A 104,612-nucleotide genomic window follows, 5' to 3' on the forward strand; every position below is an offset into this window, starting at 1 on the left:
ATGACCAAAACCTCCTCCTTTATGGTGTAAAAACCTTTGGAAAGGTCACACTTTTTGAATGAGGTATAACTGAGTTTTTAAATGTTGCTAATTATTGCTGAACGACCCCACTGAGAAGCTAATGCTCATCCATGTGTTAAAATCCCTCCATATCTGTGCCTCTCCTCCCTCCAAAATCTCCTCCAGGCCTACAATCATTTGAGAATTAACATTCCTCTGACACCTTGTACATCCCTGATTTCCCTTGCTTTTCCATTTGTGGCCATGTCTCCAGCTGTCCAGGTAAGCTCAGGAATTCCCTCCTTAAACTTTCTCTACTTTTCTCCTCCATTAGGACAGTAAAAATCCATTTCTTTGCCAAGCAATCTGTCCTGTGGCTAAATGTCAAATTTTATATGATAATTCTCCAGTGAAATATCTTGAGACATTTTACCACGTTAAAAGACATTATATGATGTTACAATCCCAGTTGGTGTTCCAACTGGATGGGAAGATTTCAGGATGGATCCCTGGCTCAAAAAGATCGTGACTTTTACTTTTTTTTAGAAATTATGCAGGAACAGAGTCACAGGATTGCTAATTAGTTTTAACAAGAAAAAAAGATTTAAACATGAAAAGTTTAATTATGATACAATACTCCTTTACTTCCCCCTCCCCACCTTAGCTTCACAAATGTACACAGATTTTAAGGTTAACACAGGTTACAAAGTATATCTTATGCTATAATGATCTCAGTAACGCAGTCCTTTAAAACACAGAATATGGCTATGGTCAGACAGACATTGAATTTCTGTGGATTTCTCCTCAAAATCCCCCCAGATGATTTGTATATCATGGGCCACCTTGTCTCACTGAATTCCAGCTTTCACATGAATGATTTCAAATTCTGCTTTCGTAAAGACATTTCAATCCTTTTTTTAAGTAATGCTTTCCCGCAAGCTTGGTGTCCTCATGCACCAGTTGCTGAAGGCATATACGCAGGTACAGCAGGCAAAAAGGAAGGCAAATGTATATTGGCCTTCAGAGCGAGAGGATTTGAGTATTGGAATAGAGATGTTTTACTGCAATTGTATAGGGCATTGGTGAGGCCACACCAGTTTTGGTGTCCTTATCTGAGGAAGGATGTCCTTGCTATAGAGGGAGTACAGCGAAGGTTTACCAGGCTGATTTCTGGGATGGCTGGTCTGTCATGTAAGGAGAGACTAAGTTGGTTAGGATTGCACTTATTGGAGTTTAGGAGAAGGAATCTCATAGAAACTTATAAAATTCTAACAGAATTAGACAGGCTAGATTCAGAAAGAATGCTCTCAGTGATGGGGGAGTCAGAACTACGGAGCATAGTTTGAAGATAAGAGGTATACCTTTTAGAACTGAGGTGAGGAGTAATTTCTTCACCTTGAGAGTGGTGAATGTGTGGAATTCACTACCACAGAAAGTAGTTGAGGCCAAAATGTTACGTGATTTCAAGAAGAAATTAGATATAGTCCTTGGGGCAAAAGGGATCAAGTTATTGAATTTGATGATCACAATGAATGGCGGAGCAGGCTCAAAGGGCCAAATTGCCTACTCCTGCTTCTAGTTTCTATGTTTCTAAGCTGCTTCCATCAAGGTTTCACTTCCAAGTTTTACACCTTCCCCTCCAGGATTCCTTTGTCTTCAGTGTCACACAAACTATTAATAATTTTAATTATCAATTCCCAGACTATACTAAGATGGCACCAAACGTTTGAATTACCTCTGAAGTCTGCTTTTCCACTTTAAATGTAGGTACAGCAAGCAGTTGCCGCTTTAACTGAGAACACTATCTGCTTTTCCCTTCGATTCTCCTGAATAGTACCTTGTTTCTTGGTCCCTGATCTTGTAACTTCAATCTTCCTAAGATATGTTTTCTGCCCCAAATCTTTGGTTGTCTGCACTTTATTTGACTCTTTGGGAAGTCTGTCTTTTTGTAGCCCCTTTGTCCTGTCCAGCTGTTCTTTTGGTAGAGCTGAGGAGAGATGTTCACTACCCAGCTTTCTATCTTCAACTGATATCCAGCTAAAACTAAACTCAAAAAGCCTTCCTACTTAAAGGTGCCTCTGGTTGCTAAGCGACAATTTTATGCTTCTCCCAGTGTTAAGTTTACACACTCTCTAAGCACAGTTTGAACTAAGTAAATCCTCACACATACCACATCTACCAAACCTTTGACCAGCATGAATCTAACTATAAGTTTACCCTTCCTTACACTAAATTAAACCCACTTAAAACTATACCTTGTTTCTAATATTGCCAATACAAATATAAATCCCTTAAAACTACTGTTTTACTGATAATGATTGCAGCTTGTGGCTGTTTTTGCTGTAAAAAATAAAGTTCAACATTTTATTCTTTGCACTGTTTTGATGCGTTTGTAACATTCACATTACCATGTCAGATCTCTCAGTGGGAGAGCATCTTGGGGATAGCAATCATAACTCTATCTCCTTTAGGCTTGCATTGGAAAAAGAGAGGATCAGGCAAGCTAGGAAAGTGTTTATATGGAGTAAGGGGAAATATGAAGACATTAGACAGCAAATTAGAGGAGTAAATTGGAAGGAGGTATTCTCGGGGAAATGTACTGAAGAGAGGTGGCAGTTTTTCAAGGAATGTCTGTCTAGAGTTCTACAGGACAACGTTCCGAGCAGACAGGGAGGTGTTGGTCGGTGAAAGGAACCGTGGTGCACAAAAGCTGTGCGGGACCTAGTCGAGAAGAAAAGGAAAGCGTACAAAAGGCTCAGAGAGCTTGGCGAAGATAGGGATTTAGAAGAGTATACGGCCTGTAGGAAGGGACTAAAGAAAGAAATTAGGAGAGCCAGAAGGGGTCACGAGAAGGCCCTGGCAGGTAGGATTAAGGAGAACCCTAAGGCATTCTATAAATATGTGAAGAGTAAAAGGGTGAGACGTGACGGAATAGGGCCTATAAAAGGTGAAGGCGGGAAAGTCTGTACGGAACCAGTAGAAATGGCAGAGGTGCTCAATGAGTATTTTGCCTCGGTTTTCACAGAGGAGAAGGACCTGGGTGGATGTACTGCGGGCGTGCGCGGTGGACTCAAAGGATTATGTGGATTTTAAGAAAGAGGTTGTGCTGGAATCTTTGAATGGCATCAAGATAGATAAGTCGCCGGGTCCGGATGGGATGCACCCCAGGTTACTGTGGGAGGCGAGGGAGGAGATTGCAGAGCCTCTGGCGATGATCTTTGCGTCGTCGGTGGAGATGGGAGAGGTGCCGGAGGATTGCGGATGTGGTTCCTATTTTCAAGAAGCGGAATAGGGATAGCCCAGGTAATTACCGACCGGTGAGTCTAACCTCAGTGGTTGGTAAACTGATGGAGAAGATCCTGAGGGACAGGATATATGAGCATTTAGAGAGGTTTAGTATGCTCAAGAATACTCAGCATGGCTTTGTCAAGGGCAGATCGTGCCTTACGAGCCTGGTGGAGTTCTTCGAAAATGTGACTAAACACATTGACGAAGGGAAGGCGGTAGATGTGGTTTATATGGATTTTAGCAAGGCGTTCGATAAGGTCCTCCATGCAAGGCTTCTAAAAAAAGTGAGAGGGCATGGGATCCAAGGGGCTGCTGCCCGGTGGATCCAGAACTGGCTTGCCCAAAGGAGGCAGAGAGTGGGTATAGATGGGTCTTTTTCTAAATGGAGGTCGGTCACCAGTGGTGTGCCCCAGGGATCTGTTCTGGGACCCTTGCTGTTTGGCATTTTCATAAATGACCTGGATGAGGAAGCGGAGGGATGGGTTGGTAAGTTTGCCGACGACACAAAGGTTGGTGGGGTTGTGGATAGTCTGGAGGGATGTCAGAAGTTGCAGAGGGACATAGATAGGATGCAAGACTGGGCAGAGAAGTGGCAGATGGACTTCAACCCAGATAAATGCGTCGTGGTCCATTTTGGTAGGACAAATGGGATGAAGGAGTACAATATAAAGGGAAAGACTCTTAGTACGGTAGAGGATCAGAAGGACCTTGGGGTCCGGGTCCATAGGACTCTAAAATCGGCCCCGCGGTTAAGAAGGCGTATGGTGTGCTGGCCTTTATCAATCGAGGGATTGAGTTTAGGAGTCCGGGGATAATGATGCAGCTATATAAGACCCTCGTCAGACCCCACTTGGAGTACTGTGCTCAGTTCTGGTCGCCTCACTATAGGAAGGATGTGGAAAAGATTGAAGGGGTGCAGAGGAGATTTACAAGGATGTTGCCTGGATTGAGTGGCATGCCTTATGAGGATAGGCTGAGGGAGCTCGGTCTTTTCTCCTTGGAGAGACGAAGGATGAGAGGAGACCTAATAGAGATGTATAAGATGTTGAGAGGCATAGATCGGGTGGACTCTCAGAGGCTTTTTCCCAGGGTGGAAATGTCTGCTACGAGAGGACACAGGTGTAAAGGTGCTGGGGGTTAGGTACAGGGGAGATGTTAGGGGTAAGTTTTTCACACAGAGGGTGGTGGGCAAGTGGAATCGGCTGCCGTCAGTGGTGGTGGAGGCGAACTCAATAGGGTCTTTTAAGAGACTCCTGGATGAGTACATGGAGCGTAATAGGATGGAGGGTTATAGGTAGGTCTAGAAGGTAGGGATGTGTTCAGCACAACTTGTGGGCTGAAGGGCCTGTTTGTGTTGTAGTTTTTCTATGTTTCTACCTTCAAAATCATAGCAATAGTTGAAACAGTTCTGAATTTGTCAGATCTTCTGAGTTTTTCCAGCAATTTGTCTTGTTTCAGATTCTAGCATTTGCAGTATTTTGCTTTTATCATCTTAACACTAGCTTCCTGATTTTTACTGTTCCTTCATCTGGACAATTTGGGTGGGCATGACTCTCAAATGGAATAGATAATATAAAACTTACAACAAAATATTTAATAATGTGCCACTGTTGGAAAATTCGTTTGCAGTACTTGCCCCTAGTTAGTGTGACAATAAGGTACTTGAACCAACTTTTAAAACATATTTCAGGTGATTGTATTGACAATTATCAGCCAATATTTCAAAGCTTTCCATGGCCATGCCCTTCCTTCCCAATTTCTGTAATCTCCAGTAACCCCACAACTTTCCAAGAGACGCATGTTCTTTTAACCCTGGCCTCTTTAATCACTCCACTATTGTCCATTCAGCCGCCTAGTTCCCAAGTTGTGGAATTCTCTTACTACACCCCCTCTTTTAATCCAATCATTAAAACCCTATCCGTTTGATCAAGCTTGTCATCTGACCTAATGTCTCCTTTTGAGGCTTGGTGTTGTACTTTGTTTCATAATGTTCCTGTGACACACCTTGGAAGGTATTTCTGATAAGGGCCCTTGCTCCCACAATCAGAAAGCTGTGTTGGAGGATGATCTGGATGTTAACCTACATTTTTCTTTCCACCAGACTTGGGTCAAAAACAGTATCTTTGTCAGTTTCATTTGACTAAAATATCCCTCCTCATCCTTCATTGTCTTTTATTTAATCAATTTCTCTATGTCTCCTGCATAAGCCATCTCTGCCCTTCACACTCATCCCCAACTGAGCATTTTACAGGTCATTCCATACTGTGTGTAATTCAGTCAGTGCTCTCTTCCCCAAACTATTCCCTTTTAAATGTTGATCTGCTATTGCCTGACCCCAATTCTTCTGGGCTGTTACAGACTTCAGTATCTGCAATATTTTTTTAAAAATCATAGTGTATGCTGGGGGAATGAATTGGAAAAAGCCAACTCTGATTGCCCTTTGAAAATGAATCTGACTTTCACTAGTACCATTTCCAAACCTTACATAACATACTGTTCTCGAGCTCAGCAGCAGGTAGTGGTAGAGCGGTATTGTTGCTGAACTAGTTATCCAGGAACCCAGGGTATTGCTCTGGGGACCCAGGTTTGAACCCCACCAGGGCAAATGGTGAAATTTGAATTAAAAGTCTGTCAATCCAACCATTAAACCATTGCCAGTTATTGTAAAGACCCATCTGGTTCACTTTTGCCCCGAGAAAGGAAACCTATCATTCTTATCTGGTGACGTGACTCCAGATCCAAGGCAATGTGATAGACTCCGAATTGCACTCAAGGGCAATTAGGTAATAAATGCTGGCCCAGCCAGAGATGCCCACACCCCTTTAATAGAAAAGACCAAGCTACTTTACATTGGCCCAGCATTATGCCCTCCTTTAAGTGACAAGTTTAAACATTCATTTTGAAAATTTGCCTCATTTATTTATTCACAAAAATACTGCATATTCAAAATTACTGACCATATCTCTGAACGGACAACTCCAAGATATCTTATAATTAACTGATTTGTCAGGGCTAGGCACACAGTGGAGGAGTAGTGAATGATTTAATTGTCAACTCGCTATTTGTATTCACCTCAGCACCGGCTTACTAAATGATACCAAGGTTCTGGGATCAGATTGACTAATAGACCCATTTGTTATGAGTTTGTTCACATGGATTTCCGTCAATTTTTTTTTAAAAATTGGACAAATGGGAATTAATCATGAGAATAAACTAGGGACTACTGGAATCTAATTTGGATTTTCCCCATTAGTCCAACAAATAAATGCATGTTACATTGAATTGGGAGCTGCAGACACCACAAAGGTCCGAGAACCAAATAAGCCAATTTAGTTTCTGTAGACATTTGAACACAGTTAAACTCAGTACACATAGGCTTGGGGACAAAAGACAAATATGTCAAGCTCCCCATTTCAAATTAAATCAGTTTATTCTGAAAAATACATTAGCACGGTTATCAAAAGCTACTGGATTCAACAGCAACTTCTTACTGCCGAATGATTGAGTGGAGAAGGCGCTTCAATGACTTGGCTTACATGAAAAAGCCAGTTAAAAAAATAAGACTTGCATTTATTTAGCATGTCACGACCCCAGGACATGTTTAAATGCCAATGACATATTAAGTTTTTTCATTGTAATGTGGGAAACATGGAAGCCAATTTAGGCCCCAAAAACAGCGAAGTGATAATAACTTGATACCCAAGTGTAGTATTGGAGTTGTACCACCAGGAGTGATCAATAGCAAAGTCGAGGGGAAAAACTGCACACTAATCCAGTGAAAGAGGCAAAAATGCTTTCCTAGTTTTACTGTTGCACCGACTTGTTAAATTAGGAAATCATTTTACATCAGCTACCAAGCTCACCTGTGGTAACATTGCCAAAACGGTCTATTCGACAGTTAATTACTAATGTTGCATTTTATCTTAATTAAATGGATTCAACATGTGACGATCTTGTTGAAAAGCTCATATGAACACAAGCAGATTGGAGTAAGAGTATCATGCTGCATTGCAATATAATTGGAGTCAAGCAACTTGTTAATGTTGACTCATGAGTAGTCCATTAGATGAGCTATTGGGGGGTGCAGATGGAACCATAACTCAGCACAGAATTAACTTGTACATGAGATGGTAGAAAAACATGCATTAGTCCAAAATACATAATCCAATTACAAACCAGTGACAGATGTGATACATTTATAAGTCACAAATCAGGATTTTGTTCCTGTCAATTAATCCTTGCATCATTTTATATGGTGCACAGCAGCTCTTTAAAGGGAACCCAATTAAAATCATTAGGGCAACACTGGTGGGAAATTAAACATTTTATATCAATGTCATGGATAAATTGAAGTCAAGTACATCAAATTGCTAGTCACCTTTCCATGGCTCTCTGCAGATCCAGGAAGTGACTGAGATTTGTCCAAAGGTATAACATGCATTTGTATAGTGCCTTTTACTTTCTTCAAAAATGGAGCTGTGGGATTTTTTATGTCCACTTGAGGGTAGACAGAGCCTTATGTTTAACATTTCACCCAAAAGATATCACACCCTCAGTACTGCATCAGAATGTCAGCCTAGATATTTGTTGAACCTACGACTTCAAAACTGGAGTGCTAGCTGCTGAGCAATGACCAGTACTCCATGCTGAATAGGCTGAGGAAGCAAAATAGAGCTTGACCTCACATACAAAATCCCACATTTGACATTAGCCTATTGCAAGCACAGCTGTTATTCTCTTCTGTGCCTATACAGTATTATCACAAGTGATTGCCGTATTGGTGAATGAGGCATAACATGCTCGACTATCACCTCCCACAACCTGTTTTAGTCACATGACCCATAACTTGGACCTGATGTATATGCAACCCAATGAAATATCAAAGTAAAACACAATGTTTCAAGTCGCATAAGATTCAGATATAGTCAGGGCCAAGTTTACACAATCTGAAACTCCCAAAATATGCTGACATAAATCACTTGCAGCCTACATAAAACACAAAGGTGAGAAATTCAGTACAACTGAGATGCAAAGGCAGAGCAAATGGGCTGCCAGTCCACAAGGTTGCAGTGTCAAAATATTCAATAAACTCCAACACTGAAAACAGGGTCTTACCATGAATCCAAGTGTCAAGACAATTTGACTTCATGCACTTCCAGAAGGCACTAGATAGTTGATCAATATCACTAATTTTCCTCTTCATTAGTCTAGAGGCCAGTTGCCAAGGCCTAACTTCTACTCTGGCTGAAATCACTCAACAAATCTGGAGCCCCTTGGTTGCATGCTCCTCAAAAGGGATATTTTCCACAATGAACTGTTGAATTATGAGCATTTGGAATACAAGCATAATCATCAAATATTTTACACCTTTCTTTCACATGGACTTTATACTGCACAAACAGGCCACTTGTTCCAACTGGTCTATGTCATTGTGTTAATGCTCCACACAAGTCTCTTCCCACTTGACTTCATGTAGTTCAATTTTTACCCACATAACCCATTTGCTGTGTACCTGCAGTTATTACTGGAGATTCTGGAAAATAAACAAGACTGCTTATGGACCCTCTGTCTCCAAACCACACCACTTGGTCAGTTTTATGCAGGATATTTATTTAAGGAAAAATGTCCAATTGTATATAATAAATGTACTATTCTTTCATTACCCTCAGTCTCGTTTTGGAGATCTGCAGCATGAAAACCTCAGTCACTGCCAAAAGTGAAATATACTCCTCCTCCTCCGTTTAGCCCAATTGAATTCTCTTATTCTGCACTGTTTATCTTGCTCAGATCTTTAAGAGACACCCAGCTCACACTATTGCTTGTGTTCGTACAGATTCACAGTTCTCACTACAAGAACAAAAACAGCACTACACAGATGCCCTGTTGGACTTCATCCTAGGGTTTTAAAATAAGCGTCTAGCAAAATAGTCGATCCTTTGGTTTTAATTTTCTGAAACTCCCTAAATTCAGAGACAGTCCTATTATTCAAAAACAAAAAAGGCCAGTCAACTTAATATTTATAGGGAAAACGTTAGAAGCTATTATTAAAGAAATTATGGCAGGGTTCCAGGATCTCAAGGTAATCAGTCACCTTATTTAAGAGTATAAATGCCTTGGAAGCAGTTCAGATTTACCAGATGAATACTTGGAATGGATGGGTTGTCTCATGTGGAAAGCTTGAACAGATCAGGTTTATACCTACTGACGTTTAGAAGTGTGACATGATCGAAACACTAGATTCGGAGGGGTCTTGACAGGGTGAATGTGGAGATGTTTCCTCTTGTGGAAGAATCTAGATCTTGGAGTCACTGTTTAAAAATAGGGGTGACCCATTTAAAACAGGTGATGCATGTTTGCTCAAGGTGGTGTCCTTGGAACTCTCTTCTTGAAAAGGCAGTAGAAGCAGAGTCTTCAAATATTCTTAAAGAGGTCTTGTTCAAATGCATCATCCATCACAACAGCTGTGCACCAGCTCATCAGCCAAAGATAAGCAAATTTCTCTCCGAAATTAAAACTATTTTTCTTCACTTCCTGGTTCCCTCAGCTCAGAGAGATGGAAGCAGAGGGCAGGACTCTCAAAGGGCAGCAATCTTCAAGTAGTTTGATCCACGAGCCTGGATGGAGTTATTGACAGCCCTTCAACAGAGCGCCATGGCACATCCTATGTCTACACAAGCGGCAGCACTCCATTACCAAGATGGTCAACCACAGCACCCCCTTTGCACTGACCCAGCTATAATGAAGACAACAGCTGAACAGAAATTGAGCCTCAAATCTATGGCTCTGACCAAGCACAGTATTCTTGCATACTAAACCATTAGAAGTCAAAGAAAATGGTGATTATACACAATTCAGTATATAGTAATACTCCTGGTTTTAGACCCTTCATCTGAATTGGAAAATAAGGGGGAGAGCAGGGATGACAAGGGGTGAAAGCTTATTTGGATGGTCAGCATATCCAAAGTCTTCAACTTTTGGGTCTGTACACAAGGTGCAAACTACAGCTCAAAGATCACGTGGTAGACATGTCCATGAAGCACAAGCAAATCCAGTCCATTGGTTTTTACCGCTCATTTGTTGGCTTGCCAATAACCCCATATATACCATTGTACAAACACAAGGGACAATCTATTAAAACACAGAATAGTTTATTTTAATGACAGTTTTATATTTAGTCAAAGAGACCAAAGCCCATGTCATCATCTGATTCTTCAGACTCTTCTTTCTTCTCCTCTTTCTTTTCTTCAACTGAAACGAGAAAAAAATAGTTAAAATTAAGATCTTCATTTCCATACAGTCACATACACGATGTAATGAAATTTTGTTTTCACAGGATGCAGGTGCTGCTAGTTCAGCCAGTATTTATTACCCCACCCTGGATATCCAAAATAAGACAAAAGAAATTGCTCTAAAATGAATGTTTCGTAATAAAACCACCAGAGGTTATCAAGCGAGCAGAGCCTTTACTGAGCTTGTGGCCTCAGTTACCACTAACCACAGACACCTTGACCTCTCACACAAGTGGCCATTGTTAAATGCCACCAATTCTTTACCGGTGATGCTGTTGAAAACAGTTAAGTCTCGTGCTTTACAGTACTATGCATTGTAAAAGTGGGCACATTGGCTAAATATTTAGAGATAATCAACAAGTTGTAGCCACAAATCTATAAACCCACACCCACCTCAAGCTTGAATCTTTACAGTTGCAAGTCAATTTGTGCATTAAATTCTACAGTACATTTATATTTTACCCCCAACCTTCAATCAAACAGGCTGAACTTAAGACAAGAGGTTGGGCACTTACCAACAGCAGCTGCAGCTGGAGCAGCACCACCTGTAGCACTAGCTGTTGCAACACTTCCAGCAGGGACACTGGCAAGCTTGGCATTGCCTAAAAATGAAGCAATTAGTTAACAACGTTTCCATACTTGAAGGTTCAACACAAATCCCCCTGCAATCCCCATCCCTCCAGATTCCAAAGCTAATGCCAACTAATTTCTAGTACAAGCATGCAATGGTAGTGTGGGGCATGGGCTGTCAATCCACCATATAGACAGAAATGGAGACGGTCAAGTGCTTGAACAAAGCAGCAACGTGGGGGTGGGGGGTGAATATCAGAGGTAAGGATCCTTGAAGTCCATGTGCAGCAAACCTACTGCTTTTCACTCATATTTGCCTTCTCTTCAAAACTACGCAAGACAGTCCTCTCTCAAATCTGTGTTTGCTACTTCTAATGTTTACACATCTAGGCATATTATAGATCCATCGTTAAAAAATTAAACATTCACCCTAACAGATGTTAAACAAACTTACCTCTGTTAATTGTCCAAGTTAGCACTTTCGTCTTTCACAAAAATGAGCATTAGTGACCAATCCTCAAAACTACAGCTATCTCCATCACAACCCTTGCACAAAGATTAAGGCTCATGAGATTGGGGGCAACATTCGAGCATGGATTGATAGGTTAACTGGACAGATTAACTGGACAGAAAACAGCTTTCGAAGAAATGGTCCATTTTCAGGGTGTAAATTAGTGAAGTACTGCAAGGACCAGCGTTTGGATGCCAGCTATTTAACAATCCATATCAATGACATGGATGTTTTACACACAGTACCCTGATCAAAGTTTGCTGACCATGCATATATGGATAGGAAAAAAATCTGACGACATAAAAGTTGCTGCAAAAGGATATTGTGAATGGAGAAGATAATAGCAGATGGACTAGTCTGGGGAAAATGCGAAATTTAATAGGGGAAAAATAGAAAACTTGATTTTTTTTTTAAAAAGGCAACATTGGTATTGAGGAATTTGAGGGTCTTTGTACACAGATCAAAGTTAAAATGCAGATATGACAAGCAATTAGGAAGCCAAATTGTATGTTAACTTTATTGCTGCTAGGTTGGTGTACAAGAGTAAGAAATTTGGACCCACACTTACAGGGTTTTTGATCTCCCTGCCCAAAGGGTCTTAGGGAGCAATGAAAGTTCAATGAAAGAAATGAGGCAAGTGCTGTTATGATTGTAATATAGGGAACAAACACAGAACCAGAAATCACAAAATATTGACCAGATAATTTGTCTTAGTGATGTGGACGGAGGACGTTAGGAGACACCTCAGTTCCTTGAATATTGCCATGGGATCTTCAATGCTCACTTTAAAGGGCAGATGGGACCTTGATTAACATCCAAGTTGAAATAATGCATTACTTCTGTTGGCGCTCCTGCAAAACTGCACTGAAGTTTCAGCCTATATCACGTGTCCAACTCTGGGGCTTGATACCACAACCTGCGTCTGAGTCACAAATACATAGAACATAGAACAGTACAGCACAGAACAGGCCCTTCGGCCCACGATGTTGTGCTGAGCTTTGTCTGAAACCCAGATCAAGCTATTTCCTCCCTATCATCCCGAAAGTACTCCATGTGCCTATCCAATAGCTTCTTAAATGTTCCTAAAGTTTCTAACTCCACTATCCCTGCAGGCAGTCCATTCCACACCCCAACCACTCTCTGCGTAAAAAACCTACCTCGGAGATCCTTCCTATATCTCCCACCATGAACCCTATAGTTATGCCCCCTAGTTACCGCTCCATTCACCCGAGGAAATAGTCTTTGAACGTTCACTCTATCTATCCCCCTCATCATCTTATAAACCTCTATCAAGTCTCCACTCAACCTCCTCCGCTCCAAAGAGAAAAGCCCAGGTTCCCTCAACCTTTCCTCATATGACATACCCTCCAAACCAGGCAGCATCCTGGTAAATCTCCTTTGCACTCTTTCCAGTGTCTCCACATCCTTCTTGTAGTGAGGTGACCAGAACTGCACACAATATTCTAAATGCGGTCTCACCAAGGTCCTGTACAGTTGCAGCATAACCCCACGGCTCTTAAACTCAAACCCCCTGTTAATGAATGCCAACACACTATAGGCCTTCTTCACGGCTCTATCCACTTGAGTGGCAACCTTCAGAGATCTATGGATATGAACCCCAAGATCTCTCTGTTCCTCCACGTTCTTCACTAAGCCAAGGCTGACGATTCTGCCCAACTCACCTGGTTCAATTGTAAAGGGAACTCGATGACAATTTTAACCATTGCTCATCTCTCCTTTGGACTAGGTGATTTGTGAAGAAAGCATTCCCTCCCTGGACTGTTGGGGGATACCTCAAACCAAGGACACTTCCCAGTGCCTTAAACACCAGGTTCACAAAACTTTCAACATCAAGATTTATTCTTCCTCCACAAGTCAATTTTTTTTAAAGGAACTGACCCAAAATACTGTACTGGAGGCCATTTGGCCCAATGTGTTGTTATTCTGTTGCCCTGCAAACTTCCCATCCATCTATTCATTCCCCCTAGAAAGCTGTTACGGAATCTGTCTCTAGCAGCCTATCAGGCAGCACATTACAGATGTGTAAAAATACTTACCTTGCCCTTTCACCAATTACCTTAAATCTGTCTCTTCTGGTTACTGACCTGCCTGCCACTGGAGACAATTTCTCACATTTTATCAAGACTCCTTGATTTTGAACACCTCTATCATACCTCTCCCAACCTTCTATCCTTTATGGCAAGCAACCTAGCTTCTCCAGATACTGATCATAGAAACCCTACAGTGCAGAAGGAGGCCATTCGGCCCATCGAGTCTGCACCGACCACAATCCCACCCAGGCCCTACCCCCACATATTTACCCGCTAATCCCTCTAACCTACACATCCCAGGACTCTAAGGGGCAATTTTTAACCTGGCCAATCAACCTAACCCGCACATCTTTGGACTGTGGGAGGAAACCGGAGCACCCGGAGGAAACCCACGCAGACACGAGGAGAATGTGCAAACTCCACACAGACAGTGACCCAAGCCGGGAATCGAACCCAGGACCCTGGAGCTGTGAGGCAGCAGTGCTACCGTGCCGCCCATCCCTGGTAAATTTGCTCTAGATCCTTACTAAGCCCTTGATATCCTTCCTGTACGATGCACAAAAGACAATACTCCAGATCGGGTCCAATCAATGATTTATGAAGGTTTGGCACAACTTGGATATTTTTGTAATCTATGCTTCTATTTATAAAGCAACCTGATCAACCTGTCCTGCCATCTGCAAAGATTCATTACATAAATCCCCAGTACTCTGCTCCTGTACCCTTTTTAAAAACAGTACTGCTTAGTTTATATCGTACCTCATCATTACTACTCCATACTATGCAGCATCTGGCATGCACTTGAGCCATCAAGTCTTCCAGCACCCTCTTCACTGCACTTCTAAGTTCTGGGCCATCTGCAACCTTTTTATACCCCAAGTCCAGCCACATATCAAAGAGCAATGGGTGTAATACCAACCATTAGAGAACACCACTGATAGATTTTCCTCCAGTCAGAAAAACAACTGTCCACCAACATGCTCAGCTTTTGTTGCATCAGTAAACCTGTATCCCCTGAGCCTTTAACGCCATGGGTGTCAATTCTACCAAGAAGTCTATTATCAGATAATTTATCATTTGCCTTTCTTCCAGGCAAATAACCATTCTGTCCATGCAATGTTATTGCAATCCATCATAGTCACCTCTCCAAATTCAAGTCCCTTTGACCTAAAGTCCTTGATCACCACATCCAAAATCACACGGGATATCTGGTGTAAATTATGACCGCTACTGCAATCACTTTTGCACAAGAGATCCATCTCTTCAAGCCAACTGTGATAACCAAGGACTTTTAAATTAAGAATCTATCAGAGCTATTTCCATTCTGTTGTCCACATCATCTTAAAGTGCCAATGAATTATCCGGCAGTGCCTCTTCTAACACAGCTCAAACTCAGTGCATTGTTCCAAAAATCACATCTGGTTACTTTATCCTTAATCTGCAGTATATCCCTTTGAGCAAGCAACCAGTCTCTACAACCAACACCCAGTGTTTCTTCCAGATTTCTGGATTGTAATGTGTGCTGACTAGCTATATCAAGGATGCCATCCACTGGTATTGCACTCATTTTAAGCACCTTTATGGAAAACTGTCGGCAGCAGCCTTAGTGGACAAGCTTTGGGAGGCAGCAGGGCCTGGTGTGGGGAGGGGCGAGTGTCAATATATCTGTTACTCTAACCTCAATCAAAATCAAGTAGCAGCAACTGAAGCCACTAGTTTACAGTAAGAATTTTGTGACTAGAGTCAGAGGTTTACAGCATGGAAACAGGCCCTTCAGCCCAACTTGTCCATGTCGCCCCTTTTTTTTAAACCACTAAGCTAGTCCCAATTGCCTGTGTTTGGCCCATATCCCTCTATGCTCATTTTAGCCATGTAACTGTCTAAATGCTTTTAAAAAAACAAAATTGTACTTGCAACTACTATCTCTGGCAGCTTGTTCCAGACACTCACCACCCTGCGTGAGAAAACATTGCCTCTGGATCCTTTTGTATCTCTCCCTCTCACCTTAAACCTATGCCATCTAGATTAGGCTCCCCTACCTTTGGGAAAATATATTGACTATCTACCTTATCTATGCCCCTCATTATTTTATAGACCTCTATAAGATCACCCCTAAGTGTCCTACATTCCAGGGAAAAATGTCCCAGTCTATCCAGCCTCTCCTTATAACTCAAAACATCAAGTCTTAGTAACATCCTAGTAAATCTCTTCTACACTCTTTCTAGTTTAATAATATCCTTTCTATAATAGGGTGACCAGAACTGCACACAGTATTCCAAGTGTGGCCGTACCAATGTCTTGTACAACTTCAACAAGACGTCCTAATTCCTGTATTCAATGTTCTGACCAATGAAACCAAACATGCTGAATGCCTTCTTCACCACCTGCGATTCCACTTTCAAGGAGTTATGAACCTGTATCCCTAGATCTCTTTGTTGTATAACTCTTCCCAACACCCTACCATTAAATGAGTCAGTCCTGCCCTGGTTCGATCGACCAAAATGCATCACCTTGCATTTATCTAAATTAAACTCCATCTGCCATTCGTCAGCCCACTGGCCCAATTGATCACCACTGTCCACTATGCCACCAATCTTGGTGTCATCTGCAAACTTACTAATCATGCCTCCTATATTCTCATCCAAATCATTAATACAAATGACAAATAACAATGGACCCAACACAAATCCCTGAGGCACATGTTGGTCACAGGCCTCCAGTATGAAAAACAACCCTCTACAACCACCCTTTGTCTTCTGTGATCAAGCCAATTTTGTATCCATTCGGCTACTCACCCTGGATCCTGTGAGATTTAACCTAATGCAACAACCTACCATAAGGTACCTTGTCAAAGGCCTTGCTAAAGTCCATGTGGACAATATCAACTGCACTGCCCTCATCCACCTTCTTGGTTACCCCTTCAAAAAAACATCAAATTTGAGACATGATTTTCTACTCAGAAAGCCATGCTGATTGTCCCTAATCAGTCCTTGCTTCTCTAAATGCCTGTAGATCCTGTCTCTCAGAATACCTTCTAACAACTTACCCACTACAGATGTTAGGCTCACCAGCCTATAGTTCCTAGGCTTTTCCCTGCAAACCTTAAAGAAAAGCACACTTGCCACCCTCCAATCTTCAGGCGCTTCACCTATGGCTGTCGATGATTCAAATATCTCCGCTAGAGGACCCGCAATTTCCTCCCTAGCCTCACACAACATCCTGGGATACACTTAGAAACCCTACAGTGCAGAAGGAGGCCATTCGGCCCATCGAGTCTGCACCGACCACAATCCCACCCAGGCCCTACCCCCATATATTTACCCGCTAATCCCTCTAATCTACGCATCCCAGGACTCTAAGGGGCAATTTTTAACCTGGCCAATCAACCTAACCCGCACATCTTTGGACTTCATCAGGTCCTAGAGATTCATCTACCTTGATGCACTTTAAGACTTACAGCACCTCCTTCTCTGTAATATGTACACTCAAGGCATCACTATTTATTTCCCCCCAAGTTCCCCAACAGTAAATACTGAGGAGAAATATTAATTTAGGATCTCACCCATCTCGTGTGGATCCGCACATAGATGACCTTGTTGATCCTTAGAGGCCCTACTCTCTCCCTAGTTACTCTTTTGCCTTTTATGCATTCGTGGCTCTTTGGATTCTCATCCACACTTTTCACTGTTTGTGCAGGGATTGCATTTCACAGATGTTTTTTTTGGACCTTCGCATGTAGGTAAGCACTTTGTAAACACCCCAACAATAATTTTCGTCAAGAATCTGCATTTTAACCAAGATCGCTTACCAGCAGTGATAACGTCATCCACGTTCTTGCCTTTCAGCTCACCGATGACCTGAAATACATTTAAAAGAGCATCTTCAGAGAAAGTCAGAATTCAGCCTATTGCAACACTCAAGTATCTACAAAAGCACAATACCTTATTCAGTCGCTCATCATCAGCTTCAATACCAACACTGTCAAGAATCTTCTTGATGTCCTTTGAAGATGGGGCTTCATTGCCGCCCAACACGGCGAGGAGGTAAGCTGCGACGTAACGCATTCTTAAAAAAAAGCAAATTTTAAAAATCTATTTTAGGATTTCTATTCAACTTATCTTTCTGCTCAACTTGTGATCTCTCTCTGCACTTTAGGCTTCACTTCTATCTACAGTTTTAAAAAAAAACACTTGTCATCTAACCACGGATTCATTTTTTTCTCCCCTAGGTCAATTAATGTTCTCCTGAAGGCACTGGGACACAGTACCAAGGTTATTAGTGGCTGCTTGTTTGTAGGGAGTCTTCAGATGATGAGAAAATACCAATGTTTGCTCAAGCACATCATCCACAAATGTGGTTTACCTGTGCTGTACTAGCAGCAGCAGCTGAGCACAGGGTGCTGGTATCGCTGCTGGAGAGATTTTAACAGCCAGATTAGTATTTTTGGTTGGCGGAGGCACCTGGAGCACTCTGGTGACAGTCTGATGGAGAAGGGGAATATGGCTGCTGAAGATAGAAATGTATCACTGTGACCAACAGCTACTCTGTTAATGTTACTAAATCTAGCAAAGATTCCATTGCCAGATAGACGGATGTGCCCACCACTAAGATATATATATAAATCTCTGGAGAAGAGAGTTCCACAGATTCGTGCCATTAGGTATATATTTTCTTATATAGTTAGTGTTATGAACAACCAACAACCCATCCTGTGCCAAGACATCACAAAAGCCAAACAAATTTGAACAGATAGGTCAATTTTTCCCATTTAGATGTTAAAGCTCCGTACCCAGCTCCCAACACATCTTCGACCCTACCCACCAACCACTAGGCAAGTTTGTAGATTTGAGTGGTCATTATGAAGCAGTTCAAAGTCAAAACAAGTAATTACAGCTTAACCCATGAGATCCAACAAAAACCATTATGGCAGTAAATTAGAGTAGGTAAGGAGGATACAGTTAAAACTGGGAGTGGCACAAGAAAAACCTCTAAATATCACAACCCCAATAAATAGTGTGATATGGTACACGTGGCTGTAAAGAAAAATCCTTCTGGAAAAAGATTCCACAGCAGGCTGTCAAACAGGTTTGTGAAAAGTGAGAAACTTGCTTCCTTAATCACCACCCCATACGTCCATTCATAAGCAGGTCTTCAAGCCACCTCTACAGTCACATGCTTAATACAGCATGTATTAAGCAAAGTTTCTCCAAACACTTCCCAAGAAAATGGGGGGGGAAAAAATTACATGACGAAAGAAAAAAAAATCAATACGGTCAGTTTAAATGGAAACTTTTAACCTACCTAAATTAAGCAGATAAATAAAAATACAAATAATATTATGTTAGTTCGATACATCAAAAATGTTTTTTTTTGCACAACTATACGATATATAATTATAGAAGAGGTTGCAATCTGTTGCAATACGCGGATTGTCGAATGGATGGAGAGTGAGGGGCAGCTCCTGGCTGTGAGGCCTCTCTTTCGTGAGTTAGCCTAGGAGGGAGATATGCTGAGGATCAGAGAGGGGTTTGCAACAGCACGCGGCGGAGGACAGCCCGTGGAACGGAGGCGCCGCCAACGTTCCAAAAGCGAACGCGGCGACACTCTCTCCCGGGCTGCGTAACAATTGAGGCCGTTCCAACGCACGTGGAGGCCGCGGGGGGGATGGGACTCTCACTGGAGGCGCCTTCGCCCATTCTTCAATCAACCAGCAACTAACGGCGGCAAAACCACCCCCAGAGCCAGAGTGAACACTCCGGGGGGGGGGGAGAATGGGGGCGATGCCCGGGCCCAGAGTGCTTCCCCCCCCCCCCCCCCCAAAAGGCCTTCCTAGGCCTCAAGCCTCCCTCACATCCCTCTGATGCAGCCCGCATTGTGAGAGGCTTCTCCCGCCGGTCCCCAGGCTAAGGAGTTTATCCGATGGGTGAGGAAGGGGGGGGGGGGGGGAGAAATTCAGTGAGGCTGCCCAGTGGGGAGGGGGTGCTGGGGCTGAGCTTACTTTGTGCAGCGAGGCGGGCCCGGCTCTGCTCTTTCCTCACACACTCGCTCAGAGCGGAAAAGAACGAGCCTCCTTCTGACTCCCAGACATAAGAGATGATGTGCCGGCCTCCTGCAACACCATTGGACTGTGCCAGCCAATCGTACAATCAGCTGAGTAATCCCTCAGGCCATTGGCTGGAAGTTTTTGAACTGCACTTGGCTACCTTTGCAATGGAGAGCAGGGGAAGAACAGTAACATTTCCTCAACTTTCCACAGTATACATGGACCTGTCAGTGTAAGAAACAATGTTCAGTTTTAAATGTTTACATTGTTTAAAATGTTACCACCTTCGGCATGTCTGTAATTTTATAATTGACGCTTTTATTCGCATTGAAGGCTACTTTTTGATCTTCCTTGCCTCTGCAAACAGGGAGATGAGAAAAAGATTTAACTGTGACTGACAGCAATAATTCTTCAACGCCAACTTTGACTTACGTTGCATTGGCTTTGTAACTAGTAATGGAGCTTTTTTAACACTGCTGCTTCACAGCGTCGGGGACCCAGATTCAATTCCAGCCTCGGGTCGCTGTCTGTGTGGAGTTTGATGTGGAGATGCCGGCGTTGGACTGGGGTAAACACAGTCAAAGTTTTAACAACACCAGGTTAAAGTCCAACAGGTTTATTTGGTATTTGCTACCAAATAAACCTGTTGGACTTTAACTTGGTGTTGTTAAAACTCCTACTGTGTGGAGTTTGCACATTCAACCTGTATCTGCGTGGGTTTCCTCCGGGTGCTCCGGTTTCCTCCCACAGTCCAAAGATGTGCAGGTTAGGTGGATTGGCTATGCTCAATTGCCCCTTAGTGTAAGGGAGATTAGCAGGGTAAATACGTGGGTTTACGAGGACAGGCCCTTGGTGAGATTGTTGGCGATGCAGGCTCGGAGGGCTGAATGGCCTCTTTCTGCATTGTAAGGATTCTATGTCTTTGTCTCCGATGGACCAAGATCAATAGAACTCCTGCCCCCATAAGAATCCCTATTCCACTAAAACCTCTTGCTGATGGCTATGCAGAAACTGAGCGCTTCCCCAGACTTGCAGAAGATTTAAGATAGAATCAAATCATAGAATCCATATAGTGCAGAAGGAGGCCATTCGGCCCACTGCGCTTGCACTGACAACAATCCCACCTGCTTTTTTGGGGAAGGACTGTAAATTAAGTAAAAACATTGAACCTAGTGAAATCCTTCAAGTTTTCATTGTAGATTGTTATGTCTGTAATTATGGTACGTGTTAGCTCAACACATCAGTAATGCTTCCCTGTTTGCACAACTGAATGACGCATAATACAGAGCTGAACTGGGGAAAGGTTCAGGATTTCCAAGTCCTTAAACTCCTGTTAAGATGACCACCTGAATATATCTTTGCAGAGGAGTATTGTATTGTGGAATAATAGCAATGTGAAACCAGAGATGTCTTCCAAGCTCAGATCTGGCATAACCCTCATGTCATTTTCCCATTCTCACTTATTTATACACGCAACATGAAGCTACTAAATCATAAAAGTCCAGTTGGTTAATTATGTTCTTTAGAGAAGAAAACTTACTGCCCTGAGCTGATCTATGTTACTCCAGTCTCTCACACAAACCCTGCTAGTATCAAACTGCACTCTGAAGTGACCAAGTAAGCCAGTTGTATAAAATTGCCAAATCAGGGCAAACAACTATAAATACCAGATGCACAATCTGAGAACGAATAAAAATAAGAACACACATTAAAATGCAGTATTTCACAGTATAAGCTTGTTGGTGTTATTTCATGTTGCCAGCATTCTAAGGCTTGGGAGGCTGTCTTGACAGTATTGTCAGGGAGCCAGAACAACACAATACAGAAAACGCTGGAAAATCTCAGCAGGTCTGGCAGCATCTGTAAGGAGAGAAAAGAGCTGACGTTTCGAGTCCAGATGACCCTTTATCAAAGCCCTTTGTCAAAGAACAAAACAATACCTGACAGCACCATGCATGTTTTTTAAAATATCACAAGTTTTACACTAGGTAGCCTCTTGGGTACAATATTACTCAATGTAAATTGAAGTGGGCGTCATACTCATATGATCTGGACTGCACCTTTAATTCCTATTATCCAGTTAAACAACAATGGCGGGGGGGGGGGCGTAAGTTGAATATCTGTTGTTTGTACTGGTTACTGAATCCTGACATGTGAATTTCCCTGTCTTTTAGGAAGGTAGACTGACAAATAATATAGCAAGACAAGGTATTATAAATCAGTACAAAATACATGAATGAACAGAATAGTATATGACCAGTAAGATTTATTGGTTTCCTACCAATTTTTGTTTGATGAAACAAAGATGAAACCTAGTACTATTTTCCACTCCATTTCAAGCTCACTTTATGATTTCCTCCGAAGATGCTGTCTCTTCAGCGAGCGAGAGCTAAAGAGAGTCCTTTCACCACTTATCTTTTTGGATGGAGCCTTAGCCTGCTGACTTGTCATTCAAAGTTTCCACCTTGAACAGAATGCCTTCCTTTCGATTAAGCAGCTGACAGCATCAGTGTTTCCGTTGAGCAGGCGGATTGGAGGCTCATTAAATGACATCCATGTTAATGCAATAGTGAAAATCATAGTTGACAATTCTCACTGGTGGCAAGATCAAAGTAACATGCAGAAGTAAACAGCCTGACAGCTGGCCTACTTGGTATCACTCTCCCCCCCCCCCCCCCCAATCCCATCCCCAGAACCATTCTATCACCATACCATTAATTGTCAGGGAATATATTAAAATTATTTCCCAAACAACATTCAGAATTACTATGGAAATATGCTTGCCTGTCCGTTTGGTATTGGAAAGGTGAATACAATGCTAGAGCAATATCTAAAACACAGGTAAGTTACAGGCTGGTAAAAGTAACTCTTTGGGAGATCAGTTCCACTCACCACCCTCCATGCCCACAATCCATGGTGAGGGCCTTATGCACGAGTCTGATGTCTCGCTTGTGACCAGCTCGTGGTCCCTAGGCCTGTAGTTTCCGGCAAGCGTATAGCCAACCTACAAAGTAATTTCAGAATGACCCGGTCTGGTTCACTGGCGTGGGGTACACATAAGCACAAAGAAACACATTTACCAACGTGTGCAACTCGTTCAGTCGCTGTTTGCAAAGCTATTGGCGCGGGAAACTTAGCTTGGGCTGAGGTGTTACCATCTGTCGCTCTGGGGACTTGGCAGTAGCTGAGCTCAGGTGCGGGACATGGTAGATAGCTGGCGGCTGAAGCTGTTGTGCCTTGTAGGGGAAGCGCGACAGTGGGTAGGCCGGTGTTGGGAGCCAGTGAAACTTGCAACCCGTCCATCACCCTAAGGAGAGAGAGACTTGGGTGGCAAAGGTTGTTGCAGCCGCGGAACGTTGCAACATTCTGTCGCTGGAACGTTGGAAAGTCGCGACATTCTAATGTTGGAACGTTGCAACATCGACTCTGGGATAGTGAGTGTCAAGAGGCGGGAAGAAATTGTCCCGCGGGCGCTTCCCAATAACTGGGCGATACAGCAGAGTAACCACATCCCACATTCAGCCTCAGACTGCCTTAAACATAACCGATTCCGGCTTCTTCAACTTTGGAAAAGATCTTGGCAAATCGCCTCAACTACCGCCGAACCGCTGGCTCTTTGGTCCGGATTTAGTTTGTAAGTGTTATTTCGCTGCCCTGCTGACCTGGAATCAGGAAGAGTTTCAGCTTCCCCTCCCCCCATTACCTTAAACTTTATCTGTGGGCCGAATGCTTCGATTTCTTTTCATGGGGCGATTGCAGTTTTTGCGATGTAAAACTACCCTGTATTGCTTTGTTTTATTTTATGTTGTAACAATGTACATTAGAGCAGGCATACCCTGAATGATTACTTCGCTGGGGTGTAAAGTGTCACCATGCACCGTCCTGAATAAGAACACAGATTGACACTTTCTTAAAGGGACCTTAGTTTAAAAAAACGATTTGTAGCGTCACGGGGACATGACGGGAAGATGGCATTGGGCCTCCTGTGCAACAACGGCTTGCATTTACATGGCGCCTTTAATGCAGAGAACTGTCTCAAGCCGTTTCATTGAAAGGCACGAGGAAAACAGGTTGGGAGGGTCAATCCAAAAGCTTGGTCGAAAAGATGAGCTTTGATAAGGAATGAATGACTTCATTAATACATGCAGCTTGCCTTTCGTGTCATTAGGGCATTCCAAATGAAGTACTTTTCAAATGTAGTCTTCATGGCTGTAGACCGATGTCATAACCAATTTTAACACATTAAAGTGACATAAACAAAATAATTAATAAACGTTTTGATTCTTGAGTCATAGAATTTTATAGCATGAAAACAGGCCCTTCGGCCCAGCTTGTCCATGCCACCCTTTTTTTAAAAACCCTAAGCTAGTCCCAATTGCCCACATTTGGCCCATATCCTTCTATACCCATCTTACCCATGTAACTGTCTAAATGCTTTTTAAAAGACAAAATTGTACCCGCCTCTACTACTACCTCTGGCAGCTTGTTCCAAACAGTCACCACCCTCTGTGAAAAAATTGCCCCTCTGGACCCTTTTGTATCTCTCCCCTCGCACCTTAAACCTATGCCCTCTAGTTTTAGACTCTCCTACCTTTGGGAAAAGATCCTGACTCTCTACCTTATCTATGCTCCTCATTATTTTATAGACCTCTATAAGATCATCCCTCAGCCTCCTATGCTGCAGAGAAAGAAGTCCCAGCCTATCCAGCCTCTCCTTATAACTCAAACCATCAAGTCCTGGTAGCATCCTAGTAAATCTCTTCTGCACTCTTTCTAGTTTAATAATATCCTTTCTATAATAGGGTGACCACAACTGTGGCCTTACCAATGTCTTGTACAACTTCAACAAGACGTCCCAACTCCTGTATTCAATGTTCTGACCGATGAAACCAAGCATGCTGAATGCCTTCTTCACCACTCTTTCCACCTGTGACTCCACTTTCAAGGAGCTATGAACATGTATCCCTAGATCTCTTTGTTCTGTAACTTTCCCCAGTGCCCTACCATTAACTGAGTAAGTCCTGCCCTGGTTCAATCTACCAAAATGCATCACCTCGCATTTGTCTAAATTAAACTCCACCTGCCATTCGTTAGCCCACTGGCCCAATTGATCAAGATCCCGTTGCAATCCGAGATAACCTTCTTCAGTGTCCACTATGCCACCAATCTTGGTGTCATCTGCAAACTTACTAACCATGCCCCCTATATTCTCACCCAAATCATTAATATAAATTATACTGGTTGAGAGATAAATATTGTCCAGGACAGCTGGACAATATTTATCCAATTCCTCCAATTTTACACCAGCTGAGTTTCTGACCACATATGTGTGCCGTCACTAAGACCATCCATTTCTACCTCTCCAGTATTGCCCCGACTTTGCCCCTTCCTTGGCTCATCTGCTGCTGCTGAAACCCTCTTCCACACCTTTCTTACCTCTAGATGAGAATGTTTCAATGCACTCTTGGCTGGCCTCCCCCGTCAATTCAGTTGAATTGGTACAGTGGCAATATCACTGCATTTGTAATTCAGAGGCTCAAGCAGATGCTCTGGGGGCAGGGATTCAAATCCCACCATGGCAGATGGTGGAATTTAAATTCAATAAATTTCAAATCATTAACTGGGAAAAAAAACTGGAATAAAAGCTCATGTCAGAAAACCCATTCAACAACTAGAGTATTCAGATAGGACCTGACTTTATTGACTGCCGCCTAAGTGTTCCTAGCTGGTTTTAAATTCCCGCTGTTCCTTCCCTAAGGATGTGCCTGCACTCGCCTAGTGGAGCTAATACTCAATGAGGTCCACGAGGAGATCTATTGATGATCTCCAACATAGCATGTAGCCTGAAGGGTGACTGGGCTCTCAGCCAAGAATGCATAATGAAGCTTGTCTGAGAGCCCAGAAATCCATCAGCCTATTGAAATACCTGAGTCCCAGGAAAACGTGCTTGATTGACAGCTCTGGCTCTCTGATTTCTGCTGTCAATTCCATAATATTTATTTACACAACTTGGAGTGGTTTTCAAGTACTTGCGGTTTCTGCTATCGATACCTTAACTAATTTAGATGATTGTCACTTATATTGGGCTGAATTAAAAAGATTATTTAAACAAACTGTGAAGTTATGAATGAATGACTTTTTAAAAGTTTTTTTCCAAATTCTACTGTCACTGTAAGATTCATTGCTTCCATTAAGTGTATAGTGGGTGAATGTGGGAGGGGGGGGGCATCATACCTTGGCATGTGGGGGCACAAGGAGGATCTTTTGAACTTACCATTTAAAAGACCCCCTTTTCCAAACCATGTTTCCTGACACCTCTCTGCACTTAAAAGGCAGTCTCGAAAATCAGAAATTTTGAGACTGGGGTCGAGATTCCAAGAAACGGGATCTACCCACCTTTCCTTAAGGGCTCCTGAGTCATCCCAACTCAGTAAAAATCTAACCGAGACGGGCTGAACACTTAGAAAATTTTCAGCTAATCAGAAAGAGTCAGCATGGAAGTTGAAGCTTATGGAATTGAAAGAAAGTTACACAGAAATTGGATGAGTGGTAGGAAACAACAGGGATAATGGACGGGTACTTAGTAGCAGAATAGAGGTCCCCCGCAGAGATCTGCATTGGGGTCTCAACTATTCACCACATTTATGAAGAGCTCATGGGATATTCAGCCACATATCCAAGTTTACCGATGGCACAACGATAGGGATGGCATGATGACACCGGGTTCGATTCCAGCCTTGGGTGACTGACTGTGTGGAGTTTGCACTTTCTCCCCGTGTCTGCATCGGTTTCCTCCAGGTGCTCTGGTTTCCTCCCATAGTCCAAAGATGCGCAGGTTAGGTGGATTGGCCATGCTAAATTGTCCCTTAGTGTCATAAGATGTGTAGGTTAGGGGGAATTAACTGGGTAAATACGTGGGATTACAGGGATAGGGCCTTGTCAGAGAGTCAGTGCAGATTCAATGGGTGGAATAGCCTCCCTTTCCAGTGTAGGGATTCTATGATAGGTGGCAATGTGAGTAGCATATATGCAAGTGTGACATTACAAAGATATATTGATGGAGCAAGTGAATGGGCAAAACTGTGGTATATAGATTTCAGTGACATGAAGTAGAGGTTACAATCAGATCAACCATGATCTTATTGAATGACAGAGTAATGCTTGAAGGGCTGAGTGGCCTACTCCTATTCCTAGTTCATATGTTCGTATGCAGGCAAATGTGAGCTGTTTCATTTTGAACCTTAAAAGGACAGAACAGGGTACTTTTAAAATGGTGAAAGGCTAGAAACTGTGACAGTTCAAAGAAACTTAAGGATTCAAGTACACAAATCATTAGAATATCACGGATACAAAAAAATCTTAATGAAATTCTGGCTTTTATATTTAGATACTAGAATACAAATGGATAGAAGTTATGCTACAGCTATACAAAGTCCTGGTTAGATTACACCTGGAGCGCTGTGAGCAGTTCCAGGCACCACACCTTTGGAAGGATAGGTTGACCTTCAAGGGAGTGCAGCTTAAGTTTACCAGAACAATACCTGAACCCCAGGGTTTAAATCACAAGAAGAGATCACACAAACTAGCGTTGTATTCCCTGGAATTAGACAGATTAAGGGATGATTTGAATGACATTTTCAAAACATTCAAAGTGAGCTCATAGAGTAGATAGAGAGAAACTATTTCTATCTAATAGGGAGTATAAAACCGGGGGTACAGTTTAAAAATTAAAATAGGTTCTTTCAGGAGCAAAATTAGGAAATACTTCTACAGTTTGGAAGATAGGAAACAGCAATTGATGCTTGATCAATTCTTACTTTTAATTCTGACATTGACAGATCTTTAAAAAGTTATTTCATGGGATAGAGTCATAGAGGTTTACAGCATGGAAACAGGCTCTTCGGCCCAACTTGTCCATGCTGCCAAGTTTTTAACATTAAGCTCGTCCCAATTGCCCACATTTGGCCCATATCCCTCTATACCCAATTTACCCATGTAACTGTCAAAATGCTTCTAAAAAGACAAAATTGTACCCGTCTCTACTACTACCTCTTGCAGCTTGTTCCAGACACTCACCACCCTCTGTGGGAAAAAATGCCCCTCTGGACCCTTTTGTATCTCTCCCCTCTCACCTTAGACCTATGCCCTCTAGTTTCAGACTCGCCTACCTTTGGGAAAATATGCTGACTATCTACCTTATCTATGCCCCTCATTATTTTATAGACCTCGATAAGATCACTCCTAAGCCTTCTACACTCCAGGGAAAAACGTCCCAGTCTATCCACCCTCTCCTCATAACTCAAACCATCAAATCCTGGTAGCATCCTGTTAAATCTTTTCTGCACTCTTTCAGGTTTAATAATATCCTTTCTATAATAGGATGACCAGAACTATACACAGTCTTCCAAGTGTGGCCTTACTAATGTCTTGTATAACTTCAACAAGACGTCCCAACTCCTATATTCAATGTTCTGACCAATGAAACCAAGCATGCCAAATGCCTTCTTCACCACTCTGTCCACCGGTGACTCCACTTTCAAGGAGCTATGAACCTGTACCCCTAGATCTCTTCATTCTATAACTCTCCTCACGCCCTACCATTAACTGAGTAAGTCCTGCCCTGGTTCAATCTACCAAAATGCATCACCTCGCATTTATCTAAATTAAACTCCATCTGCCATTCATCAGCCCACTGGTCCAACTGATCAAGATCCCTTTGCAATCCTAGATAACTTTCTTCACTATGCCACCAATCTGTGGGCGTCGCTGGCTGGGCCACCATTTATTGCCCATCCCTAATTGCCCTTCAGGGGACATTTAAGAGTCTACCACATTGCTGTGGATCTGGAGTCACACATAAGCCAGATCAGGTAAGGGTGTCAGATTTCCTTCCCTAAAGGACGTTAGTGAACCAGATGGGTTTTTCCCGATAATCAACAACAGTTTTATGGTCAACATTGGACTTTTAATTTCAGATTTTTATTGAATTCAAATTTCAAGCTCTGCTGTGGTGGATTTCAAACTTGATCCCCAGGGTATTATCCTTGGTTCTCTGAATAGCTAGTCCAGTGACAATACCACTATTCTGCTACTAGGAAGGCCGATGGGAGTTAGATCGCAGATCAGCCATGGCCTCATTGCGGGCACAAAAGACTCAAGGGACTAATTGGCCTACTCCTGTTCCCATGCTCCATTGCTTCACCCATTGCCATTCCCTTTATCCATTGAAATCACTCCTGCATCCCATCATGTCCCTTGTTTTTCACCCCCCCCCCCCCCCCACCCCTTTCCCTACACCTGTACTTGCTTAAAACATGTTATATCTAAAGTTTTCCAGTTGCAGACCTAAACACTTTGGAGAGAGTACAGAGGAGGTTTACCAGGATGTTGCCTGGTATGGAGGGGCTTAGTTATGAGGAGAGATTGGGTAAACTGGGGTTGTTCTCCCTGGAAAGACGGAGGATGAGGGGAGACTTGATAGAGGTGTATAAAATTATGAAAGGCATAGATAGGGTGAACGGTGGGAAGCTTTTCCCCAGGTCGGTGGTGACGTTCACGAGGGGTCATAGGTTCAAGGTGAAGGGGGGGAGGTTTAACACAGATATCAGAAGGACATATTTTACACAGAGGGTAGTGGGGGCCTGGAATGCGCTGCCAGGCAAGGTGGTGGAGGCGGACACACTGGGAACGTTTAAGACTTATCTAGACAGCCATATGAACGGAGTGGGAATGGAGGGATACAAAAGAATGGTCTCGTTTGGACAGTTGTTTCTCTGTCCATAGATGCTACCTGACCCACTAAGTTTTTCCAGCATTTCAGGATTTTGACTTCTGAGGTGGGGAAGATTTTTTTTAAGGAATCCCTCCATTGTCTCATTCCTCCTTATCTCTGTGAACTCCTTCAGCAAATCCTGATTTTCATTGCTTGATCGTTGGTGGCCATGTCTTCAGGTGCCTTGGCCCTCAGCTCGGAATTCCCTCCAATATCTTTCCATTTCTCTCTTCTCTTTTAAGAAGTTCCTTGAAATCTACCACTTTGGCTAACCTGTCTTAATATTTTCTTATGTGGCCTACTTTCAAATTTTGTTCATTAACACGATTGTATTTCTGCATTTTACCACATTAAGTGAAAGTTGTTGTTGCTAAGTGGTGAGAGATGTTGCAGAGGTGGAAGTGAGTGATTGTTGATGATGATGGATAAGAGATGGGGTTTAAATCTCAGCTTAGGGTTGAACATGTTAAGATTGCAAATGCTGCAGCTATCCCTGAGAGCTGAAGGAATGAAGTCCATGGCAAAGAATTGGTGACTGAAGATGGTAGCTTTGGGTTAATGTTGGACGGAGAATGTTCTGATCAGTGGTCTCTATATTGGAGAGACCAAACCTAGACTGGGTGATCACTTTGCTGAGCACCTTCGGTCTGTGCACAAACAGGACCCTGACCTTCAATTTGCTTGCCATTTTAACACACGATCCTGCTCCCATGTCCACATGTCTGTCCTTGGCCTGCTGCAATGTTCCAGTGAAGCTCAACGCAAACTGGAGGAACAACATCTCATCTTCCGGCTAGGCACTTTACAGCCTTCCGGTCTCAACATCGAATTCAACAACTTCAGATGATTCGCTCTACCCTACCTCGACCCCTTTGTTTTCATTTTATTTAATTTTTTACTGTTCTCTATCTTTTATCTCTTTATTTTTCTTCCCCCCCCCCACTCTTTCCCCCTATTTTATTCCCCATTTCCTTACCATTATTCCCCCTTTGCTTCCCATTTCCCCCCTTTTCTCAATTTCACCTCTCTCCCACCCATCTCACCCCCCTCCTCCCACATCTTCCATCTGTCACAGCTTACCCTCTGATTTCAGCATCTCTGCCGTTTGGGCATTCACACCTTCTATTCTCTCTATGGACTGCCATTAGCAGCCTTTCCCCTTGTTTTTGTGGCTATGACTCATCTTTCATTCCCTCACCCTACAGTATAAATATCTCCCATTTTCTATGCCTTTTAGCTTTGCCAAAGGGTCATCTGGACTCGAAACGTCAGCTCTTTTCTCTCCTTACAGATGCTGCCAGACCTGCTGAGAGTTTCCAACATTTTCTCTTTTGGTTTCAGATTGCAGCATCCGCAGTAATTTGCTTTTATTTATGTTCTGATTGGTGCAAGATTTAATGTTGTCTGAGCAGTATAACAGCATCGAAGCAATGAGGGACTGAGAGACGTAGAGAGAAACAGCTGGATATCATTAACATATGTTTGAAAGCTAAACTCCATAAAAGCATACTATTTACAAACTGTGCCTCATTACATTGATGAATCAGAGTACACAATTATAAACCTGCATTTTAAATGATTTATTCATCAATGTGGGATAGAACGCACAGACCTGCGTTCAGTTTCAGCATGGCTTGGCCTTTACTCCACTGCCTCGGTGCCATTGGACATCTTGTCCATCCTTCAATTCGGCATCAGTCATAGCTTTCTGCATCCTGACATTGGGAACTCCTTGAGCCAAATCCTCAAACAAACTCCATTGCTCACGACTGAACTCCATTCCCGTTCCCAGACAATCTCGGCTTGTACCAGAGGCTGCATCCACGTGAGCTATGTTTCTGCCCCATTATCCTCTTATCAAAGGCCAGCTACTTCTATTCCATCAATAAAAGTATACATTTATATAGCACCTTTATATCACATCATAAGGTCAGAAGTGGGGATATTTGCTGATGATTGCACAATGTTTAGCACCAATCACAACTTCTCAGATACTGAAGTCAATCCATGTCCAAATGCAACAAGGCCTGGACAATATCCAGGGTGATTGGTATTCCTTCCATAAACATTCACTCCCTCCACCACCGATGCACATTGTGTACCAGCAGTGAGTACCATCCAAAAATGCACTGCAGGAACTGACCAAACCTCCTTTGCTAACACCTTCCAAATCCATGGCCACTACCATCTAGGAGGACAAGGGCATCAGATACATGGGAATATCATCATCTGGAAGTTCCCCTCCAAGTCACTCATCACCCTGACTTAGAACTCTTTAGCCATTCCTTCACCGTTGCTGGGTCAAAGCCCCAGAACTCTCTCCGAAACAGTATTGTGGCTGTATCTACACCACATGGATTGCGGTGGTTCAAGAAGGTGGCTCACCACTTCTTTCTTGATGGGCAATAAATGCTGGCCCAGGCAGTGACACCCACATCCCCTGAAAGAATAAAAAAGTCAATTAAGAGCTGGCGGTTCTCCCTGGTGTCCTGGCCAAAACCTATCTCTTAAATTACAACTAAACCAGATGACCTAGCCACTTCTATAAAAGCAAAATACTGCGGATGTTGAAATTTGAAATAAAAACAGAAAAATGTTGGAAAATCTCAGCAGGTCTGGCAGCTTCTGTGTAGAGAGAATAGAGCCAACATTTTGAGTCAGGATGCCCCTTCGTCAAAGTCACTTATAGAATTGCTGCTTGGGATCTTGGTCTGTGCAACCTAGCTGCAAGACGTCTAATATTATAACAATAGCTGCTGTACATTTCAAGTGTCCTCTATTGGGTATAAAGCACTTTGAGATACGAAAGATGCTGTATAAGTGTAAGTCTATCTTTGTCATTACACATATACACTTTTGTGTATAATCAAAGGAGGACAGGATTGAGCTGGACTGTCTTACCTTCGTGATTGAATAATCTGTCCATGTCTCTGGAATACTATGTTACTGGAATGCTATGGACTGTGCCCCAGTATGGGTCATTTTCTTCAGATGAGGAGGGGAGCAAACTGGAATGCACGCACAATATAATGTGTAGTTTATAATAATAATTCTGAAGTACAATTAAAATGTTAATTTATGGCTGTCTCATTTTGCCAATCATTTTACATTGTAGCCTATTCTCGAGAGAGCATTGTTGTGAAAAAAGCCTCATGTCTGACCGACTTGTTGGAACATGCATCTCACACAGCTGAGCGATGGTAAAAGATGGCCGAATCGCTGCTCGGGGAAGCAGGCACCGCTGGCACTGCAGATGTGTACTTAGCAGACAACAGGCTGAATTTAGACGTGTTTCCAAACAGCCCCAGCCATTTTTCTGCACTTTACAAAACACGCAAAGAGGAGGTGCAACAGATTGAGTTTCTGCGACTAAATTGCAATGAAGAGCAAATTGGTTCATCACTCGCCATCATTCCTGAACTAAGGAGGCTGAAATCACTTGTACTTAAAGGTAATGGAAGTCTTTACAAATAGATTGCCATCAATTCTGCTTTTGCTTCATTTAAATATAAGTACTTATCTTTAATTTTTTGAAATGATAGCTAATATGATTTTCTTTGAATAAATTAGTTTCTGTTGGGATAATACTCTAATTTCCTGCAATTCCTGGTACGTCACATCTTTTCCACAGCTAAGAACCGTGTGAATGAAGCAATCAGTGAGTTGGGTTGCAGCGAGCATTTACTAAGTTTAAATTACTTTTTTCTGCAAAGTATCACTGCTCTGTCTGAGGCTACATTTCGATGGGTATTTCAGAACTTATCAGAAAAATTTGGACCCTAATATATTCTTTAGATTATCTAGGGCTACTGATGTGTTTGTGGTGACAGCGTACTCTTGATTTAAAGTAAAGTAAAGTTTATTTATTAGTTACAAGTAAGGCTTACATTAACACTGCAATGAAGTTACTGTGAAATTCCCCTAGTCGCCACAGTCCGGCGCCTGTTCGGGTCAATGCACCTAACCAGCACGTCTTTCAGAATGTGGGAGGAAACTGGAGCACCCGGAGGAAACCCACGCAGATACGGGGAGAATGTGCAAACTCCACACAGACAGTGACCCAAGCCGGGAATCAAACCCGGGTCCCTGGTGCTGTGAAGCAGCAGTGCTAACCACTGTGCTACCATGCCACTCCTTTTCCTTTCACATCTGACAATTACTTGGATTGATATCTTACAGTTCTAAAGGTTGGGATGGATCCTATAGGAAATGCTGTGCACACAAGGAGGCAAATGTCTAGGAAAATTTCTACTAATCTATTGGCTCCATAGCTACAGTCGTTGAGATAGCTGTCATTGTTCCTTATCTGGGTACGCCAATCCTATCCAGAAATACCCGCGTATATTTCTGGACACTGAAGCTTGCTCTAATGGTGTTTATTCAATTTAATTCACCAGGTGGCCATCTCAAGGATGAATATGGTGTATGCCAGCGTGGTCTGGTGGCAACTTTGCCTATGGAGTTCAGCCATCTCCAGCACTTAACCCACTTGGATTTGAGCTTCAACAGCTTTACTTCTTTGCCTGAATGTGTGACCGAGTTGAAGGAGCTAACAATGCTTCAGCTGTGCCACAACCAGCTGGCTGCCCTGCCCAAAAGCATTGGCAAGTTGGTAAAACTGACTTCCCTTTTACTGATGAAAAACCAGCTGAGAGAGTTGCCTGGGAGCATTGGTGAACTTGCAGCACTTCAGACAGCAGATATATCTGAAAATGAACTGGAACGGCTCCCCAACGAGATAGGAAACCTCTACAATTGTACACGGTTAGACCTTTCGGGCAACAAACTAACAACTGTCCCATCCTCACTTGGTGAGTTTAATTGCGAAACATTTCTAATTACTAGAATAATGACATACCTTGATGTAAGATTATATATCCTTAAGATTATACTTAAGGGTATTGTGTTATGATTTGTGAGCTATTAAGAGATAATGTGTGAAATGTTTTTAATTTTATTTCATCTGTCTGACTAATATATCCAAGTTCTTTTAGTATGTTTGATTATATGTCCATGCGACAGCATGTTTCATGTTTACAGTTCCAATAATGTTTATCTGTCTATATTTATAATTAATAAACTGGCTGCAACCTGTTGATAACCTTCATTAGTCTTGTGATTGTCCAGAATTTTGTATGTATATTTTAATATGTTGGTATAGCAATGCGATTTTAGATGCTGGTATTACAAGGGATCTAATAACAATGCATTATAAATAGCAGTTATAAATGACACAAAGCTTTATGTCCCTTCACACAGCGAACATGATGTCTCTCAGGGAATTGCATCTACACAGCAATCAACTTGTCACTGTCCCAGCAACCCTTGCTCACCTTCCCGACTTGTCTAGACTTGACCTGCAGAATAACAGCCTGCGCTCCATTCCTCCAGAGATCCAGAATTTCCCCTTCGTGCATCTGAAGGGCAATCCGATAGGGGAGCCAGAGAGCCCTAAAGAAGAAGGTATCAACTCAGTCATTTGTGTTTCATTTCGCTGGCATCTTTATGGAAATTTGTTGTGTATTTATGTATTTCCTAAACAAAATCCAGATTGTCTCTTTTGGGTCACTGAATATTGTAAACCATGAAATGTGCTGCGTTTGTTCCAATTCTACTCTGAAATTTACAAGAAATGATGTATACAGATGTATACAGATGTTGTTGATTGTGAGATAACTCCTCAGAGGCCAATGTCCCTTCACCAGATTCCCTTTATTTATAAACTCTGTTCCACTCCTGGAGTGCTTCAGGTACAAAGTCAGAATCCGGAATGCCAGTGGAGCTGACACTCCCATGTTTATATACAAATGAGGCTCGCGGATTGAGCAGGATATTATATCCTCAATCAGGGAGCTCCAAGAGGCTAACCTCATGGGCTTGATTGAAGTCATTACAGATTAGTCATCTGGTAGCTCCTCCTGGTGGTCCAACTCCATCCTGTGAGCTGAAAAGGTGAATAGTTTGAGTATTGGAGGAGGAAGGTGCCACATTTACACCTTCAGCAGCTGGGTGTTGATCAGGAGTGGAAACTTGGGATTTTTGGTTTGATTTTCTGCTCTCTGCCAGGCCATAGAATGTGGAGATAGAATCATAGAATGATTTACAGCACAGAAAGAGGCCTTCAGCCTGCCTTAACTGTGCTGGCTGTCTGTAAGTGCTATTCAACTCGTCCCATTTCCCTCCCTTTTTTCTGTAGACCTGTAAACCTTTTCCCTTCGATAACTACCCAATTCTGTTTAGAAAGCAATGACTGGAAAATTTCCTCCTGCGTTTCTCAATAATCGTTTAGTAGTACAGAACCTGAGTATCACAGAAAAAAGATACATGTCGAAGCTTTTCTTCTTGCACTCATCTGGCCGGGCTTCATGAGAGTACCAAATGTAAAGGGAACAACAATTTATACATCATCGAAGAGAATGATGATTTGTTGGCAAATGGACTCTGATTGGTAGAGGCGTTGCCATGGAGAATGTATGAGTTACACACCAGCATGTCCCAGAGACTGTTTGCAACTGGCAATTTACTGAAAGTACCCAACCAGCCCATGCTTGCAAAACTCAAAAACACAATGTCCAACATTAGATGTGATTCTGAAATTGGACAGCACTTGAGTGTGCACAGAACTATACTGAGGACCAATTTATAATTATCAGTCAGACTCGCAGTGCCTTGACCAATCAGTGTCAACCTGCCTGGTTTGAATGTAAACCAAGTTTGGCAGTTAACTGTCAGCCATCAGTTAACTGGTGCATTCTCCAAGAAAGACATCCACTAATCAGAGTTGACTTGCCAACCAATCGGCACTCTTCTCAAGAAGTAGGAATTTACATTTGGTATTCTTACAAATGTCCTGATGAGTACAAGTCAAAGATTTTTGACATGTGTCTTTTTTAAGTAACTGTGTTTCTCTTCACAGATGTTGTCTGACCTGAGTAGAGGAAGTGAGAGACCTTGGAGGAAATGTCCACAGATCCCTGAAGATAGCATGACAGGTTGATATGGTGGTTGAGAAGGAATGCGGAGTCACTTCATTTCTTAGCCAAGGCATAGAAGAGCAGGGAACTGCACAAAACGTTTATTAGGCCACAACTTGAGTACTCTGTGCAGCTCTGCTCATCTCATTACAGAAAGGACGTAATTGCACTAAAGAGGGTACAAAGGAGATTTACCAGGATGTTGTCAAGACTGGAAAATTGCAGCTATGAGGAAAGAATGGATTGGCTGGGGTTATTCTATTTGGAACGGAGGACTCTGAGGGGAGATTCAGATACAATATTGTGAAGGGCCTGGATAGAGTGATGTGAAGAAGTATTTAGCAGAGAGTGATCTAACTAGGGGGCATAGATTTAAAGTGATTGGTAGAAAGATTAGATGGGAAATAAGGAAGATATTTTCACCCAGAGGGGTTGTGACGTCTGGAACTCGCTGCCTGAAAGGGTAGTGGAGGCAGAAACTCTGAACTCATTTTTAAAAGTGTCTGGATATTCACCTCAAATGCCATAACCTGCAGGGCCACGGATCAAATGCTGGAAAGTGGGGTTAAACTGGGTGCCTCATTGGCACAGACATGATGGGCCAAGTGGCCTCCTCTTGTGCCGGCATGATTCTATGACCTGCTGAGTCTTTCCAGCATTTTTTGTTTTTTATTGAACATTTCCAGCATTTGCAGTCTTTTGCTTTTGTGTTCAGGATTGGAGCTCAGTCTTTCCTGGTCATTGTGTTCACTCGCCACTAGAGGTCCTTTGGCTCTTGTTTTTAGAAATAAAAAATCATTGCAAATAACACTAGTGCTTTGAGAAGGTCCACCTTTTTTTCTTATAGAAACCCTACAGTGCAGAAGGAGGCCATTCAGCCCATCGAGCCTGCACCAACAATAATTCCACCCAGGCCCTATCCCAGTAACCCCATGTATTTACCCTGTTAATCCCCCTGACACTAAGGGGCAATTTATCATGGCTAATCCATCTATCCCGCATACCTTTGGACTCATCCTCTCAAGAGAAGCTCCTCATGGTCCATGCCCATACATGATGGCTGAGATTGACAACTAAGTGAAGGGCAATAGACTGACCCTCTGGTGCAGCATCACTCAGCGTTGTGACTCATTTTGAACATCTTTTTATTCTCCGTCTCTTCCACTTCTGTAGCTGCTGACTCACATTGAGATGCAGCCCCATCACTGCCTTCCCCAAATAGTTACCCAAGCGGGTGAATCTCAACAGACCATGGCGGGGCATTACACCAAGCCATTGTCATAGAATAGAATCATTTTGACAAAGGGTTGTCTGGACTCGAAACGTTGGCTCTTTTCTCTCCTTACAGATGCTGCCAGATCTGCTGAGATTTTCCAGCATTTTCTCTTTTGGTTTTAGATTCCAGCATCTGCAGTAATTTGTTTTTACCCAGACTCTGCCCTTGCCTGACAGCTGTACCTGTTCTTTCCAACAGACTGACTGGGGATTTTTACTTAAATCATCCCTCTCAGAGGTGCTGACAAATATTGGTACAGTTGAAAGGTTGAACCTTGGATCAATGTGGACTGTGTGTCTCAGTTCCACACTGGGCAATGCATTTACCAAACAGAGCGCCCCTTGAAGCTCTATATCACTGCTCATATTTATTCAAATTCCTCCTTGTATTGTCGTCTATTTAATAAGTTACACTGTGCAAATGTTTCTAATTTCTCACGTTTTGTACTGGATGAATGGCCAGATGTCTTTGTGTCCTGAGAAACATTACTCTTGAAGTAGCATTGCTTTTTAATTAGTTTTGCAATGACCTGCTCTTTACTTGATGCTGTCCAAAAATAAATTATATGGATGGAGTTTGATATGGAGATTATTGAAAATAATCCTTGCATGGTTACTTAGCAGTTCAGTCAATGACTGCAAGTAAGGCACTTTTTTTAATGAATGTAGAAATCACAATTTGCATTTTTTTAAAAGGTCTCACTAAATTTCTGGGGCTGGAGACAGTGATATAAGCAGCTCGAAATCTTTGTTGTCGGCTTTCCAGTACTGAATTGAACATACCACTAGAGGGTGATATATACCATTCGTGTTGTTTATGTATTGTAGAGGCTTGCTCAGTGAATGAAAAGCCAGGGGGACTTTGCAATACTCACAATGGCAAAATACCCTTCTTGTGACATTTTCATATGGCTCCACGGCAGCCAGATCAGATTAAGTTAGCAATGAGTGGGGAGTAAAAGCTGCTAGATCCTGGAAAATCTTTTTGCTTTTTTTATTAGTATCACAAGTAGGCTTACCTTAACACTGCAATGAAGTTACTGTGAAAATCCTCTAGTCGCCACACTCCGGCACCTGTTCGGGTACACTGAGGGAGAATTTAGCATGACCAATGCACCTAACCAGCATGTCTTTTGGACTGTGGGAGGAAACCGGAGCACCCGGAGGAAACCAGCACAGACACGGGGAGAGCATGCAGACTCCACACAGACAGTGACCCAAGCCTGGAATCCAACCCAGGTCCCTGACGCTGTGAGGCAGCAGTGCTAACCACTGTGCCGTTCAATCTATAACTGAGATTTCCGGTGCAATTTAACGTTGGAGGAACAGTGTTCTGTGCTATCAGCTTTCTTGCACCTTACAGTGTTATTGTGCATAGTGGAAATGTCAGAGAATTTTTATTTTTTAAAAAACTAATGGAAGTACTGGATGAATGTCAGAGCCACCAGTAGATGCTGAGTTTTAAGGTTTGTGTGATTGACAGATTAGGTAAATGTTGATTTTGTGTTTTATGACATTATCCAAATCCCTTATTAGATTATTGCCATTGAATGTTTCTGCACACAGGCCGCAATGAAAACATACAACACAAAGGGACCCCATGTTAAGTGAAGGGAAGAGAAGCATTTTTAATATCAGTTTTCACTGATGTGATTGGCCTGCACGTGTCACTCACGGTTTTATTGCTTTGGGGCTTATGGGCCCATTCATGTCAGAAAATTGGGAAATTATATTCCCAAAGCAATAAATGTCCTGGCAGTCGCTTGAAATTACTTGACATAAATTTGTATAAAGGCTGTGATTATGTTCCACAACAGTTGACATGCGATTTATTTTCTCATTTCATACAGACCGTACCAAACCCAAAGAAATTCCGGTCCGATACCTTGCATCCGACTGCGACAGGTACACTCAGCTTGTTGTTTGATTAAATCGGGCATTATCGATTGTGTTTGTGGTTATGTAATGAAATCTTTGTATCAATGAAATGTTCCAGCTTCACTGTCACCACCGAAGGCTGCAATATTGTGTTGCCCTGTGGGATTGAAATCCGCTTCCCACCTGAAGCAGTTTCCTTGGCAGTGATCACCTGTAGCGTGACCTCCCCTGACCCACAGCAGGTGAAACTGAGGCATCATGACTTCTTACTGAGCCGGGTCCTGGAACTTCTACCTCATGGTATACAGTTTGAAAAGGTACATTTTGATCTACATTACTAGATATTGCCTGGCGTTGCTCGTAGTAAGTTGGCTGATACACTTTTACACCTCTATCAAGATGTCTTGTCCACATATTGATCATCTTACATACATGTGTCAGATTACTTGTCAGACCCAGCATTTGAGGAAAGAAAGTCCCAGCTTTTGGATAGTCAGCTGCTCTTTCCTAGGGTAGAAAAGTCAAGTACTAGGGGACATAGGTTTAAGGTGCGTGGGGAAAAGTTTAGAGGAGATGTTTGAGGCAATTGTTTTACACAGTGGGTGGTGAGTGTCTGGAATGCGCTGCCCAGGGAGGTGATGGGAGCAGATACGATAGCAGCATTTAAGGGGCATCTAGATGAATACATGAATAGGATAGGAATGGAAGGATACGGACTCTGTAAGTGCACACGGTTTTAGGTTAGGCAGGCATCATGATTGGTGCAGGCATGGAGGGTCAAAGGGCCTGTTCTTGTGCTGTACTTTTCTTTGTTCTTCTCCAATCTTCACTCATAATTTTCAGCATTCGGCTTCCTGTGCCTTAATGGACTATGGGGAAGATCCTAATCTGAGCCTTCAAAGGTCTGTGTGTTCTTACTTTGCTCTAGATATAGCGCTCGCCAACTCTTTGCAACAACTCATGCCCTCTGCTTTGTTACTCGGCTCTTTCTTTGCCAGCCCCATGCCCCCCCCCCCCCCCCCCCCCAACCCCCTCCTCCCACGCTGTGCTCCACCAATGGATGCTCCTCTGATCTCTGAAGTTCTCTCTGAAGACCACTTGGCTCTGCTCCCTTTCTAAGTCAGTGTTCATGATGTGGAGTTGCCAGCATTGGACTGGGGTAGGCACAGTAAGTAGTCTCACAACACCAGGTTAAAGTCCAACAGGCTTATTTGGTAGCACGAGCTTTCGTAGCGCTGCTCCTTCATCACCTGAAAGCTCGTGCTACCAAATGAACCTGTTGGACTTTAACCTGGTGTTGTGAGACTACTTACTAAGTCAGTGTTCTTTCCCAAGGCCCACTGTCTCCTCATGCTAAGTGCTTTCAGATATTCTTTCAGCTGGCAAGCACCTCAGGAAATGACAGCTGTGTTGCAAGATAGGTGACAATGATGACACAAAATCACAATTCCAAAGATTGGGACATGCTGACCAGAAATTTAGATTCGTAATTTGGTGGCAGTGAGTTAGTTTATGAGCTGTGGGTTGAAAGGGCCTTGTTCTGATCTGCTGACAGTGAGAATAAAGTGGATGTCTGGACTGTCAGGTCTCTGTATATTGAGTTGACCTTGAGGTTGTGGCAGATTCAAGTTGATTCAAGTCTGTGCACATTGTACCAAAAAGGAATGTTGAAAGGCACCTTATTGATCAAGACTATCGACTGATTTAACATAATTTTTCCTTGTGCACGAGCAGGAAGTGGTAATCCAGATGCCTTATATTCCTCCTCAGTCCGACCGCCAAAGGGAGGTTGTGATCCGAACATTTAGTGAGAGCTGGAGTGATGTGGATACCAAGGTGTTCAAGGTAATTCCCTCAGTCAGGTTCACATTATTAGAAGTTTATTTAATGATGCTGCCGGGGAACCCACAGCAGCGGTTGTGGGGAGGGTTAGGGGTGACCATCGGAGGGACCGTAAGATCCCATCAGCACGAAGGGTTGGAAAATATAAGCCTATGTGATAGCTCTATTCTGTTTTTGTCAGATGTTGGTGCCAGCCATAGCTGCCAGTTTGCTCTATTTGAGGTTGGCATGACAATATTAATGAATCATTATAGCAGCAGATTCATTGGGAAATAATCTAAACTGACAAACTCGAGCTTTCTATATATTGTAAAGCAGGCCACTGTACACTGACCGAGAAAACAATACTGGGAAAATATAAGTGAATTTTATTGATAATTTTTATACTGATCCTTTCACCTATTTAAAGACTACAGTGGTCTGACTTACACATGGCACTGTGATTCAAGCTAAGTGGCAGAAGGCAGAGGGGACCTGAGGAAAAGCTTTTTTCACAGAGGGTGGTGGGTGTCTGGAATTTGCTGCCTGAGTTGGTGGTGGAGGCAGAGACCCTAAACTCAAGACCTAGATCTGCACCATAGGTGCTGTAAGTTACAGGGCTATGGGTCATGTGCAGGAAGATGGGATTAGAAAGGGCACTTGGGTGACTTTGGGTCAGCATGGACAAGGTGGGCCGAATGGCCCCCTTCTATGCTATATCATTTCTATGGTGATGAAGTTGCTGAAAACAATATTAATTTCACGAATGAAGAATATTTTATTCATAATTAAAGTTAACAGTGACTTGTATGGGTTTCCCTCAACAGTAAACATTATTTTCATCAACCTTTTAAGCTGTATTTTATCTGAAAAACCTTTGTGCGGTATATTAGTTTCAAAAGTTAGCAATAGTGTTATGGTTCATGTCAGAAACCCCAAAGTGTTTTATGGAGCCCGGCTGGATCATAAGTTTTATCTCTTGAATTTGGCTAGGATAAGCATGATATGTTTCACTTCAGGTAGATTCAAATGACCCAATAGGGAGTTTTTATCAAACAAAGTTTAGTTAAGAATATAGTTAATACATGTAGTAAGAAAATTAGCAAGAACTTTTATCAATTACAAACAAGAAGCAGAACAACCACTATAATGTATAACCCTTAACAAATATATCGACGTTTTCCAATCAAAACCGAAACCTCCCATAGACAAAAGACCCTTTTCACAGGTTCAACGCAGCAAAGACGTTGATACTGGACTTCAGATCTTTGGATGAAGTCTGCAGTTCTCTGGATAGACTCAGAACAGTTTGAAGTCAGAACAGCTTCTCAAAACACCAGGGACTCTAGGCAAGCCACCAACAGCCAATTCCCCTCTTCAGAAAGGCAAGACTTTGCTTTCAGCTAACCAGCAGAATTTCCAAAACCTGAGAGAGAGAGAGAAAGGGAGAGAGTTCTTTTCAGCTTGATGCCCCTTCTAAAACTAAAACTCAAACCTGCAGCTCCCAACTAAAAATGAAAAAAAAACTGCTATCACCTGACCTGCCAACCAGTTTTTCTCCTAACAATGCAGAGTCATAAACATCCCAGTAAAAATAAAGCCCACATTTAAGCAGAAATAAAAAGACTCGTAGACAGCCTGGCAACAAGTTTGTTTACAACTGCAGAGTACATGATTTACAAAAGACACTTCTTAAATGTACACAAATGTCACAATAGTTAATGCAGCTTTGGGTCAATATGGCTCCAGCAAAATTCACGCTTCGCTGTCTGTAACTTCATCCAAAATGCTTGGGGGACTGACTCACTCTCTGAGTCATCGCACTGAAAGAATACATCGATGGAATGTATCCTTTTGATTATTTGGATCTGGTCTTGGTAGGGGAGGTTTGTTACTGTTAGTTTCTTCCAGTTTTGGTCGTGCAAATCCAATGTGGCCTGTCTTTTGGGATGTCTTTCTCGAGTGGTCAGTCATGTGATGCTCGTGATCTTTTTTATTTTTGTTTGCACGATGTTGATGCCGCAGAATTCTTCAAGGGTAGTCATGGTGATAGAGTTCCCATGGTTACAGGGGTTTGCTGGTGCCAAGAGCCAACATATGATGGATCTTTGCCTTTGATATGTAGAATGTATTTCATTCTCACCACAGGCATAACATCATGTCTACCGTACTGCTCTGTGTCTGGTGATTTAATTAAACTTTTATCATTTTACTTGTACAAAAACAGTATTATTGTTTAAAGGCAGAGGAAGCCTCACTGCCATTCTTTTAACTCCTAGCATTCTGTTCCCATTTTCCTTTAAATTAACTGAAATAACTTGTCTTCTAAATCAGTGACATGGAGGGGTGTAACACAGCATGTATTGTTCAGGAAAGACTTCTAACATTTTTAATTTTGAGGTTGTGCCTTTGTTGAGGCAACTGAAATTTTAGTGCTGAATTTAACACTTTGCTGCAGGGTTATGGGGGTGCAAGGAAAAGAGGGTGCATCACCCACTCCCACCCTGCGCCTTTCTCGCTCTGCGTTTGAGCACCGATCAGCCAATTAACAGCAGCCAGTTGTTGGATGAGGGTGGGGCATCCTTCAGCAGTGGAGACATACTGTGACTCAGAAGGATGTTATGGCACTCAATTTAAAGGGCCACTGGCAGTGCCATTCATCCAATCCTTGCTCCGCAGATGCTGGACGCACAGCAAGAGATGTGAAGATCTGGCAGTGAGTCCATGGGATCTGCACAGCCCTGGCATGGACAGTGGAGGAATCCATTCAGGCCATGAATGTTGTGATCCCTTCTCAGCACATGTGGCTTCCCCCATTGAACGATTGGCAACACTTATGGAGAGCCAGAATCAGCGGAACAGTCAGGGGATGCTCGGTATGCCGGCGCTCCTGACAGTGACAGTGGCTCTTCCCACCCTCTGCCAGTGCCTCAGGATGCTGCAGTGACAAAAGAGACTCCTGTTATTGTACAGGAGTCACTCAACACTGGGGTCCTCATGGCTTCAGGTGACTGAGGATATCTCCAGTGTCATCCCAGGCAAAGGACCATGAAAGCGTTGTGAGGCCACAGTGCTAACCACTGTTCCACCATGCCACCCTTTTGGTCCTGCTGGCCTCCTCTTAAATCCAACTTTGCAGCGTGTTACCCTGAGAGGTTGCCCCAGGATTAATCAATGAAAACACCTTTCACCGCTAGCGGCAGGTTCAGCTGCTGCCATTACCTCCTCAGAGCGAGTCCGAGCTCCAGTTTGCTGTCCATGAAAAGCTACTTCGAATCACTCCCGCTGTTTGGCCTGTGCCCTACCTAAAGAATTGCAGGGGCCATGTAAAATTTGAGTGCATTGGCAATTTAATTGCCTTAATTAGCACTTAATTGCTGGTTTCTGAAAAGTGAACAAGCTTCTGACCGCCTTCCACTTTGTTGCAGGCAGGCGTCGTGACATTGACTGCCTGACCCGCGTCGAAATGTCTGATTTTACAGAGCAGCAGTGGTGACAGCCGCACGATCCATCTCCGAATGTAAAATTCAGCCCCTGGTGTAGAAATAGTTTGTGGATTTATATGATCTCGGGGCTTGTGGTTATAGTGCAAAGTTAAATTCTCATGCCACCGGCTGCTATTTCCAATCATTTCTTTTGTAAACTACTCTTTTTTTCTTTATAGTCGCAACATGTGGCCTGCTGCAGTGTGCTCCACTTCTCCTGGTTTCTTGTCGTTTCTCGACTGAAGGAAAACAAATGTACCGTCCCCCTTGAGGGAGCCCGACTCTTCTCCTCTGTGGATCCCAACATAAAAGTGACCTTCCCACCTGGAGCGGTGAATGCATCCCGCAGTGTGAAAATGCAGGTGTGTGGATCATATTAAGCCCTGGGAATAAAGTATCAAACATCATCTCCGTCCAGTAAAAAATGTTTGTTTTGTGATTGTATTTGCATCTGTTTTTTTTTTGCTCCACTGGTAAAATCTCCTTAAATTTACATGCAGGTGTTACCGGTTGTCCTGGATGAATTATATGAGCTCCTGAATGATCAGGATTCTGTAGCAAGTCCTTTGCTCTGTTTGTCACAGGATGCAAATGACAACTTCCTGAAGCCTGTCAAGATTCAGCTTCCATTACCGAGTGGAGTCACAGGTCAGTCTTTTTAATACCGCTGCGGAAATGACTTAGAATAGCAGTGTGTCTGGGAGATTAGGTGTGTTGTGGGTGATCAAAGCCTTGTTTCATCCCTGTCATGTCTGTAATCAGAGTTAAATACAACTCTGATTATACAATTTTAAAAAGGGCAGAGAACGGGGGAGTGTGAGTAGACACCTCTTCGGAGGTGGCAGAACAAATTGAGACGGTGATTTTTTATTAGTCAGGGAATGTTGGCATTGCCCGTCCTTAGTCACGAAAGTGGTGATGAACCGCCTTCTTGAAATGCTGCTGTCCAGGCAGCGAAGGCACTCCCACTGCACTGAGTGGCTAGGAAGATCAAGATTTTGGCCCAGTGAAGGAATCCACCTCACCTGCACATCTTGTGACATTAAGGGGAAATTTAGCATAGTTACTCCACCTAACCTGCGCATTTTTGAATTATGAGAGGAAACTGGAGCACCCAAAGGAAACCCGTGCTGACACAGGAAGAGAACGTTCCAACTCCACATTGATAGGCTGGAATTGAACCCGGGTCCCTGGCACTGAGGCAGCAGTGCTAACCATTGTCTCACCATGCTGTCTTCTATGATTCTATGGTCCAAAGTCTGGATGGTATGTGACTTGGATGGGAATGTGAGGTGGTGGTATTCCTGTGTACCTGTTTCTCTTGTCCTGAGTGGTAGAGATGCTGAGTTTCTCTTGTCCTGAGTGGTAGAAGGAGCCTTGGTGAGCTGCTACAGTGCATCTTTGTAGCTAATACACATTGCTACTACTGTGTGTCAGTGGTGGAGGTAGTGATTGTTTCTGATGATGGATGGAGTGGCAGTCAAGCAGATTACATTGTCCAGTATAGTGTTGAGCTTCTTGAGTGTTTTTGGTGCTACACTCATCCAGGCCAGTGGTGAGAATTCCAGCACATTTCTGAGTGTTTGGAAGGCAGGAGGCGAGTCACACACCGCATGATACCCAACTTCTGACCAGCCCTTGTAGCCATATGTGGCTAGTCTTAATTAGGTTTCTGGTCATTGGTGGTCCTCAACATAGTGAGAGATTCAATGATGGTAATGTCTTTGACTGTCAAGGGGCAGCGGGTTAGACTCTCTCTAGTGGCAGATGGTAAATAGGATCCTAGACTTTATAAATAAAGTAAGAGTTTTAACAACACCAGGTTAACAACACTTTATAAATAAAAGCATAGAAAACAAAAGCGAGGAATTTATGCTAAACCTTATAAAATACTGGTTAGGCCACAGCTCGAATAGTTTGGCAATTATAGGCACCACAATTTAGGAAGAATGTCAAGGCCTCAGAATGGGGTCAGGGTAGCAAGGATGAACAACTCAGCTTACATGAAGAGATGAGTGAAAATGGGCTTTTTTCATTCGAGCAGATAAAGTTACGGAGAAATTTGATTGATCCTTTTAATGTGGTTAAAGATTGCCTGTTAATGACACTGATACACAGTCAGTTCACAGATCACATCCAGCTATTAGCCAATAAGTATTAACAGCAGTCTCACCCTATTTAGATGCTTAACCAGTTCAAAGCAGCCTATTATTTTAACCTCACAAAACAACTTCACATAAATATACCAGTTTCCTTTTCTCCAATTTTATTATAGAGTACTCAGTTGAGCGTGACACTCTCAGGAATGTTTTACAGACCTGTGCAAACCCAGCTCAGTTTCTCAGTATTATTTAATCTTACTTAATCGTTCAAGGAATTTATATTATTGCAGCATAGTTGAAAATTTAAGCATGACAAACTGATGATTTTTTTTCCACGATTACAAGAATCAAATCAACAGGAGAATAATAGGAGATGGAAATGCTAGAAAAACTCAGCAGGCCAGGAAGCTTTAAAATAGCATTTGCTCAGTGTATCAAGGAAAGTTGGGTGTACCCTAGTATCACTGCAGCAGCTGGCTTCCCACCTCCGCCTGCGATTCACTGCTGAAAACTATGGCAGCCGAGGCACCCATCATTAGGAAGAAGGTCGAGAGCTTTGGGGTTGGACATCTTGTCAGTTGCTTGTGTGGGAATAACATTAACGACCATTCATTTCTACAATATGGACGACGTGCCTTTTTTTTGGCCTTTTTATTGCCCTTGTACTTTTCTCTTTAACTCTCTTGCCAGAGGGATAGTTTCCCAGACCCCCTGGAAAGTCTCTGTGGGCCCCTGTGGTAACTGGTATAGACTTCTTCCAATTTGACCTCTATTGTTTTGGCTGCATACTTCAGCCTTCAATTTTCTTTGTTATTGGTTAGAATTGAGCAGCAAGTCTACTTAAAGCTATGAGATATTTTTCAGTACCCACCGTAGCTACTTCATCCCATTTATTAAATATATTGGGCACTGTTTGCTTCCAATGTGTCATTGTCTGTATTAAATTCCATCTATTTGTATGATTTATCAAAATAATTTGGAAGTTCCCGAACGGACTTCTTCCGAGTTCGACATTGTTTGAATTAACCAATTTGCATTGAGCTTCTGAATCCATATCACCAATATAAACTAGTAAAAGTAAAGGTCAAGCACTAATCCCTGGGCCTTAACGTTTCTCCACAACCTCCTCTAACAAATATCAATGTTTCCTACCCTTCAGCCTGTTCCTCATCCATTCCCACAATTTACTTTGAAAGTCAATCATAACATTTTGTGCAAAACATTATTACATGATCTTTGCAGGCAAAACAGTATGGTTACCTAATTGTTGTGGCACGGGATTAGCAACCCAAAGGTTGTGAGTTTAATTCCCATTTGGTTATAAATTTGAATTTCATACATCTGGTCATTTTTTTGGCTAGTACCAGAAAAATAATCATGTTGGATTGTTAACAACCTAACAGATTCACTTGTTCTTCAGTTAAGGGAGCCTGTCATTCCAATCAATTTAGTCTACCTGCACCACCCCCCCCCCCCTCCAACTAACTGATCAGTAACCCCTCCATGTTCAACATTGCTTGAAGGAAACTAAGGGAAGCAAAGCCATTGAATGTACAATTAGCCAGAACTTCATTGTCTGCCATTAAAGGTGGCTCGACAGTACCATTGAACAAGCTAGCTGAGACTTGAAACACAAAGGTGACAGATTGGGCCCATATTATGAGGCAAAGGAGTCAACAGCAAGGATACATAATGAGGCTTGGCTGAGAGCCCAGAAAACCATTGGTCTGTTGAAGTATTTGAGCCCCAGAGAAAACATTGCTTGATTGACCACTCTGGCTCTCAAGCCTATGCTGTCAGTTTCACAATATTTATTTTTACACAAAATAAAGAAGTTTCAAATTTGCAGTTTCAGCTGTTGATACTTTAAAGTGTTTAAATGGTTGACACTTTTATTGGGCTGTACTAAAAAAGAGGGTTTTTAAAAAGTTACTAATGAATGATTGTTTTTGTTTTAAAGCTTCATTTACACATTTTACTGTGGATTCGTTGCTTCTATACAATGTACAGTGGGTGAATACGCATGAAAGTGCCATAGCTTGGCATGAGGGGCCATAGGGGTTGTTTGGGGGATATAGCTTGGCATGAAATGCATGAGGAGCCAAAAGGGGGTAGGTGGAGAACATCTTTGGTGTGGGGCGGGGGCATGAAGAGGCCCTTTTGAATTTGCCTTTCAAAAGGCTCCCTCATGTACACAATGGTTCATGGTTCAGCTTCCTAACGTAAGCACATTAATGGCTTAGACTTCCTGCTGGGTCACGCTGATTTTTTCTTCGCACAATTTACCTGAAATTCATCGAACCAAATGCAAATTTCAAGCACACATTACTTCCAGCACAAATTGAATTTCCACGCTTTTCGCACCAGTTTAACAAACACATGCTAGAAGCTGGCCTTGCCCGTCTCACTGGTCACTCCCACAGCTTAAATTAATCACCACTGTATTAATAAAACTGCAACAAGTTACCACTCTTAAATATACAAAGGAATATTTCTTAAAACAATTCATTTCTAAAATCATAGAAATCATCATAGAAACCCTACAGTGCAGAAGGAGGCCATTCGGCCCATCAAGTCTGCACCGACCACAATCCCACACAGGCCCCACCCCCACATATTTACCCACTAATCCCTCTAACCGACACATCTCAGGGGCATTTTTTTTTTAACCTGGCCAATCGACCTAACCCGCACATCTTTGGACATTCTAATCACATTCTAATCACATTCTAAGCACTGTTGTATTGTGCTGTTTCGTGGCAGATTTGATATTTGGAAATGAAAATAGAGTATTCTTGGGCACAGTTTGCACCGGGAGTGATGAATTTATCCAAGTCGAAAATGCCAACCATTCCTGTCCCTGGGGCTTTTAAAACCATTTATATTGGAGTTGTGAATTGTTATGTCATTGCAGTTGGGAAGGGCTTGTTGCTCTTATTTTCCATGGCGAATGTTTGGAATATGTTGTCCGCTGTTTTAACTCCATAAACATCTTCTAAGAACCCCTAACTGTCTTCTTACTGTTATGTTTTGCAGCTGTGTTCTATTTCCATGTTTGCTTTGCTCTGACATCCTTGTAAGTTTCCTGGATGTCTATTCAGCTCGGGGAACTCCTTCAACCTTTGCTGTAGAGGATTTTCAGAGAGTTTCTTTGTAGAGCAAATCGTCTTCTTCTTTGTGAATATCACCACTCTTTGCGAATAGCTTTATAAAAAGAGTTTGGGTGCAGATTCTGGGCACAAAACCACACATAGGATTGGTATGGCTTCTTGCAAAGACACCATAAAGATGATTCATAGAATCCCTACAGTGCAGAAGGAGGCCATTCATTTCTGACTATTTTGGATTATAATTTTTAGTCTACGTTTGCTAATTCTGGATATATATTTTGAATTTTCAGTATTTTGCTTTTGAGGAAGTTTGATTTGTCCTTTATTGAAATGCTGCTGAACAAATGCGCCCTCCCTAACCAACAATTTGCTTCACTTTCATTTTCTGAAATATTGATTTTATTTTTAAACTAACATGCTTGATTCTTGATCATTGGTGTTTCTGAATCTCAGATTATGTTGAACTTGATCATTCTGTGATTCCTATCCTCCTAGGGTGCCAGAAGTTTCATATCATCCATGGAATTTGGGTCACTTCATTCCAAAGACAAATGCACAGTCACGCGTGACATTTGCTAATATAGACTCAAAATGATGTGGATTTTCCCAGTTTATATTTGGTTGATTGAAGTCACCAATTAAAATAATTTTGCTGATTTCACACACAGGATTTCTTTGTAGCGCAAATCATCTTCCTTGTATATTAACGATCTAGATGACGGGACTGGGAGCATTCTGGCCAAGTTTGCCGATGATACAAAGATAGGTGGAGGGGCAGGTAGTATTGAGGAGGTGGGGAGGCTGCAGAAAGATTTAGACAGTTTAGGAGAGTGGTCCAAGAAGTGGCTGATGAAATTCAACGTGGGCAAGTGCGAGGTCGTACACTTTGGAAAAAAGAATAGAGGCATGGACTATTTTCTAAACGGTGACAAAATTCATAATGCTAAAGTGCAAAGGGACTTGGGAGTCCTAGTCCAGGATTCTCTAAAGGTAAACTTGCAGGTTGAGTCCGTAATTAAGAAAGCAAATGTAATGTTGTCATTTATCTCAAGAGGCTTGGAATACAAAAGCAGGGATGTACTTCTGAGGCTTTATAAAGCACTGGTTAGGCCCCATTTGGAGTACTGTGAGCAATTTTGGGCCCCACACCTCAGGAAGGACATACTGGCACTGGAGCGGGTCCAGCGGAGATTCACACGGATGATCCCAGGAATGGTAGGCCTGACATACGATGAACGTCTGAGGATCGTGGGATTATATTCATTGGAGTTTAGGAGGTTGAGGGGAGATCTGATAGAAACTTACAAGATAATGAACGGCTTAGATAGGATGGACGTAGGGAAGTTGTTTCCATTAACAGGGGAGACTAGGACGCGGGGGCACAGCCTTAGAATAAAAGGGAGTCACTTTAGAACAGAGATGAGGAGAAATTTCTTCAGCCAGAGAGTGGTGGGTCTGTGGAATTCATTGCCACAGAGGGCTGTGGAGGCCGAGACGTTGAGCGTCTTCAAGACAGAAATTGATAAATTCTTGATTTCTCGAGGAATTAAGGGCTATGGGGAGAGAGCGGGTAAATGGAGTTGAAATCAACCATGATTGAATGGTGGAGTGGACTCGATGGGCCGAATGGCCTTACTTCCGCTCCTATGTCTTATGGTCTTATGGTCTTATATCACCACTCTCTGCGAACAGCTTTATAAAAAGAGTTTGGGTGCAGATTCCAGGCACAAAACCACACATAGATTGGTATAGCTTCTTTTCAAAGACACCATAAAGATGATTAATAGAATCTCTACAGAAGGAAGCCATTGAGCTCATCGCGTCTGAACCAACTGTCTGAAAGAGCATCTGAACCAGGCTCGGCTTTGGATGGCTGTTCACCTGCTCTATGGGAATGTGCATAATCTATACTAAACTATACTTACCTGGGTGATTTGGAATTTGTGCACTTTTGTCTTTTCTAACTACTCAGGCCAAAAAGTAAATTGACCTTTGAATCACATACTATTCCTGTTTTGATAACTTATTAGGAACTGGTAATTCTATTTAGCTTAAAAAGATCGGAAAATTTGATTTAAAAAAAAATTAACTCCTCATCCAGGTTTGAATATGGACCGCTCCAAATTGCACTTACTCCATGGAGATCCAGAAGTGCAGGACTGGATGGACATCACGAATCAGGTGGTGCTGGAATTCACTCACTTGTATGCTGTTTTTGAAGTTAACCATTTCTCGTGGTAAGATTTTGCAAAGTTTCACTGTAGCTATTCATTTTTTGGACTCTGACAGTTTTTGGACATCCCCTCCTCCTTGGCGATGAGAGAGAGCCAAGCAGGTTCTCTTGTGGTCACATTGGGTCTAACCTGACATCCCTTGTGTTGGGAGATTGGAATTAAGTTGACCCTTCCTTGCGATCTTTGTGGTCAATGCATGAGTTAGGCAGCTCAGTAGTCTTCCAAAATCCTATTGATGATTAACTAGTTAACCTAGTTTATTGAGAGGATTTGGAGCGGTAAACCTGTCATTGGGAGCTGGAATTTTTCCCCACTTCATGCTGGATAATTTTTAAATGAAACAAAGCCCTAACTGACCTGCAGAGGGAAGTTTACCAGTGAATTATGCTGTACTGAATGTAGACTCCAGAAGTATTTATGTGCAAACTCAGAAGCCTTTAGCCTTGGTTAAGTTGGCTCTGGGCAAAGGTTTACTGGGCTTAGCTGAGCGCTGGGTGTCTGTGTACAGTGGGAACTCCATATGGAATAGATTGAAATTTCTGCAGTGGAATTCTCAGTCATTGGTTTGGAAACTCTTAAGCAGGATGATCATTTCCAAATGTGTCTTGTCAGCCAGCTAACCAAGGAATAATTGACCAATAGAATCTTCTGGAATGTAATATAAATTATTTTGTTAAAGGGGTCCTCTTAGCTCTCCAACTCCAAAAGTCATTGGAAAAATGAAAATGTCAATGTTAGAAGCCATTTCAGCTAAATATCATTGAACATAGTTCTGTTTCACTGTCTTCAATATGAGTAGCTGCCCAGGAATGCAGACTGAACATAACTTGGACATAGGAGCCCTATTCTTATCGGGAAGGGAACTGATTTGTTTAGCCCATGACTGTAATTAAGTAAAATTCATCGCTGTTCTGAACATGTTAAAGAAAAGTAGCTGGTCCTAACGTAAAATATCTTAAAATTTAAACTATGTCTTGACTAAAGTTGACTAGAATTTCCGAAGCAGAAAACACCATCAATAGCAATGGGTGGGGTTAAGAAACTAAGCCAGTTGATTTATTTCCAGGAAAGTTTGATGACTGCAATGCAAAATATGTGCTTGATATTTGTGCTTTACCTGTTTTCATTGGATAATTAATGCTGCATGCTTTCTCGAGTTATTTTTGGCCTTTTATGCCTGCATAAGCAGCATTAACTACATTTCAAAAGGATCTCAGTTAATGTGAGGCACTTTGAGACATCTGCAGAGGAGGGAAACTTAATCCCTAAGAATGTGTGGGTGGAGCAGCAAAAATGTTAGATTTTTTAACTGAGAATGTAACTATTCATGCAACAGAACTAACAAACAAAGCTCATCTTATAGAATCCCTACAGTGCAGAAGAGGCCATTTGTCCCATCAAGTGTGCACCAACTCTCTGACAAAGTAACTTACCCAGGCCCACTCCCCTGCTCTATAACCCTACACATTTCCCAGGGCTAATCTATCTAACCTACACATCATGGGACACTAAGGGGCAATTTAGCATGGCCAGTGTACCTAACCTGCACATCTTTGGACTGTGGGAGGAAACCGAAGCACCTGGAGGAAACCCACGCAGACACAGGGAGAATGTGCAAATTCCACAGTCACCCAAGGCCGAATTGCACCTTGGTCCCTGGCGCTGTGAAGCAACAGTACTAACCACTGTGCCACCGTACCGCCCTAATCTTCCTTGACCTGAAGCACAGTGCATTCGTAGGCTGAGTTTGCCCAGTCAGCTGGTGGCAAACATCTGCGGCCTCCAACAGGAAAACCTGCTGGACGCACATTATCAGTAGCCAGATCATTCCAGGGCACTATCAGAGACATATCCAGGATAACCCCATTGGCAGCGTAATGATGGATTGCTTTGCCAGAACTGGCAATTAGTTCAATTTCCCCTGTAACGATAGTAGCCAGAATGAGGGGCACATGGATTCACTCCTTGGCTGGATTCCCACAGGTGCAGGATACCACCAACTGTGTAAACGTGGCATTCCGAGAACTACCACAGCAAGCAGGTGTTTGTATGAACTGCAAGGGATATCCATCCATCAATATGCAGCTGGCATGCAAGCACTAAAGGAGGTTCATGCAGATCTGCATCAGATCAGGGTGTGGCACAGTGGAACAGTGGTTAGTACTGCTGCTCACAGCGTCAAGGACTTGGATTCAATTACCAGCTTGGGTCACTGTCTGTGTGGAGTTTGCATATTCTCCCCCTGTCTGCGTGGGTTTCCTCCCACAGTCCAAAAGATGTGTGGGTTAGATTGATTGGCCATACTAAATTGACCCGAGTGTCAGGGAGATTAGCTAGGGTAAATATATAGGGTTACGGGACGAGGGCCTGGGTGGGAATGTGGTCGGTGCAGACTCGATGGGCCAAATGGCCTCCTTCTGCACTGTAGGAATTCTAAGATTCACTGGATGCTTTGATGATGGCTCCATGTGGTGATATTCAAACATTCCAGAACTTTCATTACAGGGAGCAGCCATGAGAGCTCATAGGAGACAATGGGAGGGATTTTGCGCTCCTGATTTCGAGGGGGGTGGAATCGGTAGTGGCAGTGGGAAATCCCGCGGGAGTCTCCAAACGCATTTCACGCTGGTGGAATTTCCTTTTCTCTACCCGCTCTGATGATGTAACAGAAATCCCGGCGTTGAGCGTCAAGATCCCCAATTGAATACATTTGATTATAATTATTAGGCCATTAGGCCTGATTGTTCCCCTCCCACCCCGTTGGTGGAAATCACCATAGGTTCGCCATGATATGCGCCTGGCAAGCAGAGGCATATAGGTGAGTACAATCGCCAGAGGGGAGAGGCTCATGCACAGATAGCATCAGGGCAGTGCCAGCGTGTGTTCCATGGTGCGGGCTGGGTGCATGTTCAGGTGGGGATTCTGTGGGGGGAGGTTTGTTGAAGCGGGGGAGTTCTATTTTCAATTTTTTTAATCAGGGAGCCCTTAAGTTGCTGGCAGGGTGGGTTCAATCAGTGTCCGCCCTGCCAGCGCCCACCCAAGGGATGTCCACATCAGTCATGGTTCGTGAGACCCATGAGGAATCCCAGCAGTAAAGCATTGCAGCCACATATAATCATGTGTTTCATAGAGGAAGCTTTTAGAAGGTTGAACATGTGCTTACGATGCCTGGATAGGTCTGGATGTGCCCTTCAGTACTCGCCATTTAGTCTGTTAGAATAGTAATGGAATATTGCATGTGCCTGACCATTCCGCAGTAGAGAGCATTGCATGTGGGGGAGGACATTGGGGATTGTCACTCACCATTGACTGTGGAGAATATAGAGGAGGAAATAATTTAAATGGGGCACTCGTCACCAGACTAATTGCTACCAAGGATAAAAGCAAATTACTGCGGATACTGGAATCTGAAACCAAAAGAGAAAATGCTGGAAAACCTCAGCAGGTCGGGCAGCATCTGTAAGGAGAGAAAAGAGCTGACGTTTCAAGTCCACTTGATCCTTTGACAAAGCTTTGACAAAGGGTCATCTGGACTCGAAACATCAACACTTTTCTCTCCTTACAGGTGCTGCCAGAGCTGCTGAGATTTTCCAGCATTTTCTCTTTTGGTAATTGCTACCAAGGATGTTCTAATATCGTGATGCAGTCATTCTGTTAAATTGGGATTTTTGTTACATAACATACTTTCCAGTTTCTATATGTCTGATAAATAGTGCCTTTGTCCATCCAGTGTCAAAGATCTTTGAATTGCATGGTTTCACCCAGTACTTGTGAACAAAATATGCTGTTCCATTTTATTACTTCTGGGAATTTCAGATTAGCGCCTATTAGTAGCTGCACTGAATATAATGAGCCAAACAGTAAAGCACAGAGTTCCAATTTACAAATGTTTGTCTCAAAGCAGGAAATAGTCATCTGATTTGAAATTCCCCCTGTTTTTTTAAACTTGTTGACAAGGTGTGAGTATTGCTGGCAAGGCCAGCATTTGTTGCCCACCCGAAATTGACCTTGGGACAGTGGTGGTGGTGAACCATCTTTTTGAACCGCTGCACTCCATGTGTTGCAAGTACGCCCACAGTTCTGGATGGAGGGAATTCCAGTGAGAACAAGGGAGCAGCGCAATAGTTCCAAGTCATAATGGTATATGACTTGGAGGGGAATTTGCAAGTGATGGTGTTCCCATGTATCTGCTGCCTTTGTCCTTCTTATAGAATCATAGAATCCTACTGTGCAGAAGGAGGCCATTCGGTCCATCTAGTCTGCACCGCCCACAATCTCACCCAGGCCCTATCCCCATAACCCCATGCATTTACCCTAGCTAGTCCCCCTGACACGAAGGAGCATTTTAACATTGCCAATCCACCTAACCCGCACTGTGGGAGGAAACGGGAGCAGCCGGAGGAGACTCACGCAGACACGGGGAGAATGTGCAAACTCCACATAGACAGTGCCCCAAGTTGGGAATCGAACCCGGTCCTGGCGCTCTGAGTCAGCAGTGCTAACCACTGTGCCATCGTGCCGCCCAAGTGGTAGAGTTTGCAGGTTTGGAAGGTGGTTTTGAAGAGGCTTGGTGAGTTGCTGGAGTATATCTAGTATATGGTACTTAGTATCTAGTGTATGGTACTTACTGCTGACACTGTATAGTGGTGGTGGAGGAACTGAATGTTAATGGTGGTCGTTGGTGGACTGATCAAGTAGATTGCTTTAGCCTAGATGTTGGTGGATGGTAAAACTGAGATTGGCATAATGATTTCCCCTCGTGCACCCTCGCCTCTAGGTGTCATACCTGTGCTGTTGAACCTCAGAATCTGTGGCCCAGTTCCATCAAATCCCCATATAACACGCAATGCTCATAAACCTGCACTGTTGCAACTAAATGCTTGGTCCAAGCTGTGTCTGCTCATGGCTTCATCAAACTTCAGAGCCAACCAACAATATTGAAAAGCTTTCAGCAATCCAACATTGTCCTGTCTAATCCCATTTTAGTTCAAATAGTCTCCTTATGATCCAGCTGCAGCCAGAGGTGATGGATCAGGCTGCAGCTGGAGGAGGATGCAGTAGCAATGTTGGGATCAGGGTTCTGGTCAAGTCAGGAACTGTTCGGGGAATTAAAAGTCTTTCCTGTCGTGGAGAATCCTGCGTTTTAAATTAAATACCGGGCTGTATTTTATTTTAATCATGGGTGCTTTGTTTATATCTCAAACAATAAAGGTCTCTGCTGAGAAAACCTCACAATGTTTAACTAATGTTTAGGATGTCTTAAATTCATTCTCCCACTGGGCCTGTCACTAATCCCTCCCCATCATACTAAAACCTCAAACCCTATACCTTCTTACCACCGTTTTCTCCCTCATCGTCACCCTAACTCTCCTGTGCAATCTTCCATCATCATCACTGAACACCGAATTCTCTCTAATCACAACTCTCCTCTTCCTTCAGCCCCTCACCTTCCTGCTTTGTGCTGTCATTCAATCCAACTCCCACTTCACCCCACGTTCTCCGCGAATGGAAGAAATAACTTCAGTTATTGTTCAAGAGCACTTCACAGACAATGAATTCTTTTTTTTTGGTGATCACTTTTACATAAGCAAACGAGGTGTCAATTTTCAGCCCAAAACGTTTTCCACAAGTGAAATATGTGACCTTGCTGTCAGTTAGTGCAGGGTTATTGACCTTCTGAGGTGACAGTGTTAAACATGTGTCCCAACTTCCTGCCTCATGGCACATCCACTATCACTTGCCAACATAAACACAACTTCCTGCTTCACGCAAATACTCTTAAGTACAAAATTCTACAAATGTTTTTGTTATATTTGCATACAAAATCCATACAAATGTATTTCTTTTGTATAATATTACCGCATATGAATTACACACATACACACACACTGTATTTACATAACAAGTATATAGAGATTTCAATGATACTATTTCAAATACTTCACTTATAGTTAAATGAGCAACTCCTGTGTCCTTTATTCCTGAGCCTCTGTGTTTGAAAGAGCTTGGTTCAAGGCCCAGTCAAGGATGTATAAGTAAAAAGTTAAAAGTTTATTTATTAGTCACAAGTAGGCTTACATTAACACTAATGAAGTTACTGTGAAAGTATAACCAGAACTAGCATTTTACTGCAGTAGTGTGGGAGTGCTGCATTATTGCAGGAGCCATTTTCTTTTGGATGAGACATTAAACCAAGACCTCACCTGATTTCTCATTTGGACATGAAAGATGCTATGGCGCCATTTGAAGAACACGCGAGTTCCTTCCAGTATCCTGACTAATATTTACCTGAACTAACATCACCAAAATTAATTGATTGGCCATTATTCTCATTGCTATTTCTGGGATCTTGCTGTGTACAAATTGGCTGCCAAGTTTGCTGATATAACGGTGTCTACACTTCAAAAATATTTATTGGCCATAAAATGCTTTGGGGCATTTTGAAGGTATGGGGGGGGTGGTTATATAAACAAAAGTAGTAATTCTACAAGTATATAAATGTTTCAATTTTACAATTACACTTTATTTTCTATTCTATTAATTTAAGTTCTATCTAATTTCTCTTTGCTACTTCCTCCATTTTAGATGTTATAATTTTAAACCAATATTCCTTATCACAATATCTAGAATATTCCATTACTAAAATGCTTTCTTCCTATTCTTTCATATTTTACATGCTGTACAGATGTGCACAAAATTGTAGAACCCAAGCCTGTAAAATATCAACCCTACACTGCCACAGTGCTCGAATAAGAAATTTCTTCACCCAGAGAGTGGTCAGCCCACGGAATTCGCCACCACAGAAAGTGGTTGAGGCCAAAACATTGAATGTTTTCAAGAAGCAGTTAGATATAGCCCTTGGGGTGAAGGGGGGAAATCAAAGGATATGGGGGGGAAGGTGGCATCAGGCTATTGAGTTAGAGGATCAGCCATGATCATAATGAATGGTGGAGCAGGCTCGAAAGGCCAAATGGCCTCCTCCTGCTCCTTTTTTATATGTTTCTAAGACAGTTTAACTTATTCAGTTGCTATAAATCAGTTGTTCTGTAATTTAACCAAAATAGTGAATTAAAAAACTGACTCACCATCAGCCAAACCACAGGAAGTCTGTTAGTAAAATATGTGTGTGTCCACAGACTTTCTGGCCAATCTCACTTTACACGTCACACACTATTGAAAACAAGGTCCTGTACCACACTCTTTACAAAGATGTATGAAGGACAAAGGCAATGCCCACCCCAACACACACAATAACAGAGCTACAATATCTGCAGGTATCAAAACTGACCTTCCTACATATAAAGCCTGAGTTTTGATCTTCAGCCTTACAGGCAAGCAACATTTGAATAAACTCAACTAGTGTTTACTGAACATCAATTAGACTTAATACTTTTAAAGCAATTACTTTTCCAAAATTATACTTTATTCATAAAATTTGTCGAAGCACATTATGTAACAGTTCAAATTTGACATAAAATGCAATACAGGACAGTTTATTTCAATACAGTACATGACGTACCTCACTACACTTTCCATTACAGGTTATATTTACATTTACATTCCATGTCAAACATTCTATAAACATACAGCCTGAGGGGTTTTACACCATTTTCAGTGCCTCGCTATGTTAAGGTTGGGGGGCGGGGTGGGGGTTGGGGGGGGGGGGGGGGGGGGGGGGGGGAGGGAGGAAAAGAAGCAGTGGGGTTTAAATTGTGGCTTTTCTCCATTGAGCCTTTGTGGCAGCTGCCCAGACATCAGTGGGGGTGATTTTGAGCCTGCCCTCTCCATCTCCCTCTCCAAATGATCAAAATCCAGAGAGCGCGATTCATACTGGCGAGTTTCTGAGTTCCAATCTTGAGTTCCAATCTGAGTTCCACCCCTCACCGGTGGAGTGGCATGAAACATGTCGCAGAACTGCAGAAAGCTTATTTTAATACATTAGCTTGTCATTGGCAAGCACTCTCTATAGGTCTTGCCCTCCCCTCACTGGACATTCAGCAAGTGCCGGCGTGATGTCACACCAGCACCATTTACAACAAGTCTACATAAGGCTGATCCTGATGCCTTCACCTCTGAGGGGGGAATTCAGAGGTGTGCGCTCAGGCAGCCAGCACCCACCGCAGGGTGCACTGCTCAGGGGGGACCGGAAACACAGATACGTTCAGCTTGGAGGTGGGGGTTCCAGAATCATCATTTCAGGGAGAGGAATCACTTGAAGGCCTTACATTCCCTTCATGTGGGGAGGGCAGGGCGGGGGGCGGGAACCTAGCTTTAAAGGTATTGTGGAGGTTGGTATGCAGGCAGCGCTTCCCGTGTCCTCCATCCTGCCTTCCTGTTCATATCGCAGCTGAGGTTGTCTCCTGGAGTAGAGTAGAGTGTATCCTGCCTGTGCTTCATTCCACCCAGCATCCTTGTGAGGCCCCCCAACCTCCGAAAAGTGCCGCGCTGCCTTCTTGCCTGTCATCTCGTTGTGGAACAAGTGCTGAGGAGCGCTGGTGAGCCGTTTATATGGAGTTCTCCAGTGCTTGCAGCGGTTAAGCCATTGCAGGGTGGGTGAATCAGAGGGAACACGCCACTAGAGCAGTGTGAAACTCGTGGGCCTAAAAGTTATGAGGCATAACCATTCAGGTTCCTGGACCATTGGGACCTCTTTAGGGGCAGGGGTGATCTGTATACAAAAAACGGGTGGAACTTGAATCACAGGGGGACCAATATCCTGGCCGGTAGGTTGGCTAAGGCTACTGGGGAGAATTTAAACTAGATAGGTTGTGGGGAGGGGAGCTAGAAGAGTTGACTAGGATCAAGGAACTAATTGATGGGGGGGAGGATGCAGGGGTAAGGGGAATTACAAAATTAATGGTAGAGGAGAGGGTGCAAGTGAATGAAGGCGGTAATTTAGATAAGGGAGTAGAGGGAGAGGGTGTTCGCGACTCATCAAAGCGGGTCCAGATAAAAGCTGGAATAAGGACACTTTGCCTGAATGCACGAAGCATTCGGAACAAGGTAAATGAGTTGATGGTGCAAATCAGCACGAGTGGGTACGATCTAGTGGCCATTACAGAAACGTGGCTGAAAGGTGACCAGGACTGGGAGATGAATATCCAGGGGTATCAGGCGTTTAGGAAGAATAGACAGGAAGGAAAAGGTGGTGGGGTCGCGCTATTAATAAGAGATAATATCAGGGTAGTACTGAGGGATGACATAGGCTCTGAGGAACAAAACGTGGAATCATTATGGGTAGAGATGAGGAATAGTAGAGGGAGAAAGACACTAGTAGGTGTGGTATATAGGCCCCCAAATAATAATGTTGAGGTAGGGAGGGCTATAAACAAGCAGATAAGGGATGCGTGTAAAAACGGAACGGCAATAATCATGGGGGACTTCAACATGCACATTGACTGGCAGACTCAAGTCGGTAAGGGTGGAATGGAGGAAGAGTTCTTAGAATGCTGTCGGGATAGTTTCCTTGAACAGCATGTTACGGAACCGACGAGGGAACGAGCTATTTTGGATCTGGTATTGTGTAACGAGGTAGGTAGAATTAAGGATCTTATTGTGAAGGACCCTCTTGGGTCTAGTGACCACAATATGGTCGAATTTCTGATTCAGATGGAAGAGGAGAAAGTTTGGTCCCAAACCAGTATCCTCTGTTTGAACAGAGGGAAATATGATAGGATGAGGGATGAATTGGCTAAGGTAGACTGGGAGAGCAGGCTGGCAGGTAGGATAGCTGAGGAACAGTGGAGGATTTTTAAGGAGATCCTTTTCAGTTCTCAGCAAAAATATATTCCAGCAAAAAACAAGGATTGTAAGAAAAGGGAGAACCAGCCGTGGATAACGAAGGAAATAAAGGAGAGTATTAAAATAAAAACAGCTGCGTACAGAGTGGCCAAAAATAGTGGAGAAACAAGTGATTGGGAAAAATTTAAGAAACAACAAAGAGAGACTAAGAAAGCGATAAAGAAAGGAAGGATAGACTATGAAGCTAGGCTAGCAATTAATATAAAAAATGATAGTAAAAGTTTTTATAAATATATAAAAAGGAATAGAGTGGCTAGAGTAAATGTTGGACCCTTGGAGGACGAGAGGGGGGAGTTAATAGTGGGAAATGAGGATATGGCTGAGTCTTTAAATAAGTTTTTTGTGTCGGTCTTCACGGTGGAGGTCACAAATAGTTTGCCAAATATTAACGATAGAGGGTTGGCAGCAGGAGAAATACTTAATACAATTAATGTTACCAGAGAGGCAGTGCTGGGTAGACTAATGGGACTGAAGGTGGATAAGTCCCCGGGTCCGGATGGAATGCATCCCAGGGTATTGAAAGAAATGTCAGAGGTAATAGTGGATGCGTTAGTGATTATTTATCAAAACTCGTTGCATTCTGGGGTAGTGCCGGTTGATTGGAAAACGGCTAATGTTACGCCGCTGTTTAAAAAAGGAAGGAGACAAAAGGCGGGTAACTATAGGCCGGTCAGCTTAACGTCTGTAGTAGGGAAAATGCTGGAATCCATTATTAAAGAGGAGATAGCAGGGCATCTGGATAGAAATGGTTCGATCAATCAGACGCAGCATGGATTCATGAGGGGAAAGTCGTGCTTGACGAACATGTTGGATTTTTATGAAGATGTGACTAGGGCGGTTGATGGAGGAGAACCGGTGGATGCGGTGTTTTTGGATTTCCAAAAGGCGTTTGATAAGGTGCCCCATAAAAGGCTACTGAAGAAGATTAGGGCACACGGAGTTGGGGGTAGTGTGTTAAAGTGGATTGGGGACTGGCTATCCGACAGGAAGCAAAGAGTCGGAATAAATGGGTGTTTTTCCGGTTGGAGGAAGGTAACTAGTGGCGTGCCGCAGGGATCGGTACTCGGGCCGCAACTATTTACCATTTATATAGATGATCTGGAGGAGGGGACGGAGTGTAGGGTAACGAAGTTTGCAGACGACACAAAGATAAGTGGAAAAGTGAATCGTGTGGAGGACGGAGAAGATCTGCAGAGAGATTTGGACAGGCTGAGTGAGTGGGCGAGGATATGGCAAATGGAGTATAACGTTGAGAAATGCGAGGTTATACACTTTGGAGGAAATAATAACAAATGGGATTACTATCTCAATGGAAACAAATTAAAACATGCTACCGTGCAAAGGGACCTGGGGGTCCTTGTGCATGAGACACAAAAGCCCAGTCTGCAGGTACAACAGGTGATCAAGAAGGCAAATGGGATGTTGGCCTATATTGCGAAGGGGATAGAATATAAAAGCAGGGATGTCTTGATGCACCTGTACAGGGCATTGGTGAGGCCGCAGCTGGAATACTGTGTGCAGTATTGGTCCCCTTATATGAGGAAGGATATATTGGCATTGGAGGGAGTGCAGAGAAGGTTCACCAGGTTGATACCGGAGATGAGGGGTTTGGATTATGAGGAGAGGCTGAGGAGATTGGGTTTGTACTCGTTGGAGTTTAGAAGGATGAGGGGGGATCTTATGGAGACTTATAAGATAATGCGGGGGCTGGATAGGGTGGAGGCGGAGAGATTCTTTCCACTTAGTAAGGAAGTTAAAACTAGAGGACACAGCCTCAAAATAAAGGGGGGTCGGTTTAAGACAGAGTTGAGGAGGAACTTCTTCTCCCAGAGGGTGGTGAATCTCTGGAATTCTCTGCCCACTGAGGTGGTGGAGGCTACCTCGCTGAATATGTTTAAAGCACGGATGGATGGATTCCTGATCGGTAAGGGAATTAAGGGTTATGGGGATCAGGCGGGTAAGTGGTACTGATCCACGTCAGATCAGCCATGATCTTATTGAATGGCGGGGCAGGCTCGAGGGGCTAGATGGCCTACTCCTGCTCCTATTTCTTATGTTCTTATAAGATTCGGCCCAAAAAACACGTCAGCGCTGTCGGCAAGAAACACTCTATTTTTCACGCCGGACCAACACTCTGCCATTTTTTGGTAAGATTTCACCCAGTTCATCCCTCGACACATAGTCCAGGGTCTTGGAATGTGCCAGGCTGCAACATCCTGTCATCCACAGCTCTTTGCGATGGAAGAGCGGGAAGTTTCGGGAAGACCAAAGAGCATCTTTCTCCAAGTTGATGGTCTTCCAGCAGCGGTGGATCTTGGCGTATGTAACTGGGAACAGCCTGTGGAACAATTAGTCCTGGTTATGAAGCTGCTTGGAATGAACCTCAGAAAAAAACTACCACATCTCTTTCCAAAACTCCTGATGCAAAGACACATTCCAGAAGGAGAGGGTGGTGACAACCTCATCCCCACCGCAGTTGGTTCAAAGGCAGGGCGTGGAGCAGTGAGACTGGGCATGCCAGTAGGATCTAACTAGGAGGATCCATCTCACTACCAGCCAAGCTACAATTTTTTTAGTCCTAATTGAATACATACATACAGTTTAACAGAGAGATATTTCATTGAAGTAGATTTTCACCTTCACCATATAGGCAGCAATCTGGCAGAGTGTGGTTCTCATTGAACATGCCCACTCTTCATTCCTTTTGGAATGATGGTCAGGTGAATTCAATAAAGAGCAAGCAATCTATTTTGTCAGGTTACTGAGCATACAGTGAATTTGATCGTGTAGCCTACTGCTTTGTACATTATTCTATTCTAGACCGTGACAAAATAATGTATCCTGTGACTCCGCATGAGCAACAATCTGGAACATTCCCTAATGTTTAACATATGGCACATAAGTCATTTGCAGCTGCTTTAAATTTATGCATGTGACCATTTTTTTCCATTCACTGCGACAATACTTCAGAAATTGATGTTGAGGAGATTTGAATTAAGATGCAATTTGACCAGTTTTCTCTTGCTTCAGATGTGGATTGGGCAAGGACGTGATTGAATTGGCCTTTTTTTCTTATCTAGTCTTTACTAATTGTACTTTTAAAAATGCACTAAAGCTCTACATCCAGGGACAGTTACTTTGGATTGTTGTTCCCGAAGTGGATGGTAAGAGTCAGGACATTTTGCACCACACCCACCTTGGGACAATCTGCGGCAAATGGCGTGATGTTCATCATTCCATCACTCAAACTAGCCTCCCATTCATTGACTCTGTCTACACTTCCCGCTGCCTCAGAAAAGCAGCCAGCATAATCAAAGACTCCACATCCCTGGGCATTCTCTCTTCCACCTTCTTCCGTCAGGAAAAGATACAAAAGTCTGAGATCATGTACCAATCAACTCAAAAACAGCTTCTTCCCTGCTGCCATCAGACTTTTGATTGGACTTACCTCGCATTAAGTTGATCTTTCTCTACACCCTAGCTATGACTGTAACACTACATTCTGCACTCTCTCTTTTCCTTCTCTATGAACGGTATGCTTTGTATAGTGCGCAAAAAACAATACTTTTCACCATATACGAATACATGTGACAATAAATCAAATCAAATCAAAGTTCGTTATGGTAGTGATTGTGGTATGGATGGAATTGGGTTCACTGCTGCTGGATGCAGAAAGGAGACAGCCACAAAGGCTGCCAAAAAAAAAGTGTTGTGGTGGGCCTTGGTTCTCTGGGACTAGTTGTTTTGTGAAAATTTAGGTCCTCCAGCCCTCACACCCCACCATCCCGCCACCTATTCCCCATGCCACTCCCATGCCCCTATGACAACTTAACGCAAAGTCATACCCCCATCCACCATCATGGCCCCTTATAACTCCATGCCAACTTAATGCCAACCCACTTAGCACTCTTAGCCCTTACAATCGTCAGGTAAACCCATCCAGTATCCACCTTGGGCAGACAGGAGCCATTTGAGCAGACATAAAATGAATATCTAAAATATGTTATAGCTTTTACTATAATAAAAATACCTCTCCCATTCATGAAAGCTCATTCAGAACATTTAAATGCCCTCAAGTACTTCTTTCCTTATAAAAATAAACAAACAGCTAGTCTTTTAATCACCTTTTTGAATTATCAGCCAAACTATGAACTAAGTATCCCATTGGTGAGGTTAATATATGTTATGGAAAGCAACCAAATACAAATAATGCTATAATGATAGCCATTGTGTACATGTCAACAAACAACTGTTATAACTGCTAGAACATTATTTTCTTCATTTTCACTGGCACAGGCAGCCTTTATTAATTTTTAAAGAGCTGAGGATTTAAATAACTTCACATCTTGATTGTTCTGCGTACCTTATCTGCCCTGCTTGAGCATTTAAGAATTTGTGACTCCCACACTACAGGATTGTCCTTTCTAGTTTGAACTTGGCACTGAGTTCAAACGTTCAAATGGTCTGACTGAGTTCAGATTTCTCTCTTGTGTGGGTCATGCCTTGCCCCTTTTCACCTACCAGCAAAATGTGCTCTGTTGGAAGTTGGGGAGGACCTTCTGAATCCATTTTTAAAGGTTTGCAGAGTCTGCACAACTTTTCAAATATTCAGATCTCTCTCTCTCTCTCCTTTGCCCAAACAAGCTACCAAACTGTGGTTTTGAAATTTGAAATTTTTGACAAGTTAATTTATTTAGTTGACTGTTAAATGCAGACAAAGGAGGAATTCTGCGCACTAAAGCAGAATGTCCTGATTTTTGGCCAAGGCCAGATCAGGTGCAAAATTAGTGAGTGGACCACATATGATTTTGTGTCAGGAATAATACCATTAATCAAGGCATTTGATAATGCCATTTTTATTTCCAACAAAATTCAAAACCATTCAAGACATGGGAGAAGAAATCCGTTTGTGTAGCCGCAGACCATTACCTGCAAGGCATTCTTCTAAAATATTACTGCATTATATGTAACAGCTTACAGAGCTATCTGGCTCGGAGAATCAATGTGGCCCCTCTCTGAAACAATTTCTTCTACTCCGTGTTAGCATAATTCACATAGCATTCATGAATGCCATGGTTATTGATTTTCTTTCTTTCAAAGATTGACGATTTACACCAGCAAATGTAAATGTGTGGAAAACTGCATTTTAAATTCTTGTGAACATACAGAACTGACAGGCAGGAAAGACCCAGCTGCTCCATCAAGCCCATGGTGAGGGCCACGGTCGGAAGATCAGGACTGAACACTTCCCTTCATCCCAGCCTCCTTACTTCTGTAGCCATAATGTCTTTGGAGATGTAGGGAAATGCAGCTGATATGGGAAAAATTATTCTGGAAATTCCCTCTCCTACCCATCATTCATCAGGTGATTAAACCAGCCTAAGAAACCACATGCACCAAAATTAGCGTTGCCAACTCCACACCCTTCATAGCCTCCTCGATCTTCTCAAACCGCTGAAAGTAATTGAAAAGCAGTTGACCGCATTTGAATTTCCATAACTGTGTAGATTGTCATAGGCTTTCTCTCTGGAGAAAACCTGCTCCCTAATCAGGTAAATCAATTGTTGAGGAGGCAATCTTTCACAGTACTCCATGTTGAAATACTAAAGACAGAATCTGAAGAAATTTATTCTCGAGAGCATGTAATTGAGAAACACGTGATTGTGGGCTTGGAGGACTGAATGAAAGGAACTTGCTTGTCAGGTCTGACCTGTGGCTGTTTCTTCAACATCTCTGCTTTGTGGGTTATAACAGTAGCCTGGGGCTTGCTCTCCTTTCAGATACTTTTTCTCCCTTTTACACGGAGGTGTCCACGACATAAATGCATCATTGTTGGAGAATTCCAATGACTTGTTCAGAACAAATGCCTTGTTGATGAATTCTGCTTTGTTTTTGCGTTAAACAGGTACTGGTTGTGGTACACAACTAAGACATATGTCGGTGGTATTGCTAAAAGAGTGTACGAACGCTTGCGGAAGTGGCAGGTCAATTTTTTGGCACTGCAGAGAAAGAAGGACCCAGAGCAAATTTTCCTGCAGTGCGTCCCCAAAAACAAGGTATGCCTTTCCTACAGAAAGAAGAAAGAGTTGCATTTAAATAGCACCTTTCTTGACTTCAGAGCATCCCAAAGTGCTTTACAGCCAATGAAGTACTTATGAAATGTAGTCACTGTTGCATTTGAAGTCACAGTGAGTGAGTTTAATCCACATGTCGAGTGGATGAATCAGATCAGCAAAGGTAGCCTGTAAAATTAGGTCATAGAATGTATTCAGTAAATTTGCTTAGAGCAGTACGTTCTCCGGGATTCTCCAGCCGTTCACACTAGCGGGATTCTCTGGTCAGAATCTGGTGCAGTAAGAAGTTTAACAACACCAGGTTAAAGTCCAACAGGTTTATTTGGTAGCAAAAGCCACACAAGCTTTCGGAGCTCCAAGCCCCTTCTTCAGGTGAGTGGGAATTCCAGATCCTCGTCTTTGCTGGTAGCGGCAGCAGGACATGAACAGCCAGAGAATCCTGGCCTATATCTCTGAATTGGGACTTCAACTCAGTCAGTTGAGCTATGGCTGACACCTTTTTACACACTTCATGAGAAGGATAATTGGCTGCCTTTGTCCAGCTTTGCAGACAGATATCTTATTTATTCGTTCGCAGGATGTTGGCCTCGTAGGCTAGGCCAGCATTTAATTCCAATTTCAATTCTCTTCCCACACCAAGTGGTGCACTAAGACAGACTTTTGTCTGTTTCCGTAGCTAGTAATTCCTGGAACAGGTCACTAGGCTGTTGTCGGAGGCTTAAAGGTTGAGAGGGTGCCACTCTGCATCAAGCATAGCTGACCAGGAGCCTCTCCCCACTCTTAATGCCAGCCATTGGCGTGTGTTGAAGGATTTTGCAGGTTGATACTCAACCTGTTTGGCTGCACTATGAATGCACCTTCCTTGGCCAGCAAGTCCTGGGGTGGGACTCAAACCCAGAGCTTCTGGCTCAGAGGCAGGGTCACTATGCATTTGGCCACATGCCATCTGCAGCATTTAATGCTTGTCCATATTTCACAATGCTTGTGAGATTTTATTTGCCTGTTTTTCTTAATGTAACCTTTTGTGGCTTAGGTTGAATCCGTTCGCAATAAGTTGGAGCCCAGATATAGTGGTCCCGAGCCATCTGATATTGTCGAAATGTTTGAAGGGGAACAGTTTTTTGCTGGATTTGAAAAAGGGATTGAAATAGATTCAGGTAATGTCGTGATGGATTGGTGTTCTGTTCAATGATGTATGACCTTTCTGAGGTTATGATGTGGAGATGCCGGCGTTGGACTGGGGTAAACACAGTAAGAAGTTTAACAACACCAGGTTAAAGTCCAACAGGTTTATTTGGTAGCAAAAGCCACACAAGCTTTCGAGGCTCTGAGCCCCTTCTTCAGGTGAGTGGGAATTCTGTTCACAAACAGAACTTATAAGACACAGACTCAATTTACATGAATAATGGTTGGAATGCGAATACTTACAACTAATCCAGTCTTTAAGAAACAAAACAATGGGAGTGGAGAGAGCATCAAGACAGGCTAAAAAGATGTGTATTGTCTCCAGACAAGACAGCCAGTGAAACTCTGCAGGTCCACGCAACTGTGGGAGTTACAAATAGTGTGACATAAATTCTGATTCTAGGATCGCATGATAAAGACTCAGGAGGAAAAAAGCAGAAATATTTATGTGAAATAGTGTGACATAAACCCAATATCCCGGTTGAGGCCGTCCTTGTGTGTGCGGAACCTGGCTATCAGTTTCTGCTCCGCGACTCTGCGCTGTCGTGTGTCGCGAAGGCCGCCTTGGAGAACGCTTACCCGAATATCAGAGGCCGAATGCCCGCACACACAAGGACGGCCTCAACCGGGATATTGGGTTTATGTCACACTATTTCACATAAATATTTCTGCTTTTTTCCTCCTGAGTCTTTATCATGCGATCCTAGAATCAGAATTTATGTCACACTATTTGTAACTCCCACAGTTGCGTGGACCTGCAGAGTTTCACTGGCTGTCTTGTCTGGAGACAATACACATCTTTTTAGCCTGTCTTGATGCTCTCTCCACTCCCATTGTTTTGTTTCTTAAAGACTGGATTAGTTGTAAGTATTCGCATTCCAACCATTATTCATGTAAATTGAGTCTGTGTCTTATAAGTTCTGTTTGTGAACAGAATTCCCACTCACCTGAAGAAGGGGCTCAGAGCCTCGAAAGCTTGTGTGGCTTTTGCTACCAAATAAACCTGTTGGACTTTAACCTGGTGTTGTTAAACTTCTTACTTTCTGAGGTTGCCAGTAAAGTTAAAGTTTATTTATTAGTCACAAGTAAGGCTTACATTAACACTGCAATGAAGTTACTGTGAAATTCCCCTGGTCGCCACACTGCGGCACCTGTTTGGGTCAATGCACCTAACCAGCACGTCCTTCAGACTGTGGGAGGAAACCGGAGCACCCGGAGGAAACCCACGCAGACACGGGGAGAACGTGCAAACTCCACACAGACAGTCGGGAATTGAACCCGGGTCCCTGGCGCTGTGAGGCGGCAGTGCCAACCACTGTGCCACGGTGCCGCCCAGTTTGCTTTGGAGATTGCAACTCTTTTCTCATGATATTCATATTAAAATACATCTGCATCAAAATTATATACTGTCAAATGAAAATGCAAGAGCTGTATTTCACTGATTTACTAGCTTTTATTCACGTGCCTTCTAAACAGACAGGCAGCTGAAGATATTTATTATGTTGCAATTGAAGAGCAGTAGATTTTCTGTCACATTACAACGGGCTGATCACACAGCTGCTAATTCAAGGTCACATATTGACAAATGGGAGAGGCAGTTTAAAATACTTATTCCAGATGACTCTTGGCAATTCTGATGCATACGTTCTGAAACAGTGGAAGAGACGATGAAAAAAGATCATTTGGAGGGAGAGGAAATTCACATTTTGACCACTGTTTTCAAGATAAACAGTTCGAGGAAGAATTGGATATTATTTTTCAAATTGCATTTGCGGCTCTGTTAAAGCAGAGGAAAATTTATGCTTTAGGGCTACATAACATTGCTGTACAGCACTGATCAAAAACCAAAATAATAAAGCTTGAGTACTTCATCTCATCATCATAGCATGGTCAAGGTTGTATTACGGTTCATAACTCTCCATGGCATCTAATAACTTTTTAATAATGCATAGGTTTCCATATTAATATCACTTTTTTGAGTACTGCAATACTATAATTTGAGATTATGGCTGGAATTTCTGGGCTATTCTCGCTGATGGTATCTTCTAGTCATAAGAACATAAGAAATAGGAGCAGGAGTAGGCCATCTAGCCCCTCGAGTCTGCCCCGCCATTCAATAAGATCATGATAGTGGTTTAGTTCCACTTACCCGCCCGCTCACCATAACCCTTAATTCCCTTATTGATCAGAAATCTATCTACCTGTGTCTTAAACATATTTAACGAGGTAGCCTCCACTGCTTCAATGGGCAGAGAATTCCAGAGATTCACTACCCTCTGAGAGAAGAAGTTCCTCCTCAACTCTGTTCGAAACTGACTCCCCCTTATTTTGAGGCTGTGTCCTCTAGTTCTTGTTTCCTTTCTAAGTGGAAAGAATCTCTCTGCCTCTACCCTGTCTAGCCCTTTCATTATCTATATGTCTCTATAAGATCTCCCCCAGCCTTCTAAACTCCAACGAGTACAGGCCCAATCTACTCGATCTCTCCTCATAAACTAACCCCCTCATCTCCGGTATCAACCTGGTGAACCTTCTCTGTACTTCCTCCAAGGCCAATATATCCTTCCGCAAATAAGGGGACCAAAATTGCACACAGTACTCTAGTTGCGGCCTCACCAGTACCTTGTACAATTGCAGCAAGACCTCCCTGCTTTTATACTCCATCCCCTTTGCGATAAAGGCCAACATTCCATTTGCCTTCTTGATCGCCTGCTGCACCTGCAAACTGAGTTTTTGCGATTCATGCACAAGGACCCCCAGGACCCTCTGCACAGTAGCATGTTGTAATTTTTCACCATTTAAATAATAGTCCATTTTACTATTATTCCTTCCAAAGTGGATAACCTCACACTTGTCAACATTATACTCCATCTGCCAGATCCTCGCCCACTCACTTAGCCTATCCAAATCTCTTTGCAGACTTTCCGCATCCTCCACGCAATTCGCTTTCCCACTCATCTTTGTGTCATCCACAAACTTTGTTACCCTACACTTGGTCCCCTCCTCCAGATCGTCTATGTATATGGTAAACAGTTGAGGCCCCAGCACCGATCCCTGTGGCACGCCACTAGTCACCAACTGCCAACCAGAAAAGCACCCATTTATTCCAACTCTCTGCTTTCTGTTAGATAGCCAATCCTCAATCCACGCTAACACTTTACCCCCAACTCCGTGTACCTTAATCTTCTGCAGCAACCTTTTGTGAGGCACCTTATCGAACGCCTTCTGGAAATCCAAAAACACCACATCCACCGGTTCCCCTCTGTCAACTGCACTCGTTACATCTTCATAAAAGTCCAGTAAATTCATCAAACACGACTTTCCCTTCATGAATCCATGCTGCGTCTGCTTGATCGAACCATTTATTTCCAGGTGTCCTGCTATTTCTTCTTTAATGATGGATTCCAGCAATTTCCCAACTACGGACGTTAAGCTAACCGGCCTGTAGTTACCCGCCTTTTGTCTACCTCCTTTTTTAAACAGTGGCGTCACATTAGCTGTTTTCCAATCAGCCGGCACTTCCCCAGAGTCCAGCGAATTTTGATAAATTACAACCAACGCATCTGTTATTACTTCTGCCATTTCTTTCAGTTCCCTGGGATGCATTCCATCTGGGCCCAGGGACTTGTCTACCTTTAGTCCCCATTAGCCTACCAAGCACTACCTCTTTAGTAATAGTAATCATTTTAAGGACCTCACCCCCTACAGTCCCACGACCGTCAATTTTCGGTAAGCTATTTGTGTCCTCTACCGTGAAGACCGACACAAAAAACTTGTTTAAGGCCTCGGCCATTTCCTCGTTTCCCATTATTAAATCCCCTTTCTCGTCTTCTAAGGGTCCAACATTTACTTTAGCTACTCTTTTACTATCAGTTTTTATATTTTGCGCTAGTTTAGTTGCATAATCTATCTTTCCTTTCTTTATCGCTTTCTTAGTAGTTCTTCGTTGTTTTTTAAAGCTTTCCCAATCTTCTAAATCCCCACTAGTTTTGGCCACTCTGTACGCATCGGTTTTTAATTTAGTACTCTCCTTTATTTCCTTAGTTATCCACGGCTGGTTATCCCTTTTCTTACATTCCTTCTTTTTCACAGGAATATATTTTTGCTGAGTACTGAGAAAAATCTTCTTAAAAATCCGCCACTGTTGCTCAGCTGTCCTACCAACTAGTCTGCACTCCCAGCCTACATTAGCCAATTCTGCCCTCATCCTATTGTATTCCCCTCTGTTCAAGCAGAGGAAACTGGTTTGGGACCCTACTTTCTCACCCTCTATTTGTATTAGAAATTCAACCATATTGTGATCACTCATTCCAAGAGGATCCCTCACAAGAAGATCATTAATTTTACCTGTCTCATTACACAGGACCAGATCCAAGATAACCCGCTCCCTCGTAGGTTCTGTAACATACTGTTCGAGGAAACTATCGCGACAGCATTCCAAGAACTCTTCCTCAAGTCCACCGCGTCCGACTTGAGTCAACCAATCAATATGCAGGTTAAAATCCCCCATGATTATTGCTGTTTCGTTTTTGCACGCATCCATTATTTGCTTGTTTATAGCCCGACCCACCTCAAAGTTATTATTTTGGGGCCTATAGACCACGCTCACCAGTGACTTTCTCCCCTTACTATTCCTTATCTCCACCCACAACGATTCCACATTCTGCTCCTTAGAGCCTACATCATCTCTCACTACTGCCCTGATGTTATCTTTAATTATCAGAGCTACCCCACCTCCTTTTCCTTCCTGTCTATCCTTCCAAAATGTCTGATATCCCTGGATATTCAGTTTCCAGTCCTGGTCACCCTGCAACCACATTTCTGTAATGGCCACTAGGTCATACCCATTTGTACTGATTTGTACCATCAACTCATTCACTTTGTTACGAATGCTACGTGCATTCAGGTAAAGTGTCTTTATGCTAGCCTTTATATGGACCCGATTTGTTAGTGCATTCTTTTGATTGCACGCTCTGTCCCTACCTGTCGCAAACTGGTTATCCTTCCCCAGACCATCTCCTTGCACTGCGTTGACCACCTCCCTTCTTGTGTTTGTCACCTTTTTTACTCTGCCTGAGCCCTTGACTCCTTTAACTAGATGAATGTCCTCATCATTAACCTTCACTCGTACCCTCTCCTTTACCTTTGATTTTGTAATTCCCCCCCTCCAACTATTTAGTTTAAAGCCCTATTTACAGCCCTGGTTATATGATTATAACCAGGGCTATAAAGTCCTGGTTATAATCTGGTATAGTCCTGGTTAAACCAGTCCAAAGATGTGCGGGTTAGGTTAATTGGCCATGCTAAATTGCCCCTTAGTGTCCCGGGATGCATAGGTTAGAGGGATTGGCGGTTGAATGTGTCGGGATATGGGGGTGGGACCTGGGTGGGATCGTGGTCGGTGCAGACTCGATGGGCCGAATGGCCTCTTTCTGCACTGTTGGGTTTCTATGATTTCTATTATCCAGGACTCTGGTCCCAGCACGATTCAGACGAAGACCATCCCATCTGAACAGGTCCCATCTTCCCCAATACTGGTGCCAATGTCCCATGAATTCAAACCCATTCCTCCCACACCCATCTTTGAGCCACGCATTTACCTCCTTAATCTTATTGACCCTGCGCCAATTTGCTTGTGGCTCAGGTAGTAATCCAGAGATTACCACCTTGTTGGTTCTGCTTTTTAATTTGGCTCCTAGCTTTTCATACTCCCTCTGCAGAACCCCTGTTCCTGTTCTGCCTATATCGTTGGCACCTACGTGGACCACGACAACTGGATTCTTACCCTCCCACTCCAAGTTCATCTGCAGCCCAGATGAGATATCCTGGACCCGAGCACCAGGCAGGCAACACAACCTTCGGGATTCTCGATCCTGGTCACAAAGAACAGTGTCAATACCCCGAACTACACTATCCCCAATTACCACTACATTTCTTTTTTCTTCCTCCACCTGAACGGCTCCCTGTACCATGGTGCCGTGGGCAGTTTGCTCGTCCTCCTTGCAGTCCCCGTTCCCGTCCACACTGGGAGCAAGAATTTCAAACCTGTTTTTACAGATTCAGGGACTGAGGCTCTTGCAACTCTACCTTCTGGATCCCAATTCCTGCCTCACTCGCAGCCACACCCTCTTGTCCCTGACCCCCGGCTGAATTAGTTCGTCTAAGGGGTGTGACTGCCTCCTGAAACACAGCGTCCAGGTAACTCGCCCCCTCCCTGATATGTCGCAGTGTCCGAAGCTCAGACTCCAGCTCATCAACCCTGAGCCGGAGTTCCTCAAGCAACCAACACTTACTGCAGACATGCTCACTGGGAACCACAGTGGGGTCCACCAGCTCCCACATCATGCAGAAACAACACATCACATGACCCTCCATCCCAATTACCTAGTTTAAGTTATTACAAACTAAGAAATAATCCTACCGTGCCTCGCCCGTTACCGCCTAAGCCCGATGAGCCAAAGCCCTTTAGCTCTCACTCTGCTACCTGCTCACTCCGCTGCCCGCTAACAAAGCTGCCCGCTGGATAGTGCACTTTACGCGCTAAAAAAAAACTCTTCCCAGTTCACCCCGCGGCCCACTTCCGCTTTACTTTTAAAGTAACTTTCTTAACAAAAATCAAACCCCGCAAAAAACTAAAAATTAGCCAGTCGTTTACCTTCACTCTCCCGCCACAAATCGATCCTCCTCTCAGCTTGTTCCAACGAACAATGAGTCCCACCAGTGAACCCCCTCCACTGGGACACAAAATGGGAAACCCCGTGGTTAGTCGCAGGATCAGAAGATCCCGCCACCAGCCAATTGCAGGCTGCCTCTGTCTAGTGAAATGCCGCAGGGTTGTCAAAAATCCAGTCCAAGGTCTCTTATTCTGGAATGTGATATTCCATATCCTGTATTTGATTTCCTGTTGCACAATGGGAATACAGGCAAACTAAGACATCTATTGTCATTGAAGTGGAAGTGTTAGAATTGGAGAGCTTTACACCATAGAAGGGGGTTGTTTAACCCATCGTGCTTGTGTCAGCTCTTTGAAAGAGCAGTCGTGTTTAGCCCCACTACCCAGCTTTATTTCCTATAACTCTGGAAATTAGTCACCTTCAAGGAGACGTCTAATTGCCTTTTGAATGTCCCTATGGAATCTGAATCTTCTGTCGTTTCAGGGAGTATAATGATCTCAACAAGTCTGTGTGTGAAAATATTTATCTTCATTTGCCCCTGGTTATTCAACCAGGTTACCAACCCTCTTGCCAAAGGAGACATTTTGTTGATCAAAACCCCTCATCATTTTGAATAGGTCCATTTGGTCTCCCCTTAACAACTTCTGCTCCAAGGAGAAAACTCTCAGCTTCTCCAATCTCTCCACACAAGTGAAGCCACTCATCTCTAGTTTCATCCTGGTAAAGTTCCTCTGTACTGTCTCCCAAGACCCGGATTTGCTGAAAGTAATGTGTGTGTATTTTTACGTGTGTATGTTAATGCAGCCTATGAGCCACATTCCACAGTGGTCTTCTTGCTGCTCCTGTTTTGGGGTATACATTCGCTGTACACGAGCTCCAGATGTCAGCGACAGAGAGGGTGAAAGATGTATTTTTTGAAAAACAGATGGAGTTTAACAGCGTTAGATCTGAGTGACAAGTAGCAAATTACTGCTCATGTTCCAGCACTTAATGAAAAGTAAGCGAGTGTCCTGATGCATAAACTATTGGATGTCTGGCACATAAGCCATAAGGAGGAAGCAAGGAGTGTTTGCTCAGAATATGAGCTTCAGATTTGGGATTCTGACTTTAACAGTTGATGCATGTCTTAAAAAAAAATCCTGGCCATTGTTTCTCTTCCACATTGTGACATGAGCTGTTGTGATGTACTGACTTACTTTGGATCATGAAATATGAATAATTCAGTGTCCTCCATATCACATCATGGTATTCCCAGTGAGGAGACTCCTTGATGTATTGTGATGTGCACAGAGAATAAGATGACTAAGATGCTAGAGTGAGCAAAATTTTAATTTAATTCATAACCCATCATGGCTAGGACCAGTACACAAGCTGAGGAAAGGACTAAGAAAATGTATGTTGGTGTCATGATTAATTGTTTTCTAATTAATATTTTAAATATTCACTTGTGCAACAGACCACTTAAGTATTTGCTTTATTTTCAGATCGGCCAGACTGTGTGGATGGGAGGGTTGGGTTCACCTTTTACTCGCACCTGAAGAACAGTAAGGAAGTTTATGTCTCCACTGTGGCTGACAGGAAAACAAAAGCCGTTAAAGGACAGGTGAGTGATGTTCCCGCTTTAGAACATAGAACAGTACAGCACAGAACAGGCCCTTCGGCCCACGATGTTGTGCCGAGCTTTATCTGAAACCAAGATCAAGCTATCCCACTCCCTATCATCCTGGTGTGCTCCATGTGCCTATCCAATAACCGCTTAAATGTTCCTAAAGCGTCTGACTCCACTATCACTGCAGGCAGTCCATTCCACACCCCAACCACTCTCTGCGTAAAGAACCTACCTCTGATATCTTTCCTATATCTCCCACCACGAACCCTATAGTTATGTCCCCTTGTAATAGCTCCATCCACCCGAGGAAATAGTCTTTGAACGTTCACTCTATCTATCCCCTTCATCATTTTATAAACCTCTATTAAGTCTCCCCTCAGCCTCCTCCGCTCCAGAGAGAACAGCCCTAGCTCCCTCAGCCTTTCCTCATAAGACCTACCCTCCAAACCAGGCAGCATCCTGGTAAATCTCCTCTGCACTCTTTCCAGCGCTTCCACATCCTTCTTATAGTGAGGTGACCAGAACTGCACACAATATTCCAAATGTGGTCTCACCAAGGTCCTGTACAGCTGCAGCATAACCCCACGGCTCTTAAACTCCAACCCCCTGTTAATAAAAGCTAACACACTATAGGCCTTCTTCACAGCTCTATCCACTTGAGTGGCAACCTTTAGAGATCTGTGGATATAGACCCCAAGATCTCTCTGTTCTTCCACAGTCTTCAGAACCCTACCTTTGACCCTGTAATCCACATTTAAATTAGTCCTACCAAAATGAATCACCTCACATTTATCAGGGTTAAACTCCATTTGCCATTTTTCAGCCCAGCTTTGCATCCTATCTATGTCTCTTTGCAGCCTACAACAGCCCTCCACCTCATCCACTACTCCACCAATCTTGGTGTCATCAGCAAATTTACTGATCCACCCTTCAGCCCCCTCCTCTAAGTCATTAATAAAAATCACAAAGAGCAGAGGACCAAGCACTGATCCCTGTGGCACTCCGCTAGCAACCTGCCTCCAATCCGAAAATTTTCCATCCACCACCATCCTCTGTCTTCGATCAGACAGCCAGTTACCTATCCAATCGGCCAACTTTCCCTCTATCCCACACCTCCTCACTTTCATCATAAGCCGACCATGGGGGACCTTATCAAACGCCTTACTAAAATCCATGTATATGACATCAACTGCCCTACCTTCATCAACACACTTAGTTACCTCCTCAAAAAATTCTATCAAATTTGTGAGGCACGACTTACCCTTCACAAATCCGTGCTGACTATCCCGGATTAATCCGCATCTTTCTAAATGGTCGTAAATCCCATCCCTAAGGGCCTTTTCCATCAATTTACCAACCACCGAAGTAAGACTAACCGGTCTATAATTACCAGGGTCATTTCTATTCCCTTTCTTAAACAGAGGAACAACATTCGCCATTCTCCAGTCCTCTGGCACCATCCCCGTGGACAGCGAGGACCCAAAGATCAAAGCCAAAGGCTCTGCAATCTCATCCCTTGCCTCCCAAAGAATCCTAGGATACATTTCATCAGGCCCAGGGGACTTATCGACCTTCAGTTTATTCAAAACTGCCAGGACATCCTCCCTCCGAACATCTATTTCCTCCAGCCTATTAGCCTGTAACACCTTCTCTTCCTCAAAAACATGGCCCCTCTCCTTGGTGAACACTGAAGAAAAGTATTCATTCATCACCTCGCCTATCTCTACTGACTCCATACACAAGTTCCCACTACAGTCCTTGACTGGCCCTAACCTCACCCTGGTCATTCTTTTATTCCTCACATAAGAGTAAAAAGCCTTGGGGTTTTCCTTGATCCGACCCGCCAAGGACTTCTCATGTCCCCTCCTAGCTCTCCTAAGCCCCTTTTTCAGCTCATTCCTTGCTGACTTGTAACCCTCAATCGAGCCATCTGAACCTTGTTTCCTCATCCCTACATAAGCTTCCCTCTTCCTTTTCACAAGACATTCCACCTCTTTCGTGAACCATGGTTCCCTCACTCGGCCATTTCCTCCCTGCCTGACAGGGACATACCAATCAAGGACACCCAGTATTTGTTCCTTGAAAAAGTTCCACTTTTCATTAGTTCCTTTCCCTGACAGTTTCTGTTCCCAACTTATGCCCCCTAATTCTTGCCTAACTCGCTTTCTTAAAAAGATTGTCATTAATGGGTGGCACAGTGGTTAGCACTGCTGCCTCATAGCTCTAGAGACCCGGATTCAGTTCTGGCCTTGGGTGACTATGTGGACTTTGCACGTTCTCCCCGTGTCTGCCTGGGATGTGCACATTAGGTGGATTGGCCATGCTAAATTGCCCCTTAGTGTCCCAAGATGTGTAGGTTAGGGGGATTAGCAGGGTAAACACATGGGGTTACGGGGATAGGGCCTGGGTGGGATGCTCTTTCAGAGAGTTTGCAGACTTGATGAGGTGAATGGCTGCCTTCTGCACTGTAGGCATTCTGTGAATCTGCATTTCCACAGTCAGATGCTTAACTACTTACTGATGCATTATATTTGCTTCCAGAATCCAGGATAACTTCATAATTTTGGGCCACTCATGAATGTCGCCTGTTTAGGGGATGTATTCTGCAACTGCCAGCTGTTCCTTTGGAATGTGCAAGACAATTCTCAAATTGGCGAGCACTGGGACTAAATGGCTGTGAGACCCTGAGCCATAGCAGTATAGTTCATGCTTTCTATACTCCAGTCTTGATCTGTTCGAAAAGATTATTCTAGGATTAGGATCCAGATTCACGCTGTTGACAGGTCTTTTATTCTTTCTGAATTTGCCACCTATCTGAAGGCAATTGAAAGGGTGCTGATACAAAGTCTCCCATCCATTGACTCTGTCTGCACTTCCCACTGCCTCGGAAAAGCAGCCAGCATAATTAAGGACCCCACGCACCCCGGACATACTCTCTTCCACCTTCTCCTGTCGGGAAAAAGATACAAAAGTCTGAGGACAAGTACCAACCGACTTAAGAACATTTTCTTCCCTGCTGCCATCAGACTTTTGGATGGACCTACCTCGCATTAAGTTGATCTTTCTTTACATCCTAGCTATGACTGTAACACTACTTTCTGCACTCTCTCCTTTCCTTCTGTATGTACTGTATGCTTTGTATAGCATGCAAAAAACAAAACTTTTCACTGTATACTAATACATGTAATAATAAATCAAATTAAATCAAATCACGACTTCTACCACATGTCCATTAGGTCCTAACATTTTGTCCTGTCTTAGCTTAACAAGTTTCTCTAATTCCTTCTTTTTATTTATTACAATACCTCTCACCTTTTTGTTAACCAAGTGAAGTTTAACCCCTTGCCAATTAACCTGTTCTTAAAGTACTTGTTAACCATTCCCATGATCCTCTCTTCTCTGTTAATGATTCTCTTTTCCCTTTTAGATTTGCAGAATACTTTGCTGTTCCTTTTAGTATATCTTGGGACTTTATGTTACTGGGGTATTAGAAAGAAGATTAGAAAATAACTTGCATTTATATATTGCCTTTGACAACCTCAGACTGTTCCAGGGTAGGTTTTGAAGTATAACTACCATTGTAATATCAGAAATTGCACACAGCAAGGTCATAAAAGCAGGAATGAGATACATCACCATGGCTCTGTATTTACTGGTGTCGGTTGAGGGATAAATAATGACACGAGCGAGTCTATCTTGCTGCTTATACTAGTAACATCTTTGACAGCCATCAAAGAGGATAGGTGGAACCGTGGTTTATAAAATTTAAACGTAAAATGGAATTGCTTTCTTTAAAATCTCAGGATTATGCTGATCATTTTCTGTGCTGATGATTATCTGATGAGTATGCATTAGCCAGAAGTCGCATGTGATTTTACATCAGTCACTTGATAAGGACGATGAGGCTAAGACCAGGATTTTGTTTTTCATTTAATAAAAGGTTTCTGGTTGGTGGTTGAAGCAGCTGCAATTCAGACCAATTCATTTCACATCACTGACTTATTGATTCAATGCAATTGACATGGAAATGTAGTTGTATTGCTTAAATTTGAGTTAATCCCTTGTTTGTAAGGCAGTAGCTCTTTCGTTCGTCTCATGTATGTTCATCCTCGTATTTGAGAGAATGAATATCTTTTGCATTCAGTTGAGGATTATCCATGGGTTCACTCTTGTTCTCTTCAGTATGAGACAGTTGCTATTCAGCATGTGCGCTGTACATACATATATTTGATCTGTGCTGAGGTCAAGGAGAGAGTGGATCAGACAGTCAGCATTACAGAACTGTAGACACTGAGGGCCCGATTTTACCATTTTGATTCTAAGTGCTGAATCTGGGAGTGTTCCAGATCCGACTTGTAAACCCGTTCTCAGGAGCCCCCATACGCACTCTGCCTGAAAAAAAAGCAGCAATTCTGAATCGCACTGCAGAAGCCTGTGGGCAGGACTTATCACACCCGAAACACTGCTGCTCCGATTGGAGCCTTCAACAAGAACAATTTTGAAAAACGCTCCCTTGCCACATCGCTCCCAGGCCCACTAATGCCTCCCCCCCTGGCCCCCACAGACATTGCCCCATCCCCACAATGTAACTGAACCCGTTATTCCCCCCACCCCCCCACTACCCAGACCGATTGCTGCCCCCTCCCCCCCCCCACTGATCACATGCAAAGTGACAGCGGACCCACCTGCCGCTGCCCCCCTCCCCCCGCCCTCCCCTCCCACCAGGGAACGATCTGACCCGCCTCCCTCCTCCCCTCCCACCAGAGAACGATGTGACCCACCTCCCTCCTCCTGCCCCCCCCACCAGAAAACGATCTGGCCCACTCCCCCGCCAAACCACCAATCTGAGTTAGGGAGCTGCTGGAAGCTCTGAACTTACCTCCTCAGAAGCTGGAGTGCCCAAATCGGACCTTTGTGGGCCATGTCTGTTTCGCACCGAATCTGGACAGGCGAACGCAGTGGTAAAGGGGGAAATGCCGGTACGTTTGGGCATGCAGCCCATTAAGTCAATTTAAACACATGCAAATGCATTTAAATTGACATTGCGCCCATTTCGGGCTCGGTGCCAATCGGGGCCATTTTGGACGCTTGGTAAAGGGGGAACAGGTGCGGAGGCGGTCGCGGATCGTACTACTCGCCTCATGCCCGACTTTACCATGTTTTCGTGCCCAACCTGTTGGTAAAACCGGGCCCTGACTGTGGCTTCCCACTGGGACTATGTGATTGCTGGAATTACCCTTTGAGTTTTTAGGGATAGCTGCAGTGCGGAGTAAAAACTACAGGATCCTCTGCTGTAGAAATGCCTTATTAACTTCTTTATTCATGATGGATGGTAACAGTTTAAGCAAAATTGGCAATACATGGACAATGAAATTTAAATGTTAAATCGCTCAGCTTCATTTAAAGTTTTGGGAATGCATTGATCATTTTGTCGACTAACTGATGGGAATGCAAGGGAGTCAAATGTTATGGGGAACAGGAGGGAAAGTGAAGTTAAAGAAAAGTAAGATCAGCCATGATCTTATTAAATGGCTCAAGGGGCAGAATGGCTTACACCCTGTTCTATTTCTTTTGCTCTTGTTGTCGTGGTGGCACACCTGATTTCACACAGGCACTTGGTAATAAGGAAACAAATTGAGAAAGTATTCTTGTCACGGGTTATTTCATTTATGCTTCTGAGTACTGTTCTCTGATGGAGACCATGGACAGCTGAGTGGCTCTCAGACCTTGAGGCAGAGCTGTTTGGAGGTGCCCTGAAATGCTGAGCCTTCCTTGTAGAGAACCATCTGGTCTCCACTGTTGGCACTGTCAGATTGGGAACTTGCCAGGAGAGGAAGTACAAACTTGAATCTGTACACGACGCTTTTGTGATACTGTTTAGCAGCTCTAGAGCCAGCCAGCCTGCCACCACATAGCTCCCTATCGAGATCCTCTAAAGAACAGCATCCTGTGCGCAAAGCAGAGATTACAAGATGTAATGGTGTTTCACTGATCTTCATTCTAGGTTTCCTTTTACAGAGGATCCTTGCCGGAAAACATACCTGTGGAAGCTGCTAGGAAGCGAAAAGGCCCAGATTCGATGTGGCTGGCCACTTTGCCAATTAAATTGCCAGTAAGCTGCTTCATTTTCTTAGGTCGGGATTCCTCCCCCTCTCCGCAGCATGTTTGGCAGTGGCGGGAGGCAGCGTGCCACTCGCTGGTGGCGGGATCTTATGATCCTGCCATTGTCAACGGGGTTTCCCGTTGAACACACACCTCACCGCCGGGAAACCCGCGGTGGGGATGCGCCGTCAGCAGGACCGTAAAGTCCCGCCAGCGTGAATGGCAGCAAGATTTTGGCGTTAATGTTGTGTTTTCTTAGAGGATTTAAACAAGGTTAAAAGCTGCCACAATAGAATCACTGGACACATTTTATTAAGAGAAGTGAGGAAGGCTATTGTTATAAGTGTCACTTTAACACATTTCAGAAATTATGTTAAAGTGCAGGTACTGTTATATGCAAATGTGATGGCCATTTTGTGGCGAGCAAGGCCCTATAAATAGCAGTGCATGACAGCAGTTAATCTGAATTTTGTGGGACTGGCTGAGAGAGAAGTGCTCAGCAAAAAGCTGGAAAACAAGTCCTTTTTTGTCTTAAAGTAGCGCAATGCAATCTTTTAAGTTTACTTGCAGTAGTGTAACAGCTGAAAAGATCCTTGATTTGATATCTCGCACTGAAGTTTCTGACAAAACAACACTTCCTCAGTGCCACCTAGAGTATAGGCTCAAGTTCAGGAGCGGGGCTTGAACCCATGTTTTAACCCTGATTTTAAACTGCAAAAACTATTATCTGTTCACATACAGTCCACCGGAGAGGTTGGGACTGTTCTCCTTGGAGAGAAGAAGGCTGAGAGGAGATTTGATGGAGCAGTTCAAAATCACGAGGGACTGGACAGAGTAGATAGGGAGATACTTTTCCCCCCCTCGTAAAAGGATCAAGAATGAGAGGGAACAGATTTAAACTGACTTGCAAGAGAAGCAAATGTGATGTGAGAAAACGTCGAGTGGCTCAGGTCTGGAATGCACTGCCTGGAAGTGTGATGGAGTCAGGTTCAATCGAGGCATTCAAGAGGGCATTAGATAATTACTAGATTAGAAACAATATGCAGGAGTACGGGGTAAAGGCAAGGAAATGGCACTAAACCATATTGCTCATTTGGAGAGCCGGTGTAGACACAATGGGTCAAATGGCCTCTTTTTATGCTGTAACAGTGCTGAGATTTCTGCTTACGCCTAAGTGTGGCTTTTTAAAAACCTGCTGAATTTTTTCCAGAAGCAGAAATCAAGGCTTCATAATGAGTCAAGAATGGAATCATCCTATCCGCCATTAAATCTTGGCGATGAAGGTGAGACTGTATTACGTTCCAAGTATTTAATTTGATATTGTTTTGTTTTTGTCCAAGTGTTGGACAATGGGATGAGTTTTCTGTTTTTAACCCAGTGTCTGTGCAGCACCATGAATTCCCAGACCCAGTAAGCTCTCTCTGCTGTGTCTGCATCTTAATAAGAGCCTTAAGAGGTTTACTGCAGCAGAAATATGGGTTCTGCTATTTTTGATATCATCCAACTGTAATGCTGTAGCATTCTGTTCTCAATAGTGATGGTAAAAACTAGACCATTTTCAAAGGTGATTTTCTGCCCAAATTTTCCCTCTTCTACCAGCAAAATTATTTTTTATTTTGAAACAAAGGGAAGAGAATCTGATTTTGTTAAAGGAGAAGTGTTATTAATTAGTCGGTGTTTTTGTCTTGTTCTCCTTCTGCGTCATCTTTGACATTAATTAAGTGGTAAACACAAATTGGTAATCGAAATCAAACCATGATGAATCGCATAATGTGATTTGGATGGCTGTGACTGCAAGACTGAGCAAGCATAACATTGTAGAATCAAAATCCAACTTGTCCAACATATGACCCATGGGCCACATCCATCCTGCGAAGATCCTCTGCACAGCCCCCGGAGCCAGTTTCATAATCCCTGTCAAAGAGGAAAGTTTCAAAAGAAGGTCCTGCATGGTGCTTCTCCTTCAACCTCCTTTTCTCTCCAAAATCTGCTGTTGCTAGGCTGGCTAGTGAGCCTATCAGCAACAAAAGTGGGAAAGAAACAGTCTCTGATTGGAGGATCAGAGAACACCACCATTGGTGAGTGTGCAGGGGAAAGCCAAGGTATGATAGGGCAGGAGTCTGGGGAATCGAGCAACGAGTCTGGGAGCCAAGCAATGGCAGAGCTGGAGTCTGGGGACCCGGGTACATTGGGCACAGGGAGCATGCAGTCTTGTCAGCCCAGCCAGGGAAAAGTCTCATCAGGCCCAGGAGGGCCACCTGCATTGGGGTGCGGGAGGGCGAAGTTTTGACAGGCCTGGGAAGGGCGAAGTTTTGGTTGACCCGGGGAGGTGATAGTGCCATGGTGAATATGTGGGAGTGTGTGTGTGTGCGTGTGATTTGTGTCTGTGCGTACGCATGTGTGTGTTGAAATGAGACTGACAGCATGGGTGTGAGAGTGAGTGACTGTGTGGAGGGAAGTATGAGGGCATGAGTGACTGAGTGGGGGTGAGTTCAAGGACCTAAGTGAGTGTGAGGCGGTGAGTGTGAGTCTGCCTTACGCCCTGTATCAGTTTCTCACTCATTCTCAGCAGCACACACCAACCCGTGCACTCTCTCACACTCACCCACCCACATGCACTGACCCTCGCACACACTGGTTAGTTTTATTACTTACTCTTTTTTTAACTTAATTTATTGCTTTGACAGCACTGTATTTTTGCTCAACAATTGTTTCTTTCTTCAAAATCTTAATTCTTGATTGAAATTCAATTTATTATTGTGTCAAATCTTACCTTTCCGAAATTTGCTTGTTGGCCCCTTGAGTGAGAAAAATATGCCCCCGCCCCGAGTGAAAAAAATTGAACAATTCTGGCCTAAATATATGGGCGTGCTTAAATATCCATTTAACTGCAGCACTTAATAAATTATTGACTCTCCACCCCTTGTACAAGCCAAAGATAGACCAATAACGTCAACAATGCCATTGTTATTCATTGTTTGCTAGATCATATCAGTGTCTGGCCAGGATCTCAGGGGTATGAGTCAGCTTTTTGCTTAAGCTTAACATGTATAAAAATATGTTATGTACGTGTAGGGTTTGCTTTTTTATAACTAAAACTGAACTTGCAGATGAACTCTTCTGTTCCTTCAATTTGCTTTATAAAGTACCTAGCAATTTAGCTTCCTGTCAGTATCTGAATGGCTTTTGCTATCTTGAATGGGATAAACTGACCAAGTAAATGCAGAAAAGCAAGATCATTGAAGGTCCGTCCCCCCTGAGCAATTGAGTCATTAGCAGTTGCACCTGAGAAGAATTATAATACCAATTCCATATTAATGCACAGTGTTTCAGTGAAAATGGCAGATGAATTCTACCTGGGGTCAAGTCCTGACCTGACTCCATCACACAGCAAGGTGAGATGCTTTCTGGAAAGTTATCTTACAAGCTGTTTCAGGGTTGACACCGGCTGGCTATCCTGGCTCTTTTACAAACTTACCTATTGGGTGAAATTTTGCACTCTGTGCACAGAATGGTGGCTGAGGTGAGAAAACTAACATGCAGCTCTCCAGCTGCACAGCTGAGTTTTCTCTCCAGATTCTTTGGCACTCTGTGAACAGATAACCTGGTTTTCGCCGTCACGCTGGCAAGGTGGGGCCCAATAAAGCCGGCAACGCCAGTTCCACAGTGATCAGAGTCCCATTTTTAAAACACGTCCCAGTCTGTGCTGACAAAAGCATCTTCCCACTGCCTTCATAAGCACCAGGGCAATACTCCACCTCCCACCCGACCAAAGGTAGTGGGGCCACCCCACCCAGCACACATTAAGGGAACCCACCCCACTGCATGAGCTCCCCAGAGGCCTGCCCCTGGCCCCGGCCAGGATTTTACTTTGCTCGCGGCAGGTTCCCCATGTCTCTTTGACTGCTTCACATTTTAAAATACTGTTGTAAACCTTGGCAACATGACATCGGGCAAGATTCTCCAGCTTCCCAGCTCTGGTTTTCCCATCGGCGGGAGGTGACATGTTGTTTGCTAGCGGCGGGATTCTCTGGTCCCCCTGTTGTCAATGGGAATTCCCATTGACATCACCCCACGCCGGCGGGAAACCTGTGGGTCAGGGGTGCGCTGCCAGCCGAACGGGAGAATCCACATGAAGCCGTCATGTTGGTATGGGGGGAATTCCTTATATGGGGGGAACATATGGCGGGGAAGCCTTTAAGAGTATTGAAAAATATTAAAATGTTTTAAAATCCCACCCAGAAGTGTCACCAGCGAGGGGTGGGGAAATCAGAAAGCGAGATGCCGCTGGTGAGAATCGCTTTTCCGATTGTCACGGGATTTTACACACGTCGCCTTTTCCACTTATGGTGAAGGCGGGAGCAGAATCGCCCCCATGGTCTTTTTGAGTGTGTTGAGAAAGCAGGCCGTTTCATCCACAATCACAAAGCATTAGGACAAGATTTCTCAAACCTTTCCAACCACAGAACCCTTTTCATCTCCCAGGGGTACTGACAGAACCCCCGAGAAACATTCCGATTGTGTTGAAGAGCTAAAACACAAATAAATGATTGTTTTCACGGACGACCTACAAATATACAAAAACCTGATTTATAGAAGTCTTTTCTATTTCTTATATGCATGCACTATAATTAAAAGCTTCTCTTATTTAAAAAATACATAGGTCTTACGTTTTTGTCATTTTTAATGCGATGAGTGTTGCTGTTCCTTTGGTTCAAATGGGAAGAGTGCTGCTGGAATATTTATATACACAGACACATACAATTTGCCCCACTCCTGCTCTGAGACCTACTTTCCCCCACTATCTCCCCAAGCCCTCTTTCCACTGCTTTCAGACTCACTCCCCCTCTCTGAGGCCTGCTATCCCCCTCTCTGAGGCCTGCTATCCCCCTCTCTGAGGCCTGCTATCCCCCTCTCTGAGGACTGCAATCCCCTTCCCGAGACATGCTTTCCCCACTCCCTCTCCGATGCCTGCTTTCCCTACTTCAAGACCTAAAATCCTCCGTTCCGAGGTCCACATTCCCCCACTCCGAGGACCACATTCCCCCACTCAGAAGCCCACTTTCCCCCATTCCAAGGCCCACATTCCATTGCTCCGAGGACCACATTCTGCCGCTCCGAGGATCAGATTCCGCCCCTCTGAGGCCCACATTCCCCCGCTCCGAGGCCCACATTCCCCCGCTCCGAGGCCCACATTCCCCCACTCCGAGGCCCACATTCCCCCACTCCGAGGCCCACATTCCCCCGCTCCGAGGCCCACATTCCCCCGCTCCGAGGCCCACATTCCCCCGCTCCGAGGCCCACATTCCCCCACTCCGAGGCCCACATTCCCCCGCTCCGAGGCCCACATTCCCCCGCTCCGAGGCCCACATTCCCCCGCTCCGAGGCCCACATTCCCTCACTCCGAGGCCCACATTCCCCCACTCCGAGGCCCACATTCCCCCACTCCGAGGCCCACATTCCCCCGCTCCGAGGCCCACTTTCCCCCACTCCGAGGCCCACATTCCGCCGCTCCGAGGCCCACTTTCCCCCACTCCGAGGCCCACTTTCCCCCACTCCGAGGCCCACTTTCCCCCACTCCGAGGCCCACTTTCCCCCACTCCGAGGCCCACATTCCCCCACTCCGAGGCCCACTTTCCCCCACTCCGAGGCCCACTTTCCCCCACTCCGAGGCCCACTTTCCCCCACTCCGAGGCCCACATTCCCCCACTCCGAGGCCCACTTTCCCCCACTCCGAGGCCCACATTCCCCCACTCCGAGGCCCACATTCCCCCACTCCGAGGCCCACTTTCCCCCACTCCGAGGCCCACATTCCCCCACTCCGAGGCCCACATTCCCCCACTCCAAGGCCCACATTCCCCCACTCCCAGGGAAACTTTGAGTTTGGTGCTGATTTCAGCTCGACCCAGTCAGAGATTGGCTTCTGGAGAAGCCAATATATGGTTGGACCAGGAGCTTTGTAGCATTTTCAAATGTTATTATACATCAGCCTGACCTGCCTCGGAATCGCTGGAAGCCTCCCGCGGAACTCCAGGGATTTGTGGAATCCAGTTTGGGAAACCCACATTAGGGACACGTGATGTGGATGTGACATTTCCAATTGGGTGCTCTTTGCATTCTGCAGGTGCTGGTCTTGAGCTGCCAGCACGTTACAACCGTTTCTGAAGTTGCCCATTATTGACGTGGACAGGTGCAGGTGCCTTGTGATCTTCCTGACAAATATTATTTTCTGGCATGCTTGAAAATTCTCATTTATTGTTACACAATGGGTGGAATTTTACCGACACGTCCGCCCGAAGCTTATACAATCCCACCCCGAGGCCAATGGAAAATGCCGTTCTCTGAGCCTTGCCTGCCATTGGAATCGGAGCGGTCATGCCAGTAAAATTCCGGCCAATTTGTTGAAACTGTGTTCACGATTATAAGCTTAATAATAGGAAGAGCTAAGTGAAATAGATTCGAGAAGTACTGAGTGGACACAGGTTCATGATACACGTTCTTCTAAATGGTTTCTTACTTTACTTTTGGACAGAAACTGGCTACCTCACAGAAGCTAATCTTTTGAGTATCGCAAGGAGAATTGGACTGGAATGGAAGAATATTGGTATAAATCTTGGTTTATCCTATTCGCAATTGGAAAGAATAGAATACAGTAATAGGTGAGGAAGACACTTCCTTATAACTATGGTCAACAATTTGGTTTTCCTGATTGTTCTAATACAATGATGGTTGTCAGATTAACTTAGGGGACAGCAGCAATGAAAGGTCTGTATTCCTCTTTACAGTCCAATGACAAATGCTCCTCATGCACAGTAAACATTGATAGTCAAGCTCAGCACAGTGAGCTTCAGATAAGCCTTTCCCGTCTTGTTCTGATGCGTATCTTGGCCCTACAACGTCCATCACTCTTTTGTAAATGATGCATGCCAGCTGACCTGGTATGTGCAGCACATTCCTGGTATGTCACTGACAAAGCACAGTTGCTCGTGTTTTGTTTGGGCTTGACCTTGAACCACTTTCATTTGATGCCAAACATACGTTTTCCCCAAAGGACAACAGATAAAGGTGCAGCCGTAATGGATCGACTGCCACCACATGGCTGATCCAGCATTACTCCACCTTTATCAGCTTAGTCCTAATCCCAGTGCAGAACCATAATGTTGATTGCCTTGACATTCAGAGTGGTGAACAGCTTGCAGCCTTCGAGGTGTTTTATGTGCTTTCTGCAGTAGATGCAAGACTGGCAGCTGCACAGTGAGGGGGACATTTGGCTTCTTGGCAGACTTTTGCACGCATCTTTATGCTGTGTTGATTAATGGTTCTTGAGATACCTGGAAAATTGCATTTGATTTTTGATCCAGCTAATAACTTCTTGGCCACTGATATCTCACTGAAGATGCCCAGGTTCATACGGTATTTGACCAGCTTGGTTTGGGCTGTTTAATGGTAACTGTTGGTGGAGCATGCAGCTTGGGTAAGATAGGTTGGTCATCTCAAAAATGATCATTAACCTGTAGCAGTTGTGACAAAGCTCCCTGTAAGGTCACCTTGTATGAGTGATGGGTTACTTAATCCAATTTTCAATCGTTAACTAACCATTTAATTATAATGGTTAACTTACTTTGCATTTAAATCCTTTCATCCCTCTCCATCTCTGTAACATTCAGCTGCCCTAGAGCATGACTCACCCCCCCTCCAGCTGCTTCAGATCCTTTCACCAGTCTGACTCGAGCCTCATCTGCATCATCCCCTCAATTTACCCCATTATTGACAACTGGCGACCCCTGTTGCCAAAGCTTCTGCTTTCAAGTTTCTCTCTTCAAAAGCTCTCCACTTTCCTCTTTACCTGAACAAACATTGCTAATAATCCACCTCTTTGACCAAGCATTAGGTTTCACTTGTTGCACTTCTGATGTGTCTTTGAATGTTTTTTTTATACGTGCATGGAATGTTGGCATCGCTGCTAAGCCAGCATTTATTGCCCCTCCCGAATTGTCCTTGAGAAGGCGTTGGTGAGCTGCCTTCTTGAACCGCTGCACTCCCTGAGGTGTAGGTAAACCCACAGTGCAGCTAAGGAGGGGGATCCAGGGTTTTGACCTACAAGTGTCTACATTAGATGTTATGTAAATGCATTTTCTTGTCGTTAGAAGATGCTTTTCTTTCTAAAATACAACACTGGTGCAAAAAAATGAAATGAAAGCATTGCATTCACACAGTATCTCTTCAAGCATTTTGTTTACATTGGGTTACTTGGAGGTCCACTAACTGGCTGCTGTGTTGGCTATAACACAGTAGACACGGTAGTATCCCATAAACAGTTAGATGAATGAGCAGTCAATTTTTCTTAGCAGGGTTAGTTGGTGGAGGAATTTTATCTGGAACATTGGAAAGCTCCCCACTTTTTAAATAATGGCTTGGGAATTTTAATATTCACCTGAGAAACTGGGAGAAATGGAATCTCAATTTAAATAGCTTGTTTAATACTGCTGGCAATTTATCACCATCTCAATACAGTCAGCACTGTCAACCTAGCTATGAGTGTACAAGATTTTTAGTGGACCTTGAAACTACCAGCTTCTAACTCGAAGGGTGAGATTTGGTACAGAGCAGGAAATTATTCTGTCCAGGGATACATACATTTAGTGTACTGTGGAAACCATTTTGTCCAGCACTACATAAATTGTGTTGATATACAAACATAAGGGGAAAAACAGGTGTTTTTCATATTCGCTTTGGCATTTTTAAAAATATCGATTTTACTTTGAGGCTTCACAAGTACTTTTGTAGTAAAATTGTTTTCATGAAGAATTTTTTTTGAGATAAGGGCAGGTACTGTTCTCAATTTGTTCAGTTTCGCAAATAACACTGCTTATACCTCTCTTCTTGCTATTTTTGCTAAAATTGACAGGTGAACGCTCTAAGAACAATACATAAAATCATTGCTAGATTGGTTGAGGGTTTTACGCCTCTTAATTTCTTTGTGCTTCATCTTTGGCCCCACTAGCCTCCTCAGTCCAGTGGTTACCCAGTAGAATCTGCCCATGCTGTTCTGAACCAACTCTGCCAGGAGGATTTCAGAAATGACATTCTTGTGATTTCTACTTCTTTTCTAACCTTTAAATTCCACCTACCCACCAATAACTGAGAGGGAGAGTCATGACAAATGGGCATCGTTGATTTCATTCCATTTTTTATTTATTTATAAATCAAGGGATTTGGGCTTCACTGGCTAGGCCGGAATTTATTGCCCATCCCTGATTACCTTTGGATTGGTAGTGGTGAGCTGTCTTGAACCACTGCAGTCCTTGTGGTGTAGGTACACCCAGTTCCAGGAGTTTTGACCCAGCAACAGTGGAGGAACGGTGATATATTTCCAAGTCAGGACGGTGAGTGGCTTGGAGGGGATCTTCTAGGTGATAGTGTTCCCATGTGTCTGCTGTCCTTGTCCTCCTAGTTGTGGTAGTTGTGAGTTTGGAAGGTGTTGTCTAAGGAGCTTTGGTAAGTTCCTGCAGTGCATCTTGTAGATGGCACACACTACTACCACTGTGCCATCAGTCGTAGATGGGGTGCCAATCAAATGGGCTGCTTTGTCCTGAATGGTGTTGAACTTCTTGAGTGTTGTTGGGTCAGCGCTCATTCAGGCAAGTGGAGAGTATTCCTGAGTTGCGCCTTGAAGATTGTGGACAGGCTTTGGAGAGTCAGGAGATGAATTACTCGCCACAGAGTTCCCAACTTCTGACCTGCTCTTGTAGCCACAGTATTTATATGACTTGTCCAGTTCAGTTTCTGGCCAATGATAACCCCCAGGATGTTGAATGTAAAACTTCTTGGATATTGTCTATCAAGGAAATGTTTCTTGAACCACTTCTTGTCTTTTCAAGTTATTGCTTCATTTTCTTTAGGGGTGACCTGGACAAGCAAATCTTAGAGATGCTCTTTACGTGGGCACAATGCAACGTGAGTGTACCAGGCTGCATCAATAAACTAATTCAGGCAATGAAGGAGAGTGATCGCGAAGATATTGCTGAAGAAGTGCATTGCATTATTGAACTGGGAAGGAAGAAATATCATGATTCCATTCGCCGAGTAGGACTGAGCCAAGAAAGCAGTAATGAAGATTCAGCTATAGCAATGATGTAACCTGGGAAAACTGCAACTGTAGGCAATGCATATGAACCTTCCTGGTGATTCTTGAAGATAGAGAGGTTTTTATTTATTTATTCATTTTCGGATGTCAGTGGCTAGGCCAGCATTTATTGCCCATCCCTAATTAGCATTGAGAAGGTGATGCTGAGCTGTCTCCTTGAACCTCTCCAGTCTATGTGGTGCAGGTACACCCACAATGCTGTGAGGGAGGGAGTTCCCGGATTCTATTTTAGACTTTTATTTTTGCTGGCAAAAGATGTCATGGGGGACAGTGAATTCTCAGCATTGCATGGAGAATGGGTCAATGTATGCAACTTCCACAGAGCTCATTCCATATAAGTATCAAGAATCACTGTGGTTGTGTTTTACAGAGAAAGCCAACAAGCTTTTATGGCAGCACCAATCGATTTGCAGTGATGTGCAATTTATAATGTGATTTTAGCCACATGATGGGCAATTTTATTCTGTGCATGTTACCCAGAATAGCATACTTTGCACTTAGTTTAAAATGTTACGTGAATTTCTTTATCCTTCAAGATGAGTGGTGTCAACAGTGCACCATGGAGGTTCACCACATAGAAAGAAGCCATTCAACTCATTAAATCTGCAGTGTTTTTCTCGGCCTGAGCTACCTAATCTAATCCGACTCTGTTACTTGCTCACTTTGCAGCTTAAATCTGGAAAATGTCCTTCTTTGCCATTTATTTGCATAAGCCCCTGGTATCACTGAGTTCGCCATGCGTGAACCTGGACTGGAATTCTGATGCACCAACCAGCTGCTGTGTGCCACCTTTTATAGCATGAATGAAGAATAAGGTTGGTGAGCCTGCAATGACAGGCAGCTTCTGCTTCCTTGCAAAGGAGTTAGACTAATGAGTTTTCGTGCTAAAATTTGTATTGTTTAGATTACCTTTGTCCCCAGTGTTTACCAGGCCCACGTAAAGTAAATTAATTAGTAAACCTTGCCTGGTGAAGTTAGATTCCTAAAGGTGCCAGTGGCAGTTCCCACACAGCTCCAACGTGGTACCATCTTCCCAGCTCGAGCTAGTATGATTTTTTATTTCCATTTTCATCCTTTTTTGTCACATTGATTGCAATTGGCAACTTGTGTCAACTAAAGAATTCTCTTCTTTCTTACTTCTGTGTAAATTTAGCTACCCATAGAGCACTATAAAAGTTGACTACAATCAACTACAGGGTTTTATGGAGGATATAATTAGTGTTAACTTCCAGAGAAAAGAGTGATTAAAGTAGGAAGAATTTTTTGATATACTGGTATTTCTTTATTTAAAAATGACAGGTACACAGAGCAGCATGGGTTATCCCTTTCTAGTACAAAACAGTATGCCAATACTTTGCCACATGTACTCCACATGACACAGTATGGAAACAAATACAGATATTAATTGAACTGGATCTATGGGTATGTCAGTGGATCTATGTTAGTACATAACTTACAGTCGATAGTAGCCTTCAGGTCAAATGCAAGTTGTCATACTTACTCCACCAAGCTGAAACCAAGTAAGCCTCATGGTATCTGGATGTGTTTAAATGTTTCTATTCATTTAGCTGTGTGTGCAAATATGAATGTAGGTATTATGTTTATGTTGGCATTTTTTTGCACGAATCTTTAATGTTTTCATTCAGGATTGCACTGAATTTAAGAGCCTAATTTGTAAATTTATTCTCCTTCAAATATTGCAGCTACTTCATTTTAATGTATTTTGGAAAACATCAGACTTAGAGGAGTTGCATGTGAATCATAAACAGTGTATACTTAGGAATTCATTTATTCTAAAATGAGTACAACAAGAGAAATATGGATTGCCTTTAGTTTTCAACACATATGGAAAATTGGTAATAACTTCTGCATCTTATGAGAAAATTGCATTTTAAGAAAAATAGGACAGGGTTTTACGGCCGCGCTCGTCCCACCCAAGGTCAACGGACTTTCCCATTGTCTGCCCTTCGCCCGCCCCGATTCCTGTAGCGGGTGAGGTGGTAAAATTCCGGCCATAGAGTCAGTCCTTAACATTTGAGTAATCTGATATAGCCACCCACAAGTATAAACTATCAGTTGTCTAGGTTGAATCAATAAATGAATGACATATCTAAGGGGACGTTGCATCCCAGGGATTTGTTCTGTTGGTACCACAGTCTCTCAAAATGAAATGTAGGCTGGTTAGGTCAGTCCAGTGCAATGATATGTTACCTCTAAAGATATGACTTCTTTCACAATTGGTATGTGCTTTAGGCATTTATCCTACTAAATTATCTGCCACTGTTCTAATGCTTATTTACATTTCAGATGATAGGTTTAACAACACCATAAAATAGATAAAGACGAGCATGCACATTCGGGCTACCTTAATACATTCATTGTGAAATACTCCAAATATCGCAAGGATTTTCACTTCTCAATAGTCATTTAACACACAGTTAAATGAAGAGAAACATTTATCCTTGCAATAACACTGAAAATGTGGCGGGACACAGACTTTTAACAAGTTGTGGACATGTCCGTCATTCCTTCACTCATATGTTGAGGGAGGAGATTTGTTTTCCAGGGGATTAACCCTCCCGCACCCCAGAGATTTTGATTTTAAAGCATTCCATTTGCTTCACTTGTAGCACCGCTTTTTATTTTTTCGTTCACAGGATGTGGGAGTTGCCGGCAAGGCCAGCATTTATTGCCCATCCATAATTGCCCTAGAAGAGGTGGTGGTGAGCCACCACCATTAATGGCTGCAGACAGGGTAGTGAAGGTACACACTCAATGCTTTTAGGGAGGGAGTGCCAGTATTTTGACCCAACGACAGTAAAAGAACAGCAATATATTTCAAAGTCAGAATAGTGTGTGACTTGGAGGTCAGCCCATTTGCCGGCTGCCCTTATCATTAGCCAAATTCTAAACAGTGGAGGTCACAAATATTGCAGGTGTTGCAAAAGGAGCCTTGGCTCGTTGCTACAGAGCATCTTCTAGATGGAACACACTGTAGACATAGCATGTTGGTAGTGGAAGAAGCCAACATTTAAGGTGATGGACGGGACTCCAGACAAATGGGATACTGTGTCCTGAAGAGTGTCAGTCTTCTTGAGTGTTGCTGGAGCTACACTTATCCAGGTGAATGGAGAATATTATATCACACTCCTGACACTTTCCTTGTAGATAGTGCAAAGGCTTTGGGGAGTCAGAAGGTGAGTCGCTTATTGCAGAATGTTCAACATCTGACATGTTCTTGTAGCCACAGTATTTATGTAACTTGTCTAATTAGGTTTCTGGTCAACAATGACCTCCAGGATGTTGATTTTGAGGAATTCAGTGGTGATAATGTCATTGAATGTCCGCATGAGGTAGTTGGATTTTGCCTTATTGGAGATGGTCGTTGCCTAGTATGTATGTTTCTTGACACTTATTAGCCAAATTCTGAATACTTTCCAATTTTATAACATGCGGCTTCAGATGATTTCAGTGTTATGAGGCGTTCCAAATGGAACTGAACCTTGTGCAATTGTCAGTGAATGTCCCAACTTTAAAACAAATTCATTTACGGAATGTGAGCGTTGCTGGCTGGGCCAACATTTATTGCCCACCTCTAATTACCCTTGAGAAGGTAATGGTGAGCTGCCTTCTTGAACCGTTTGCAGTCACGGGGTATAGATACACTCACAGTGCTGGAGTTCCAGGATTTTGACCCAGCGACAATGAAGGCACGGTGATATATTTCCAAGTCAGGATGGTGAGTGGGTTGGAAGGGACCTTTGAGGTGGTGGTGTTCCCACATGTCTTTGGATTTATAATGGAGGGAACATTATTCATAAAGCAGCTGCAGAATGTTAGACCTAGAACACTTTCCTGAGGAACCCTTGCAGGGCTGAGATGACTTTGTCCATAACCATCTTTCTTGGTGCTAGGTCTGACTTCATCCAGTGGAGAGTTTCCCAGTTACGGTTCTTTGATGCCACATTTTCTCAAATGCTGTCTTGATATCAAGTGTAGTTAGTCTCGCCACTCTTCTGGAATTCAGCTTTATTGTCTATGTTTGGAACAAGGTTTGAATGAGGACTGAAACAGTATTCTTAGTGGAACCCAAACTGCCATTAGCCAGTAGGTTATTGGCGAGTAAATGGCACTTGATAGCACTGTCGATGACACCGTCGACAGTGGTTGATGATCAAGAGTAGACTGACGGGGCAGTAATTAACAGGATTGTAATTGTCCTGCTTTCTGTGAACTGGTTTTATTTGGGCAATTTTCCACATTGTCATGTAGATGTCAGTACTGGAACAGTACTGTAACAGCTTTGCTGGAGTCTCAGATACTTCTGTGGAACAAGTCTTCAGCACAAAAGCTGGAATGTTGTCAGGCCCTTAGCCTTTGCTGTATCCAGTGTGCTCAGCTGTTTCTTGATATCACGTGGAGTGAATCAAATTGGCTGAAGACTGGCATCTGTAGTGTTGGGGACATCAGGAGGAAACCAAGATGGAACATCACCTTGGCACTTATGTTGAATGTGGTTTCAAATGCTTCAGCCTTGTCTTTTGGACTCACTCTGGGCTCCAGCGCCATTAAGGATTGGGATATTTGTAGATCCAGTTAGTTAATTTTTTCCACCACCTTCTACAACTGGATATGGCAGGACTGCAGATCCTTGTCATAAGAGTCATAGAATTTTACAGCACAATAAGAGGCCCTTCAGTCCATCGTGTCTGTGTCAGCCATCAAGTACCTATTTATTCTAAATGCATTTTCAAGCACTTGATCTGTAACTTGATCTTGATCTGATCCATTGGTCGTGGGATCACTTAGCTGTCTATTGCCTGGTACATTGACTGTTTAGCACGCAAATAGTCTGATGTAGTAGATTTATCAGTTTTGCACTTCATTTTTAGTTAGACCCCAAGTACATTTTGTGTCCTTGATACCGTCAGTATTTCTTCCAAGTGGTGTTAAACATGGAGGAGTACTAATTCATTAGATGAGTGAGGATGGTAGGTTAATCAGCACGATAGTTCCTTGCCCATGTTTAACCTGATGCCATCAGACTTCATGGAGTCCAGTGTTAATGTTGAGGACTCCCAGGACCACTCCCTCCTGACTGTGTACCCCTGAGCCGTCACTGCACTGACTCCCAATGCTCATATGCCTGTTGTTTTTAATCAACAGTTGCAGCAAAAAAAGCCTAGATGATAGTGTCATCTAAAGTACTTAGTGACTTGGATATTTCCTTAATTCAATCCAATTTTAAATTATGAATATAATTTGGAATTAGAAACAGAATTGTGTTTTAAGATTGTTTTTATTTTGAATGCTTAACACAAAGTTAAATTGTTCATGTAAAATTAAGCTGCTGAAGTTACATACCCTGTTGGCTAAGTTGAAAATTCTATTTATAAAACTGTTTAACAATAAAATGTGAAAGGAAATGTATAAAATGTGTCCTTCTGTGATCATGAACATGTAGAGTGAACACTCTGAGGTCCTCCAGTGAACTTGGACATATAGGCTGAGGATGCTGTGGTCTTCCTGAGATCATGGACATACAGACTGAGGTCACTGAGGTGCTCCTTACACAATTACCATGCATTGGAGCACGAGTGGGCTGTTCAACCACTTGAGTCTGTTTTGTTATTCAATGAGATCATTGTGATGGGTAATCCAGCTCCACCCATCTGCCTTGGCTAATAATAATTTATCAAACAAATTATTAATTGAGTTAGCAGCTATTGTTTTTTGTAGTAGAGAGTTTTGCACTTTTAACATGCTTGCATGAAGAAATGTCTCCAAACTTCTCTTCTGAAAGGCCTGATCTGACCCACTGGGCAAGGATCAAGAATGAGAAGGCACAGATTGAAAGCGATTTGCAAAAGAAACAATGTGATGTGAGAAAAAGCGAGTGGTTCAGGTCTGGAATGCACTGCCTGGAATTGTGATGGAGGAAGGTTCAATCGAGGCATTCAACATCGCTTTAAATGATTAGTTGAATGGAAACACTATGCCGGGCTTTGGGCAGAGACAGGAGAATGGCACTAAGTTATAATGCTCATGAGGAAAGCCGGTGCAGACATGATGGGCTGAATTGCCTCCTGTACCATAACAATTCTGTGATTTTAAGGTTATGTCCCTTCATTCTAATCTCCACCACAAGCGAAAAAAGTTCCTCTCTACCCTATCAACTCCTTCCAAATTTCTAAAAATCTCAAGCAAGTTACCCCTTAACTCCCCATATTCCAGGAAATACAAGGCTAGTTTATGTACGCTCTCATCATAATCTAATCCTTGGAACCCTGATAACATTCTGGTGAATCTACACTGCACTCTTTCCAGGACCAATATGTCCTTTCTAAGCTACACTTCCTAGAATTATAATGTGGTCCAAAACAAGGATTGTAAAGCTATAGCGAAACTTTTTCCCCTTATATATTCTTGCCTGCTTGTTATAAAGGCTTCAGACATTTAGAGTAAGTACATTGAGGTCCACTTGAGATCCAAGCAGCACTGAGGGATGATGTAATGTCAGGTGCAGTTGGTTAAACCAAAGTGCAAACTGCTAACTAGTGGATGTAAATTTGTAATTTGACCCGGACATTGCTGGCCTCCCCATCCCCCAGTGACCCGGACATCGCTGGCCTCCCTCCCCCACCGACCCTGACTTCAGAGTGGCAGCGGGACTCCCCTACCCCCACCGATTGCACCCATCAGGCCCTGCCCCCATTATGTCCCGATGACCAATGGACAGTGCCAAGATGTCCCCTGGACATTGGCACTTTGCCCTTTGGGCAGTGCCAGGGGGCCAATGTCCAGGGGGCACCCCCCCCCCCCCCCCCCCCCCCCCCCAGTGCCCGACCTTCTGGAGGGGGGCTTGCTTGCCCCCCCACTTCACTCTAACGGGATCAGGTCGGCAGCTCTCTGCAAGTGAGGAGCTACTGTAAACCCTCCCTGGAGTGAAATACTCCTGGCATGGGAGGGAGAGGCTAGCATGCCTGGAGACTTCAGTCCTAATACCATTTAAATTACATTCAAATTGTCCCCTGCATATCAAATGCAGCTCCGCGCCAATTTCCAGCACGGAGCTTACGGCGCCGGAAATCCGGTGCTGGGAGATGCACTCGGGGCTGGACAACCAGTATGAATCCCACGGATCAGGTGCCACCTAAATCTCCTGGCCGCTGCGCTAAAAAATCAGCACAGCGAGATGAGAGAATTGCTCCCAGTATGCCTGGGGTGCGTGGGGTCCTTGATTATGCTGGCTGCTTTTCCAAGGCAGTGGAAGTGTAGATGGAGTTAATGGATGGGAAGCTGGTTTGCATGATGGACTGGCCAATGCTCCTATTTAAAGAAGAGCAGAGGAGTCCTCTCAATGGCCTGGCCAACATTTACCCTTCAACCCACACAGTTAAACCATTGAATGAGTCATTTATCTGATTGCTGCTTGTGGAAGTTGACTGTACATAAATTGCTATGTTTTCCAAAGATACAAGAGTGATTGCACTTCAGAAAAGTACTTCCTTGATTGTAATGTTCTAAGGGACATGCGGAGCTGCCTTAAATATGAAAGTCCTTTTCTTTTTGCGTATCTCCATAAAATCACGTAACAGACATTTTTCAAGGCTGAAAAGTCCTGCACCTTTTCTAGTTTTTAAGACCTGGATCGACAGTCTGAATTGAGATGGGGAAGGAAGTGGGACATCTTTAAAGAACAACTGTTCGTAATGGCCTCTACAGCAGATTATTGTGAAATCAGTCTCTAAATTAACACTTAACATTGAATTGAACAATTTCCAATCTTAATCACTGAGCCCATTGTTTCACAACACCAGGTTAAAGTCCAACCGGTTTATTTGATAGCACAAGTTTTCAGAGTGTTGCTCCTTCCGCAGGTGAGTGAAGACTTGTGTTCACATAGACCCAAACTCAATTTACAAGATACAGGTACAGACACATGAGGATGGCCTCAACCGGGATCTTGGGTTCATGTCACACTATCTGTAACCCCCACGAAAATCTCACTAACTGTCCTGGCTGGAGACAATTCACACCTCTTTAACGTGTGCTTAACCCTCTCTCCATTCACATTGTCTGTACCTGTAAAGATTTGATTACCTGTAAAGACTCGCATTCCAACCATTATCTTGTAAATTGAGTCTGTGTCTATGTATGCCCTGTTTGTGAACACAACTCTTCACTCACCTGAGGAAGGAGCAACACTCCGAAAGCTTGCGTTAAACCTGTTGGACTTTAAATTGGTGTTGTGAGACTTCTTACTGTGCTTACCCCAGTCCAACGCCAACATCTCCACATCATGCCCACTGTTTCGGACAACAGATTTTGCTAATGATTCTGCTGTTGCCATTATGGCTCCTCTGGACCTATGTTTTATTTCATAATTGGTCCACTCCAACTCCCATTTTCTTGCACCATCATCATATCATTAATCAGTTAAAGACCTTTCTTGCTGTTCTTTCACACCTCTCCAGCTCCTTTCCCTGCCTTTGTCCTTGCTTAAAATCAGACATGGACATGGGTTGAATCCAGAGGTGAGCTGAAAGTGACTGCCCTTGACATCAAGACAGTGAAATTGAAGTAAATGGGATTCAAGGAGAATATGGTTATGGTGGTTGGAGGTCAATCATCCCAGCTGCAGGATATCACTACAGGAGTCCCTCAGAATAGTCATCTAGGCCCAGCCATTTTCAGCCGCTTCATTAAAGACCTTTCCTTTTACCTAAGGGCAGAGGTGGGTGTGTTTGCTGATAATTGCACATTGTTCAGTATCATTCACAATGTCTCAGATAATGAAACCATCCACACCTACATGTTGTAAGACCTGGATAACATTTAGGCTTTGGTTGGTAAGTGGCAAGCAATGACCATTTCTAGCAAGTGAGTACCTAACCATCTCAACCTAGCGCCCAACGCCAAACCGCAACCTTGACATCCTTGGGTTATTATTGATCAGGAACTTAACTGGACCAACCACATAAATACTGTGGCTACAAAAGCAGATAATTGGTCTGGGAATTCTGTGATGAGTAATTCACCTCCTGACTCCCCAAAGCCAGGTCAAGTCAGGATTGTGATGGAATACTCTCCAATTGTGCAGAAAGGTGCAGCTCCAACAACAGTCAGAAGCTCGACACCATCCTAAAAAAAAGCAGACCATTTGATTCGCACCCTCTTCACCACTTTAAACATTCACTTCCTCTAAACCATGGCAGCCTGTGCCCCATCTACAAGATGCACTGCTGAAGCTTGCCAAGGCTCCTTCAACAGTATCTTCCAAACTCACAACCTCTACCATTTAGAGGGACAAGCACAGCAGATGCATGGGAACACCAGCACCTGCAAGTTCCTCTCCAAGTCACATAACATACTGACTTCGAACTATATTGTCAGTCCTTCACTGTAGCTGGATCAAAGTCCTGGAACTTCCTCTCTAATAGCACTCTGGGTGTACCAATACCATATGGACTGTACCATTCAAGAAGATTACCATCACCTTCTCAAGGGCAGTTAGGATGGGCAATAAATGCTGACCTAGCCACCAATGCTCACATTCCATGAATGATTAAAACAAAATCTCTGACCTTTACTGATGAAAATTCATCAACCTGAGAGGTTAATTTTGTTTTTCTCTCCACAGATGCTGACTGACTTCAGCATTTCCAACAATTTCTGCTTCTGTTCTTAATTAATGGGTTGTTTAGAATATTAATATTCAGTATCTAGCGTGGAAGATGTACAAAATAAGGAGAGAATAAATTACAAAGAGTGATCAATAATCCTGTCACATTTCTTGATTCTGTATGAACTATAATCATTGAAATAACATTCAGTTTGTTATTTACTGCAGGTTATTAATTGATACACACCACATGTTAAAGGTTTTTAGGTATTCAAGAAATGTTGCAGCAGAGCAGGCTGAGATTGTACCTGTCTCTGTTTGTGTTATCTGGACTGGACCCTCCTTTGAGATTATGTGTAAATTTTATTTTAAGCTATCTGGACTGCATGAGATAATGAATTGCCTGCAGAATGTTATGTTTTATGTTCTGAGGGGGAAGAAAGTCTTAAATAAGTGCATAAGCGTAATTTGAGAACATACCAGACAATGCCAGACACCCTGGATCTCAAACAGGGTTATACAAGCTGTACAGATAGATTGAAGGTATGCAGTACACCCAGTGCTAATAAATTGAAGAATGGTTGGTGATAGTCCATAAAATTAATAAATAAACTTAAACTGAGGAGAACACAAACTGAGGAGGACACAAAAGGATATAGACAGGTTAAGTGAATAGGCAAAAAACTGACAGATGGAGTATAATGTGGGAAAGTGTGTCCATTTTCTTGCTGATATTTTCTACATTGCTGTACAGGGAATGTAACATTTCCCTATTTTCATCATTACCATTTAATTTTAAACTTTTTTTAACAAGTATTTTCATAGAATCCCTACAGTGCAGAAGGAGGCCATTTGGCCCATCGAGCCTGCACCGACAACAATCCCACCCAGGCCCTATGCCCATAACCCACGTATATACCCTGCCAATTCCCCTGACATTAAGGGCAATTTAGCATGGCCAATCAACCTAACCCGCACATCTTTGGACGGTGGGG

General features: G+C 43.4%; 2 protein-coding genes across 3 annotated transcripts; one reads left to right on the plus strand and one right to left on the minus strand.

The window, feature by feature from the left end:
* Window positions 1–10,419: 10,419 nt before the first annotated feature.
* On the minus strand, window positions 10,420–19,848 carry LOC144498792 (large ribosomal subunit protein P2-like). Its single transcript, XM_078220467.1, has 5 exons — window positions 19,708–19,848; window positions 17,651–17,774; window positions 17,518–17,566; window positions 11,093–11,179; window positions 10,420–10,536 (listed from the first exon to the last, which is right to left on the minus strand). The coding sequence occupies exons 2-5, from the start codon at window positions 17,771–17,773 to the stop codon at window positions 10,460–10,462; spliced, it is 336 nt and encodes a 111-aa protein (XP_078076593.1). The 5' UTR covers window position 17,774; window positions 19,708–19,848; the 3' UTR covers window positions 10,420–10,459.
* A 3,015-nt stretch (window positions 19,849–22,863) lies between these two features.
* pidd1 (p53-induced death domain protein 1) lies at window positions 22,864–99,415 on the plus strand. 2 transcript variants are annotated; one of them, XM_078220460.1, is made up of 17 exons: window positions 22,864–23,386; window positions 32,640–32,975; window positions 33,922–34,335; window positions 34,784–34,987; window positions 39,624–39,678; window positions 39,770–39,968; window positions 41,386–41,496; window positions 45,137–45,319; window positions 45,458–45,605; window positions 52,271–52,406; window positions 68,110–68,260; window positions 69,312–69,435; window positions 77,619–77,737; window positions 83,748–83,855; window positions 85,056–85,128; window positions 90,378–90,504; window positions 93,748–99,415. In XM_078220460.1, exons 2-17 carry the CDS (start codon window positions 32,732–32,734, stop codon window positions 93,983–93,985), a joined length of 2,634 nt encoding a protein of 877 aa, XP_078076586.1. In that variant the 5' UTR covers window positions 22,864–23,386; window positions 32,640–32,731; the 3' UTR covers window positions 93,986–99,415. The 2 variants fall into 2 exon arrangements, with proteins under 2 accessions (XP_078076586.1, XP_078076587.1); XM_078220461.1 differs by lacking the exon at window positions 22,864–23,386 and adding an exon at window positions 29,536–29,588.
* The last annotated feature ends 5,197 nt before the right edge of the window (window positions 99,416–104,612 follow it).

This window comes from Mustelus asterias, chromosome 9 (assembly GCF_964213995.1).
Source record: "Mustelus asterias chromosome 9, sMusAst1.hap1.1, whole genome shotgun sequence".
Classification (NCBI taxonomy): domain Eukaryota; kingdom Metazoa; phylum Chordata; class Chondrichthyes; order Carcharhiniformes; family Triakidae; genus Mustelus; species Mustelus asterias.

Coding starts and splice junctions, on each gene's coding strand:
- pidd1 (XM_078220460.1), top strand. CDS start 32,732: ATGGCCGAATCGCTGCTCGGGGAAGCAGGCACCGCTGGCACTGCAGAT. Junction 32,976..33,921: donor GAAATCACTTGTACTTAAAG/GTAATGGAAGTC, acceptor TTAATTCACCAG/GTGGCCATCTCAAGGATGAA. Junction 85,129..90,377: donor ATTAAATCTTGGCGATGAAG/GTGAGACTGTAT, acceptor ACTTTTGGACAG/AAACTGGCTACCTCACAGAA.
- LOC144498792 (XM_078220467.1), bottom strand. CDS start 17,773: ATGCGTTACGTCGCAGCTTACCTCCTCGCCGTGTTGGGCGGCAATGAA. Junction 17,567..17,650: donor ATGATGAGCGACTGAATAAG/GTATTGTGCTTT, acceptor AATGTATTTCAG/GTCATCGGTGAGCTGAAAGG. Junction 10,537..11,092: donor TCCAGCTGCAGCTGCTGTTG/GTAAGTGCCCAA, acceptor TTCTCGTTTCAG/TTGAAGAAAAGAAAGAGGAG.